Below are 121,896 nucleotides of genomic sequence, written 5' to 3'. Positions count from 1 at the left end.
CCTTCAAGTCCACACATTTTCAATCTGACTTGACATCAGATAGCCGTTTCCTGCAGCCGCAAAACACCCCCATAACAGAACTGACCCACCTCCATGCTTGACTGTGGGGATGGTGTCGTTCTTGTCATCAGGTTGTAGTCTTTTCCAAATGCACTGCTGACCCATGGGTCTAAATCTCATTTTCTGTTTAGTGTCATACGTCCATAAAACCTTCTTCCAGGACTCCACAGGTCTTTCCTAATTCCTTCTTGAATATTCAAATCAACATTTCTCTTGACGTTTTGCTTTCTTCCACACCCAAGAAGTTTGCTGTTGTACCACATTTTAAAAATGTATTAATGGTGCTGCCAACAATGTCTATTGGAAATTGAAGTGCCTTGGAAATGTACTTTTAGCACCTTTCTTGTGTGATGAAACAATCTCTTCTATTAGCTTTTGTGACATCTTATATTTAATTGCATTTTTTGCATAGAAATTCATTTGTGCTTACATTACTACATTTAAATATTAACTTAAATTAGTGCCATTGTAGGATGATGGCTTAATTTTGTTTTAAAACAATTAAGTAGCCTTATATTTAAGAAACAGCTACATGCAATAGGGGTTGAATAATTATGACATGGCTGTATTTAAAAATAAATCTTGCCATTTAGAAATATTAGGTTATATATTCACGCTATGACTTTGTCACTCAACTGATATAGATGTAAAGTTTAAAAAAAAAATCAGAGTTATCAGAAAGGGTGGGTTGAATAATTTTTCAATCTCTCTAAAATTTGTGTGTATATGTGTGTGTATATATATATATATATATATATATATATATATATATATATATATATATATATATATATATTCTTGTTGCACTCTAATCTGTCTTGGATAGTTTTTTTCTGATACAACTGAAATTTTGTAATGCAGCACTTTTCGTATTACTGTCTCCTGATGAATTGCATGTGTTTTATTAGTCCTCTTTTGTATGTCACTTTGGATAAACCTGTCTGCTAAATGAATAATGGTTCTTAGTTTGCCTATTAAAGCCTGTAGACTGAATTTCATGTTACGGGAGCGGGTCAGATTTGCCAGGAAAATCAAAAGGATGTGACGTTTATGCATGCTGCCGAGAGCCTTGCCTCAGACAGTAGCTTCTCTCCCGCTCCTCAACAGTGACAACAGACAGCAACACTAGGTAACATTATCTTAGAGATGGAATCCAGCAAACAGTCGGCTCCCAGCACAACACAGACTCCTACACAAACTCAGAGTAAGCCACAAAAAAAAAAAAATCATTTATCTACTGAATCCAGTCTGGCTAAGCGGGAATGTGATCGTGGTCCAGCGAAAACTAGAGTGAATATCGGCAGGGCATTTGATTCCTGGAGGGACATTTGTTTGGTTTTGGGGATCAAAACCGACCCTGAATTGGCGTTCTTCTTATTGGACAGGTAAGCTTACATAACTGCAAAGCATGTTTATAGTGCCATAAGGATTGATCTGTGTCATTTTAGCTAAACTACAATAACACATGAAATTAATAATAGACAATGTTCAAGATAATGCAAAAAGACACATTCATTAGTGTAACGTAACTTGGTTACACAGAAAATATATGCATTCTAGTATTATAAAACAATAGAGCATCGATATATCAAAATGACAGTTGTAATGGAATCACATCAATACTGAATTGTGTCAGCAAATGTATAATGCACAGTCTATTTTATAATCAGCTACTGTCATCCACCAACTATTGATAAAGCTGGCTAGCTAGCTAACGCCAACATCGGTTATCGTATAAATGCAGTCAATGTATCATGCAAAGAAAAGTGATTATTTCAAACTACAGTCTGGCATAGTCAGACCTTTATCCACACATTGTTTTAGCCCTGTTCCAGAACTGGATAATCAAATATAATATACAGTCTCAAATTTGTAGTAAAACAATCATTTGTGTGTAATTTCAATTATGCTACCTCATCTGTCATTATGATGCTAGTGAATCACGTTGTCTCTTTGTACGTTACGTCATTGTTTTGGTCGATGCTCGCTTCTCTATAAAGTGTGTATTCTATATATTCTATAATAACGAGTATTTAAATAAAAAAGGTTTCCCCCCAAAAATGATGTCTTATTTTGAATCCGTTTGTGTCGTGTTAATTTTCAACATTAATATTAATTTATAATATATATAGAAATAGGATGTCATTATGTCCGTAGGTCTGTTTTTGTTTATATTAATAAATTATGAATAATCAAGACATAGATTTTTGTGGGTTAGAGTACTTGAAAACAAAATTACTTGAAAATGCCCATCTCTTATTTCTAAATCTCTGCACCTCCACATTCACACTTGTGCCTTTTTATTTATTTAGTGAGCCACATGTTTCTCTTATCTAATTATTGAATTACTTTCAGACAACAACAACAACCAGCTCTAATGAACTGACATTGTATTACATTTAATGCATTTTGACCCTGACTCTTCCCACATGAAGTACAGTGATATGGCTTCTCTCCAGTGTGCACTCTTACATGTGATTTCAGGGCTCCTGATGTACCGAAACTCTTTCCACAAAAAGAACACACATGACACACATTAACACACAGTTAAATGGCTTTAATCCAGAGTGAGAGCGCAGATGAAGTGTGAGATAGACCGATAGCTTGAAACTCTTTCCACACTGATGGCATTTGAATGGCTTCTTTCCAGTGTGAATTCTCATGTGACGCTTAAGATTTCCATTTTGTGTGAAACTCTTTCCACATTGAGAACAGGTGAAATGCTTCTCTCCAGTGTGAATTTTATTGTGACGCGTAAGATCTCCTTTTTGTGCAAAACTCTTTCCACACTGATGGCAGGGGAAGGGCTTTTCTCCGGTGTGAAGTTTGAAGTGAAAATTAAGGTTTTCTTTTTGTGTGAAACTCTTTCCACAGTGAGAGCAAATAAAATAGTTTTTGGCTCTTGCTCTTCGAGTTCTTTTCTGTGAGGAATTAATTTCCATCTTAGAGCCACTAAAAAATTCTTCACCAGTCTTGACATTAAGCAGCTTTCGATTCTGATGTTTCTCCTCCACGTCATTCAGTTCTTGACTTTCCTCTTTCACTTCTATCAAGCCTAAAATCAACATAAATTGACATTTGTAAAAAAAGAAATACAATTTCATGCCAGTATGGATCAAATGCCACTCATATACTTTAAGATATTGTAAATGCTGATGGTTCTGTAATTCTCAAGTAGATTTTGGTATTATTTGTTTAAGTAATATTTTACCACTTCTTTTCTTTTGTAACCACAGCTGTCAGATCTAGTGAACTGTACGAACCTGGCAAAAATTAAGAGTTCTGGCAAACTTTCTGCAAACTCGCCATTTTATTTTCACATGCAAATGATCTTTGTGGCAAATTCTTGATTGTCGCCAAAGGTTTTCTGCAGGTTCACCACTTCCGGTGAAGACCTGCAAATGTCTGGCACACATTTTCAGCAAATTGGAAGCTCATGTGAAAATAATAAAAACGTTTTCTTTTATTTTCTTTTTTTGTAATGGAAGCTTTGTTGCATCAATGTTCCTCAACAGTCTTTATGAAGAATCAAGAATGAACACCAACCTCTTTGTTCTTCAGTATCTTCATGATTCATTCTGCATGATTCTGTAATACTGATGTCTTCACTCTCCTCTTTAAACTCTTCTTTAACACACTGCATTTTTATAATAGTATGCCAGTAAACTTCAGTTATAACCCACCTTTAACAAATGAGCAAACATAGTTATTTAGACATTTAGTGATGGTAATTTACAACAAAAACATGAATCCAGACTTTAAACAAACACATTGCACAGAATTGACATTCAGTTGAGACTGGACTATTTTTAATGGCAAATTCTGGGACTGAATGTCAATTTTGTGCAATGTGTTTGTTTAAAGTCTGGATTAAGAGGATACATGAATGCTGGCAGGCGTTAAATGTGTTGAATGAGAAGATGAAATGATGATGAATATAAAAAGCATGTCTTTTAGAATCCAATTACACCTCAAGAATCAAAGTCTGCAAAAGGCCATTCATACACAAAAAACTCCCAATACAATCTACACAAGTCAATTTAACAGACATAAAAGCTGTTTCAAACAATCCTGCATCAAACAAACATTTCCATTTTACAGCAGTTACTCACAAGATCTGGAGAAACAGAGATACAACTCTGTGAAATACTTCATGTTTATTACCCTCTGGAGGTGGGGATGAGTATTGCACCCATGAGAAACGCAGTCTTCTTTAATATTTTTATTATTTATTTATTTTACTTCCAATTATGAATCACATACATTTGTAATGGCAATTCAAGCAGAATGAATAAACAATAAAGCAATCATATGCATTAAAATATGCAATATCACAGTTGGTACAATTACAATACAAATGTACCTAAACTAAAATAACAAAAAAGGAATTCGAAGAGAGATCTTTTTTTTAAGGTGTTGTATAATTTTGGCAAATTTTCAGGCCTGTTTACTTTTCATCTGTGTTGGGAGTAACCTATTACAATGTAACACATTACTGTAATTAAATAACTTTTTTCTTGGAAGGGATTACTCTTCGTTTTTTAATAATTTAATTAGTTAGTTGATGTACAGTATAGAATTTCAAAAATTCGATGTAAAACAATACTGAATTTAAAATTCGAAATTTAACGTCTATTGATAACATTTGTTTTCAAATTCAACGCAGCCTTTTTAAAAGCACTGGCAATATGTCTGCGCATGTTAGCTCAAGTGAAATGAGGTCGGAAGATACCAGAGGCTGATTTTCTAAATGAAAATATCCCCAATACTATAAATTTATGACAAATACAGATCTGTATCAACTGTATCTGATAGGTGGGTATCAAAAGTACTGAATCAACGAAAGCACTTGACATAGCAACATAGATATACATGTTTGAGAGATTGCAGGGGCTGTTCACATCGAACGTGTTTTTGCCCCAGCGTATATTATTTTTATCAGTAGAATGTATTCGAAAATATTGGGGGCCTTACAGAAAAAAACTTTTAGATTTACATTGTTAAAGACACATGCTTTTTCTCTTCGATGATTGTATCTTTTTGCATGTTTCAACTGTTTTCTGATGCAATCATGCGCCAGACATCTTTCACTGCTGCAGCGCGTCTTGCTGTTTCTTTAGAGTCTTGTGCAGAATTTATGGATTTTAGACACTGTGTCAAGTTAACATAAGTCAATATTTAAAAAGAAATTTGGTTTCGTTTTGCACTGCATCTAGCTTGTTTTTAAAGCACAGGTGGCACCAGGGGCGTCGCTAGACTTTAGTGACATCTGGGGCTAAGACCACAAGAATCCTTCCTTCCATGGCAGGGCCTGAAATTCGGAGCGGTATTGCAGGTATTGCGCTCAGTTTAAACATTCCCGCAAGTTCCACGTTCATAGCGTGGGTCATTCCCACACATTTTTATTCACTTTACATTCCAGCTGCAAATTATTAAACCATTAAATACAAATGAACAAATCAAATTAATAAAACATGTTTTTGTATCAAACTGTAATTCCAGAGGATGCGCAAGCATCCACTCTATCTCTCCCTCTCTCAGTTTACACAGTTTAGTGTGAGCGCGTGCAGTGAGCTCAGTGTGTCGCTCAGTTGTCGCTCAGTTACTGAATTTAAGATGTTATAAACCTTTCAAAACCAATTCGACATGCAAATGCCATCTACGTTAGCAAGCAACGATATAAAGCTATATAATTGTTAAAGCTGCTAACATTGCAAGCGCGTGACATTGCAAAAATCTATAGTTCTGACGAAGTTCATTTCTTAGCACTCCATCATCAGTCATAATGCAGCACATTTGACATGAAAGGCAGAAATAGCAAAAAAATACTTTGTGTACCAGCTGCATGATGAAGAGAGACACTTAAACATCTATTACATCTCTCATCTTTATCTCTTTAGTGTTCCAGGCACGGAAATTAACGGGGGCTCTGGGCAAACATGGCCTCTAAATTTAAAATATGGTGCATAAAAAGCCCCCGCAAAGAGTTCCTGTTGTTTTATTGATAACATCTGATAAAGGACTAGTTCCCAATACATACATCACAATCTTCATTTGAAGAATATTATTTGTTTCGTGGCGCCAGTTGTGTAGATGTTGCCGAGTCAGTGGCGGATGCTCACACCATAAACATGCACAGACAGCACTCTGCTTCTCGCTCCGCATCAGTTCGCTGTTGTGCTCCAAAGCTAAATTGACTCTTTGCTCCTTTCATTCAAAATCTACTGTCCTAATGAGTAACACTATCGCTCCCTGTGCTATAACCTACTTTCCTGCCCATCGGCTCATATACACCTGTCTGATTGAAAAACCTCCTCAGCTAATAATGGATGTTATGTATTTATTTAAGCTAACCAGGTCCTGAGAGGACAAACAATATAATGTAACCAAAACCTATAATGTTGTTAATAACTTGGTGTATATATTGATAAAAACAATGAAGATTAGAAATGAGGCTTATAGATTATATATTTAGAAATAAGGCTCGGCTAATAAAACTTTAGTGCATCTGATACAGAAAAGCTGCACACCTCTGAGAGAAGCTACATGCCTTGTTGTCACTAAGATTCAATGTCCTGAAGAAGTTCAGGTGTCAAAGAAGTCTTTATGTGACTGTTGCACCATTGCACATGATTCCAGATTGTAAAGTTTCAGTCCAAGTTAAAAGCATTCAGCGTGTGATAAACAGTAAGCCATGATTTTTTCCCTTCTACTCAGTTTTGCTGCGGGGCTGCTGTAAAACTCTTCACTGTTACTATACTGTTATGAATGTTGCCAACGATGCTTACATTAAATACAGCCTTTTGCAACAAATGTACTTGTTTGGAGAACAAATTATAAAGAGAGTGATCGATTTTGAGTTGCAGATTGTACAGTTTAAGAACAGTTCAAAAATAAATAATTTGATGTAATGGGGTTTAATTTGAAAAGCAGATGAACACAATGAAGTGTGAGAATCCAAGTGCAGTTTATTTATGAGTGATATACAAAAACGTGAATCCAAAACAAACATAAATGACTAGACTTGACACAATTTTACAATAACACAATACTTGACAAATTACAATGGTAAACATGAGGGCTTAAATACATGAACATGGGTAACTACAAGACAGAGACAACCAATGACAAGACTAAACTAAGGAACATGAAAACAAGGCAATGAAACAAAAACCAATGAAAAAACAGAACTGATAACAAGACTGTTAAACACTGACCCATGAAGAGACAGGACTAATAAACAATGGAACAAAGGGTCACATGACAGTAACATGACAAGGATCCAATAAGACCAAAACACATGAAAGCATGGCAGGAACAAGGAAATTTGTTTTCAAAATAAAAGACATGAACAAACACAAAAAAATGTGACATATCCCCCCACAAGGGGTGGGTCCTTGCATTTGAGGGCAAAAATGTTTTAATTGATTGTGTAAAATAGGCACATAATATCGAAATATCGATTGCAGGGCCCTGAACCTAATCAAATAAAAATTGTTTTGTGGCAGACTTTGAAGTATTGGCAAATATCAGATTCGGGGCCAAGAGAATCGATATAAGATCGCATCATGAAGAAATGTCCGATATACACCCCTAATAATCAACATCTCTTCTTACAGGCATTATTCTGGGACCCATCATTCAAGCAAATGGGTTCTCTTATCACTGCTACGCTGATGACACTCAGCTCTACTTGTCTTTCCAGCACAACGACACCACAGTGACTGCTCGAATCTCGGCCTGTTTGGCAGAGATCATGGCCTGGATGAAGGAACAACACCTGCAAATTAACTCAGCAAAGACTGAGCTCCTCGTCTTTCCAGCCAACCCTGCAGTTGAACACATCACCTTTCAGCTGGGTTCAACTACAATAATGCCTTCTAAAACTGTCAGAAATCTTGGGGTAACCAACTAAATTTCACAGACCACATCTCAAAGACAGCATGATCACGTAGATTTACACTTTAAAATATCAGGAAAATAAGACCTTTCCTCTCTGAACATGCCACACAACTTCTTGTTCAGTCACTTGTCATAACAAGACTGGACTACTGTAACAATCTCATTGCAGACCCCTTCATGAGCGATTCAGCCCCTGCAAATGATCCAGAATGCAGCAGAACATTTGGTCTTTAATGAACCAAAGAGAGTATATATTACACCACTCCTTTCCTCCCTTTACTGGCTGCCAATTTCTGCACATAGCAAATTTAAGGCTCTTATACTGGCATACAGAACCTTCACTGGGTCTGCTCCAGCATACCTAAAATAAATTCTGCAGAGCTTTGTACCCACCAGAAACCTGCGGTCGGCTAATGAGCGGCACCTTGTACCAACACAGAGGCACCAAAACAGTTTCCCTGATTTTCGGTTTCACTGTACCTCATTGGTGGAACTAGCTTTCCAACTCCATCCATGAAGCTGACTCACTCTCTGTCTTCCAAAAATGAGCACTTAACCATGCATTCATAAAAAAGCCACTTTGCGTACCACGGTCTCAAGATGAATCACTTATGATGTATTATTCCTCTTTTTAAGTCCTTTGGATAAAAGTGTCTGCCAAATTCATAAATATAAATGTACATACACTCACCTAAAGGATTATTAGGAACACCTGTTCAATTTCTCATTAATGCATTTATCTAATCAACCAATCACATGGCAGTTGCTTCAATGCATTTAGGGGTGTGGTCCTGGTCAAGACAATCTCCTGAACTCCAAACTGAATGTCAGAATGGAAAAGAAAGGTGATTTAAGCAATTTTGAGCGTGGCATGGTTGTTGGTGCCAGACGGGCCGGTCTGAGTATTTCACAATCTGCTCAGTTACTGGGATTTTCACGCACAACCATTTCTAGGGTTTACAAAGAATGGTGTGAAAAGGGAAAAACATCCAGTATGCGGCAGTCCTGTGGGCTGAAAATGCCTTGTTGATGCTAGAGGTCAGAGGAGAATGGGCCGACTGATTCAAGCTGATAGAAGAGCAACTTTGCCTGAAATAACCACTCGTTACAACCGAGGTATGCAGCAAAGCATTTGTGAAGCCACAACACGCACAACATTGAGGCGGATGGGCTACAACAGCAGAAGACCCCACCAGGTACCACTCATCTCCACTACAAATAGGAAAAAGAGGCTACAATTTGCAAGAGCTCACCAAAATTGGACAGTTGAAGACTGGAAAAATGTTGCCTGGTCTGATGAGTCTCGATTTCTGTTGAGACATTCAGATGGTAGAGTCAGAATTTGGCGTAAACAGAATGAGAACATGGATCCATCATGCCTTGTTACCACTGTGCAGGCTGGTGGTGGTGGTGTAATGGTGTGGGGATGTTTTCTTGGCACACTTTAGGCCCCTTAGTGCCAATTGGGCATCGATTAAATGCCACGGCCTACCTGAGCATTGTTTCTGACCATGTCCATCCCTTTATGGCCACCATGTACCCATCCTCTGATGGCTACTTCCAGCAGGATAATGCACCATGTCACAAAGCTCGAATCATTTCAAATTGGTTTCTTGAACATGACAATGAGTTCACTGTACTAAAATGGCCCCCACAGTCACCAGATCTCAACCCAATAGAGCATCTTTGGGATGTGGTGGAACGGGAGCTTCGTGCCCTGGATGTGCATCCCACAAATCTCCATCAACTGCAAGATGCTATCCTATCAATATGGGCCAACATTTCTAAAGAAAGCTTTCAGCACCTTGTTGAATCAATGCCACGTAGAATTAAGGCAGTTCTGAAGGTGAAAGAGGGTCAAACACAGTATTAGTATGGTGTTCCTAATAATCCTTTAGGTGAGTGTATATAACAGAGAATGGGGTATGTATGGATATTTTACAGACAAGACAACAGGGACTACAAAAAAGTCGTTGTCTGACTAAGAGGCTCCGGAAGAGACTAATATGGGCATTCCAGAAACCTCAGAATTAGTGCTGTCAGTTGATTCAAATCACATATTTTTTTGTATTTTTGAAATTTGACGTTATATTTACTTATTTTATAAACAAAGCCTTCCACAGTATAAAGATAGAAATGCACTAAAATAGCACCAATTCATGTAAAATTAAACATTTCCCTAATTTCAATTAAATAGCACCCTACTTAGGCAATTGATTTATCATAAATCCCATCTAGGCTAGCTTTGGAAAAGAAAATAGCATTTATAGCTACACTATATAGACAAAAGTATTGGGACACCTACACATTACACCTACAGGAACTTTTATGACATCCCATTCTAAATCCATAGGCATTCATATCGAGTTGGTCCCCACTCTTCTGGGAAGGCTTCTACAAGATTTTGTCTGTTGGAATTTTTGCCCATTCTTCTAGAAGAGCATTTGTGAGGTCAGACACTGATGTTGGACGAGAGGGCCTGGCTCACAATCTCTGTTCTAGTTCATCCCAAACATGTTCGATAGGGTTGAGGTCAGGACTCTGTCTGGGCCAGCCAAGATCTTCCACACATACTCATCCAACCATGCCTTTATGGACCGTGTTTTGTGCACTGGGGCACAGTTATGCTGGAACAGAAAAGGGCCTTACCCAAACTGTTCCACAAAGTTGGAAGCATAGAATTTTCCAAAATGTCTTGGTAAGCGGAGGCTTTCCCTTCAGTGGAACTAAGGGGCCTAGGCCAACCCCAGAAAACAACCCCATAGCATTATCCCTCCTCCACCAAACTTTACAGTTGGCACAATGCAGTCAGGCAGGAAATGTTCTCCTGGCATTTGCCAAACCCAGACTCATCAATCAGACTGCCAGATAGAGAAGCGTGATTCATCACTCCACAGAACATGTTTCCACTGCTCCAGAGTTCAGTGGTACCATGCTTTACACCACTCCATCCGACGCTTGGCATTGTGCTTAGTGATAAGGCTTGCATAGAGCTGCTTGACCATGGAAACCCATGCCATGAAGCTCCCGGCACACAGTTTTTGTGCTGATGTTAATGCCAGAGGAGGTCTGGAACTCTGCAGTTATTGAGTCAGCAGAGCATTTTATGCACTATGCACCTCAGCACTTGGCGACCACGCTCTGTAACTTTACATGGACTGCCAATTCATGGCTAAGTTTCTGTGGTTCCTAAACGCTTCCACTTTGCAAAAATACCACTTACAGTTTATCGTGGAATATCTAGGAGGGAAGAAATTTCTTGATCTAGTGAACTGAATTAAGTTGAACTCACTATTGAAGACTGAAGTGTCACAAAGTGTTGACCTGGAAATTAAATTAGCTCAAAATGACAGTTTTGGACAACGCTTTTTTAAATGAATCTTCAGACTACTTGATTGAGTGAAACTCTTCCCACATGAAGTACAGTGGTATGGCTTCTCTCCAGTATGCATTCTCAAATGTGCTTTCAGGTGTCCTGAAGTAATAAAACTCTTTCCGCAAAAAGAACACACATGAGGCTTCTCATTTGCATGAGATATCAGGTGTAACTTCAGCTGTGATGCACCAATAAATGTCTTGCCACACTGATCACAGTTAAATGGTCTTAATCCAGAGTGATAGCGAAGATGAACTGAAAGATTGCCTGCTTGTGTGAAACTCTTTCCACAGTGAGAACAGATGAAAGGTTTCTCTCCAGTGTGAATTCTCATGTGACGCTGAAGATGTCCTTTTCGTGCAAAACTCTTTCTACATTGAGGACATGTAAAAGGTTTCTCTCCAGTGTGAATACTCATGTGACGCTGAAGATGTCCTTTCTGTATGAAACTCTTTCCACACCGAAGGCATGTGAAAGGCTTCTCTCCAGTGTGAAGTCGCAGATGACTCTTAAGGGTTGCTCTCATTGAGAAACTCTTGCCACAGTGAAGGCATGTGAAAGGCTTCTCTCCGGAGTGACGTCGCAGATGACTCTTAAGGTTTGCTCTCACTGAGAAACTCTTTCCACACTGAGAGCAGGTGAAAGGCTTTTCTCCAGTGTGAATTCTCATGTGACCCTTAAGATCTCCTTTTTGTGCAAAACTTGTTCCACACTGAAGGCAGGTGAAAGGCTTCTCACCAGTGTGAAGTCTTAAGTGAGTTTGAAGGTTTCCTTTGAGTGTGAAGCTCTTTCCACAGTGAGAGCAGGTGAAAGTATGTTTTACTCTTGTTCTTTTAGTTCTTTTTTTTGAGAAATTATTTTCTGTCTTTAAACCACTAAAAGGCTCTTCACTCTTTTTGAAATATTCAAATGTGTGATACTGAAGGCGTTTATCTTTCACTTCATCAAGTTCTTGACTTTCTTCTTTTGCTTCAGTCAGGTCTAAAATTAAAACTGAAAATTAAAAAATGTTACATAAAATTTAACCAATGTTTAAAGTTAGTAAGCAGCAAATGCCAAGAATCTACTTTGTGATCTTTTATATAATGAAAGTTAATTCTCTCATGAAGATTCTGGTATTATTTGTTTGTTTAAAGCAGCACTACACGTCATATTTTTTGATTAACAATGACCAAATTGCCATTATTGATTAAGTACTTAAACAGTTAACTTGTTTATCTGTTAGCATTTGGCTAAGTTGTTTACCTGCTGTAATGCTTGGATATGTTTTCTGGTAGATTTGTTGAAGCTTATATTGCTTGTCATGCTTTTATGAATCAAACATTGCTTGTGTGTGAATCGATCGCGATGTATCTATATTGTCAGGTGAAGTTACGGTTACATGTTTAATATGTATGACTTCTGAAATTGACTTCTTGTCATTGTTAATTGCATATTTAAGCATATTATTTTTACGTTTAACAAAGTATATTTTATTCCCATCATTATTGAATCCTTTTTTTATGTTTAGTGTTATTGTGTGCATTGCATAGACATACTATTGCTGTATATGAGGCTGGACAATATAGTATACATTTCAAGTGTGATGCCATGTTCATATGTGCCTAAACGAACCAAACTAAAGCAGAAAATGCACCAGGTTCTTAAACAAGCCAGGTGTGAAAACGGCCTTAATGTCTCTCAACAGTCTTTATGAAGAATCAAGAATGAACACCAACCTCTTTGTTCTTCAGTATCTTCATGTTTCATTCTGCATGATTCTGTAATACTGATGTCTTCACACTCCTCTTTAAACTCTTCTTTAACACACTGCATTTTTATAATAGTATGCCAGTAAACTTCAGTTGTTATACTTGCAGTTGTTCCTCTTTATATACCAACTTTTTTCTCTTAACATGTAGGATGATCTGACAAAAAATAAAAATAAATACCATGCAAGTCAATTTAACATTCATCAAAAGCTTTTTAAAAAAATCCTGCACCAAACAAACATTTCCATGCAAAAAATACAACATAAGTGTTGAACAAAAGAACTTTCCTCAATCAAGACTTTAGATGGATTGGCAAAATCAGCATGAACATACAACAATACTTGCTTGTGCATCTGCTTCACTCTTCCTCTAGTTCACATTTCTACACAACTGTGAAATAGTTCTTATTTATCGCCCCTGGAGGCAGGGAGGAGTATTACATCTTTGAGAGCAAAAAAAAAATAAATAAACATTAACAGGCTTGAGACAGTTACTCAAAACTTTTCTACACAGTACATGTATGTGCCATTTAAGGAGGAAAACATACCAAACTCAGAGTTGCAGAGTAAGTTTATGTTGACAAAACTAGATTGAGCCAATCTGGTTTAGTTCGGGTTCAAAAGTGATAAAAGTCTGTTAAATCAAAGTTTAAACCCGAGTTCATCTTAACCCTAAATCGCTCAAACATCACTGAGCATGTTCTTACACAGATTAAGCTTAATAAGCTTACAACATGTGTGGTGTCCTTTATTGGTGTAAGGTCATAAATGGTTTGTGAATAAACAGGTCTCAGCGACATTGGCTCAACCAATGGCGTGAGTTTGGTGCATGTGTCAGGTGTGAGCTCACAGGCAGATTCAACATGGCTACATACTGCTGCTAGACTGTGAAAATTGTGCTGCTCCTTAAACTTATTTCAATATCTGCAATATAATGTAGTACATATTCAGCGACACATCTGGATAAATTCCCAATTGTGTGACTTTGAATAACTGGGAGGAATTTACCAATTAATTACTAATATCACAAGAGGAATGCTGAACTAGAGTCAACAAAAGGAGCACTGAACCTGGTAAAAAGGGATAAAAACTAATCTTCCGACACAGACAATCTGCACACTTCTGAAATAAAGGTTAATGTGCAAGATTCAATTGGTAAGTAAAAAGATGGTGAACACAATTGAAAGTCATATTTCAAAACCACTCACTGGATTTTCTAAGTTGAATGAGGAGTGCAGCAATGAAGGATTGACATTGCCTCCACATAACTTCAGTGTTTGGTGATTAAGTGCTTTACTCACCTGTTGAAGCTTTATACTACACGAAAATCCAACCTCAAGCACTCTGTGAGTGTCCATAGACTCCTATATTCAAGAATTTTCCTCTCTTCATTTCTAAAATGTTGCTGCACTCACTTATTTATCTTTTGCATCAGTTTCCATTTCTGTAATACATACTAATGATTTAAATACTTGGTGCATATTGTTGAACTTACATTTATTGTACATTAACACTGCTCATATGACTTTACCAGTCAAAATAACATCCTGGAATATCCCCGACTTGCCTGTTTTCAATTTCTGGTCTTCAGTGTTGTCATCTGCATATGTTCTTAGCGGGTAATGTGATGTTTAAAGCATTACATTTGTAAAAAAAGTGCACTATAGTGCCGATACCTCACAGAGTCGATATGACAGTGTTTATCATACAGTGCCTCACCTGCATGTGTCATGAAGCAATGGTCTGGGGTTATTAATATTGATATCATCAACTATTTTCCAAAGCAGATTTAAAACATTGACAGAGAAAAGCCAAGGTATGTTTACTATTCACGTTATTATTGAATGAATGATACACTTATATGATGCTTTTCTGATGCAACACTCAAAGCACTTTATATTGTGAACAAAGGACTCTCCTCAACCACCACCAGTGTGCAGCATCCACCTGGATGATGTTGGTGGAGAGGAGAGAGTAGAGTGAAATAGCCAATTGAAGGATGGGATTATTAGGAGGCCATGATTGAGAAGGGCCAATGGGAGGAATTTGGCCACAGAAACAGGACCTTGATTTAATGTCTCATCTGAAGAACAGTGCCTCTTTAGAGCATAGTGTTCCCATCAATATACTGGGGCATTTGGACCCACTCAGACCGCAGTGTGAGCACCTCCTGCTGTCCTCACTGACACCTTTTCCAGCAAAATTGTGTGTTCCGGATCGCCTCACACCCGGTCGACCGCATTGCCTTTCTGAGTATTCTCTTCTGACCGCAAGCGAATATGAACGTGTTTGACAAATGCCCACTACAGCTTCTTTGTGATACTCTTTCAGTGGATTTAATGGCTTGCACATGCAGCAATGAATCGTAAAGATGATGGCCGCGTCCGCGAGTCGAGAAAATCTGAACATCGCCTGGTCATTCAGATACTAACCATTTACATTTACATTTATGCATTTGGCAGACGCTTTTATCCAAAGCGACTTACAGAGCTCTTATTACAGGGACAATCCCCCTGGAGCAACCTGGAGTTAAGTGTCTTACTCAAGGACACAATGGTGGTGGCTGTGGGGCTCGAACCAGCATCCTTCTGATTACCAGTTATGTGCTTAGACCACTACACCACCACCACTCCACCAGGCTCAACCTTACTTAGCTTCAGTGGGTAACCAGGCGAGAGTAAGTTATAGCATTTGGTAAATTATATTTTATGATTTATCATACCTATTAGGTGTAACTATATCAGATTTTATTAATAAAAAAATTTTGAAATACAGGGGCATTTTTGCCACAAGCCCCAATTAAATTCCGACCCTGGCTCACACTAATGGGCTTACCCCTAAAGTCTTAAAACAGAGTTTTCAAAGGGCATGATTCTCTCTGTTGGAGCACAAGTAGCCTTCTTGACTTTGGAATTATTTTGGAAAGATGTATTTAGATGGATGGTCATATGCTCTGTCATTGAACCGTTCATGGCACACTTTGTGGAACATCTCATTTAGGGACAATTGTCAATCACTCCCAGAACATTCTTCCACTATTGAAGTAAGTGATTATTTTATGTTTCATCTGGTTACAATTACTGTAAACTTTGACAGATTCTGTATAAATGAAATAGGTGTGCTGAGATATGACACCTCCCATTATGAATGTTTTTGTAAAATGACAAAAAATACATAAATCCATGCATCTGTTCTCACTGAATCAGAAATCTTGGAAGATACAGCTCTGCCAATATATAATATTAATAGTGGATCAGTGTTGGGACTATTGAATGGAAAGGGTGGGGTTGAGGGAGATGTATATGAACATTAAAAATTAACAGGAAAAAAGATTTCAAACTTGTACAAGGCTATACATGCATGTTTCTAATATTGTCATTTTAATTTATAGTGGCACCCTGTAATTCATGACGTAGTTAAATATATTATGATTAAAAATGTGTATGGGTCAGATATCGTGTTTAATTTTTCTTAATCGCGATTAACGCATTTACCGATTTGACATTAGATTCTGACATTTCCTTGACTCTGAACACTGGCTGAAATGGGGGCGAAACGTTTGCGATGAGTCCGCCTGAGGTAATACACACCACAAACACACACACACACAGCAGTGATTCTGTCAATGATCAAGTGATGGAGAAAGGACCTATCAGTGTCTGATAGCTGGAAAATGTAATGAAATACATGTACATTTACAAAATGTATAAAAATCCCAATCATTATGTGGAAAGCTGCAAACACAAATTAACTTAGTAATAAAAATAGTAAAACATCCCAGTGCAGTTAGGCAGAATAACAGTACTCTTCAAATGCCTCTTGGACAATCAAATTCAAGTATCTGTTGTATAACTATTATTATTAATACATGACACCATTCAGTGGTCAGATTTTCTGAATAATGACTGGACATCTGGTGATAAAGTAACAATATAAATACAAACAGGTTCATCTGTTTTCAGAGACTCTGTGATTTCTTTTTACATAATAACATTTCAATGCAAATAAATATTTAATGTCCATTATTTTATTTGGTAGGTAGCTGTGTAATAAGTGGTATAATGTACAGTCCAGTACAGTGAATGACTACCCTGTTGAGGTTCTTTATACAGTATACAGTAGGGGTGTAAAAAATATTGTATTGTATGTTATAACACTTACGATTCATAAACAAACACAATATAGTGTAATTAAAACTATTCAGCACAATATTGATAACTGCAGAACAGTCTCTTACCACGAGAGGTGGCACTGAGCACTCGCAGGACAACAGAGCAACAAACTTACAGTACATATGTGAGAAGGTCGATGGCAAATGGCAAGTAGATTGTACTGTAGCGGTACAGCTTGTCAAATCTGCCACACAATGATGTCATATCCTGGTGCTACATTACATCAAACATGTCTGTAAAGCGGACCCCAGGCGGACCGGAGTCAGACCGACCCCCTGGGTGGACGGCAGTGTCGAGGACTCCGCGACGTGCATCCCTCCTCCGTCCCGGTTTTCGGCACCAATGTAAAGTGGGTATAAGGGAAAGGAGGAGGCCAGAACCGGCTTGACAACATAAATAATAATTTAATGAAGAAATAAATTTAAAAAACTGTAATTCTCTCGAACCGTCGACACCGGCCGCCTTTATCCCTCGCACGCCCCCATCAGACTGATTGGGGACAGGGCATGCGTTGTTCCAGCCCTCCTCCGCTCTACAATGTCATTTTATTTATACCGGTATCACCATACAAATCTGTGGATTTGTGAGGCAGAAACAGCAGCGGTACATTTAACAGCTGACTCTCCCAGCAAACACCGAGCATGACATGCACAGCTACGCAAATAAGTTCACAATTATCAAAAAACAGCTTATTCAAAAAACCGACAACATAAGAAACCTGCGATTACATGAGACTTATAATTATCTGCTTTTGACTTTGAAATGTAAACCGCTTTGGGTACAACACGTGCGCACATGTTATAAGCAGGGAAAAACGCCGGAAAAGTTTACATGCAAAGGGAAACAGGGCAAAACTAAAAATACAAATGTGTTCCGATTGAGTTTTGCTTAAGCTGCTAAATAATAATGATAATGTACATATTAAAAATAATGTACATACTGTATATCGTAAAAACTGAGGTCACGTTCCTCTCAAGTTTTTTTTTTTTAACCATTGAATAACATTAAAATACGTTTTTTTCCCTTGCTGTCACTTCAGCTTGTTCACTGGGGCTTTCAGACAGGGCATGATTTTCTATAAAGCTGCTTTGAAACTATGTGTATTGTGAAAAGTGCTATACAAATATTAATGACTACAGTGAAGACAAACTTATTTTCTCAAAAAAAAGAAAATGCACGAAAATTTGCCCGTATTTCACGACAGGTCAACACGATCAGGTGAAAGACGGAACCTGACTCACCTGAGGCGATTATCCTGCACTTGAAAAAACACATTCAGTGTTATAATAACTTGCAAGTATGCACAGATGTAGAGAAGACTCAAATGTGAAAACATCATGGCAACTTGCAATCCAACGTTTCAAAAATCCTCTTCCTGCACCACCACCGAAGTGATTTCCAAAGCTACTCTGCTCTTCATGCGAGAGGACATTTTCCTGCACATGCCATGAGTGAGAGATTAAAGAAACATGCTAGGGCTGAGGTGAAATTACACTTTGTATCTGCTACAGATATCCTCTTTTTAATTATCGTATTATTAATTATATTTCAAATGTAACATTAACAGGACAGTAATTTAAGCGCAGCCTTTGTAAAAATATAAAGCCAAATATAAATGTGTAAAAATGTTCAACAGTTTAATTGGGAAAAATACAATTACGACTAGTAATTCTGGTGTCAATGAGTATCTAGCAGCATCAGTTCCGATTAGACAACAAGTCTTGCACATTCCTAGGGCATATATCTTGTTTTAAGAATGTTTAGATATTTTTACAGGAAAACAAGTCAAAAATACTAATCAAGAACATGTATTTTTGCAGTGAATGCATAGGCATACTTCTGTTCCTAACATTTGTGGTTCTTTATTTGTTATTATTATTATTAAACTTTCAAACTAAATCAGATCTAGTAAACTGAAATACCTAAGTGTTGAAAGTAAAACTAACTTTGGTCACAAGAACAATTTTGGACAGCCCTTTTTTAAATGAAACTTTAGATTATTTGATTGGGTGAAACTCTTCCCACATGAAGTGCATTTGTATGGCTTCTCTCCGGTATGCACTCTCACATGTGCTTTAAGAATTGATGAAGAAACGAAACTCTTTCCACAAAAAGAACACACGTAAGGCTTTTCATTTGTGTGAGTTGACACGTGTGCCTTTAGTTGTGATGGCCACATAAATGTCATGCCGCACTGATCACAGTTAAATGGCTTTAATCCAGAGTGAGAGCGCAGATGAAGTGTGAGAGAGCCTGATTGCTTGAAACTCTTTCCACACTGAAGGCATTTGAAAGGCTTTTCTCCTGTGTGAATTCTTACGTGACGCTGAAGATTTCCTTTCTCTATGAAACACTTGCCACACTGAGGGCATGTATGAGGCTTCTCGCCTGTGTGAATTCTCATGTGACCCTGAAGACCTCTTTTAACTGCAAAGCTTTTTCCACATTGAAAGCACAAGAAAGGCTTCTCTCCAGTGTGAAGTTTTAAGTGAGTGTTAAGGTTTCTTTCGTGTGTGAAACTCTTTCCACACTGAGAGCAGGTGAAAGATTTCTCTCCAGTGTGAATTGTCATGTGACGCTTTAGATCTCCTTTTTGTACAAAACTCTTTCCACACTGAATGCAGGTGAAAGGCTTTACTTCAGTGTGAAATTTTAAGTGAACATTAAGGATTTGTTTTGTAGCAAAACTCTTTCCACAGTGAGAGCAGGCAAAATACTTTTTCTCTCTTGTTCTTAGAGTTCTTTTCCATGATAAATTATTTTCAGTCTTTGAGCCAGTAGAAGATTCTTCAACAATGAAATTATCAAATGTCTGATACTGATGGTGTTTCTTCTCCACATCATTCAGTCCTTGACTTTCTTCTTTTACTTCTGTCAATTCTAAAATGAACAGAGTAAATTGAGACAAATTACTTCAAAATACAATTGAATCACAATTCAATGGCAGGAAGCAGCAAAGTGCAACTATCTACTTGTGATATTTGATATGCTGAAGGTTAGTTCTCTCATTCTCATGTAGATTCTGGTATGATGTGTTTGTTTAACTATAAATGTACTGCTACAGTGATTTTCTATCTACAGCTTCCAGATCTAGTGAACTGTATGAAGTTTTATTACCTCAATGTTCCTCAAAACAATCATTATGAAGAACCATGAATGAACACCAACCTCTTCGTTCCTCAATATCTTCATTTTTCATTCTGCATGATTCTGTAATACTGATGTCTTCACTCTCCTCTTTAAACTCTTCTTTAACACATTTCATTTTTGGAATAATATGTCAGTAGACATCAGTGGTCACACTTGGAGTTGTTCCTCTTTATAAACCATCTTTTTTCTTTCTTCACTTGTCGAATTATGGAAATAACCACAGCATTTATTGGTGAATTCCTGTGGGAGTGTCTTCACTACAGCAGTGAATCATGATCACTGTGTAATATGGAGGAGCAGATCTGCCAAAAAATGGACATGGTTAGTGACCTCTATCAGTGAGCGTGAACGGGCAGAACCAGAACCCAGCTCAAGCTAAAGTGCACATAATTAATTATTGTGTGGAAATGTTTTATTCATATTTTATTTAATGTTTATTTCCATATGTGCGGTTTCAATTGGTCCAATTTCTTTAGTAAACTTACAGTAAATTTTACAGCAAACTTATTGAATCATGATTGTTTTGTGAAAACCTTTGTACGCATATTTCATGCACAGATACGTGCATCTGCCAATAGAAAACGCCCAACCCCTAAAAAAGTGCAGAATTTCAGAGACAAGTTAGCTGACAGAAAAACATTTCTCTAAAAGAACAGAAACTTTCTGAGATGTTGTGGGTCAACATCCAGGATGGCATGAGGGTGAGTAAATTATGAGAGAAATTTCATTTTTGGGTGAATTATTCCTTTTAAAGCGTGATGTAGCCCCTGTACTAAACAACTTTTCCCATGCCTGCTCAACCTCCTCTATTGTGCAGGACATGACGTGCCAAGTGATCCTGCTTATTTAGTAGGGATGCACCGATATATCGGTATCGGCCGATAGTCGCTTGTTGACTGACATTGGCCTATCGGCAAATACGTTGTAATTTACCAATGGCAGTGACCGATGTTTATCTGTTTATATGTCTTGTTTATTTGCGGTCGACTTAAACAACAGTTGCCTACCCAGCAGCAGTTTCGGAGAAGATCCAACAGGTGGTACTATAATACCACCCACAGCCACTGGTTGGACACGACTCTGGCATGACGTAAGAGGGCAACGGATGCCGTCCGCACGTGTGGTTTGTTTTCAAATAAGTGCAAGAAAATGTCGGTGGTGTGGGTGTATTTTACTGTCTGGTCTGTGATTTTTGCAAGCTGAAGAACACCATCCCAACCGTGAAGCATGGGGTGGCAGCATCATGTTGTGGGGGTGCTTTGTTGCATGAGGGACTGATGCACTTCACAAAATAGATGGCATCATTAGGAAAGAAAATTATTTTGATGTATTGAAGCAACATCTCAAGACATCAGCCAGGAAGTTAAAGCTTGGTCGCAAATGGGTCTTCCATATAGACATTGACCAAAGCATACATCCAAAGTTGTGGCAAAATAGCTTAAGGACAACAAAGTCAAGGTATTGGAGTGGCCATCATAAAGCCCTGACCTCAATCCGATAGAAAATTTGTCGGCAGAACTGAAAAAGCATGTGCAAGCAACAGAGCATGTGAGCGGAGCATTGAGTGGAGCGGTGATAAATACACCTGAGCGGATAGCGCCTTTTTGAAGATTCCACTCCGCTCTCACAGGCTGCTCAGAGCCACTCGCTCAACCCAGAATGCGCTTCGTGATATGCTGGTATGGGAATCTGCGAAATAAGCAATAGGCCTGAGGTTATGGAGCTCTCACATTGTTTTAGTGAAGTTGCAAACTTTATAACCTAAATAAATGCAAAGTATTAATCAAAATTAAGAATGAGGAAATCGAAAGGGAGTGTGGACTATGGAGACACCATGAGAATTAGCAAATATTCCTTTTGGAAACGTACGCGTCACATTGCCAGACAGCATGAGGATCTGCTACCAGAGCATGGTAGTGCAGCAAAACATGAGCTAGTAGGCTACACAACTATTCGGTAATAAATTAATAGACAAGTAATATCTTGTTGTTTTACAATCGTGTCAGTGCAGCTGCCAGCAAGATGCAGGCCCGGTTCTGCAGGGTTGAGAAAGTTAGAGCACCCTCAATTGAATATGTAAGCTTAATAATACTGTATATTGGCAAAGCATTTTTTCTTGAATCCTGGCAAACACACACAAAAAATCCCTGTATCAAAACCGACTAGGTTACTAGTGTAACTCCCCTTCCCTGATGGAGGGAATAAGACATTGTGTCGATTGTAGTGACACAAGGGGCTTCTTTCGGGAGCCTCGGATACCTCTGAATATGAAAAAGGCCAATGCCAAATTGGCGAACAGAATTTGCATGCATCGCCCCTGGACATGGGGGTATAAAACGCGGGGATCGTGCATCTGTTCAGTCAGGTTCTGCACTGAGGAGCCGAGAATAAGTTTCGGCTATTACAGAGGCTTGGTACAGTGTTGTGGCAAGGGGGACACAACGTCTCATTCCCTCCATCAGGGAATGGGGGTTATACTAGTAACCTAGACGTTCCCCTTCTGTCACTCTCTCGACGTTGTGTCAATTGTAGTGACACAAGGGGTCCCTATTCAATAGCGCCACCTACACCAACACTTTTTTTAATGCATTATTTGAAGATGTTCAATGACATATGTGCTAACAGAGAAATATTTGACTGATTACAAATGATAAGGAAGGTCTGGTAGACCAGATTAACTAACAGCAGTTGTAAACCAGTCCAAAATAAACAGCGTGAATTTATAGAAGATGCCTTTATTTAATTAAATTTTTTGTCACACATTATACATTTTGCATATATACATAAATAATATATTTTTTTGCATATTCTTTGTATATAACTTTATATAATAAAACACAATACAATCACATCATTTAAGATGGGTAAGTTACTAAGCCGGCCTATAGTCTACATTTCACATAGAGGGGCACCTCAGCCCATGTGGGCAAATGGGCAGTTATTCGGGCCACTGTAGCGACCCTCTATGTAATACAGAGAAAAGTAATGTTGGAGCGAGATTTGAGCGAACGCTTTTTTACTGGTGAGCATGAGCAGTACTTGAGCGGAGCGTCTGCTTGGGCCGTGAGGGGTTGAGTGGAGAGCATTCGCCTGGAGCGGGTTATTGAGCGGAGTGTCACACCACTCTGCTTCGCTCACATGCTCTGGCAGGCAAGGGGGCCTACAAACCTGACCCAGTTATACCAGTTCTGTCCAAAGGAATGGGCCAAAATTCCAGCAACTTATTGTGAGAAGCTTGTGGAAGGCTACCCAAAACAAACAAAGTGTATGTAAACTTCTGACCAACTGGGAATGTGATTCAACTGTGTATGTGTGTATATATAAACACACACAGGCGGCCAAAAGTTTTTGCTCTTATGGGGTAAAAAAATTGTTTCTTTAATTCACCAAAGTGGTATTCAACTGATCACAATGTATAGTCAGGACATTAATAATGTGAAAAATGACTATTACAATTTAAATATTCAAAATAAATATTCAGAACTTCTTAACCTACTTCAAAGAGTTCTCATTAAAAAATCCTACACATGCAGTAATGACAGCTTTGCAGAACCTTGTTATTCTAGCTGTCAGTTTGTCCAAATACTCATGTTACTTCTCACGAACCTAACAGTCTAGCTGATCCCACAAAAGCTCAATGGGGCTAAGATCCATAACACTCTTTTCCAGTTATCATTTGTCCAATGTCTGTGTTTCTTTACCCACTCTAACCTTTTCTTTTTGTTTTTCTGTTTCAAAAAGTGTCTTTTTCTTAGCAATTCTTTCCATAAGACATTCACGCCTGAGTCTTATCTTTACTGAGGTACATGAAACTGGTGTTGAGCGGGTAGAATTCAATGAAGCTGTCAGCTGAGGACATGTGAGGCATCTATTTCTCAAACTAGAGACTCTGATGTACTTATCCTCTTGTTTAGTTGTACATCTGGACTTCCACATCTCTTTCTGTCCTTTGTCTTTGAAGACTGTTTTGTACACCTTTGTATGACATCTTCAGGCAATTTCAAGCATTGCATAGCCTTCATTCTTTAAAACAACGATTGACTGGGGGCCTGGGTAGCTCAGCAAAGCTGACTATCACCCCTGGAGTTGCGAGTTTGAATCCAGGGTATGCTGAGTGACTCCAGCCAGGTCTCCTAAGCAAACAAATTGGTCCGGTTGCTAGGGAGGGTAGAGTCACATGGGGTAACCTCCTTGTGGTCACCATAATGTGGTTTGCTCTCGGTGGAGCAAGTGCACAACACATGGATGCCACGGAAAATAGCATGAAGCCTCCACACGCGCTGTCTCTGCAGTAACGCGCTCAACAAGCCACGTAATAAGATGTGTGGATTGATGTTCTCAGACGCAGAGGAAACTGAGATTCATCCTCCACCACCCAGATTGGAAAAGCTGTTTTTTTGTTGCCATTTTTTACCAAATATTGACCTTAAGACATGCCAGTCCATTGCATACTGTGGCAACTCAAAAACAAACACAAAGACAATGTTAAGCTTCATTTAACAAACAAAATAGCTTTCATCTGTGTTTGATATAATGGCAAGTGATTGATGGTGCTGTTTTTTACATCAGTAAATGTCCTGACTGTACTTTATGATCAGTTGAATGCCACTTTGATGAATTAAAGTACCAATTTCCTTCCGAAACAGTAAAATCTGTACATTACTCCAAACTTTTTGCCACCAGCATATATATATATATATATATATATATATATATATATATATATATATATATATGTATATATATACACACACAAAACTGTGCAAAAGTCTTACCGTGCGTTCAGACCAGAGGCGGCGAGAGCGTCAAAATTCGCTCTGGCTGCCCTGCCAACAACACTATAAAAAATTCGTGGACGCTCTGACGTATTTGAAATAGGCAGCAACGTTCGTTGAGAATGCTTGAGCGGAGCACATTTATATTACAATAGGTTGCCGCCGAACCGCGTCACAGCTCATTACCATAATGTTGACTGCACTTGAACTTTCATCTGACGCCCACACCGCCCAAGACTCGCCGCGCCGCTTCTCGCCTTCAGGTGCGTACACACTGCCAGCGACTTTATCGCTGCAGGTCGCCTGTGGCTGGCGGTGAAGTCGCTAGTGGGTGTTCCCACTACTGGTTGCCTAGTAACGTTTATAAATGACATTCACGGATGCCATTCCATTGCTGTTGACAGCGAATCTCTTTTCTTGCCACTAAAAACAAACATTTTGGAGGGAAAAGTCTAAATATAAATGGAATCAGTACATAAAATGCTTTATATCAAAGATGAATGAGAAACAAGGCATGCTGTTTGCCATAGCGGCTGTTTATCTGCGGCGAAAATGCAATGCCGGTCTGTCTGTGTCCATAAAATCCCCGCAATCTCAGATACACCCTTCCACACAGTATTTTTCTTAAAAATGTCCTTGTACGTGGGAAGAGACATATCATAGAGCACTGGAACATTTCTAACAGCAAGAATTAGCCTTTCATCCATCTTTCCGTTACTGCAGGAGCTGAGAGAGAGAGAAGGATCACGTGAGCTCTCCCGTCTTCTCTCCTATTGGCTGTCGCTTCCGTTAGTCGCTCCAAAATTGAACTTTTCTCAACTTTGTCGCGTCGCTGGACACGCCCACATCTAGCGCCAACGGTCACGACAGCTCGTGTCGCCGGAAGTCGCTGTGCTCGCATTGAAAATGAATGGTATTGAGTTGCTGTCGCGCGCGATGTCGCTGGCAGTGTGTACGCACCTTTCGAGAGACGCTGGCTGTCATAGAAAATGAATGACTTCCGGTCGATTTGACGCTCTCGACGCCTCTGAATGCACGGTTAAAGGTGCGTACACACTGCCAGCGACTTTATCGCTGCAGGTCGCCAGTGGCTGGCGGTGAAGTCGCTAGTGGGTGTTCCCACTACTGGTTGCCTAGTAACGTTTATAAATGACATTCACGGATGCCACTCCATTGCTGTTGACAGCGAATCTCTTTTCTTGCCACTAAAAACAAACATTTTGAGGGAAAAGACTAAATATAAATGGAATCAGTACATAAAATGCTTTATATCAAAGATGAATGAGAAACAAGGCGTGCTGTTTGCCATAGCGACTGTTTATCTGCGGCGAAAATGCAAACGCCGGTCTGTTTGGGTCCATAAAATCCCGCGATCTCAGATACACCTTTCCACGCAGTATTTTTTCTTAAAAATGTCCTTGTACGTGGGAAGAGACATATAGAGCACTGGAACATTTCTAACAGCAAGAATTAGCCTTTCATCCATCTTTCCGTTACTGCAGGAGCTGAGAGAGAGAGAAAGGATCACGTGAGCTCTCCCGTCTTCTCTCCTATTGGCTGTCGCTTCTGTTAGTCGCTCCAAAGTTGAACTTTTCTCAACTTTCTCGCGTCGCTGGACACGCCCACATCTAGCGCCAACGGTCGCGACAGCTCGTGTCGCCGGAAGTCGCTGTGCTCGCATTGAAAATGAATGGTATTGAGTCGCTGTCGTGCGCGATGTCGCTGGCAGTGTGTACGCACCTTAAGCACATAAGATATTTCACAAAAGCATTTGTCTTAAGATGGGTATATCTTCAGCTTTAGTGTGTCAATTGGAAATATTAATGTTTGACTCCCAAACATTACTTTTGCAAATAGAAAAGATTAGAATAGAAAAACAGGGAGCCCTGTAACAGATGTCATGGCCCCCACAAATTTATATTATATTCTTTATATTTTCATGGATATTTTTTACTTTACAGACAGAGAAGGTAAATTAAATACAAGATTCCATCAGCCAAAAATTAATATTTAGACTTTCAAATAAATATTTTATCAAGAAGAGTTGATTTAGTGTCCAAAAAAGACAGAAATGACTTTAATTTGAATTCACATTTCTCATGATGAGCTTATTAACAGACAACGATATTAATATAGTAATTAACAAAATGTAAAAAAATAAACTGAAGATGAATGTTTGGGATTTGAACACATTATAAAGTAGCTTAAAACACTCGTAAAAATACATTTGCTTTGTCTATTTCTAATTTTTGCTTCAGCTCTTGTTACAGATACTTTATTGCATATTGATGACTGTTGTATGAAAAATCTTCTGACTTCTGCTAAATGACTTAATGCCATTTAATTTAATCCTCCATATTCGTGTTATTTTCGAGTTTAGCTCGTTTTAATGATTAATTCACTTAAACAGTGAGATTGAACAACATTATATTCGTATTATATCACAAATTTTAAATGATTTCAAGTAATATTACCTTGTTGTTTATGTGTAAAAGTGTTGTATTTAGCGCCGAAAAACACAAACCTTTAATCAACTGAATCACAACAGACGGCGGAGCTGCGGCGGTGTGTTCATGACGTCACAATAACAACAACTTCATCTTGTGATGTGAAATGGCGGATCGGAAAACCAGTTCATGTTACATTACCGACACATACTGGACTGGAGTGATGATCACTGGACGCATGCGGGAGGAAGAGAGTTTGGGAACCAGAAAAAGAAAATCTAAAATAAACTATATATTATTTAATTAATAAAACGCTTACATTTAATTCCTAAATCCTTTCCAATTAAAATAAAAGTGCCTATATAATCTATAACAACTTTACACGTTTTTACGTTTCATGTCTTTTCTAAATAATAAATAATAATAATAGTTTAAATGCTGCATCTATGAATTGCTATTGATAAAAAATATATATTTCAATATTACTGGAACTAAAACTAAAAGGGCCCACTCAGGTATGCTCAGAGAGCAGAATATGCATGCTTTTAATATGGTACACTTTAAAACATGATAAAAAACACTATTTTACTCCATATCGGCTTTCTGTATTTAAATCTCATTGTTTAAATATCATAGAATTGTTTAATCATGTGATTTTTATCTTAGTTTAGAAATCAGCAGGTTGTTTAAAAAAAACACAATTTCTGAATATGCCCAAATGTGGGAGATCAGGGCCTCTGCCAGGGGTGGAGGAGACCCTTGGCAGCCGCTGAAACGCAGCGGGTATGAGACCGCCGACCGCGAGTGTGGAGGGGCTCCTTCTCCTAAAGTGGGAGAACCCCTGCCAGGGGCGGGGGAGACCCCTTGTTTCCCATGAACGCAACGGGGCGTTGCGTCTGCCAGGGGCAGGAAGACTGCCTTCAATCCATCCGGGGAGGCACGGCTGTCGTCCGTTGGAGGTTAGAGGAGTGGAATTTTAATTTTACAGAAAATTACAGTATTCTGAATGAATATTAGCTGCCTATCTTGAATGATGTAAACAAAGTAAAAAAAATGAAACACTATCTATGCTATAGAGTGGAATACATTACATTTGCACATCTAATAATGTCGTTGGGGGCTGGGCCCCTAAGATTTAAATCCTAGAATTGGCCCTGCCCAATATCTTGGTAGCCTATACAACATAGCTCTATTGAAAAAGTGAACTCTATTACTCTTATTATTTTACATTGATACTAGGGCTGATGACGTCGACGCAAAATATGCGCGTCGATTCGTCGTCAGATCCAAAACAAAGATGGCGGCGCCCGAGAGTAGTAGCAACACGAGTGGCTCCTCAGACTATCAGAAGTGCAAAGCACTCGTTCCTCTAAAGTATGGGAATTCTTTTACATTAAAGGAAACAATTCCGTGATATGTCTTCTTTGCAAAATGGAGATGGCCTTCCATTCTAGCACCACGGCAATGCACCAGCACCTGAAGAGGCGCCGCGCGCACACACGCACAGTATTCTTAAGGTGAAAGGAAAGTGTCAGAGTGTAAGTTGTTATTTGCATGTGAATGAAGATGCTTTTTTTCAGTATGTTCAACATAAATGTTGAATTCTGAATGTTTATTTTCATTATTTATTTTTTGTTGGAAAAGCACTTTCTGTATTAGCTTAAAGCCCCAAGTTTACAATAGTTACTGTATTCTTTCAATAGCTCTAAAAAAGGGTGACTGGGTGACCTTTGTATTTTTTTATTGAATGCTAGACATCAGAATGCATTATTTTGCTCTTGTACACTTTTACTTGAATTTTATTTTTGAATTTTGAGTTTAAGAAAAAGGTGAGTGGCAGAGTGTATTACTATATGTTGTTGTTATTTTTATGTGAATGAAGAATTAAAAGATGCACTTTTTTAGTAAGCTAGGACTATGTGTTTTCAACATAAAGTTCAATTCTGTTGGTTCAGGAAGGACGCCATGACAGGCTGCTGGCTCCCAATGTCGCTGTAAATTTTTATTTATTTTTTGTTGGAAAAGCACTTCTGTATTAACTTAAAGCCCTCAAGTTTACATTGGTTATTGTATTCTTTCAATTGCTCTAAACAAGTATTTTGGGTGACCTTTTTATTTTTTTATTGAATGCTAGACATCAAGTTGTTGTTATTTTAATCTGAAAGGAGAATTACAAGATGCACTTTTTTTCAGTAAGCTAGGCCTATGTGTTTTCAAGGCTTCAAGGTTTTATTGAATGTTACCTCTGACTAAGCATGCATTACTTTGCACTTGTATAGTCTTTTATTTTGGAATTTTAAGAGCAATGAACATATATTGCAATGTTAAGGAATTCATTTTTTTTTTTTCATTGAGATATTTAAATCAACATGTATAAATTGCTATTAGTAAATTAATGGGGAGATAATCGAAATCGAATCGGACTGGAAAAATTAATCGTTAGATTAATCGATGCATCGAAAAAATAACCGCTAGATTAATTGTTTAAAAAATAATCGTTTATCCCAGCCCTAATTGATACCAAAACATCCATCAAGCAATAAGCTTCTTGTCTTTTGTTATTTTTCAATGTAAAAATGTTTTTGTTTTGGGGTTTTTTGGGCTAAAGATGTCTCTTTTGCACTTTATAGCTTAATCAGTGTTTTCTTATGTATATACTCGAAAAGTACTCATGCTCTTTGCTCACACGTATTTTGTTTTGTCATACCACTTGAATTTCTTGACTTCAATAATGCAGGATATGCTTAGCATATCTTTGTATTTCATTCATCGTTTCTTTAGATGACAAATCATCAGAATCATTTTATTTTTGCTTCGTCTTTCCAAACTTTTTACTCACAATATGCTGTTTAGACACATGCAGATCACATGCAGTGCATTCAGACAGTATTCAGACCCATTCATTTTTTTCACATTTTATTATGTTGCAGACTTATGCTAAAATGCTTTAAATATTTTTTTTTTTCACATCAATCTACATGACAAAGCAACAAACAGATTTTTGATAACTTAGTCAATTTATTAAAAAGAAAAAAACTAGAAATACCCTTCACTATGACACTTGAAATTTAGCTCAGATGCATCCCATTTCTCTGGATCATATCTGAGTTGTTTCTACACTTGGTATAGGAGTCCAACTATGTCAATCTCCAAATTAATTGGACATGATTTAGAAAGGCACACACCTGACTATATAAGGTTTTACAGCTGAAAATGCATATCAGAGCAAAAATCAAGCCATGATGTCAAAGGAACTGCCTGCAGAGCACAGAGAAAGGATTTTGTCGAGGCACAGATCTGGGGAAGGCTACAATGTTTTTATTTAGGACCAACCAGGACTCTTCCTAGAGCTGGCCGCCCAGCCAAACTGAGCAATAGGGTATATGTCGAACGTCACTTGACCAAACCGGAAAACTGGTCTCACCACATCCGCTTGCCGGAAAAGTAACAGTAACCTGCTAACCTACCTTATTCAGATTATTTTTTGCCTTTTATTTTAGCTTTAATATCTGAATGTTAGTGAGAAGAAAATGTCTTTGTCAAAACTGATAAAAGTACCAGAAGCAGGAAAATATGGATACGTAATGTGAGATGTGAGAATTTGGAGGACCACTACAGCCTGTAGTTGACATTTAGTCTCCACGGATGTCAGTCACGGTCGACGACGCTCAAAAGAGGGTGCTGTGCCTGTGTTGTTTGCCTGGAACGACTTCTCTCTACTGGCAGCAAGACCAAGCATCTGGGAGAGAACACAACGGCCAGAGGATGAAGTAACTGAAGAGGAAAACCTGTATGTTGAAGTTTTGCTTCAGTGCTACAATTACTATTCCTAACCAAATCCATCAGCTTTGGATATAGCATGTGAGATAATAGAAGTGCAACAGCAGATGATAGAAGAACTGCGAAAAAGCCTGGAAGAGGTAACACTGAATCAAGCATTTGGCTTGGAGAGGTTTTCAGCATCGGACGATGACATCAGATTCTATACCAGGTATGTATTGTGTCAAATGATATTCATTTTGCATACCCCTGTGGAAATGATTTTGTTGCAGACCTAAATTGTGTTCACATTCATTCATTCAATAGCCTTTATTTATACTGGGTGAACAATGAGGCAACTCTTTTATAAGGGGATCCCAATAACACAGGACCATATTAAAGTAAATGAATAAAAGCAAGATAGGATTTACATAATCACAGAATTACAAATATAATATAACAATGCAGCCTTAAAAAATTCAGATCATGCTGCAATTCATTCTAACAGGCCAGTGTACTGCCACAGCCTTTTGGCAAAATCTATCAGGGCTATCATCAATAATGAGGTATGCTTTGAAAATAATAAATAATTTTCTTTCACTCTTTTAGATTTGCCAGCTACCATCATTTACATACATTTTGGAGACAGATTGAACCTGCAACTAGGAGAAATGTGCGTGCTGGTCCTTGTTACAGTGTAGTTATACAATTAAGTACAGAGTAATAATAGTTAACAACATGTACTTACTATAGAGTTAGGATTAGAATTAGGGTTTGTTTTAGGGTTAGTTGTATGTAATTATGCATAATTTACTGTAATTACATGCAAGTACATGTAACATGTGTAACAAGGACACTATAAAATAAAGTGTTACCCATCATTTTATTTTTAAAAGAAGCTTGCTGATTAATCAGCACCCAAGACAAGACTAATATCCATTTCAATCGAATTAAAAAAACATACATACATTAATTATGACCAGGCAATGATTATCATTATTACCATTAAGTCTTGTATCCCCTGCCTCCTTGATTTATGAACTGTTACTGTTCTTGGTGTACCTGTCACTGGGTCTGAAGTAGAAAGATCTGGGTGATCGCATCAACATTCATCAGTCCACTGTCAGCAGGGTTATCAAAAATTGGGTACATTTTTGCTATACCTTACTGGGCGCTGTTGGAATATGGATGTCTCCTGAGGAAATTGGAGCCACAATGCCAAGTGTGTTTGGCAAGTACTCTGACACCCAAGTCATTATTGACTGTACAGAGCTGAGATGTCTGATGCCTTCATCTTTACTCTTACAGAGTGAGATTTTTTTCTTAGTATCAATCCTACACTATCCTGAAAGGAATGATTGGTGTGTCACCACATGGTGCTGTTACTTTTGTTTCCTCATGGTATTCTGGTTCTGTCAGTGACAGATTTGTTCAGGCAATCTGGCATTATCCCTCTTTTGAATAAAGATATGGCTGTAATGGTGGACAAGGGATTCATAATCGATGTTCTAGTGCCCTGCAAAATGTACAGATCATCAATTCTAACTAAATTGTCACAGCTGTCTCACGATGAAGTGCTGGTCACTCAGGACATAGCACGGTTAAGGATACATGTAAAGAGACAAAAAGGCGCATCAAAGAGAACAAACTGTTTGACACGGTTATCCCTCTGACCATTGCTGGCAGTATCAACCAGCTTTTTGCGGTAGAATGCCTTCTAATTAACTATCAAAACAAGCCACTGGTCAAGGCATTGACCAAAGAACCTGTTAACCTGTGTTAACCTCAATGAGCCAGAGATTTGATACATAATTATGTAGCCATAAGTGGTTTTCATTTACTGTTTTCATTAACTGTCCCCATCTCTTTTATATCTAGTAAAATGAATGAAATTTGGAAACTTATTTTATACAGTCACAATGAGATGAAAAGTCTATAAAAAATAGGAAAAATAAAAATGATCATGCAACCAACTTTACAACTCACATTATCCTGCATCAATCATTACAGCCTTTTAGAGAAAGACAGGTACTTTTGCATATACACATTAAAATAAAACTGGTCCAACCTCTCTCTGATAGCTGCTGTTATCATCGGGTCAACATATGTACGCTGCACCAGCATGTCATCCTGGGCACAGATCACAAAATCGCACCATTGCAGGCCAGTGATCATCAGTTGACCCTGCACCTGCCAGTAATACAAGTGGCTTTCACAGAGTGCTAAAGTACCATGCTGCATTTGAAGGTATTTACAGTCCACATAGTTCTTCATATTGGGGCACTTTATCTCAATCAGTCCAAATGGTGGCTGTGCGAATGGATCGTAAATCAAAGCCATCTGATGAGGCATCAAGCCAAGGGGCATCAGGGTGGAGATGAAGCCTCAAACGCCATGTCTGCACCTCTTCTCATTTCTGCTGTCTGCCGTGTTCCTTTGAGGATAATTTCTGCAAGAGACTCATTCTATTGATAGAACTCATTTTCCTGACAAAACACACCTCTCTAAAACGTACAGAGCTTATGCCACTCCTGTTCTGCTGCCTGCTCTCTTGTGGCAGCCTCAGTCTTACAGGCCGTGTCCAGTGTGACTATCAAGCTTTTAAGTTGGAAGTGCTCCTCTTCAGAGCTCACATTCTGTTGGGTCAAGCCTGTACTCTCCAAGAGGCAGCGGTGGTTAAGGTGGAGGATCTTGGTGCATGTTGTGCACCAAGACTTTGTGGGCAATATAGGCTGCTGGTAAGAGAGCACACTCCCTTTTTGTGCTAAGCCAAAGCTGTCTCAACAAGGATCTTCCCATCACATATCCCCATATATGCTACTAAATGTTTCTCCGTAATGTCAAAGTATTTTTATGTGTCTCCAATCTGTAGCAAAGAGATGTAAAGTCCACAACCAAGCCCTTGTAGAGTGTACATTTGTAAAAGACAGTAATAGTGAAAATGTGAAAGACGGCAATTTTCATGCACTGACAAGTAGATATGTTGGAGAAACAGTTTTTGCGATAAGTGTACAACAAGGGTATTCAACAATACCACTGAGTGCAGCATGTGATATAGTAATAACATTTACAATACTGCCTATGACCATGTAGATGGTGGTCTTGTGATGACCATTGTGTTTATTGTCCCAGGTTTCACTCCCTGACAAAAAAAGAAATAAATAATATCAGCACTGTAAAAAATGACCTTGAAATTTACAGAAAAACTATGTAAAATCCCTACAGAAAAGTATTGTAAACCCAAAAACATATATTTTTTGTTTAAATCACAGTGATTTTTTGTAACCTATTAAACAGAATGTTTTTGTTATATTTACAACAACAATATGTGATTATAATCAAATTTATTTGTTAAAACTACAAATATTGGTATCAAAAACAGAGAAATACTGTAATGCTCATAACAAAACAATTTTGTTAATTTGACATGCAAATATTGTAAAAACTAAAGTTTTAGTCAGTTGTTCTTAAAAAATACAAATAAAGTATGTAAATCACTTTACAAGTTTATGCTGTACTTTTATCATGATTGATGAAACGATGCAAATTGAGGTAATAAAAATGTTTTCACAAAAAAATTCATTGTGAACCTGAGAGGTTGCCTATCTTATATATAAAAATAGGCTACAATTATAATAACATTGTTTTTATAATTTAGGCTTTATTTTTGTGTGTGTATAAGACATTAAAATGATTGACATATACAAAGTAATACTTCTGTTCAGTCCTTATCCTTGTATAATGCCTTATGTTTCTTTTAGTCTTTAAATTTTAATGTAATAGCCTGGTTTTCTATATTGGCTTATTGATAAAATAATAGTAATAATTTGAGCATTGTGTCATTATCACAGGCTAAACAACCAAACAGTGCCTTCACATCACTTTATGATGTATTTGTATAGCCTACTTTATTTATAGAGTGTGTGTATATAAGGAATTAAAATTATAATTTTCTGTTCAGTCCTAACCATAATCCTTGTATGCTTTATGTTTCTTTTAGTCTTTAAATTTTAATGTAATACTTAGCCTAGTTTTCTATTTATATTTATAAAATTTGAGCATTGTATCATTTTCACAGGCTAAACAACCTAACAGTGCCTCCTCTAACCACAGACTTGTACCTGTCCTCTCTCATTGTGCACTAGTCTGCCTAATTTTGAATTTCATAGTGCGCAATTGAAGCTCGTCTCTGATTGGATACTGAAGTGAGAGCGGGAGAAGCACGAGCTCCTTGTTCATGGCTGCTATGCTAACGTCAATTAACGAGCGAGCCAGCGGTGCTTGCTAGAAAGAAAACAGAGGCACAGCAGAAATCTTCGGACCACTTTGTCATTTTAAAAGTTTTTTGGAGGATCTGCTGCTGTTCAATCCGAAAATTGAAAGTTTGCAAGGTAAGCTTCACATTTAGCCTACTTTTTTTTTTCCCTAAGACCAAACGAAAATGTGTAAGCACATGATGTAAGCTAGCACCAGTTGATATTTAATACCAGTAACGTTAATGTTAACGTTAGCTAGCTAGCTAGCTAGATCAAGCGTGATAACTTAGTTAAGCTGAATAGCACAGGCAAACACTTAAAATACTAAAAATGATCACCTGTGTCTTTTGTAAAAAGAAATTGGATACATTAAGAGGCTATGTACTACATTGCAGAGTGCATAGAAATGAGCCCCGTTGTCTTTTCAAATGTGTTGGCGCCAACTGTAGTCAAACATTTACCACTTACTCAGCTTTCAAGGGCCATTTTTATCGTGTGCACAATGCACCTGCACCGCAAGCTGCTCCTATAGCTGTTGTTGCGGATTTAAAATGCGCAGTTTCATTATGTGCCCGCCATTTTCACACGGTGAAAGAGCTAGTGTCTCACTTAAATGATCATATTGGACAGGGCAGGTCGGTGTCATGTCCAGTAAGTGGTTGTAAGCACGTATTTACAAAAAAGTCATCATTTACTTCTCACATGTGTAGGAAACATAAAGCATGCTCCCCAGATGGTATTGATAACATGTACAGGGAAACTCGCCCTCAGCCCCCAGATATCATTGCCAGTACAGGTGATTCAGAAAACACACATGAAGCCATGCCAACAGCTAGTGCAGCCAGTGATATGCCGGAGAATGATAGTCAGTCTTATCTCAGAAACATGTGTCTCTTTTACCTTAAACTGCAAGGACAGCTGCTTATTCCTGCCTCTACTATATAGACTATTGTTGAGAAATGCAAAATGTGCATGAGTTAGGTCAAGCCTATACAATAACTAAAGTAAATACTTTAAACATGATATGAGCCTATCAGATGAAGCAGTCACTAATATCTGTGACTGCATTAAAGAGTCAGATTTGTCATCAGGGACAATTAAGAACAACATACTCCAGAAATCAGACATTCACAAAAATGTTTAAATACACAGAACCCCAAAAAGTGGCATTGGGAATGGATGAAAACATGACAGAAAAATGTGCTTACTACATACCAGTGGCAGAAACTCTGAAGAGCTTTTTGCAGTCACATTTAGGGAGGAATACACAGTCACAACAGTTTGGAGATCCTGATGTAGAGGTTTTTACGGATTTATATGATGGACAAAATTTCAAATGTCACCAGTTATTTAATGAAAACCCTGAAAGCCTCAAACTGATTTTGTACCAGATTCATTTGAAGTTGTGAATCCCCTGGGTTCTGCTAAAAAGACACACAAAGTTCTTGCAGTCTATCTTTCATTAGCAAATTTACCCATTAATTTGCATTCAAATACTGATAATATGTTTTTAGTCTTGTTGTGTATTGAGAATGACCTTAAGCGTTTTGGAGTAGCCAAAGTTTTCTCAGAGTTGTTAGCAGATCTGAAATCCTTGGAGACAGATGGAATAAATGTAGATGGAGAAACCGTAAAAGGGGGTCTTTACTGCATTGCTAGGGATAACTTGGGTTCTCATTGCATAGGTGGGTTTACAGAGAACTTCAGCCACTCTCATTATTTTTGCAGGTACTGTGAAATCACAAGAAGTGAGTTTGAGGCTGATCCGAATGTCTGTGGTCCTCCACGCACCCCAGAGACATATGACGCGGCTGTTGCTGATCTCCAGGCTGAAAACATCCAAGGTGTCAGAGGAATAAAGGTAAACTCTATCTTTAATACCCTTGAGTCTTTTCACGTATCCCAGCCTGGTCTCCCGCCATGTTTAGGTCATGACCTCTTTGAAGGAGTCTTGTCATATGATCTAGCACTGTACCTGAAGAACATTATAAAAAAGCAAAAATGGTTCACATACTCACTCTTAAACAGGCGCATCAAACAGTTTAAGTACAAAGGATCTGAAGCACTCACAAAGCCATGTGCTGTCAACCCTGACAGAGCCAAGTTATCAGGGCAAGCCATTCAAAACTGGAACCTTTTGAGATTGCTACCAGTTTTGATTGGTGACAAAGTGCAAAACCATGAGGATGAAGTATGGCAGTTAGCTCTCCAGCTAAAAGACATTGTGGATCTTATTTGTGCTCAGAACATTTCCTTGTCCCAGATAGCATATCTTGACATTTTGATCCAAGAATATTTGGAGTCGAGAAAGATGTTGTTTCCTGAAATTCAACTAAAACCCAAGCACCACTATTTGCGCCATTATTCAGCACTGCTCTTGAAATTTGGTCCATTGATTAGGTTATGGACGATTAGATTTGAAAGTAAACACAGTTATTTTAAAAGATGTGCCAGACACTTGAAAAACTTCAAAAACATTTGTCAAACTTTGTCAGAGCGTCATCAGATGTATCAGGCATATCTTTTAGCCGCGCAAGAATGCAGTAAACTACTGCAAGTGAAGGACAGCTGTGCGTTTTATCCCAACCTCTACAGTAACGCTATTAAACATGCAGTCAGGGAGTTAGCCTTTTCAGAGAGAAATACCACAGTTACCACAAACATCCAGTACAAAGGCACTGCATATAAAAAAGGACAGTTTCTTGTGTACAGAAATTATGAGTATATGGAGATTGGTGAACTTCTACTCATCTTGATTCAAAATGACGTGTGTGTATGTTTTGATGGATATCCGCAAAGGCATCTTCCTCTCAGAATACCATCTGTATTCTGTGACAATGGACAGTCTTGGGTTACAGTGTATCAACATTAATGACCTGCCCGATTTCTATCCTTTGGTGTCATACATTCTTGATGGATACCAAGTCATTCCACTAAAACACAGTATTGTGGCAAAATAAAGTCCAATTAAAGCTCACTCACTTCTCACTGTAAATAGTTTGACATTAATAAAAGTGTTACCTGATGCATGTCCCTGCTCTGTTAAGTGTATGTACTGTATATTTTTTCTGTTCTGTTCGAAGGTGGCATTTTTTCTTCAATGCAAATATGAGTGACTCAAGAGCAAACATTCCTAGATGTCGCCATCATGGAAGTCCTACCACAACTTCAAGCAGTGAACAAAAACATCCTGGAAGAGCACTTGCAGTCCATTGGAGTCGAGACATATGATGATCTACGCTTCGTAACGGAGGCTGATTTGATGACTACATTAAGACCTGTACAAGCCAGAAAGCTTCTTTCTGTTTGGAAACAGAAATGTAAGTAAAAACACCACACAACCCACAACTATTCAAAATCAAAAGCAGACATGGACATTGTGTAATATTGTACAGTGTGAATCATAATCTTTTTTGTCATTTAAAGACTACACTCCTGAGAACAGCTCACTATCATCTGTGGAAGCCTCACCTACCCAATCGCTGTCATTGCTCTCTGTTACACCCCAAAGTACATCGTCAACCTCCTCCAGCAGCCCAGGACTTGACACACATTGGGATGACAACTTTGAAATTCCATGGAGTAAATTTCCTGATGAAGTGATGCATTCTTTGGAGAGGGGAAAAAGGCCAGGCGCAAAACTGAGGCAAATGGTCCGGATTGTTGTGACTGAGATGATGGAAAAATGCCCTCATGTAGGTAAAAAGCATTCAACTGATGTTGCAACAAAAATGGTGGCAAAATATCCCAAATCTCTCCAGGATGTAATAGATGGTGATACAGGCTACCATTCACTTGTCAAACAGTTGCTAAACAGAATTGAAAATGTGAGGCGCACTTCAACACCCAAAATAAGAAAAAGAAAACATCAGACTGATGTCTCAGACCACACAGACGAGATCCCATTAGAAGAGAGAGTAGCAATGCAGGAGACTTACGGATGCATTAAATGGAATGTAAAATTTCTGCCCCTTGAAGAAACTCAAGAGAACCAGCAGCAAAAGATAGAAAAACTCAAGGTGATGTTCCAACACTCTGATGCCAATCCAGAAGAGGTAAAATGTCTAATGAAGTCCACATTTTATACACCGCGTCAACCAGGGAAAAAGTATCAAATGCCTTAGAGAGGAGTGGCCGTTTTGGTTTGATGAACTTGGCATGTCGTTCCACTTCATGGAACTGACTGGGATTGACCTCAAAGAGACATTCACACGAAATTTGGATTTGAAGGGAAAAAGGCTTCTCGACTACATGACCACAGTTTGTGTCAACAAGAGCAAGAAGCTCCTTCAGAATTATGCAAGGCTTCAGAGGATGCGGGTACTGCAGAGTGGCTGCTCAGATGATGTGATAGAGATGCTCCTGCTTCTGCTCAGCTACTTTGATGAGGAGTCCATGTTCTTCCATGTAGAAGATACATGTCTGGCAGAAGAGGTCCAACTGGAGCAAGTGCCTCTGACACCCACTGTTATTGTCTGTGGTAAGTCTGTTTCATATCTCTTTTTTTTTAATTGCACTGTTTATAGAATTTGTCATGTGAGTGCAGCGCTTATTAATATAACCTGTTAAATTTGTTCATAGGACAGTCCTGCTATTCCACAACAAGCTACATGCTGAGTCTGGATCGGAACCTTATCAACACAAACATCTCCTTCATTTCTGCATTGTGCCTCATGTTCGGGAGTTACTACTGTTTTAATATCCATTATCCATCTGAGCTGGCTTCAACTCTGGAGTTTGTTCAAAGGTGAGTAAACATGGCTTACTCATTTTTCAGACCTGGGAGTCTGTCTCTGAGGTACCGGTCTTAATCCGGACCTTAACTAAGGCTGGGACTCAAGGCCAGGAGTCAGACCCAGACTAAGAGCCAGACTCAAGCCCGGTCTTAGTCTGGGTCTGACTCTTGGCCTTGCCTCTGGGTGTGGCCTGAGTCTCGGCCAAGCTCGGACTCAGACTGTTATATCTCTCTCTCTCTCTCTCTCTCTCTCTCTCTCTCTCGTGTTAAGTGTTCTCTTTATTTTTTTGAGCTGTGTGCGTGCGTGCGTGAGCGTGTATTTATCACTTTGTGGGTACCAAATGTCCCCATAAGGATAGTAAAACCCGAACTTTTTGACCTTGTGGGGACATTTTGTCGGTCCCCATGAGGAAAACAGCTTATAAATCATACTAAATTATGTTTTTTGAAAATGTAAAAATGCAGAATGTTTTCTGTGAGGGTTAGGTTTAGGGGTAGGGTTAGGTTTAGGGGATAGAATATAAAGTTTGTACAGTATAAAAACCATTATGTCTATGGAAAGTCCCCATAAAACATGGAAACACAACAAAGGGGGAGCGGTAGTGTAGCAGTTAGCGTGCTGCGCTATGAACCTGGCGACCAGAGTTCGATTCCCGCTCATGGCTAACACCAGTGACGATTATCTGAACCGGTCCCGGGCCTCCCCTAGGTCTACTCAGCCTAAAATGAGTACCTGGTGCGGTGTGTAAAACATCGCCACTGGGGAGACAAAGGTGGTTGGGCGTGGTGCTGGCCACCCACCCCCTTGTGTACTGTTCCGGCCTTCAGAGGTGCTCGCTAACAGCACTTGCCCCTACAGTCTGTTCAGGCTAAATGGGGGATCTTTGTCTTTGTATATATATATATTTCTTGTTTTTTTTTACTGATCAATTAAAATGCTTAATATGCTTTTATTCTACAGGTGTTTTTTCTCCATAAACCCAGAAAAAGGAACCAAAGTAGAGAACAAAAAATCCAAGCGTCGTCTCAACGTGAACCCTCGAGTCCTCACCCTGATACAGGAACTCTCCGATCACGAGTGGTGTTAAGCCTAAGTATGGACTCTTTCTGTGGACTCTGACTGTTTGTTTGAGAAGAGGTACTGTTAGTTTTCGCTTTAAATCCACAATGTGTATTATGGTTAAGGCACAATAAGTAATTTTTGTTTTAAATGCACTATGTAACTTTTTCTGGTAGAGGGTCCACCACCTGCTTGTTTCATGAAGATGTTCTTGCTTTGCGGGAATGTTCCACAGTATGGTATAAAACTTATCTATCTTGCATTTATTCAATTAGAACTTTTTTTATTGCAAATAAATACCTTAAAGGAACTCGCCAACATTTTGGGACTTTAGCTTATTCACTGTATCCCCCAGAGTTAGATAAGTCCATACATACCCTCCGCCCAAGTAGCAGTGCTTCGCCTTCTGAGAATATAGTTCCCAGTATGTATACGGTTAAAAGATGGCTGTGTCTCATATGACCTTGTTATTTGTACACACTGTGACTATACAAATCACAACATATAAATAGGAAAATGTTGGGCGTTATTTTGTCACTTATTGGGAGCAGTATGCTAGCTGGAGCCATTTACTTCAAGTCTTTGTGCTAAGCTAGGCTAGCGGTGGGTGCGTCAGACAGAGTTACAGCACGCACGGAGATGAAAAGGGTATGTATGGACTTATCTAACTCTGGGGGATACAGTGAATAAGCTAAAGTCCCAAAAAGTCAGCGTGTTCCTTTAACAAACATGCATTCTTACTTTGAGGGGGCTCGCCTCTCCACAGATCTGACCTGTAACTTGGCCTTGTTGGCATCACCTGATTGTCTCCATGGAGATAGATAAGTTTATGCCATACTGTGGAACATTCCAGACAGGGAGAGTGGGTGGTTGTTGTGAATTGGGTTGTTGTTGAGCACCTGGCACTTAAAAATTGTGACAAAAAAATGTCCAGATTTAAAGAGGAGTAACTTCTGGAGTATTTCAACTGGGATTCATATTAAAATAACCATTGTAGCTTCTTTGCATGTTGTATACATTGAAAAAAAATGCATCCAATTGTTTTATGCCATACTGTGGAACATTCCAGACAGGAAGAGTGTGTGTTGCTGTTGTGAATTGGGTTGTTGTTGTGCGCCTGGCACTTAAACTTTGTTCAAAAAACATTGAAAAGTTTTCAAACTTTGTTTGAAAAAAAAAAAAAAAATGCATCCAATTGTTTACAACTATTGACTATGGCTGTTCAATAAATTTCCCAAAAGTGATATTTTCCTCTTGTCTTTTCTCAAGATGTATTTTTTTAGATCTACCACAATATAACTTCATTATTAAAAAATAAAAATACAGCATATTATGAATAGATTTTATGTATAATATACAGAACATCTCCATTTAAAACGCAGTTTTACTGTTGTTTTAGCAGTTTAAATTAGTTTTATGTATGATATTTCCCTGTTACTTTTATAATTTATTGATGCACAATAAGCAATTATTACATGTAAAAAATACAGGAAATGGTCTATTTATATACAACAGAGTTATGCAAAATTAACAAAAGAAATTGTAGAATTAACCGTTTTTTAATGTGATTCACCCGTGATTTTATTCACTGTAAATCAATTTACATATTTCGCCAGTAAAGTTATCTACTTTGCTGCTGTATTTTTTACAGGAATTATCTGGTAACCACAGCTGCCAGCGTTTTCCTGTAAAAACAACGTTTTTTTTTTTTTACAGTGAGCATTACGAGACAAGAAAATTAAAAGGAAAAAAATAACACACAATACTTACTAGTCAGGCAAAGTATGTGACATATTACCTATGACTGCCTATGTCAAAACAATAAGAGCAAAAAAATAGCATTTAATAATGCATTGCTGTCCTAAGGTTCCTGATCATAACAAGTTACATTATACAGTTGTCTTATAGTTTATATTTTAATATCACTAATACCAGGAGTCATGTCTCAACACTTACAGCTGTTCTGGGCTTGTGCCATTGCTGCTCTGTCTCAGTGCAAGGGGAACAACCTGCACATCAAGCTCTAAATAATGTGCCGTTTGAAACAGCACAGCAACAATGTGGTTGCAACACTGCAGTACCAGCCACACACGAGCACCGATTTGATATGAGGTTGACAGGGTCCGAATCCTGAAGAACAATCTGTACAAAAGTATGGAGATACATTTTTACAAACACTGACATTGATTTTGAGGATCAGTTTAGTTAGGTTGATGGGGCAAGTTTGGCAATGCCAACAATACAATAAATACAATAACAGAATTTGTTAATACTGTGCATAATAGAGGGATTTTTATTTTGGGGGCCTGATTGTGAATAACATGGAATAATAGGTGGCACGCAAGAATCAAGGATTTACAGTCAGTCAACTATACCCCAGCGACCTCACTATCCTTGTCTTTTAACAAGTAGACAAACAACAACAATGAACTTGGAACAAATCTGCATGCATTTACCAAGCATCTCAGGATAACAAAGGGACTTGGTCATGATCACAGATTCATCTATTCTTAGTCCAACTCTGAAAGGCTTGATAAAAACTGTCCCTGAACGGGAACAAACTGAGAACTCAAACAGAAAACCCAAACCATCCCTAACATCACACTCAGGCTGTGTGGCTTCTCACTTTTCCTCATAGACCTTTGACAGGCTGCCCTGATGCTGACAGAACCAGTCAGCCTGTCTTTATTTGATACTGGTGAATAAATTAACGTGTTAATGTGAAATAGATCCATAGATAAGTCTAGGTAGTTTATGTAAGCATTAGCATAGCTTGTTACATATTGTACAGCATTTCCATTCGGGACTGCTACATACCCTCGTAGATGCATACGTATGAGGAAGCATATAGCTTAAATCCCTTATCCATTATGGTGGCAGGTGTTTTAAATGTCAACCTGCATATGCGATGGACATCAGTTGTGCTCATCTTTGGAAGTTCCTGAAGACATCTTGAGCAAAACCACGCCATGTCAGCATAGAAAATAGAACGACCTGCTTTACAGAATACGGAAGTTTGTTGTGCATAACCCCCATTGGGGGAGAAGGGTCTTGGTAAGTGAGGTGACCCAGAACCCGATGGTCACTCTGGTTGAGCTCCAGAGATCATGAGTGGAGATGGGAGAAACTTGCAGAAGGACAACCATCACTGCAACACTCCACCAATCTGTGCTTTATGGAGTGGCCAGACGGAAGCCTCTCCTCAGTGCAAGACACATGAAAGCATTCTTGGAATTAGAAAAAAAGCACCCCCAGACTGTGAGAAACAAGATTCTCTGGTCTGATGAAACAAAGATTGAACTTGGAATTGAAATTGGCTTCAATTACAAGTGTCATGTCTGGAGAAAACCAGGCACTGCTCAACACCTACGCATCATATTGCGATTTTGGATATATATTATGCATATAATAAATTGCACATGCTCATATTGCGATTTCATTTTGATTGGGATCAATTGTGCAGCCCTATGCATGTGACCACATAGTATTATAAGTGTAAATGCTCATGTGGTCGAATGCATTCGAAATGTGGCAAAGGACCCCTTACTCACTTAACAGGTAATCATTGTACGACAGTGTGCCAAAGCACAGGAATTAAACTTTGCCCACTGGAATCCCAAGATGATGAAACAGAGAAACAATGGGTCTCTGTGGTTGGACAGCAGTAAAACTAGGTGCCTAAATTTGAGTTGAAGACTCATTCCAAAGGAAACTTGTGGACTCGTATTGTAATCGGGCTGTATTCAAGATGATTTCTAAAAAAAAAAAACATTTTGAAATATGGATACAGCCGATTGTTGTTAAGTGTCAACATAAAATACCTTAAGCTTGCTCACAGGAGGGGGAAGAACAACAATAGTAAATCTAGAATGGAAAGGGTATCCATTTTATGATGAATTGGATGAGGTTTTGAAAGACAAACAGTTTTGCCCTGTTGAGGGCTATGTTTTGGACTCCAACCTCTCAAGCATCGAACAACACCTTTTCAGACATTGTGGGTGCTGTAACTCTACAAGATCCACAAGAAGATAGTGAAGGTTCCAGAATGTAGATTTAACAGTATCACCATCAACAGACACCATCGCTTTAGTTAAGCCATTATATGTCATAGGTACTTTAAGACCCCTGCACACTTCATACCATGTCGAAGAACAAAAGGGTGTGACATAATTTAAAACTAAATCTGGCCAAAACACCAAATGGTCTTTTCGCATTTCAGTGGTTTGTAACAGCTCACTATGGTGAACTTTCAAGGAAAACTTGGTAATGGCTGCAATACTCTCTTACTGCCATTGGTCCATGTCATCGGTAAGTGTGACCTGGAGCTCCACCTTTTTGGATGAAGACAATTCATTCCAGTATGTTGTTCAGTCAGTTAAGATCAGTTAACATGAACACACTGGTGTGCAGAGTTATTAGCGAGCTGATACAAACTTACCTTCATCTGTATGATCGTTCGCGTATAGACATTTTCCAAAATCATGTAAAGTGATTTATTTTGTTTAATTAGTCAGGGTAACAGGGTAATCGGCACATATTTTGGCTGCATATAGCTTGTCATAATCAAGTAGCTAAAACAGCTTTTACTGATCGTGTGAATTCTACTCATAGAATGAAGCATGAAGTCATTGACAACAGAGGTGTTTCCAGCATTGAAGGACATCCGGACCTTAACCCAGACAATTTTATTTTCACACTAGCAACCACTTCTCTGTAGTCCAAAGCTGGTGAGAGGGTATTCTTTGAGTTTTGCTCTGGCTGGGCCTGTTTCTACAGTTCCTAAATCTTCCACTCTAGTACTATCCTCAACATCCTCTCTCCTCCCTGAATCATCTGTGATGCAAAAGAACAGATACAGCACATAACTTATTGCAAATCAGCTTCAAACAACTAATTCATCAAGTGCTACATATTTCAAATTGTAGACCAATACCATTGAAGAAAATGTATCTGGAAGAGCAGATCGTGGGATTGCCCTTAGATCTATCATGATTCTTGAATTTTCATGTACATTACCATAAAGTCATCACAAAAGAGTTATATTATAGTGAGTAAAGTGAGGTAAATTTATTTTTAATATAAATAATTTATATTTTTTGACATAAATAGTCAAAATGATGTATAAGATCCTAAGTTATGGATCACATGAATGACTTTAGTCTATGTTCATTGACACAACATGCATCGAACTGTATATAATTCTCCATGTTCATCTGTCAAAATCCTTTCATTAGGATCATTGAGATAAACAATGTTTCATTTTTAACTTTCTCTAAAGTAAAGTGACTTATTAATTGTTCCCAGTTTCCATGCCTGATTCTGGCACAGCTGCTGCTCCTCAGTCTGTAGCTCATCTTTGCTACACTCTACAAAACCATTTAATCAAATCAAAGTGTATATTTCCTACAAACTAATATCACAAAACAAGTCACACATACATTTTATGTTAATGCTTATTGGTTATCCTTAGAGAAAACAACACCTGATAAATAAGGAAAGTACGCTCCGCACGGGACTCGAACCAACATCTCCGGCGTGGGAGGCAGGTGCGCTAACAAGGAGGTTAGAGGCTACAACATGTATTGACGGTCGGTAGTGCACCTCTTCACGTTTAGCCTACTGTGGGTGAAAGCCTGTCAGATGATGATCTTCAGACTTTAAGGACAAAAACAAATGTGAATTCTTACCCACTGACTTCTTTCGGAAAAATCCCCAAAGCCTCATTTGCTTCATTTTTTGCTGTCTTTCCTGCTAACTGCTGTTAACTCGCCACTAAGTAACGTTAGTTGATGTCAACGACTGTGCAAGCTCCTCCCCTACCTGCTGCATATTCAACAGAGAGGAAGAAACGGAGTCGCCCATAGGCTACCGACAGCAAAGGAACTTATTCTATAGGCTAGATTATGTCTATTTTTACAGGCTGTATGCAGTATGTGCAAAGCCAAAACACAATGAAATAAGGCAACTTATGATTTCGGGGGTTTGCTTTTGTCCAGTTTCATATTTGTCAGTCAACTTTTCAAAATACATTCGGGGCTGACGCCCCGGCAAAACACCAAATGGTCTTTTCGCATTTCAGTGGTTTGTAACAGCTCACTATGGTGAACTTTCAAGGAAAACTTGGAAAATTGTAAAAAAAAATTTAAAATTTTAACTGCCGCCGCCTCTGATTGACAACACATTTTAATGCCATATTATTTCATGTTTTACATGAATACTTGAGCGTCCTGATACTCAAATGCGATGAAGTAAATACAACCATGCAACTTCTCTCTCGTTAAATGTTCACCCACCCATAAACATCCGATTGTGGAACCTGCCACCTTAACCTAACGTTTTCTGAATGTCTTTACATTTTTAATTTACAAGCTTTCAAATCAGGGCTGCCAGTGTAAATTTAAATTTACAAGTAAAAATATTTATTGTACAAGTTCTAAAGTTAAAATCTACAAGCTGTCCAGTTTTGCATATACAACCTTGTGAACATTTTGTATTAAACATGCATGAAATGTAAAATAGTGACAACAGATAACAACAATAAAAAATGATATCATATACATTTTTAGATTAAAATGTAAAAAAATTAGATTAAAATTATTAAAGCAAAATATGAAATAAAATATACACTCATCAGGGTCAGAAAATAACTTTTCCCTTAAGGGGTGACACTTGCCCCCTGGATTTGATTTTCAGGGGGAATCTTTTTCCAACCAAAGACAAAACAAAAGGTGGCATTTTAAGTCAAATAATTACATTTAATCAAATGATTAACATCAGGGGCATAGCAATCATTTCAAAAGTGAGGGGGACAGAAAGATTAGCTCAAGACAAACATAAATATACAAGGTATGTTTTTAAGGCTCTCAATCGATAATTTTTTATTGAATTAATTACATGATTGACCAGTGAATTTTAACTTTTGTACTTACACATTTAGATATTTGCTGTATGAAAGACACATTTACCCTGTGAAAAAGTGTGGGGATGAACTTTGGTTTTATTGAAAGTGAGGGGGACATGTCCATGATTCACATACATTCTCAATATAAATAACTAGATTGAGAATTGATTACCCATGAAATTCAATCAATATCAGCTTATACTTTATGTAATAATGTGTACAATTAGACCTAAATAGAGAAATGAATTGTGGGGGAAATTTTTGCTTCTATATTTTGAATTTAGGGGGCATTTTTGTCACTTTCACCGTCTTCAGCAGACACCTCCATCTCCCCTTTAGCCATTCCTAAGCACATTCAACAGTAATGTGTGCATGGCTCAGTTGGTAGTTGAAGTGCCTCTCTTCTCTGGTTAGATGTCAATTGTCTGGAAATCGCTTCATCTACCAGCTCAGAAAGCATATGCATGGTCGCCTAGAAGCAAAATAGGGACCTGTACACCTTAAATTTACCATGTGACCTACACAGAGAAACAGAAAGACACAAATTAGGTATTGAACCGTGACCCTCACCAATATTAGAGCAAGTAAAAGTGAATAAGAACATAATCTGTTAAACTCTAGGTCCTACAGATGTCTTACCAATGGGAAAAAGAACATAATTTTCTGTCAGCTGCAATAAGGTGGAGTTTCGTAGCACTCTTGCATCATGCACATTGTAAGCCCAACCCACATTGATATCGGTAAACCTATTGGTGACAAACAAGTCAACAAACGGACTTGCTACCTTACTGGGATATACAAATAGCCTAGCTGTTCATTCATATTTATGTATATGTGTTATGGTGTAACATTACTCACCAGTAGTGTTTATTTACATCTGCTATAATATGATGAAGTAACTTTCTTTACAATTAAAATAGTCCTTTGCATCATCACAGGAAGTGACCGGGATATGGGAACCATTAATAGCTCCGGCACATTGAGGGAATCCCCATCTCTTCTAAAAGCCATCCAAGATTGCATGCAGTTTTTGTCCCTTTAGACAGCATCACAGCAGCAGATTTCTTTCCAGTGATTTTCAGGTGCGAGCTTAATCAACATAATCAATGGGCAGTAGGTGAGAGATGGATCATGCATTAGCATCTGCCCACGGGAGGTCGTTAATCACTTGACCGTCAGGACTCCCTGGTGAGTTAATGGTTCCAGCACCAGGAAAAGGACATCAAGAATGACAGAAACAAATCTTTCTATTGTCGGAGCGGGCTCTTGAGTTCTCTTCAAGTGACCAATGAGCTTCTTTTGATTTGAATGTCTCTAATCTATAACTGCATGGTTTCTTGCATGAACATCAAATGTGCGACACTGCACGTGGAAATGTGCCAGCCACAGGTCATCAGTTAATTTACCAAGCACGTTTTCCCAACAATCCTGATATATAACATTCATCAACAGCATTCTGCGTGTTCTTGCAGCTATCAAAGCATGCAAGCTGAGCGTAGGGATCAGAATTTCACAGGAGCGAGGAGCGCATTTCACAAGATTGTGCTAAGCCGCTTTGTCCACTATCCAGGCACTGATTTTCCATTCCTCCCAGAATGCATTACATTTCTTGTGCTTCCACATGAATATGTATGCGTTTCTATACTGAAAATCTCAATTAGTTGCCAGCTATATTAAATCCAAGCAATTAAACAGAATGGATTATCAGAGATCAGAACTTTCCCGTCTATCTATGCTGCACAGCTCCTGGTCCAAGTTCTAGTCATTTCAAGACTGGACTACTGCAGTGCTTCTGGCTGGCCTTCAGGACAGCCTTTGGAACAGCACCCACTTACTTAAATTCACTCCTCCAGGTCCATGTCCCAACTCACTCTCTGCGATCAATGAACGAGCAGCGCCTGATGGTCCCATCACATAGAGGCACAAAGTCTATTTCACGATCACAGTCGAACACAGCATGCGAGGTGTGCTACTTGGGTGTATAATAATACCCACTGGTGTTCTTTGGATAAGGGGTATTCTATTCAGATGCTCTAGTAGTCCAAGGCAATCAGGACTCACAATCATTTACTTTCTCTCTTCCTCTATGGTGGAATAAGCTTCCAACCTCCACACGATCTGCTGAAACCATCACAACATTCAAGAACCAGCTGAAAACACATCTGTTCCGAGAGCACTTAACCAGTCCACACTAAATGCACTTTCTTAATATTTAACAATATTTATATTAAAAAATCTTGCATGTCTATTCCTTCTACACTAGCTTCTATACTACTCCAGCAACTTTAAGAACCTGACAGATATTGTTGACTGTTGTACAACAAATTTCTTGCTATGTTCCTAATTTGTAAGTCGCTTTGGATAAAAGTGACAGCTAACTGACTAAATGGAAATGAAAGATTAGGTCATATGCCTAAATAACTTCACTTTATATGCGATATGCTAAAGGCTAATCCTGTCATTCTAATGACATCAAATATCGTAGATACCTCTTTTTATGCATATTAGGATTTTTTGTTCCTAACATTTAAGGTTCTTTTTTGTTCTAATAAATGATTTTATAACTTTCAAACAGATCTAGTGAACTGACTGATGTTGTTACATTAAATATGTGTTGACCCTGAAATGAACTTTGTTCACAATGATAATTTTGGGCAACGCTTTTTTAAATGAGTCTTTAGACTACTTAATTGGGTGAAACTTTTCCCACATGAAGTGCATGTGTATGGCTTTTCTCCACTGTGCACTCTCTCGTGTGATTTCAGGTGTCCTGAGTTAGCAAAACTCTTTCCACAAAAAGAACACACGTGCGGCTTCTTATTTGTGTGAGTTGTCAGGTGTACCTTTAGTTGTGATGCCACCATAAATTTCTTTCCACACTGATCACAGTTAAATGGCTTTAATCCAGAATGATATTGCAGATGAACTGTGAGATGGGCGGCTTGTTTGAAACTCTTTCCACATTGAGAGCAGGTGAAGGGCTTCTCTCCAGTGTGGATTCTCATGTGGCGCTTAAGATCTCCTTTCTCTCGGAAACTCCTTTCACACTGATGGCAGGCGAAGGGCTTTTCTCCAGTGTGGATTTTCTTGTGAACATCAAGCTGTCCTTTCTTCGTGAAACTTTTTCCACACTGAAGGCACGTAAAAGGCTTCTCTCCTGTGTGAATTCTCATGTGACACTTAAGGTCTCTTTTAACTGCAAAACCTTTTCCACATTGAAAGCATGAGAAAGGTTTCTCTCCAGTGTGAATTTTTAAGTGATTGCCAAGGTTTCCTTTTAGTAGGAAACTCTTTCCACACTGCTGACATGTGAAGGGTATTTCTCCAGTGTGAAGCTTTAAGTGAGCATTAAGGTTTCTTTTTTGTGTAAAACTTTTTCCACAGTGAGAGCAGGTGAAATAATTTGTGGCTTTTGCTTTTAGAGTTATTTTCTGTGAGAATTTATTTTCAGTCTTTGAGCCAGTAGAAGATTCTTCACCAGTCATGAAATTATCAAATGTCTGATACTGATGGTGTTTCTCCTCCATGTCATTCAGTTCTTGACTTTCTTCTTTTACTTCTATCAAGCCTAAAATGAACATAATAAATTGAGACAAATAAAGGTAAAACCTATTTATTGCCAGAAAGCAACAAAGGCCAAGTATCTATTTGAAGTCATCTTTGAATCGATGAAGGTAAGTTCTGTAACGGTCATGTAGATTTTGGTATCATTTACTTGTTTAACAATAATGTAACTGCTTCTAGTGTAGTCACAATACCAACATTTCAGCAGTCGATATCGAAACCAGTTAAATTTCATGCTTTTTGATATCAATTTCGATATTGCAGCAAACGTGCTAATATGGTTATTAGTTATTGAACACACTCCTAGCCTATTTAAAGTTACATTTAAATGTAAATAATAAATTAAAAGATATGAAAGTTGCTTAATTAGGCATGTATTTCTTAATTATTTTTAGGCAGGGCTCTACTGAAATATGTTTAATTTCCAAATAAATGTTTGCTTTTAAATAAATTTTCCTGAATTAAAATGTTTTAAGTTTAATTTAATCATCAAAATTAACTAATAATCAAATCGATTCTTAAAACATTACAAAATTTACTTTAAAAACAATAAAAAAATAGAACAATTACTTTTCAACATACCCTTGCATTTTAATATTTTTTATTCAGTACCAATGCACTCTTGCTTGTGATATACTGTATTGTTTAATTATTATTAATATTATTATTATTATTATTATCATAATCATCAATCATAATTATTAACATTACTACAGTGAATATTAAATTTTATACACCGTTGTAATATATTTCTGTTGCAATTTCTTTTCTTTCAGGTACCTAGCTTTTATTTTGAATCGTACTTCAGTTCTTCTGACGGATAAACAGTTTGCTCCATTCTGATGGTTGATGTGAACATTAACTTAAGCAACTGACACGTTTCTGCATGATTTTATGCACTGCACTGCTGCCACTCGATTGGCTGATTAGATAATCACATGGATGATTGTTGGTGCCAGATGGGCTGGTTTGAGTATTTCTGTATCTGCTGATCTCCTGGGATTTTCACACACAACAGTCTCTAGAATTGACTCAGAATGGTGCCAAAAACAAAAAAAAAACATCCAGATCTGTGGATGGAAACTCCTTGTTGATGAGGTCAACAGAGAATGGCCAGAATGGTTCAAACTGACAAAGTCTACGGTAACTCCGATAACCGCTGTTTACAATTGTGGCGAGAAAAATAGATTCTCAGAATGCTATTCTGAGAAGTGGGTTGGCACTGTTTTTCAGCATACACAATATTAGGCAGGTGGTTTTAATGCTGTGGCTGATCGGTGTATTATAATCTACATATAATAAGCGCTTCACAGTGGATTAGTGCTCTGCTCTGTCATCTCATACAATACAAATTATTCTCAATGTCTGTGGAATTTCTAATGTATGAGCAGTATGCTTCATACATTTATTTAAAGCACACTGCTTCAATGCAGATTAAGAGTGCAGCCTTTTGAGGTTTAATAATAACATTAGGATATATAACTATTTTAATTTGATTAATTGTCAGTTTCAGTATAAAAGGAGTAACAGAGCACACACTCAAATAAGCGTGTGAGTATTTGAAAGCAATCGTGTGTAAATCAGACAGTGTGCTGGTATCGAATTAAGTTGGTTCTTGGTACTACCGTTACTTTAAATACACTGGTATTATTACATCTTTTAGTACAGACTTGGTACTGAAGTACCGGTACTATTGACAACACTAGCTGCTACTATGATTTTCTAACAACAGCTGCCAAATCTAGTGAACAGTCCGAAGCTTTGTGTTCGTCAGTGTTCCTCAATGTTCCTCAAAACAGTCACCGTGAAGAATCAAGAATGGTCACCAACCTATTTGTTTTTCAGTATCTTCATGTTCCATTCTACGTGGCTCTGGATCACTAATGTCTTCACTCTCCTCTTTAAACTCCTCTTTAACAAACTTCATTTTTTGCAATAGTACGCCAGTAGACTTCAGTGGTTACACTTGGAGTTGTTCCTCTTTATAAACCACTTTTTTCTTTTTTCACTTGTTGGATGGTGGAAATAATCACAGCATTTATTGGTGAATTGCTGTGAGAGTGTCTTCACTGCAGGGGTGAATCATGATTGCTGTGTGGTTTGGAGGAGCAGATCTGTCAAACAAAAGGGGCAATTAAAAAAAAAATTACAATAACACAGAGAAAATACCATTACTAGGGCCATATGATTTTTGCAACGTGGAAAACACAGTCATAAAAACACAATTAAATATAAAACCCGTAATGTCACAGAATTTTATGGGGGCCCATATTTGACACGCAATAATCAATTTATAAATAAATAAATCCACTGAGAAATCAATAAATCAATTGAGCAATCAATTATATACATGTGGATAAATAGATGAAAATAATATATTTTATCATCAAAAAATTACCAATTAATACAAACGTAAACAAAAACAAAAAAATCATTTTACATTTATAATATAGAATTTGTGATGAAACTAATTATTATTATTAATATGTGATAATGTAGTGATTAATAATTACATTTTGTATTTGCCTATTGCTATTTCTTTTGTATATTGCCCTTTTATCGATTTACCGCTGAGACGGGAGGCGCCAGCGCCTAATCTGCGGTCATCACTCATTGCCCAGATTTTACAAAAGCGGTCTGTAATGGTATTCAATGGAAAGGAGGAGGCGAGAACCGGCTTGACGATATAAATCATATTTTAATAGTAAACTTAAAAGACAATATAAACGCAAATGACGGACATATCCGCTAACGATCTCTCTCTCCTGCACGATACTCTGCAGTCGACCTTTAAACCTCAGAGGCTTGATTAGCCTAATACGGGACCGGGTGTGTAGGATCACGACCCGGCCCCGCCCTCCGCCCTGCCACACGGTCATTGGTCAATGCTCGTTGATTGCACTGTTTCATGCCATTTTCACATTATTAAAGTTTAAGTCATCGAAGATATCTGGCTTGTCTCGGCTTCAAGGAGAAACAGAGCGCCTGCACTTCTACTATGTGCCGCCTTATGTCGCAGACTTCGGGAGACAGGTAGCGAGTGTGGAGGGTGAAAAGACAAAAATGAAGTGTATTTGATGGTGCTATGTGCTATCCACACTCCAGAGTGCTTGGGGTGTACACAGCTCTGTTGTTTTATCATACTGCCGGGTTCATGGGTCTTCTATCTGTGTCAGACATAGTCTTTTACTATTTAAGTTTGGTTGGCTTGGTTGGCAAAGATGTATTCTTCTACTTCTATTGCACTGATTTTTGAGTCTTATTCTAAAATATTCAATATAAACATTAGTCCAAACCCTCTAATAGCCATTTTTGCTGTAGTTGGCAAAAAGACCACTCTTTCAAGAATAGATAGTGATTGTATTGACTTTACCTCTCTTCTAGCGACACGACTGATTCTGTTAAATTGGCAACAAAAGCTTCTTTTAAACAGCGTGTTACAAATGTGTTACAGTACCTGAGTCTGGAAAGAATAAGACTGAATCTGAGGAGTTCCAGCTCTGAGTTTATGGTAATGTGGTGGCATTTCTTAAGATATATTTGAAATCAGCTGTATTTGATGTAGGTTGAGTTGGTGCTGATAACTGATTCTGTATATTATTTACCTGTAGGTTTCTCTTCCGTGGAACTCAAAAGGAGATGTTAGGGAGAATGTTAGTTTCAGTCTCAATCCACTTTTATTTTATGGAGGAAAAAAAGATGCAGTGACAGTGAATAGTGACCAGGGCTGGACTGGGAAGCAAAATCTGCCCGGGATTTTACATGGCAATTACTGGATACATATTGTTTTGTTTTCTGTCCTAAGAATGCAATTAACACATTTAGACAGGAAAGTATGTGTGTGTATATATATATATATATATATATATATATATATATATATATATATACATATATACACACACACATGATTTAATTTTCAGCACTTTCAAAATCTGTGATATTTGATTAATCGTGATTAAATATTTTAATCGAATGACAGCACTAAGAAATACTGAGGTAAATGGCATAAATGCTGATTCAGCACTCATGGACACCAACCTCTTTATTCCTCAGTATCTTCCTTTTTTTAATGTACCTAGATCTGGAATACTGATGTCTTCCTTCTCCTCTTTAATAAACTCTGAATGTGCGGTCACAAACTCTGAATGAGTTATTCCCACTTGATTGAAGCCAAAGGTCACTTCAAGGATGATGGGAATATTTCCAGCATGGAATGAGATCTGCCAAAATAAAAATAAAAGGATACATCAGAGGTCCCCAAGTATAAGATGACCTTATAATAAACTTGTTTTTAAAGCTATAATTATTTTAATCCACAAATTACATTACTATCATTGATGAAATGTACACTGATGAACCAAAACATTATGACATGCATAAAATGCTGTAGGTACTCCGTGTGCCACTAAAACAGCGTTGATCCACCGAGGCATGAACTCTTCCAGTGGTATCTGACACAAAGATATTAGCAGCCGATCCTTCAAGTTCTGTAAGTTGCGAGGTGGAGCTCCAGGGTTTTGGACTTGTTGGTCGAGCCATTTGGATTGAGGCCAAGTCAACACCTTGAACTCTTTATCATGTTCCTCAAACCATTCCTGAACACTGTGTGCAGTCTGGCAGGGCGCATTGTCCTGCCATCAGTATATACCATTGCCATGAATGGGTGTACCTGGACTGCAACCATGTTTAGGTAGGTGGCATGAGTCAAATTGATGTCCACATGAATGGCTGGACCCAGGGTTTCCCAGCAGAACATTGCCCAGAGCATCTCACTCCATCCACCGGCTTGTCGTCTTCCTAAAGTGCATCTTGGTGTCATCAGTTCCACAGGTAAACAGTGGAGATGTGCATGGCCGTCCACATGATGTAAAAGAAAACAGTACTCATCGGACCAGGTGACCTTCTTCCACTGCTGCAAGGTCCAGTTCTGATGCTTGCATGCCCATTGTAAGTGCTTTCGGTGGTGGACAGCTACACAGCCCCATACGCAACAGGGTACAATGTACTTTGTGTTGTAACACATTCCTCCCATTATTAACATTTTCTGTGACTTGTGCAACAGTAAACCTTCTGTCGGTTCGGTCCAGACGGGATTGTCTTTGTTGCCCTCATGCACTGATAAGCCTTATGTGCCTGTAGTATTATACATGCAGAAGAATTGCAGCAACATGATTTGAATCTGGGAAGAACCCAACATTTTAACCTTGGAATTCTTCGATGCCATAAATTAAAAGCCAGGCATCAACATTGGTCAGAAAGGCCCCTCAGCATGACCTTCTGAGCTTCCACACAGAGTTAAAGAAGACTTTTCTTTGAAAGGTTTCCAAAAGACCAGCAGATTTGCACGACTCTAATACTAAAACATTTAATCTTAATCAGGAACATTTTACACAGTCACAGTACTTTACCGATTTAACCTTCTAAAATGCACAGAATGCATTTAAATCCACGATTTATACAATACCTAATCTTGCTAGGTAATTCTGAAAGTTGCTTTGAAATGTTTTAACTTGTATAACTGACAAATTAATGATTATAGCCTGATATACCTCTTTAAAATATGTGTAATGTTTTATCCATGTTGTATAACCAACAAATTAACCAGTATGATTGTAACCAGGGATTTTCACGTTTTGTTACCTACACGTAAAATATCCATGAAAGAATGTTATATTTGGTATGCAAACGCTCGCTTGGTTACATAGAGGAAGGTGATGATAACGAATATCATGTCTCTTGTACCATTCTCAAGATATAAAAATTCACTATTTTTGAGCGGGAGATTTGTAAGAATTCAAAACAAAGGACCATAAAATCAACTGTCGGAAATGACACCCCAGTTGACCACGTGACTCTGAAAAGTCACTTCTGATTGGCGCAGGACACCTTTGGGGATGTGGCCAATTTCAGTTCAAATGTTTCCAAACAGGATGAACATGCTCTCTTCTCTTGTCTCTTCTTCTGACCACTGCACTCTCTGCTCTGATTCTTCCCTCGTGGTCTTCTCTGGATCTCTTTGGAACCAGATCCATGCCATGTGAGGTCCAAGGAAGCTCGGGACTCGAAGTCGCGAGGAAGCTTCTCACTCTCTATGGTTCACGCACCAAACGGGAGTCGCGGATCCTCTATGAAAAGACCTTGCTTCAAAGCCAACCACATCATTCATACAGACAATAACTATCCGATCTTACAGAGGTCCAAATCATCGACGAAAGTACATCTCCAGTATTGTGCTAAAAGTGCTGGTGTAAATACTTTGGGTAATTATATAGCAAATCGATGTAGACTCAAATAAGGATAAATGGTTTTTAAGGCATTGTCAACAGACTCCATAAAGTTCATTTTCACTGTACTGATCATTTACTTCACATTATGTCACTCTTCTCACCAACCTGTCTCATGTATATACGTGTTAGATTAGATTTATGTTTAGAATTGCAATAAAGTTTGTCTGTATTCAAAGATGATTTGACTGTGTTATATTTTGATAAATAATCTCACCCGTTTCTAAAAGAGTTTGCTTCAAAGCTGTACCTAAATACGCGTGACATTATTTTCAATAAGCCATGAGAAAAATATTACTCCAATAAGAGAATTAATCATAAGTCCCTTATTAAAGTGAATTCCTTTCAGTAGAAATTGTGAGCGGATACAACGAGACATTGTATTATGATTTTAATGGTGGAGAATTTTATTCAGACAAAAGATCTAGTTACTTAGAACGTGACAAGTTCATAGCTCACATATTGCAAGACCCTAAATTCCCTTACATATAATGGTGTGAGAATGAGGGCACTTCAATGGTTCCCTTCTAAATTTAATACCAAATACCCTACATGCCAAATACCCTACATGCCCAACACCCTGTTGCCCGGTTGTAATTTGTCCCTGATCGGACCATTATCGGTAGGCACTCACCACTGCTGACCGGATGCTCTAATCCAGTTGTCTGGCCATAGCAATATGGCCCTTGTCAAAGACGCTCAGGTCTTTACTCCTGCTCATTTCTCCTGCATTCAACATGTTGACTACATTTTCATTTATGCATTTGGCAGATGCTTTTATCCAAAGCGACTTACAGTGCACTTATTACAGGGACAATCTGGAGTTAAGTGTCTTGCTCAAGGACACAATGGTGGTGGCTGTGGGAATCGAACCAGCGACTTTCTGATTACCAGTTTACCAGTTATATGCACTACACCACCACCACCCACTACGGGAACTGATTGTTCATTTACCATCTAATCTACCCAGACCTTGACATGTGGCCTTGTTAGGAGACAATCAACATTATTCGCTTCCCCTGTGAGTGGTCATAATGTTTTGGCTTATCAGTATATAATAATTTCAGAAATGAAGGCATCTTCTACATATACACAAAGCCATACACTCGGTTCAATGTTTATTCATCCATAACGGGACCTTAATGCGGAATCAATGTATTGTATTGATATCTGTTTTCCCTGACTAGAATCCAAATAAAAATTATCCTGATATTTTTTGTCTAACAATTATTTGATCAAATAATACAAAATAAGCACAGGTTTTATTTTATCTCACATTTTTCATAAACATATAAATAAAGGTTTTTAACAGACAACAATGACATTAATACAGTACTTCATTAAATGTAGAAGTGAAGATCAGTGGTTTGAACACATCATCTGGAAAAGATCTTTGAACATATATAATAAAATTAATTTTCCCTTTCTGCTTCAGCTCCTGCTGGACTGTTATTGTTATTGCATATTGATGACTTTTGTATGACAAAATACTTTTAAAGCATGTTGCCCTTCTGGATAAACAGTTCTGCTGAATGCCTAAATATAAAAGAAGTATAATCTTTTTTTTTTTAAATAGTTAAATTTTAATTTAATCTTCCATGAGTTAAGCTTGTTTTAATGATTAATTCACCTAAACAATAGATCAATCTAAATGATTTCCAAGTAATATTACCATGTTGTTTATGTGTAAAATTGTTGTATTGTTTGATATATTTTAGTTAAAGCGCTGAAAAACACAAACCTTTAAATCAACTGAATCACAACAGACGGCAGAGCTGCGGCGGAGTCCTTATGACGTCACAATAACAGCAACTTCTTCTTCTTCTTCTTAACGGCGTTTCGCAAAATAATAACGGTATTTTCCGCCACCTTCTGTTTGCATGGACAAGAGACTGGCCCTGGTTGCATTCTATCCCGAAGGGCTCATCCCTGTGCCCTAATCCCTTCAAATGGTTTACCCTTCAGAGTGAGAGCTTCGAAGTGTGGTAGAGTGTAGGGCTCAAAAATATCAGTCATTCGGAACGCAACTTCAGCGTCATCTATACAAACCAAGGGAGACGCTGACCTCACACAAAGTATGACGCTAATAACCATCACCTGCACCTAATCTGAAATATTTACACATGATTTTGCCTCGCTAAATGCTTTTAGAGTGCAAACTGAAAATAAACAATTTAACTGAATGAATTTATGATAAAATGTAAGCTTATGTTTAAAAAGTTGAGTTTGATCGATTTAGTCTATAAACAAATGTGTAGTGCATGTATTAAATAAAGAGACAGCCAAAGCAGTGGTGTCTGAGGGATCTTCTACCAAAATATTACAATATTTTATAGAGTTTATCAATCAAGTGAAGTTGAATATGAATGTTTGAATATTTTTACATTCAAATTATATATTTTTTATTTTTCTTTACATTCAGATACCCAAGTATGGGGAATAGAAGCCCTTGTGACTGTGGAATGATACTGTTCGGGGGTTCAGGGGTATCGGCTGTGAGAAAATTAAAAAGTCTGAATGGACCATATTTCTGTTTTCATAAAAGTGAGAAAGACTAGGCTACCAATTATTAATTTTAATTGTCTTTCTCTGTCTTCCATGCCAGAGATTATGACATTATGACATATCATTTTCACAAAATTAAAACAAGACCATTTTACGCCATCCTTGGCTGCTGGACTACTGTGTGAACTGCTATTTCCATAAATTACTAAACATCTATGACTAAATAGAAATCAGAAGAAAAAAAACATATATTTTAAAGAATTTTTTTCACAAAGTTAAAGTTTTGTGTTAAATTGAGTAAATATAGTGTGTGACAAGTCTATTGCGTGAAGGAGGAAGTGGGAGCTGGGCAAACAATAAAAGTAAATCTTTATTTTTAATACTCTTAAGTATCCTCACACACTGTTTGCGTTTCAGCATAACGGAACTGAATGCACACATCAAAAACGGCTGCATGAGTCTCTCTCTCCCCTCCAGTTGTTTGGACTGTTTATCTCCCACCACCTCTCACTGTAACACAAAACAGCTGTTAGAGGTGATTTCCCACAGGTGTCAATCCTTACTGTTCTTCCTCTCCCAGCCTCTCTTTCAACAGACATCACCCGGCCACACACATATCACTACATAGTGCTGAGTTAAATTTTTTTGTATTTTTATACTTGCGTTAATATATAATTTGTGTGAAATATCGCCATTGAAACCCTGCTTTCTGGATATCCGCATCGGCCATTAAAAACCCATATTGGTTGACCGCTAGTCAATCGTAGAAGTTATGCGAGACTAGTGAGCAGGAGAGTGAGGTTTGACATTTTTATTAGGGAAGGAAGCACCGAAAATAACAGGCTTATGATCGGAGAAGAATAATCCAGTATAACTGACAGAAAAAACATAAGATAAAGCAAAGTCTAATGTATATCCATGTTCATGTGTAGGACCCCTCACAGTTGAACAAGATAAAAAGTATTTGGCCAGAAGATTTAATGGACAACAAACATGAATACTCAAATCTCATATCTCATAAGTCATATTTTGGCAAGATTGCCCACAAAAAGTCAGAAAACTCTTAAATATAATCATTATTGAATTTAAGTGAGCGATAATACACAACACAGGATCAGTCAGATAAAGATTTAACAGATATACTTCCTTGCGTTCCACGTCTTCTCTGATGTTTTCTCCAGTGAAGAGCACAAGCAGGTGTAAACATGATGGTATAGTTAACAGAACGGGAGGAATGTAGGTGCACAATCCTCTTAGTTCTTGTTTAAACAGCTTATCAACAGTATTAATGATGTTAATGAGTGTCAGACGATTGTAAACCAACAGAGCAGAGATATCTTGGAAAAAAGGAGACATAAACAGGATAAAAGCAAACAGACCAGGTAACAAACGGCCAGCCACACACTGGTGCCATCTTACCACAGGTTTTCTAGAGGACATCTGCCCAGCCGTGGACTGGGCTTCCCCTTGCACTTTTGCCGGATTTTCACTTCTTAGCATGTTTTGAGGCACAAAACAAGGAATCTGCAAGGACAACCAACCCTCCATCCAACGACCTGGTCCTCTGTCCATCCACAATTGAGGTAAACAACAAACCCCGAAGAGTTAACCCACATAGATCTGCTAGAGCAGATAATAGGCTATACTTGGTCAGGTGCCCAGGGGATGTGCTGATCTGCTGGCAGGCACTCTCATTGACATCTTTAGACATCTCACTGCACTCAGCAACGGGACCTAAAAGTCAGGATCATCCTTGTGCAAAAAAACTCATCTGTTTCCTGTTTAAATGATTACTGGCCCATATCGCTCATGCCCATAATCACAAAGTGCAGCAAGGAATAAAGGCAAATTGTGCTGGGAGGTTTACAACATTATGTTTTTTCTGGACTTGCCAGTGCTACACAAGGGAAACGGGAGAGATTCAAAGAGTGTAAGAAGTTACTTCATGCACAGGATGTGAGCTGGATGCAAGATGAGAATTGATGCCAAGTATGGACTTAAGACTTTCACATGCACACGACAAGCTATGACCTTAATTAAATCAATCAAAGAGATTTTAACTTGGTATTGGAGGATGGGGAGCAGGAAAGAATATAAAACATATTTTGGGTTGGGTGTGCCATATTCAGTTTAAGATTTTGCATAGTTTCTACTGGACTCCCTCTAGATAGTATAGGCTTGGTTTAAAAGACACACCTACCTGCTGGTGATGTCAGTTGGAGGTTTGCGACATAGCCCAAGCTCTGTGGTTCCGTGCCAAGATTCAAGAATTCTGGGTAAGAGTCCAGAATTTTATCTGAGGCTCCAGATACTCAAATTTCATTCTGCCATAGACTATGTATATTGGGGGATGGAGCGATTATTAAAGCAGAGAACAAATATACAAAAAGCTGGGTCCAAACGAGTGTAATGATTGGCAGACAGATAATTCAACAGGATGGAAGTCAAAAAGTGCTCCCTCATTTCAATAATGGTTCACCGAATTGGGCAGGGTGGTGGCATTTGAAAAGATGTCAAATATACAGCTTGGCAGATTGGTCGCATATGGTAAGAAATGGTACAATTACTTCATCTTTCTGAAGGGCTCTTGGTGTAGAGAGAAACATGATTGTGGTTGAAATTGTGAATTGTATCCTTTGGTGAATTTTTTTTTTCGTTTTTCCTATTCTCTCTTTATTTGATGATTTGTGTATTTTTTGTACGTGTGTGGCTCGGGCCTTGACCACTCTGTTGGGGGTCAGTGACTGGAAGGGGATGGGGAGTTAATGGGGGTTGAAGGGAGATAATGTTTTATTCTGCATTTATATATTGTGCTTTGATTTGTATAATGCTTAGAATCAATAAAAAATTGTAATCTGAATAAGACAACAACCTATTTTTAAATGTTGAGAAAACAAAAGAAATGCTTGTTGACTTCAGAAAGACCTCTGCTGTCTATATTCTAAACATCAACTGCTCTGCTGTGGAGAAGGTCTGCAGTGTTAAGCTCTTGTGTGTGCACATTACAGATGATCTCACCAGGACAACTGACACCACCATCACCAAAAAGGCCAAAACCAACTTCACTTCTTACGCAGGATGAAAAAAGCTACCCTCCCTTCTCCCATTCACACCACCTTCTACTGCAACTATAAAGAGATTTCTCTGCAGTTACACCACCATTTGATTTGGAAACTGAATGATCTCTGTCCCTAGATAAGATAGTGAAGACAGCCAAGATAATTGGAGTTTCTCTCCCATCCATTAACAAACTCTTCAAAAGAAAGGGTTCCTGCCGTGCAATTCGTTTTTATGTTGATTAAACCACCCATTGCTTACTCGTGGTTCACTCAATGCTGAGTTTGAAATATTTACACGCATTGACGGTAAACTCAGAAAGGCAATCTTACCAGAGCACCAAATCAATGAGTCAACATGGAAAAAGACATGAATCGAAAAGGGCACTTACCATTTTTGGTTAACACTTTAGAATACTGTATCTTAATGGAGAACTAATAGGTCATTCTTCATTAACACTTAAGACACTACTATTAACTACTAAGGAAGATGGGATAACTAATCAGTATGTAATAGCATTTTATAGTTGTGTTAAGTAACAATTAGCTAATCAATAACTATTGAATTCATTCATACCTCCTGATGAACTACTTTTAATGATCTACTAATTCAGCTTCAGGAGAAATAACTATTGAGTAACTACTAATGAACAGTCGATTAATTATAATTACAATAATAGCATAACAATTAGCCATTACAATATTCAGGTTGTGGCCCTTTTGTCTTCCTTCTAATGTTATTATTACTATGGAAATGCAATATGCATTTCGTGGAATTACTACACTCCCAAAATGAGTCATTACAGCGAATTTAGTAGTTTGGGCCTGTATGGTCAATTGCTTTGAGTGTGGTCTGTAACCAGAAATCAACAACGGAATGGAACTCCATCTCCACTATAAGTGACTAGCCAACTTACCTCAGGTAGGTTTATGATTTATATACAGAATAGTGTGTGTGTGTGTGTGTGTGTCTCTTGTTTTCCTCTGCACATATCACATTACATTTGGGTAAATTATTCCTGTATTTAAGGCAATGACTGAGGGGAAGGGAACATACTGGGAACCCCTGAGTATTTAATAAATAATTACCACATAATTATGAAGGAATTACTTACAACCTGGAACAATATTCTAAAGTGAAAATACAGGGAACCCCATTAATGAATGATTGTTTAAAAAAATAAAAAAAAATCTTTAACAAGCATGGTACATAGTAACTGATTTGTTATACTGATTTAGCATTTTAGTAAAGTTTGACACAAGTGTCTGTTTCACTTTTTTTATTAGTTTCATATCCTCAATCAACTTTACTGAACATTGTAATGTTTGAATTACAATATATGATGTAATGCCGTAAATGCAGTAATACTTTCTAATGTCCTTCATCAAACGCCTCAGAGGACCATATCTGTGCTCCATCCCCAACCCCATCCAATAAGACCACTCAATACAAGCCAAGTGTTCCTTCAAGAGCTTCTCGGTCTTGTTGCCTCTTAATCTCCAGATCTGACTTTTGTATGTAGAGCACGGTCTTTCAATATGTTGTGTGTGCCCTCCATGGTGTCTTAAAGTACCGGGGAAAAGTCTTAGAAAAAATGTTGTCTAGAGAGTACGTTATCAAAAACTGCCATAATATGTTTTCGCTTCTCAATTAACATCATAGAAAGCTAAATGAATATTCGCTGTAACCAACTTTGGTCATGTAATCCCAGACTCAATAATGATGAGATCAGGACCTAATTGGGGTCGTACCATATGTGGCAGTGAACTCTATGTGATTGATATTGTCACAACAGATGATAGTCTTATTGAGTTACTAATCATGCACCTTTTTCCTCTCCCAGTGTTTCTACCAGAGCATGCAATACAAAGATACAAAAAGGTCCTGCAGTGTACTTGGAATAGGGGATCACCAAAATGCTGGCGTACCACAAGTGTGGGGTGGACCGCAAAACAATTGTAACTATTGCAGCAATAGCTGAGCTAGAGGCTTGTGACGTTGAAGCCTACAAGACCTTGCGTGAAACATTCCTTATTAAACTTGATTTAATAAATGTATGACAGTGTTCACCTTCTGTTTGTTTTCTAGTGTGGAAATAAAATTAAAAAAATTATTGAAAGCATGTTATCTACACTTATTGCAAATAATTCCAATGTTCTTATAATTTGTCATCTTGTAATGTGGAATTACAGTTCTGTACCAGATAATCATTCCTTAATGGGGTTCTCTGTATTTTCACTTTAGAATACTGTTCCAGGTTGTAAGTAATTCCTTCATAATTATGTGGTAATTCTTTATTAATTACTCAGGGGTTCCCTGTATGTTCCCTTCCCCTCAGTCATTGCCTTGCATACAGGAATAATTTACCCAAATGTAATGTGATATGTGCAGAGGAAAACAAGAGACACACACTATACTGTATATAATCATAAACCTAGCTGAGGTAAGTTGGCAAGTCACTTATAGTGGGGATGGGGTTCCATTCCGTTGTTGATTTCTGGTTACAGACCACACTCACAAAGCAATTGACCATACAGGCCAAAACTACTAAATTCGCTGTAATGACTCATTTTGGGAGTGTAGTAATTCCACGAAATACGTATTGCATTTCGATAGTAATAATAACACTAGAAGTAAGGAAGAAGGGCCACAACCTGAATATTGTAATGGCTAATTGTTATGCTATTATTGTAATTATAATTAATCGACTGTTCATAAGTAGTTACTCAATAGTTATTTCTCCTGAAGCTGAATTAGTAGATCATTAAAAGTAGTTCATCAGGAGGCATGACTGAATTCAATAGTTATTGATTAGCTAATTGTTACTTAACACAACTATAAAATGCTATTACATACTGATTAGTTAACACATCTTCCTTAGTAGTTAATAGTAGTGACTTAAGTGTTATTGAAGAATTACCTATTAGTTCTGCTGTAATTCCTTATTACTTATGCATTAAGTAAGATACTGTATTCTTAAGTGTAACCCAATTTGTATTAACTTGAACTAGGATTACCCCCTTCACCCTCAATAGCGTATAAGGCTGCATCGGTTTATGAGTGTCCTTGAAAAAAAGCATGTTTAAAGTTCATAAAACTATAAAGATTTACAGGACAGTACTTGTAGAAGCTTAATTCAACATTTATAATAGACCTCTGTCACCCACAATAGTTGTAAAAAAAAAACAAGAAAGTCAATTAATTGATTTCCATCAATTCGTAACAAAATAAATATTATGTAAACCCTAGTTTAATTGTTCTTTTTTTTATGATTTTCAGTCACTAGATCTAGTGAACAGACTGAAGTTGAACTGACTGTGAAGACTGAAGTGCTTAATTAAATAATAATTGGCCCTGAAATTAAATTGGTTCATATGATCGTTTTGGACAATGATTTTTTAAATGAGTCTGTAGATTATTTGAGTGGCTGAAACTCTTCCCACATGAAGTACAGTGATATGGCTTCTCTCCAGTATGCACTCTCTCATGTGATTTCAGGTTTCCTGAAGTTTTGAAATTCTTTCCACAAAACGAACACACGTGAGGCTTCTCATTAGTATGAGTTCTCATGTGCACCTTTAGCTGTGATCCCAGCGGAAATTTCTTGCTGCACTGATCACATTTAAATGGCTTTAATCCAGAGTGATAGCGCAGATGAACTGTGAGATTGCCTGCTTGTTTGAAACTCTTTCCACACTGAGCACAGGTGAAAGGACTCTCTCCAGTGTGAATTCTCATGTGACGCTGAAGATTTCCATTAATTGTAAAGCTCTTTTCACACTGATGGCACTTGAAGGGCTTGTCTCCAGTGTGAATTTTCATGTGGACATCAAGATGTCCTCTCTGTGTAAAATTCTTTCCACACTGAAGGCAGGTGAAAGGCTTCTCTCCGGAGTGAAGTCGAAGATGACTCTTAAGGTTTGCGATCACAGAGAAACTCTTTCCACACTGATGGCAGGTGTGAGGCTTCTCTCCAGTGTGAATTCTCATGTGAATCTTAAGGTTTCTTTGACATAAGAGACTCTTACCACATTGAAGGCAGGTGAAAGGCTTCTCTCCCATGTGAAATCTTAAGTGAGTTTTAAGGCTTCCTTTTTGCGTGAAATTTTTCCCACATTGAGAGCATTTAAAAGGCTTCTCTCCAGTGTGTATTCTTAAGTGAGTTTGAAGGTTTCCTGTTTGTGTGAAACTCTTTCCACAGTGAGAGCAAGTGAAAGATTTTTTGGCTCTTGTTTTTCGACTTCTTTTCTGTGAGAAATTATTTTCAGTTTTTGAGCCACTGAAATATACTTCACCAGTCTTGAAAGTATCAAATGTCTGATACTGATGTTTCTCCTCCACACCATTCAATTCTTGACTTTCTTCTTTCACTCTTATCAAGTCTAAAACAAACAGAGTAAATTGAGACACATGTGAAAAAAGAAATAGAATTGAGCCACTATTTAATGGCAGTAAGCAGCAAATGTCAAGTATCTACTTTGTGACCTTTAAATGCTGAAAGTTAACATTTTCATATAATTCTGGTATTATTGTTTAGTTTAACTGTAATTTTACGGATTCTATTATTTTCTAACTACAGCTGCCAGATCTAGCGAACTGTATGAAGCAGACTCTTTAGATCAAACTCTAAAATGATGATTTAAACAACTTTACTGCTCAAATAATACACAAGTTTAAGCAGAAGTATTAATGTAAGTGCTTTTATAAAATTATAAGCTTCACATTTCTGCTTTTAAACTCTCGATCACATGGTAATTCACTCTGGAGAGAGTCCTTTCACCTGTGCTCAGTGTGGAAAGAGTTTCAAACAAGCCACCCATCTCACAGTTCATCTGCTCTAAACGCTTCTAACTTTATGAGCGATTGATAGATATAGGGAATTAATAGGATATTACAGTATGTACGGTAAGCACAGAGAAGCAAACACATGTAAAGGGTGGACACTATGCAAAATGCAAATGAGACGCGATGACGTTATGAATATGTTAATTAGCGTGTGACGTCATCTAGCGACATTTAGCGACTTTTCGAGCAGGCTTTAGCTACTTTCCATTGAAACTAGTTGGCAACACTGCTCCAGAGTGCATTTGCAATTGGTTGGACTAAATGTTTTGGTGCAGATCCGAATGCGATTGCAGCGTTCACATGTGCCTAAACGAACCAAACCAAGGGAGAAAATGCACCAGGTTCCAAAACAAACGTTCCAAACGAACCAAATGTGAAAACACCCTTAATGTTCCTCAACAATCATGATCAAGAATGAATACAAACCTCTTTGTTCCTCAATATCTTCATCTTTTATTCTGCATGGCCCTGGATCACTCATGTCTTCACTCTCCTCTTAAACAGATTTTTTTCCAAAAGTATGTCAGTAGACTTCAGCGGTTACACTTGGAGTTGTTTCTCTTTGTATACTTTTTTCTTCGCTTGTATGACTGCCAAAAAAGGAACCAAATTCATTAATTTTTTACAATATTCCATTGTTGTAACAAATGCAATCATGCTGCTTACCATGTATACCCATAGCTAGGCTTTAACCGCCTTATGACATCTAGAATACCGTCAACAATTAAATGGAAGTAAAAGTGGTACTATCCAACATTCATAGAAAATATAATTTAACAAATGAGCAGACATAGATCTTTAGACATTTAGTGATAATAATTTGCAACAAAAACATGAATCCAGACTTTAAACAAACTCAACACAAAAATGACATATTGAAGATGACAAAACAGTAACAGAATTTGGCATTAAAAATAGCCCAGTCCCAAATAGCTCATTTAAAATGGATACATTTGGCGAGATTTAAATGTGTTGAATGAGAAGCTGAAATGATGATGAATATAAATAGCATATCTTTTAGAATCCAGTTAAACTTCAAGAATTAAAGTCTCCAACAGGCCAGTCATACACAAAAAAAAGTCCCAATACAAACTATACAAGTGAATTTAACAAACATCAAAAACAGTTTAAAACAATCCTGCATCAAACAAACATTTCCATTATACAGCACAATTACTCACAAGAGAAACAGAGATTAAACAACACAACAGGTACTCATACGAGTTAACATCTTTAACTATCCACTTACATAAGTGTTGAACAAAAGAAATTGCCTCAATCAAGACTTAAGATGAATTGACAAAATCAGCATGAACATACAACAATACTTGCTTGTGCATCTTCTTCACTCTTCTTCTATTTCACATTTCTACACAACTCTGTGAAATACTCACTGGTTATCGCCCTCTGGAGGAAGGGATGAATATTGCACCCATGAATCAAATCAAATCAAATCACTTTATTGTCACACTACCATGTACACAAGTGCAACAGTAGGTGAAATTCTTGTGTGCAGTTCCGAGCAACATAGCAGTCATGACAGTGACGAGACATATACCAATTACAGTAAACAACATACTTACACAACACAATTTACATATCAAATGTACACATACTTACACAACACAATAATTATATACAATGTACAGTAAACAATACACACAATATACAATACAATGAGGGGGAAAAGAAACATTAACAGGCTAGGTACCATTACTTAGCTTTGAAACTTACAGTATGTACTAAGATGCAGACTTGAAATAAAAAAGTATTGAAATTGGGTTCATTACTCAAAGTTCACATGACTGAGCGTGTATACATGCATGTTCTTACACCAGTTATACTTATTGACAATGTGTGTAGCCATGTAAATGCAATAAGAGGCTTTTCTTTATTGGTGTAAGCACACGTACATCTCCAAGGTGTGTGTCTTAGATTTTTTTTTCATGTGAAAAGCATCACAATCTAAATAACATTTGCTAAATATCAGATTTAAAAACATTCTTAATCATCTCAAAGACATCTGCTAAATGTCTTATAGACATCCAAGACATAGGCCTATATATTGACATACATCTTGTAGACACATGGAAAATAAGCAAATAACATAAAAAAGTAATAATTCAATACTAATTAGTATTGTTATAATAGTATAGTAATAAAATATATGATAATTGTAAAACAATGGCTATTCATCAATAAAACAATGATACATCATAATAAATAATTATAAAATTTAAGATAATCGTCTAATTTATTTAATTATAATGAAATACCAAACCAACATGTCCATAATTGTTTAGATAACAATATAATATACCTTATTTGTTGATATCAATTTATATAAATAAATCTAATTTTTGTAAAACAACAAACCATATTCTATGGACTTGATATTCTCACTAAATCAGAAATCTTGGGAGATACAGATTTGCCTGTGTAAAGCAAGTTAAGGGAAGGGAGGAGGCGAGAACCAGCCTGACAATATAAATAATAGTTTTAATAATAAACAGAATGAAAAACACACAAACATAAACACACAGAGCTGTCATTCTCTCTCGAACTGTCGTCAGTGGCCGCCTTTATCCCTCGCGCGCACACATCAGGCTGATTGGAGATCAGCAATGTCAGAGAAGACAAGGAAACAGTTCTGTTGATTGTGCTGAAATGGCCCAATCAGTCCTAGTTTCCAGATGTGATGGAGGTATTGGACGGTCCTCTGTGAGAAACACCACTGAGGAGGGACCTGCTCTTTCAAGCTTAAGGCACAATTTGGCATATCTGGCCCCTGAATGGAGCACAACGAACAAGGTGGAATTGGCTCAGTAGATAAACACCATCTTACAAGCTAGAGCACAGTCCACAAGACGCCTCTATGCACTGAAATGGCAAGTGTTTGCTAATTGGTGCTCTTTCACGTGATGAAAACACAGTGAATTGCTCCATAGCTGAGATCCTTACATTCCTTCAAGAGCAATTAGATGCTGATCTTACCCCATCAACCCTTAAAGTTTATGTTGCAGCTATCTCTGCATTTCATGCCACAAAGGCTGGCTCATCTGTAGGCAGACATAATCTAGTCATAAAGTTCCTTAGAGGAGTGAGGCGATTGAACCCACCATTCCCTGCTATGGTGCCGACTTGTGACCTAAATCTAGTGCATTGAAATCTATGGAGTTGCATGTGCTTTAGTTAAAGAATGCACTCCTGTTGGTTCTGGCCTCATATAAACAGGTAGGTGACATACAGGTGATGTCGGCTGACAGCTCATGCCTGGAGTTTGGACCTGGTCTTTCAAACCAGTAAACCTAGAGAAGGCTCATCCAAGTGTACTCATCATGAAGTTTCGGAATTTTTGCAACAGGCAACAGGTGATGAATGCAGCGAGAGAAATGGGTGAAATTATGTACGAGTATCAAATAAGAATGGAGAAGTATCTTCCTTCTTTAATAGAAGTGAACCAATGCAGGTTTGTTAAAAATCGTCAAGCTTTCCACAATATTAGATATGTATTAAATTTACTATATTTAAGAGAAGGATCTAAGGACACGTGTATGTTGTCCCTAGATGCTGAAAAGGCCTTTGATAGGTTCGATTGGCCATGTCTGTCAGGACGCCTGTTTGATCAGCCTAGTTGTGATTGTGTCTGTGTTATTGTTTGTCCGGAGCACTTGGCTGTCTTGTTTGTCCGCCCGCGCACTTCGGCGTGATGTGTTTGTGTTCGTTCACCATGTGTGTCTGCACGTGTTGTTTTCCATGTGTTCAACTGTCAGTTGTCGCCCCTCCCTCTTGTTACCTTGTTAGTTCAACATTACATCCACGTGTTACTCCTCATTAGCCTCTCTTTATATTCCCTTTGTGTTTTTTGTCCCTTGCCAGATCGTGTTTTGCATGTTGTTATTCACGTCTTGCTAGTCTTGGTTTTTTTCCTTGCTGTTCTTGGTAGTCTAGTTATCTAGTCAAGTTTTATTTTTCTTCGATTTTGATTTACTTTGGATTCCAAGGTTTTTTCCTATTTTACTTTTCTTTTTTGCTGTGTCTTGATCCCAGCTTGATATCAGCCCTGATTTGATTTATTATTTCTTTATCTTTATTGATTATTTTTATTTATTTTTCCTATACATTAACTTGGCATAGTTAATAGGTTTTTGCTTTATTTTTTCCCTATCCCCTGTGGCTTGCATTCCGAGCAGTTTAGTCTTTTACCTTTTTTCTTTTTTTTCTCTCCAGTCTCCCTGTCTTCCAGGCTGCTGGACAGAGCTTATTCCCCCGCCACCTCCGGCCTACCAGCAGTCATCTCCCTTCCCCTTTGCCGCACCTCACCTCCCCAACACTGCCTGTTGCTTCCCCCGTCTCATTCGCCACCATCCTTGACCTCTTGTGCGGACTGCTCTTGGCTGGGAGTTACCGGTCCATGGACCTAGTCTACGTTTTCTGAGGCCATGATTTGTCGGTGGACCTTATCCTGTCTGGCTCGTGCTTCTTTATTTCCCAATAAACCATGGTTTACCCTGCAATTGAATCCTCTTCTTTCTGATCCCTGACAATGTCTTTTTCAAGTACTTTATATATTCAGGTTAGGGCGATCCTTTTGTAATTGGATTAAATTGCTATATGAAGAACCTATGGCAGAGGTTAAAACAAATAATATAATTTCAAAACCATTTCAATCATTCCACAGAACTCACCAGGTGTTATGATTGTAGGATTGTTAGGAATGCAGGGGAAGGCAGACGGGAGGTTTGGATCCAAATGCAGTTTATTTAACAAGCAAAAGAAAAGGACACAAAACACAGGAGCAAATAAAAAGTCCACGATGGGAAAAGGAAACTAAAATACTAGATAACACACAGACGGTGTGCAGGTAGCGAACATCCACGAAGGGTAGGGAGATCCTCGAACGGGTTAACAGTGGGGAACAAGAACAGCAGGGTAATCCTCAGACGAACAAGAACAGCAAGGAAACATTAACTGTGCAAAGCAGGGAGAGAGGTTAGCAAAGAACATGTAACTTCAACGATCGACAAAGGAAAGGAAAAACAGCAGGGTTTAAATAAACAGACACAATAATGACAAAATAACAAACAGGTGCGGACAATAACACAGAGACGGCAGTGATGAGTGAAACAGAAAACACGGGACAGACAACAAGGGATCGTGACATGGAACGTGATAAGTGAAACAGAAAACACGGGACAGATACCAAGGGATCGTGACACCAGGGTTGTCCTTTGTCCCCATTATTATTTGTTCTAGCTTTAGAAATTTAGCAATTGCGTTCAGAAGTCACCCCAAAATTGATTCCTCCAAAAGGAATCAAGATAGCGAACGTGGAACACTGTATTGCATATGATACAATTTTGTTTCTAACAGACAGATGGGGATTAAAATTGACGAATTTTCTGTTGTACTTTTGGGCAGGTCAGTTAAGGGGTGCCTTTTTCTGATTCGAAACTCAGATATTCTGTACCTTGTGTACAGATACAGTTAGAAACTCAAATTACCAATAGTCTTGATGTATATGTATATTCAGATTCCCTCAAAACAATCTTGAAAGATACGAAAAACCCATTTGTTAGTGTGGCAGGGCGGAGGGCGGGACCGGGTGTGTAGGATCACGACCCGGCCCCACCCTCCGCCCTGCCACAGTTAGGAATACTGTAGAGATGTGGTATGAAGCACATAAGGCTTTGGGTGAACAATTTACAATATAGTTATGTTCACCTATATGGTGAAAAGGGAACTTTATTCCAGGCAAATGGGATATGGGCTTCAAACCTTTGTACTACAAGGGTATAAGTAAGATTGGAGATCTATATAAGTATAACATTCTTATTTCTTTTGATTACCAGAAAAAAAAAAGACATTCCCTAATATTGTTTTTTTAATATCTCCAACTATGAAAACAGCTGCTTTACAATATCCATAATTAACAATATTAGAACAATTAGACAAACATTAAACACTTATAAAGCACTGCTATCTGTTATTTATGATAAATATCTGGGTAAAGCAAAGATATCTACAGAATCTAAGAGAAGTGCATGTGATGATTTTAATATAGAAATTACAGATGAAGAATGGTGATTTGTCTGCTTAAAAGCACACAAATTGTCAATCAATACCAGACATAAATTAACACAATACAATTGGATGAGAACTTGCATCACCCCAGTGTAAGGCTGACATCAAGAGGTCGTAAAAGTAAAAGAACTCTGCGAGAACCAAGTCATAAAAACTCTCACACAGAAGAACATTTTCACCTGAGTCAACACATCCTACTGAGCAAGGACAATAAAACACAAATCTCACATCTGACCTCTATCTAACCTCAGGCCAATTTAGGCACAAACATCTGCCCCCCCTCCTTATCTACATCCAACAAAATATAATATGTGATGTATACAAATAATCTAACTAGTGGAACATGTTTGGTATCATTTAAAATGTCTCAGTGCGTCTGGTATAGTGCTCTCATTTCCAGGTTTGCAAAACGTAATGACAACAAAGTTATAAGGTCTTTGCCAAATGCTTTATAATTCTGGAGGTCTGTCTCCATCCCTGCTTGTATGTTAATGATGTATGTCCCCAGGACTTCCAAACCTAACCACTCCCAAAATTCCCTTGTTCATGGTTTGGGTATTTAAGGAAATGCGACACATTGCTCAGGGTTCTCTGTAATCAGACGATCCTACACAGTTTACTGTTTGTAATTTATATCAGGTGATTGCAATTCGAATTTCTTATTCGAATGTTTCTTCTGTTTTGATAAGCAACTTTGACTTATCACTGTCTAATTGGAATTGATGAATTGATTATGTTACCTGGTCAATAAATTGTCAACATTTGATTTTATTCTGACTGACTCTGACATTGTGTTTCCCAAACAAATTAAACGATTCGTATGTTACCGCAAGTCTGCGTCAGATTAATGACGACTAATATTTGGCATCAATTCAAGTGTACTTAGTTTGCAAAGACAAAAAGGGAATTTCCGTTTAGAACAGCAAACGCTGCTTGACCAATCTAAATTCGGGTGTGTCTTACCTCTGTTTTAATTTAATGTTTCTCCAGATAAGTGTAAGTGGGAAACGCAAGGCCAATCCAAAGCTATTACAAGAGAAGTTATGTTGGTCAACTTACATCTGTAATAGTGGCCGTGACCTCTACTGAAGAAAACGTTACGTTATATTCAAGTGTATGCAATTCCATGGGGGCTATACTGAAGTATCTTTGATTGTGTGAACTTGAACGTGACCGATCTCAGGTATATAGCAATTACCTCTGTTTGATGATCCAATACTGGCCGCTTGTGATCGTGAGACCCGCGGTGGAGAGAAAAACACGCGAGGACCTCAAAGCGACATAGTTTCTTAATCTAAACGGGTAAAATATAATTAAAGGAGTTAAAAGAATAATCAAACATTCGCTCACTTTTAATGATGCACAGATATCATAAAAACCTTTTTCATTTATGCAGTCAGATGAAATAACGAGGTAATACATAAGAGAAAATTTATTTCATTTAATATTGTTGTGTTGCGTAACAAGAAAGACAGAAAAATTAAACAAGTTTAACTCTACATATCTGATATTTGCATCAAATAAAATTGATATAAATGTAACTTAATTCACTGTGTCTAGAATTGTACAGTAATACAACAGTTCTGCAAAGAAGTAATTGATATAATTTCTAAAATAATAACAAAAGAAAAAGGACCCCTGTGTTCCAAGCTTTGTATTTTAGATATATTTCCCTTAAATATGAAATTGAAGAAAAATTAAGCTAAGTTGTTAAATTTATGTTTGCTAAACGATTCATTTCCATGTACTGGAAAAATATTTCTCGCCCTTCAGCCTGCTTATCAACTATACAAAAATGTATTATACCTTAAAGGGTTTTATTTTTTGAATTTATAAAAAATCATGAATTGTAGTTAGAATAGTAAGGCAAACATTAATAATAATATATATATTTGTTTCACTTTTCTTGGATGTTTTTCAGTGGAAAAACAGAGTGTCTTTATTTTTTGTTTACATTCATTATTGTTGATATGTTTATTCAGTTAAAATAGCATTCTGAGATTCTATTCTTCTCAAAACAGTTGTACAGAGCGGTTAACTGAGTTACTGTAGACTTTGTCAGTTCAAACCAGTCTGGCCATTCTCTGTTGACCTCTCTCATCAACAAGGCATTTCCATCTGCAGAACTGCTGTTCACTGGATCTTTTTTGTTTTTGGCACCATTCGGAGTAAATTCTAGAGGCTGTTGTGTGTGAAAATCCCAGGAGATCAGCAGTTACACAAATACTCAAACCAGCCCATCTGGCACCAACAATCATGCCACAGTCCATTTTATTGGAATTTGTTTTCCACATTCTGATGGTTGATGTGAATATTAACTGAAACTCCTGACCCATATCTGCATGATTTTATGCACTGCTGCCACACGATTGGCTGATTAGATAATCTCATGGAAGATTGTTGGCAATTTGATATAACAATAATATTTCCTAGCCGATTTTATATGTATTGCAATATTGCAATTCTGTAAGTATTGCGATTTGATGATTTGATATAAAAACTTCTGAACAAAAAAGCAAACCAGACACGCGCATCGTTGGCATTTCTTTCATTTGTTCTTCAAAGTATAATCTGGCGTGTTTCCTCAAGCATGCTTCTTTGTGTCTATCAGCATTTCTTGTCGACAGTGATGGGTAAATGTGCAAGATTACCCGACACTGCGCATGAATACCCTGGCTGTTAGATTATAAATATTGTGGGGGTACATGTAGTTTACAGCATCCAACAGTTTGATGAGCCTTTTTACAGCTAAACTATTTATTAAAGCAGTGTCAGACAGAATCTGCAGAATGACTTTAACAAATACGCTCCACAACACCTCTCAAATAAACGTTTGAATTATGCATAATAACAGAACCATTAATCACAGCAGCGGATTTTTGATGTCTGACAGTGAACAAACAGTACGTTGATGGCCGTAGCAGCCGCACATTAAAGGACTAAACGTAAAGAATTAAAGAGACAAAACTTCTCAGACAGAAAATCTGTTAGTGCAGAACTCTGCACAAATATAACTTCCTATATTTATCTATTAATCTCTGTAGCATTAAGATAAACATGTATTTTGTTTACTAACAATAATCTGTTGGGGAGGGTAGTTAATCCTGTCCTGAGTTATAACACTGGATCACACTAGCAGCAATAGTGAACAAGCAGAGAAAGGACTTGTTGTGAAATCTCTTTAAATGTTTTTTATTTTTATTTGAGTCTGATTTTCATGTCAGTGTACTTGTAGGAATATTTGTATCCTTTTCCTGACAGCCAGTTGATCCCATCTGCATATGTTTCATGGGGTCCGTTTTTATAAGGACCGTTCAGATTGGATTTATGGCAGTCATTATACCACCAGGCTCCTTTATAAGTATCAGGACAGCGATGTACAGTTAGGTCGTGATCCTTAGTAGAGAAGGAGCTGTTGTTGTGATATGTTAGAGAGTCACCTTGGGACAAAATGAAAGACGTGTTCGAGTGAAATTCAGCACCTTAAAAACACATTAATTCAGCAAATCTTCGTGAATCAGGTATAATATCAATGGCCCTTTAACTGAAGCAAATAATTTATTCCAACATACAACTCCTATTGTTTTTGTGTGCTCGATATGTCATTGTGTCCAATAATAGGAATAAAGATTTGAGTTTTCACTGAGAACATGATCTAACAGTGAATGTAAAATACATACGTAGTGTTTACCAAAGTGTTTTATCTATTAAAAGAGCCCAAATATCGGGGAACAATCCAACACTAAGTACAGAAGTCACAATGCTATATACAAGTATTAATATGAATCTAGAGCATTGCATTTTGATTAAATGATTTTCATTGGAAGTAAATATATATTGTCAAGGAGTTTCATGGATAAACAGAAAATAAAAACTTACCAGCAGTACCACTTGTAAATTCACCCAGGAGGAGTTTATAGTTCTCAGATTCCCCCAAGATTTGAAACGACTCGTATTTTGCAAACGTTTTTACACGGTCAGAGTCTTCAAAATCGATGCGTAATTCATGAGAACCTTTAAGAAAAACAATACTCAATGTTAGGAGCAATGTGCACCCAACTGCACTTAACAAAGAAGCTTTATGGATGGGTTCTGGAAATAAGATTACCGAAACAGAGATTAGTTTGATACTATACAAGTTCTGTTTAATTCAGTTTTTGCCACAGGCCTGTTTCTAACAAGATTGGATTTCTGAATCTGCAAAAGCTTACAAACTTTCCCTTCACTGAACTTCTTTTCCATAGTCTACTGCTGGTTTCTTTACTGAATGTTCATTTTGACAGAGAACAGCTGTATGGAGTTTTGATTAGATGCACATAGTCAAAATGAAAAGACAGCGAGTGCAGTGAATGTACCTGTTTCTGTTAATAAATGAATGTTCTCATTTCCCAGCCAAAACTCTGTCTGCTTGATGCCAAACCCTCTCTTGTATGAATTCCAGTCCTGAAAGAAATCCACTGATCCATCCATACGTCTCTGAAATACCTGCAGTGGCATCATAACAAGTTTGAGAAAGAAGTGCAGTGAAATACCTTCATCAGTAAATTAATAGAAATTGATTAAATATTTTAAATGAATAAAAGTCACTCATCAGCTAGTGGTTTCTGAACCTATTTAAAAGGACACATGGGATTGTTTTAAACGGGACCCCAAACCACAGTTTGGGATCCTACAAGCTGTGGAATGAGGAAGGGGTTTGTGAGATCACTTACAAGCCAGCCTCCTCCATCTGTGTGCATGTCACAGTACACACTGATGGGTTTCTTGCTGGCTGTGTACACCGTGTACCAGTCACTCAGTGTGTTTCCTTGCTCCAGCAGCTCCTTACAGCTCACAGCACCTGCATTGATAGCAAACTGTCTGTCAGAAATAAACAAGCCGTTTATAAATCCTTGTGCATCTTTAAGTTTAATAACTGGACGCACACATGATGGCAGCAAACTGTGAAGGGTATTTGAAAGCAGAACGTCTTGTTATTGTATAATGTAGGGCCAGGATCACAAGAGCAATTCATGAAATCACTCACAGCAACTGGAGGATATCTTCAACATTGAGTTGGAAAATCATTGGGTTGTTGAATGATGGTGGTTATGTTGGAACCTAGAAATCTGTTGTATTGTGTTAAAATTGTATGAATTGAGCTTTCTTATGTTGTTCACAGTGTGCTTCTTTCATGTATATCCAAAGTTATTCAACTTTAAAGCTGCACATGGACTTTCTAATCACCCTGTATATACAGTACTCTTGGATTGTTGAGCAAGGCTGCATCCTGTGACCCAAGAGGCTGACTCACTAAGACACACACTGTCAGCACTGTTAAGGACAGCTTCAGTATTGCTGTGTGTTTTGGGCTTTAGGTACAGAGGACCACAGTCATTGAGAGCTTTATATGTCAGGAGCAGCATCTTAAAATCAAGAAGTCAGTGCAAGTCTGCAATACAGGGGGGATTTGTTTCATATCTCTTGGTTGTTGTTACAACTGTCCGGGTGCCTTAGATAAAAGAATACACTGGTGAAAGTGTTTAGTGAATGAGTTTCATTGTGTTTTTAATCTCCACTCACCTGTTTGAATTGAGGATAGACAATCACCCTTTTCCCCTGCGGAAAACATGAATCAATTCACTGACAGTTTGATGATTAACGGTGTTAATATTTTTTTACAAACACTTACAGTATCCTTTCTGTAAAGATATATTTGATTGGTATTGAATTGATAGATCACATTTTGAATGATACAATGATAAAGGCATTAGCCATTTCAATATTCCATAGAATAGCTCTACCTTTGATTCCTGCTGGGCCTGGATTTCCAATGGGTCCAGAGTCACCTTTCACTCCTAAAAACACACAGAATAAAAGAGTTCAGCAGACAGAGAGACCTGATGCTCTCTCTGGACCACCTAGCATGCCTCTGTTCAGAGTGATAATGAAACAGAAGAAATGTTGACATGAAGGGAGGCCTGAGAGGACTTGAACAGCACACTTGGCACCTCTTTAGGAGGAATTTAAATGTGACGATGTGCAATTTTATACAATTCAATGATTCTGTTCACCTTTGTCACCAACTGGACCCATCTTCCCAGGTACTCCAGGGTCTCCTTTCATGCCTATAAAAGGATACAAGACATTTTAGAAGTACAGCGCTGCACTCTTTACTTTATACTGGGATTACTCAAGCTACTGCCTAGGAACAGAGTACTTACTGCTTCTCAGTCACATACATTTTGATACAAGACATTTTAGAAGTTCAGCCACTGCACTCCTCCGGTACACAACATTAATCAGGAATAGAATTACAATAGAATTAAATTACAAGAATACTAGATGAAACAGTGTTACTCTACCTTTACCCCCTGCAAGACCTTGATCCCCTTTACTGCCTGGGGTTCCAGGAATGCCATTGGTCCCCGGCACCCCAGGAAGTCCTGGACACCCTTGGAGGAATGTCAGCCTCTCATTGTCATTCAGACCCACCAGCTTCACCTCTGGAACACAGGAGAGGAGTGCAGATTCAGACAGTAGAGCAGGAGGAGCCATTGCTTCTTGTGCTGTGATTCTTGAAATATGTATTTTTTGTAATAACTTTAAATTGCCCTTGGTGAAGGGGGAGCATCTGCTAATACATTTGCAATAATCATAATAGTAACATTAATTAATCTTAACATGTGAACAATTACAAATGATAAATACGTAAGTCTTCAATCAGGTTATAAAAACAAGCAACTTTTGGTGCCATATTTGAAAATATTAAAAAATAAATATATCAAATAAATTATTTTACACATTTGTAATTTCCTTATATAACATTTACATCCGGTACACGATATTGAAATATTTTCAAATAATTTTTACTTTGTGAAAATATTTAAGGTAATTGAACAAATTAATTTCACCAGATTTGGTTCAAATACATGTATAACTTCTCTTTTTTTATATTCACCACATTTAAATGATATTGCAGTGAATTGCGTACTTGAAGTGACATTTTAAATGAAGTAACAGTACTTACCAGGGCAGGTTTGTTCAGCATTGTAGTATGAAGTACAGCACAGTATGAGTAACAGACTTATCGTTGCGTTCGGGAGCAGCATTCTCCAAGCCTCTTGCTCTTGATTTGTAGCACTGTGAAGTTTACTCAAGATTTCCTGACCTATTCCGATTCCTGAAATATTTCTACTTTTGGTATAGTTTAAATTGAACCTAATGTCCTTCTAACCTCTAAAGATGGTTGATCTGTAGAGTCAATTCTTTATCAAAAGTTCGGTGTACACTTGCAAGTAAAGAAATAAGTTGAGCAAAACTCTGGACTAAGTCAAAACAGTGCAAGTCTTTATTTCTTTAAAAACAGCAGCTCATGTTCCCAGGCACAGGCAAGAATTGACAGAAGCGAAATATCACAGTACTTATATAGTTCAGAGTCGCATCCTGTGTCCAATTGAAACTTCACCATGAACCTGTACGTCACTGATCATGCTCTCTCTCCTCCAATCTGCTCCTCATCCGCAACTCGGACACTTGCTGTGCATGCGGTGTTCAGGAGGTAGATGGAGCGGTGACACATGATCAATTGAGTATTGGGCTGGTGTTTCTGGGAGAAATACAGAACCACACATCTTAATGACTTAACTGAAGTTCTTAATGACTTAACTGAAGTAATAATTTGCTTAATTTGACTTTTTAAATTGTTTAGCTTATAAAAATTTGGATAATTCTCTTATACAATTTTATAACTTGAAATCTCCAACAGTTTAAAATAATTGAAAAGCTTGGATTAGACAAATAGTTAAATAACATTTTTAAGTAATTGAGAGTTCAGTTGGAGTGTATCTGTACTGCATATTTCCACTTCTTGTACAATTTTGCTCTTTTTCAGCCAAGAGTGGTCCATAATGCTGCTACGAGTCATCCTATCGGAGCACACCTGAGATGGAATGTTAGCTGTTTTTTCTTCTTACATAACATTTTAATGCAAATAAATATTGAATGTCCATTTATATGTTCAGTAGTTATGTGACATCACACTTCTGAACGCGTCATGTGTAGTTGAAAATGGCAAGCGGGGGCCTGGGTAGCTCATCGAGTAAAGCTAATGACTACCACCCCTGGAGTCGTGAGTTCGATTCCAGGGCGTGCTGAGTGAATCCAGCCTGGTCTCCTGAGAAACCAAATTGGCCCAGTTGCTAGGGAGGGTAGAGTCACATGGGGTAACCTCCTTGTGGTCGCTATAATGTGGTTCGCTCTCAGTGGGGCGAGTGGTGAGTTGTGCGTGGAAGCCGTGGAGAATAGCGTAAAGCCTCAATACGTGCTATGCCTCTGTGATAATGTGCTCAACAAGCACCAGACGTGGGGGCAACTGAGATCCGTCTTCCGCAACCCGGATTGAGGTGAGTCACTACGCCACCATGAGGACTGAGAGCGCATTGGGAAATGGGCATTCCAAATTGGGGAGAAAAGGGAAGAAAAAGAAAAAAGAAAATGGCAAGTGGAGAAAAGAAGTAAATGATAGAGAAGCCCACTGCGTCATTCAAGTCACCACTGTCTCCTTTTTGGAAACATTTTCTTTTTGCAGTCAATTACAACAGCGAGTGTCAAAAAGCGTTTACAAAACATTCCCTGTTTGCAGACATTGCTTGTCAATGATATGTGATTAATAATTTACGCGACATCACTCAGGGAAGGTGGGTTGAAGGTGAGTCGTAAAACTCCCTTCTGTTTTTAAGCATTTTAAGCATTTAAGTGCTTATTCGGACAGACCTGGAACAATAACTAAAGCGCTTGGGCTGTTCATTGCCAAAGTTATGTTGCCCTACATGAAGATATGTTGATGAACATTTTGGATTTCAGAGTATGATTAAAACACTCGAGCAGCTTTACAACATCCCTTAAGTGATTCATTCATGTCTGACTGTCGTATTTTCACCCCTAGTGGCGGTCGTGATGAACTGTCAGTTTGCTCTGTTAGCTCAGTTAGCTCAGCTTTTAGTCAAAGGGAGAACCAACGGTTTACCTCAGATTAGAATGACATGAGTCATTTTGTTGAGCAGATGGATGAATTCAGTGAAATACATGATTAATATTCACTTCAGTAGTTATTATTAATAGAATTATACATTTTGATACTGTTTTTTTGTCAGGGTTGAGGAGTCGCAAAATGCAAAAAAACAGGAATATGTATTTAAAATACTAAATATAAGTAATGGTATTCTACTACTGTTTTAATAATTTAGTCATTTTTTGGCACAATGTAGTTCTTTAGAGGGGAAATCATCTCTGTCCAAATGTACAAACTTAACATGTGCGCACACCAAGGTCAGCAAACCTCTCCATCCTAGGTGCCATTGTATCCACTCAAATGGAAAATAATCCCTGCGGTAGGTCCTACCTGGAAGGGACGAGTTTCACATGTGCAGCGACTGGTGGCAGAGCAGAACTCTGCCCAAGGGAAGACACAGGTTTACCATCAAGGAAACTGTACCATGAAAATTACATCATATGGGATTACCGACAGGGAACCACAGCATATGAAGCACCTATCACAAGTACAGGGGTTGACCTGACAGGGCATACTTCATGAGTATTGGGCCTGGCATCGAATCCCTCCGCAGCCTGCCGCAGGGTGCTGGGGGAGGAAAGACATCCAGGTTTCTCTGGTTCCGGGAACTCACATGGATGAAAAAAGTGCATGTTATTCCCTCAAGGCGCTAAGTGCAAGCAGAACTCCCAGCCAGCTGCCTGCATATTTACCCGTTCATATCTACTGGCACAAGGAACGAAACTGGCTCAACCTGGAGATTGTAAAATCTGGCAAATGTATTGGGTTTTACCCAGCCTGCAGCTCTACAGATGTCTGTCGTTTGTCAGGGCCAGGAGGATGCCACACTCCTAGTGGAGTGTGCTCATACTTCCAGGGGTCACGGCGTTCCCTGGGCCTGGTATGCCAAAGTGATGGCATCCGAATCCAGTGGGCAATCCTCGGTTTGGAGACAGCATTCCCCTTCTGCTGTCCCCAAAACAGAAAAAAGTTGCTCTCTGTGCTGTCCAAGTAAACATGCAAAGCACCTATTTGACACAGAAACGAGAAGGCTGGGTTTGCCTCCTCCTGGGGCAGTGCTTGCAAGTTCACCACTTGATCCCTAAAAGGAGTAGTGGGAACCTTGGGCTCTTCACTTGAGAGTACCATAGTAGGATGTGCTGGATGGCCTCTGTGTGCTTCTTGACTGTCAAGAACTGCTGGCCAAAGTCCTCGACAGAGTCGCGAACAAGCCACCTTGAGAGATGGCGGCGTCAAGAATGCAAACCTTGTTGGTGTCCCTTATCTCTATATGGTTAATAGTGGACATCGCCTGCCCGAGAGCCCGTGCTGTAACCTTCATCACCCGTAGGGCGAGGCTGAGCGCAGCTCCTGCATCAATCCTGGGTCAGGACTACCCTTGTGCATCTCTTTCAGTGCATTGGCCTGTTGGACTTGCAGGAGGGCCATGGCATACAAGGCAGAGGCACTTGTGAGGCGGGACTGGGCAGGAAGGCATGTCCACATGTATTGGATCCCACCTTGTGTGAATGTGAACAGTGGATGTGTCACAGGATCCACTGAAAAAACAGAACATAAATCAATCACTGTAAAGTATTCGTGATTAAATGGAATATAATTAATGGTAGTCTGCATGTCCGGAACAATAGGAGATAACGGCTTAATCAAACTATTGATCTTCCTAAGGTCCTGGGCTCATCTCCAAGTACCATTTGCTTACTTTACAGGGTTAATGGACATGTTGTATGGTGAGTGAGTTTGAACCAGGATGCCCTGCTGGAGTAGGTCAGCAATAACTGGTCGAATACCTTCCTCTTTCTCTGCAGAGAGAGCATATTGTTTACAATATTCTGGTGTATCTGTTTGTAGCACTACTCTGTTTGGAATGACGTCAATAAGTCCTGCCTCGTCTTTGTGGGCGGCCCACAACTATGGGTTAATGTTAGCTACATCCTGTGTCTCTTCAGTCTGTGTTTCAGCAGCTATCTCAGCATTTCCTGTGTCTGTAGTGAGAGATTCCCCTCACGCGGTAGTGACGTCACTCTGCTTACATTTAATATATAATTTACTGTCTAAAATTGTAATTAAGGTTAACAAATTATACATCTTTTCAAAGGTCTTAGGGTTCAACATTGATATCCGAACTCTTTTTCATGATAGCAATGCTCCAGAAACAACAATTTAGTTATTTGTGCCAGGAGTACAAATGAAAACATGCAATATCAAAATGGGACTTCATACGTTTGTTATGAAAATGTGATCGCCAGTTGAATCCAGTTCACCACACTTGGGTCAATTGTCCTGACAAGCGTTCATTGAAAAACATCCAATAGCACTTTTTGTCCATGAAAGTGATAAATCTGAGAAACATTGATATTGTTACGACCCCTCTCAGATTTATCTAGGGCTAGAGGAGCAACATTAAAGAAACCTGGCAAAACTGTGGAAATAACAGTATGTGGCAAGAAACTATGAGCAAACACCAACTGTCAAAAGAAAAAGATATTTATTATACAAAAGGAAAAAGATAACTTATCAGTAGTAAAAGAACATACAACAATATGGAGGCTAAAAGCCACACACAAAAAGAGCAATGTTACAATAAGGAAAACAAAAACAAATAATGAATAAATAACGAACAAAAAAAAACACCAAACAAAATTTACCCAAAAAGAAATAGGGGACTCAAGTGACGCCAAACAAAAGAAAGAAACAAAAGAAAACAATTCTAACTCATTTCAAACCTCTTACCTGGCTAAGGAAAAGGAAAAGAAAGAACTGTCTCTTCAGCGCCAAGCGCCGTATTCTTCCCTACCCTAACTAACACAAACAAACAAACATACAATGGGTGGCGTTCACCTCTTACCTGGGGTGTCTATACACAGATTTCATCTAGATGTTGCACAATGGAAGTCGTACGACATCTTCCCTATCCCCATTCCTTGAAGCAAAGGTAAACAAAGAGCGCGAGCTCTACACAGGTCGGTAAACAAACGCCATCCAAGAGTTAATCGAACAACGTAACAAACCAAGAATTAACAAACACAAACTAGTATAAGCAAATAACAAATCAAACGAGTCCCAAACGAAAACAAATCACAGTGACAGCAAAACCGGAAACAAAACGGGACTCCCCTCCACTCTTCTTCAGCGGCATTTTAACTGGCAGCGAGAACGTTACGGACAGCGGATAGGTTGACGTCACATCCCTCAACGATGATTGACAGTCTCCCGAGTCAATCCATGAACGAGGAAGGGCGACCCAAGAGATCGGTGGAAAGAGAGAGAGAGAGAAAAAAAAAAAACAAGAAAACAAACAAACTCCCACAAAAATACCTACGTACGTAACACTCCCACACTTAAGAACAAACTCGTTTGTGAACAAAACACAACAGACGCTAAGCTCTCGAAAGAGCGTCAGCCAACACATTTTCTGACCCCTTCTTATGTCGGATATCCAGGTTGTAGTTCTGGGCGATAAGAGCCCAACGCATCAACCGTTGGTTGTGATTACACATTCGAGTCAAGAACACGAGCGGATTATGATCTGTATACACCACAATCGGAAGACTACTAGAACCGAGATACACCTCAAAGTGTTGTAGTGAAAGTAACAAAGCAAGAGCTTCTTTTTCGATCGTTGAATAATTAAGCTGATGTCTGTTAAACTTCCGAGAATAATAACTAATAGGATGGTCGATGCCATTGGCATCCTCTTGAATAAGAACCCCCCCAGCACCCACGGCGCTTGCATCAACCTCCAATTTAAAATGCTGGGCACAATCAGGTGCCATTAAGACAGGGGCATTGCACATCAGGGTTTTAACTGAATCGAAAGCATATTGACTCTCAACTGACCACTCATAAGCATTAGATGGACTAAGCAGTGAAGTAAGGGGACTCACAACGGTCGAGAAATTCTTGCAGAAACCACGATAGTAGCCTGCCATTCCCAGGAACCTCCGCAACTCTCTACGGGTAGTAGGGATTGGAAATTCAGCTATGGCAGTCACTTTGGCTTCCACTGGTCGCACTTGGCCTTGACCAACCTCCTTACCTAGGTAGGTAACAGTTGCTTTGCCAAATTCACATTTCGCTAAGTTAAGTGTCAAATTTGCTTTAGCGAGTCGCGCGAATACTGTTCTCAACAGGTTAATGTGTTCTGACCAACTTAGTGAATACAACACCAGATCGTCAAGATACGCATTGCAATCTGGCACACCATGGAGGACGATGTTAACGAGACGTTGAAAAGTTGCTGGGGCATTTCGAAGCCCGAAAGCCATTGACGTATACTGTAGGAAATTGTCTGGAGTTACGAATGCCGAGATTTCTGAAGCTTTTGAGGTAAGTGGCACCTGCCAATAACCTTTTAGCATATCGAGTTTGGTAACGAAACGTGCAGAACCGATATTGTCGATACAATCTTCCATTCTAGGTAACGGATAACTATCTGGCACAGTCACCGCATTCACCTTACGATAATCTGTGCAAAATCTAACTGTGCCGTCAGATTTAGGGACAAGTAGACATGGAGAACTCCACGGACTGTAACTGGACTTGGCCAGACCATTATCCAACAGATACTCCACCTCTTTACTCATTACAGACCTTTTCATTGCGTTTACACGGTAAGCATGTTGCTTGATAGGACGAGCTCCATTCACATCAATATCATGTTTCAGAACATTTGTTTGTGTAGGAACATCACCAAACAGGCATCTAAAATCAGAAAGTACTTTCACAATATCTATTCTCTGATTCACAGTCAAATGACTAACATGCGAATGGAGATCTCTTAAAATCTCAGAATTTTCCAACCTTACACCCTGCTGAAAAGCATGGCGAAGCACCACACCATCCGAGTCTACCTCAGAGATATCAGGAGATGACTTCCGATCCACGGCCATCGCGACAGAAGAAACAGCGGGCCCTGCCGTCAGTCCTGTGACGCTCGCCGTTGACGACTCTCTAGTATGGTAAGCTTTCAACATGTTTAGATGGCACACACGGGTCTTTCGTTTCCGATCAGGTGTACGCAACATATAATCAGTCTCACTCATTCTCTTTTCCACAACATAGGGACCAAAGAAACGAGCAGATAGCGATGATCCTGGAACAGGTAACAACACAAGCACTTTATCTCCAGGTTGAAAAGATCGCGCCACTGAGTGTTTATCGTATGTACTCTTCATACCTTTCTGAGCACCTGCAAGACATTCTCGGGCCAGCGACCAAGCAGCATGAAGTCGATCTCGAAACTGACTTACATAATCTAATATGCTGAGGTTTGTATTCGAGTTAGGTGCTAAAACCCGTTCCTTAAGAACCCTCAATGGACCTCTAACTTGGTGTCCGAACACAAGTTCGGCTGGGCTAAAACCAAGGGATTCTTGAATGGTCTCCCGAACAGCAAACAACACCAAGGGAACTCCCTCATCCCAATCGTTGGCAGTATCCTGACAATATTTCTTAAGCATTGACTTAAGAGTTTGGTGGAAACGTTCAAGTGCGCCCTGGCTCTGCGGATGATATGCACTTGAGACGCTATGAGAAATTGCTAATGACTCAAGCACTTGCTTAAAAAGTTTAGATAGAAAATTCGTACCTTGATCAGTTTGCACTACCTTCGGTAGACCGAATGTGGAAAAGAATTTCACCAACGCCTTGCTGACTACAGGTGCAGTGATTTTCCTCAAAGGAATCGCCTCTGGAAACCTGGTATTCACACACATAAGAGTTAACAGAAACTGATTCCCAGTCTTAGTCTTAGGTAAGGGACCGACACAGTCAACCATCACATGTTCAAACGGTTCTCCGATCGCTGGTATAGGAATCAAAGGAGCAAGTGGTATGCTCTGATTTGGCTTCCCAACAATCTGACAAGTGTGACAGGTACGACAGTATTGAACAACATCTTTCTTTAATCCTGGCCAAAAGAAATGACTCAAAATTCTGTTATATGTCTTGGTAACTCCTAAATGACCAGCAAGCTGGTGATCATGAGCTAGAAACAAGACGTGTTGACGGTAAGGAAACGGAACCACAATTTGATAAACAACATTCCAATCTAAGTTCTCGTCAACATGAGAACACCACTTCCTCATCAATAGATCCTTATCAATGAAGTAAGCAAATTTTCTGTCCTTACCGACATCCACAGATACAGCAGCCTTAAAAGTGTTAACGAGTGTTTTATCCTCCTTTTGTGCAGTAATAATTTTCTCACGAGACACAGGTAACTTCAGTAACTCTGCATCAGACTCAACTACACCTTTGTCTCCTGTCTCTGAACTATTTTCCCTTTTCTGGTTCACATCCGATAATGTGTCCCCAGTCAAAAGTGGAAACATGAACGAGCTAGACAGATCCACTACATCACCCACTCTGCATGACTGAGCGCGTGTGACAGCGCAAGCTGGAAAAACTTCAGGGTAAGTTTCAGCTAATCCTTCTAACTCACAGGACACATTTGGTTCTTCAATGACTTCGATCACAGACATTACCTTCCCACCTGCCAAGTCATTTCCTAGGATAAAATCAACCCCCTTCACAGGAAGTGAAGGACAAACAGCGACTCTAACAAAACCAGTGCACAATTCACTCTGTAAGTGCACTTGGTGCAGTGGAAATTTCATACAACCCATCTCAATTCCCTGCACAATTACACTGGAACCACAGAAAGTATCACCAGACAGCTGTATTTTATCTGCCAAAATAAACGATTGCATCGCACCAGTGTCTCGGAGTATCCCTATTTCTTTCTGATCTTCTGTTTTTCCAGACAAAGATACTAACCCTTTCGACACGAAAGGCCGATAACTCTCATCAACTCTATCCTCAGTATTCACTTTAACTGCAGTTTTAACAGTTTGCACAAACCCCATGCCCTTCAACTGAGACGGTGGCTTGCGTTTCAATATCAAACAATCAGCAATCACATGTCCTTTCTTGTGACAATAGAAACATTCACGCTCCTCTTTATCACGAGATGAACTAAATCTTGTATGTGACGTTTTAGACTGTGAGCTATCGAACTCCAACTTTTCAAAACGTGTAGAAGAAAATACATTCCTGTGCGTTAACACAAACTCATCTGCGAGTACAGCGGCGTGTGACAGAGTAGTTACCTTCTGTTCATTAAGATATACTACAATGCGATCAGATAAGCATCCTTTAAACTCCTCTAGTAACAGCAATTCTCTTAAAGCATCAAAATCACTCGCTTTACTGGCGGTACACCATTTGTCAAACAACACTCCTTTCTCCCTAGCAAATTCCGTGAAGGTTTGCGTAGGACTCTTTTTGTGTTTTCTAAAACGTTGCCTATAAGCTTCCCGGAACCAACTCATAAGCTCGCAAAATAGCGGTCTTCACAGACTCATATTTCAGACTCTCCTCCAATGACAACGTAGCACAAATTTCTTGCGCTTTACCAAATAATCTACATTGCAAGAGCACAGACCAAACCTCCTTAGGCCAATGAAAAGAAGTTGCAATGCGTTCGAAAGCACTGAAATAAGAATCAACTTCTGTCTCTCTAAATTGAGGAACGAGTGCAATGTGTTTACTCACGTCAAAGGTATCTGGGCTTGAGCCAACACGCGGCGCAGGAGAAAAAACTGAAGCGGTGTTCAGCTGTACAGCTGAGTTAGCAGTAATTCTGGATGCCTCCAGCTCAAGCTGCCTCAGTTTCACCTGCTTCTCTGCTTCGATCTCCAATCTGCGTACCTCCAGCTGCAAGTTCAGGTTAGCTTGGCGCCTGGGCTTTCTCTTGCGCTTCATAGCGCAAACGGGCAAGACGGACCTTCAGTCGCGGACTTTCCGTGAATCATCAGAGCTGGGTGAGAACAGCTCAAACGGTGGTAAGCCGGCCTTGGCTTCGGCCTCCGCCTCTGCGTCAGCAACAGCTCCGCCACGCTGCTTGTCCTTCTCCCCATGCCGGATTTGCGCCAGAACCACATCATCCCCATTAACCTCTCTGCCTGCGTCAACATCTCCCACGTTTGACATAGGCAACACCTGCAACTCATTCAACTGGCAGACCAAAATTCGTTTTATTTCTTTCTTAAGAGACTGTTTACTCACCACAATCTGGAAATGGTCTGCGATCTGCAACAAATCCTGCTTCCTGCACAGATTAAGCTGCTCTACAGATGGACTAACAACAAAATCTTGCAAGTTAAACATTTCCATAATGAATAACAATCCGATGCGCACAACACTACCACACTGCACGAATGATTCCCATACTGTCACAACACCACAAACTGCGCAATGTCACTCTCTTGCCACCACTACCATATCCACAAAAATGACCATCTTCATTTATTTTTCCAGGCTCTTTTTATATATATAATAACAACAATCTTTCATTATTATTAGAGTATCCCGGACGAGCCCCCATTTAATGTTACGACCTGGGGGCTCATCCGGGATTTCAACCCGGGACGTACGTAACAGATATACTCTCCATTGTTTACATGAGATCTCGCCTGAAAGAATTACCCTTCGTCATCGTTCTTCAACAAACTATGTTTATAGTTGTAATAATGTATATTATCTTATATATTAGAGTCTCGTAAACAAACCAAGCCTGTCTACAAAGTCTATTTTTTAAAATGTGGCATAGTTTTTATTCATAATAGCCGAGCAGTGCAGTCAGATTTTGTGTCTTCTTGAAAGGCAGAGTCTTAATTTTACTCTGTACACCCGCCTGTGATTTTACAGAGAAAAAAGCTTGTAGGAACCAAATTATTTGTTAGATCATCTTCAAATTTGAAACATAACTTCTTTAGACTTTTGGCTTTGAGAACATTGTATTTCTGGGTTGTCTTTGTACTTTTATTATTATAATTGTTTAGATTATATAAACATGTTCAGCACAAAATATTTCCATTACAATAAACTTCAGCTTCTCTAACTTTAAAAAATAACAACATATATTAATTCTGAAACTTGGGAAGTAAAGCCCAAAGTGTCTTCTTTCAAAAGATACTACAACTGTGCCCATACTCCAAAGGGTCCAGTAAATACAACCATTTAAGTTCAGGTATATCATTTTCATGGTTTGTGCTCAAAAAGGGGGTGCGTATCGTCATGGTTACTGTTGTAACCTCCGTTCCCTGATGGAGGGAACGAGATGTTGTGTCAATTGTAGTGACACAAGGGGTCTTCCTTGGGAGCCTTGTGTACCTCTGAACTTGAGAAAAGGCCAATGTGACATTGGCAGACAGAATTTGCATGTCCCGCCCCAGATATACAGGTATAAAGGGAGTGGACGTGCATTTGTCAGTCAGGTTTTTGCACTGAGGAGCCGAGAATAAGGTACAGCACATTACAGTGGTAGGAATAGTGCCATGGCAAGGGGGACACAATGTTTAATTCCCTCCATCAGGGAATGGAGGTTACAACAGTAACCATGACGTTCCCCTTCTATCACTCACTTGACATTGTGTCGATTGTAGTGACACAAGGGGTCCCATTTAAAAACGCCATGCACTAAACCGTGTTACGTGAACTGCTGAGACAGGTGCAAGCAGGTTGTGGCGTGCTAGAAGCAGAAGTGTCAGACGTGCTGCACGTAACCCTCCCAACACCCCCAATAAAAGGTGTCATATACCGCTCTTAGGTTCCCAGTACCCACACGGGAACTGGCGACATGACTATCAAGGGAGCAAGCCCGGCAGCCGCAGCCTTTTCTCTCTCTATGTCTCTCGCATAGGGTGTGAAGTGGCTAGGGCTATTTTAGCGCTATGAAATACATCAGGGAAGGTGGTCTTTCCCGGTCCTATTCTTTCAGGGGAAAAGACCCTGAGGAGGCCACATCCTGTCCAGACTAGGGGGAGGTAACATGTAGCAAATACACCACAAGGGTTGTGAAGCCGTATGTGGGAGCGGTGCGGTGGTAGGTCCTGCCTGATGAGTGAGGAGCTCTACAAGCACGGCATCTGGGGGCAGTGGGACTGACCAATGTAGACCGTACCACAGAAAATACATCACGGGGAGTTTGCCTGAGGAGGGAACTAAGCCCGTGGAGCCCTACCCCAGTACAGAGCACCTGTGTCTCGTAGTCTGGATGCAAATTGCTCCGCTGAATTCGCAAGCCAGTAGGGAGTCATAGTAACCTTGGGCACATAGCCCGGTCATGGTCTAAGGATAACTTGAGTATGTGCCAGACCGAATTCCAGGCAAGTGTTGCTGACATAGAATGCTTGCAGGTCCCCAACCCTCTTGATGGAAGCTAGTACTATCAGGAGGGCCATCTTCAAGGAGACGGCCTTGAGCTCAACTGAGCTCAACTCGAAGGGGGGTCTCTGAAGGCCAGAGAGGACTACTGAGAGATCCCAGGAGGGGAACAGGCTTGGCCAGGGAGGATTCAGCCTCCAGCACCTCTAAGGGACCTGATAATCTAGCCGTGCTTACCCAAGGACTTGCTGTCCACTGCGTCGTGTTGGGCTGCGATAGTGGCTACATACACCTTCATAGTGGAGGGGGACAGCCTCCCCTCTAGCCTCTCTCACAGGAATGAGAGCACTGGCCGAACTGCGCATCTCTGCAGGTCTTCAGATCAGAAAAAACACCAATTCGCAAACAAGAGCCACTTCAGGGCGTAAAGGTGCCTGGTGGAGGGTGGTCTCATATGCATCAACCTGAGTGGCGCGACCGTGGCTGAGGATGTCATATGCCCAAGGAGCCTCTGGAATCCACCTGGCCGTCGAACGCGAACCGTAGGAAGGGTCAGTGTCGAGGCAAGATGGAGATGTGGAAGTACGTGTCCTTCAGGTCTACCGCCACGTACCAATCTAGCTGTCGAACGCAGGTAAGAATCTGTTTCTGCATGAGCATTTTGAACGGGAGTTTTTGCAAGGCCTGGTTGAGAACTCGCTGGTCCAAGATTGGTCACAACCCTTTTTTGGGTATGATGAAGTAAGGGCTGTACAAACCCTTCTTCATCTCGGCTGGAGGGACGGGGTCTATCGCATCCTTGAGTCATGATCTCTGGCCGTAAAGCATTGGCTTTTTTAGCACGTACGAAGGTGGAGCGAATACCGCCGAAACGAGGCAGGAACTGGGCAAACTGAATGCTGAAAACTGAAGCATGCAGAGAGAGAGAACAGTAGCTGGAAATGCGCCGTAAGATCCAACAGCAGTGCTTCTTGCCAATAGAGGTGAGTGGAACAGTAGTGAACTCAGCTTATTGTTGCACAACTGCTCGGCTCCAAACAAAAAGTCTGACTGACAGACCCACGTCCACTCCCTTTATACCTGTATGTCCGGGGGCGGGACATGCATATTCTGTCTGCCAATTTCTCATTAGCCTTTTCTCAAGTTCAAAGGTATGCGAGGTGCCAATGGAAGATCCCTTGTGTCACAACATCGAGTGAGTGACAGAAGGTTAACAACAGGTTAAGCACCGCCACATACTGATGTGGGTTCTTAACGGGCTTTGGAAGTTCTTTACAGATAGAATGGAAAGAATGGAAAGGCATTGACAGAGCAAACAGGTGGGGTATCCATTGTCTGCATAGGAAGTGTTTTTTCAACACTCGATATCTCATGAGAGATGTTTTGACTTTTCAACAGCCTGCTTAGATTAGGGTACAACTGTTGTTTAATAACATACTGTGGCAGCCGATCCTGTGTGTCTCCCACACCCATGCACTGAGGGGGAGAGACACAAGGAGGGGCACTCGGCGGAGAGGTTAGACTTAGAGCAACTTGCGCAGTGGAAGCGTGCTGGGCCCATGACCCAGAGGTCGATTGTTGATTCAGACTTCTGTTCTTTTTTTTCAAGTCCCTTATCTAGAGGTCGACCGATTAATCGGCCGGCTGATTAATCGGCCGATTTTTAGCATTTTTTTTACATAATCGGCATCGGCCAATATCCAAGTATATCAAGCCGATTATTAGGCAGGCGCATCTGTGGGCAGCCTAGTGTTGTTGTGGAACATGTGTTCGACGCACGCTGCCCCTAGAGTCATTTTCCAGCAGAGTGAGCAGACCTCATCCAGTGCCTAAGGAAGGAGCTAAGTTCCTTGGAGAAAACAGTAAGGATTAAATTTGTATAACTTCTTGATATTTAATTAAAAACGTTTGATATTTTACTGCCAACTTCGAGAAAAAACGCGACATGACGTTCGGCTACTTTGGATATTGATAGCGTAGTTGAAGTTGCATTATCACAGCAGAAGGGTTGCTATCATGTCACAATAAGTAGCCTAAGCAAGAATTTTGCAATTACAGACTGTGAATCTGAGACTTTTATTTGTTCTGTTTGTGTGTCTTATATTTGAGAGGGTTGTCACTCAATGCAGAGAAATAAGTAATAAAAAAGATACCAACGCGCTATATGCTATTGAAGGACTGGCTTTGGTAAGCTCGGACGTTATCGCTTCTGCTGTCGGTACTGGAGAAATTAAGAAAATACATGTATTATTGCTGTAAAGAGAAAGTTATTTTATCTCGCCAGCCATTTCTATGTATAATAATTCTATGAAACCATTTGTCTGTGATGCAATTTAGCTATTCGCAGTCAGAGAGAGAGAGAGAGAGATCTCGCGCACAGCGAGCACAACACAGCCCTGCTAAATGAGTGACAGAACTAAACATTCAAACGTAGCCTGGTTTAGATCTGTGATATTAGGCTGATTTTATTTTATATTTCGCCTTCCAAAGATTATAAAAAAATATTTATACATAAGCCGCATTCTGCCTAGCACAACTTCCTTCCCTTTACAGCGGTGCACTGACATTTCTCCCTAAAACTCAACGTCAGAATCAGCACGATCGGTGATTGTTGTAAAATGCAGTCTAGCTACTGTTGCTAAATTGCGGGACGCGTTTAATAATAAAAAGAGCGCAAGAGATACCATTCCCAAGGCGGCGCGTGCTCCGAAACACACCGCAACGAGACAAGCAAAGCATAGTCTATTTTGGGTTTCATGTGCGCGTCTAAACGATAAACTATACACAAAAATATGTCTAAACGACCAGCTTGGAGATTCACTTAAACACAGTTTATGTCTTAAATGGATGTAGTTATGGAAATAGTTGGGAGAAAATATGCTGCATCAGGAGTCTATTAGATCTGAACTCAGTCTTAAAGGGGAAGCGTCCTAATAAACATGCTGACGATTGAGCCATTACTGCGAATCAAACAACAAAAGGCAAAGAGAAAATCACTTACAGCTCTTGAATGAATAACTTCTGCATTAATAAGCATTAATCTATCTATGATAAACTATGCAGTGTTATTTTACAATTGATTACTAGATTATTAGATTTATTTTTAGACCACACCTGAACAGTAATGTTAGTAGACCTTCCTGAAATTAAATCACTGTGCCTATATAACGTTTATCTTTGTTTAATATATATATATATATATATATATATATATATATATATATATATATATATATATATATATTATAACAAAGAACTGTTAAGAATACAGTTGAAGTACCGGATCGATAAGCAGTATTGGTAAGATAGTAATACCATTAAAACCTTAACGATACACATCACTAGTTATGCCTGTGCTTCTCTTGGATGCTCTGAATATTGGATTATGTGTCTGGATTGCCCCTTAATTAAAGCTGCATTTGGATCTCAACCTTCGTGTCTCGGAGCAGTTCGTAACACCTGCTTTGTTTATTTATTATATTTGTTATACATCATTTATACAATATGTTTTTACATTATACATTTTTAATTTAAGTGTACAAGTGCAGATTGGTCAAGTGTTCAATAAATGTATTTGTTAAGAAATTTTTTCTATCTTAAGTAATTATTTGTGTTACATTTTATCTTTCACATAAAAGGTTCAAATAAGAGGTTAAAAACAAGCACATATCAGCCAAATATCGGCCAAAATAAATCGGCTACATTAATCGGCCATCAGCTGACCCGGATTGCAAAAGATCGGCATCGGCATCGGCCTGAAAAAAACAATATCGGTCGACCTCTACCCTTATCCCAAAACGGCTTCATGTCTTTCTGTGTGCTGGTGAGTCCTGCTAGATATTTTCGTAATTACAGCAGAAACAACTTAAAATACATTTTGGGGCATACAGATAAGTTTAAGACATCATTAGAGACTATAAAGGGTCCACTTTTATTTGTGTACACTCTCAATAACAACAAAACCTTGTGCAATTGTAAAATAAAGAAAATAAAAAAGGTGAGCTTTCAGCAGTCTCCGTGTTCGCGAGCATATTTCTGAAACATGTCACAAAAATTAACTGAAACTCTGCGAATACTTATCACACAAACATGGAAAATATGTCTAAAGAAAGCTTAAAATGTCTACTTTTAAATAAAACAATTCAAAATTAAAACAAATATTCTCCTGCAATGCAATCTGTATGAAACAAAGCGATATACAGTTTCTCCTGGCTCAACTAATTATCCCTAATGTAATCACACCCACGGGCAGAGGGTGCTATATTCATACTGTAATGTGCTGAGGCAATCAATGCAAATGGTATATGTCCCAGACTGTGCCTTAAAAATAAAGTCATTTCAATTGTATGCTGTATGATATAAATATGGTATGTAATATGATATAAAAATAATATGAATGTTTAGATTATATTTTATCTAGTGTTTATGCTGCCTCATTATCATCAATACTTGTGCTTGCAAATATCTGTTCAGGACATATTAGAAAATCACCATCTTATAATGATTTCTGAAGGATCATGTGACACTGAAGACTGCAGAAATGATGTTGAAAATTCAGCTTTGATCAAAAATGGCATTTTACAATATATTCAAATAGAAAACTGTTCTTTTAAATCTTAAAAATAGTTCACACAATGTTTTTACAGTAATTTGGATCAAATTAATGCAGTCTTGGTGAGCAGAAGAGACTTCTTCTAAAACTTTTATACGGTAGTATAGGTCTAAAATTAAGTAAAGTCTTTATGTAAAGAAAATGTATAGTCAGATTACTTCTTTTAACTTAAAACTTGATTTTGATCATTAACTCTCCTCACATTCATTCTCTTTCTGTCACATTCCTCATTGATAGGCCCAGGGGAGGAGTCTTTGTCTCATCAGGTGTGAATTACCTCAATATTCATGATAGTTCACACCTCCTCGCATACGGACTTTCAACACTAAAGTTGTCTTACAAAAGTTAAATTAGTATATTGTTTTGTATGAATGAGTGATCAGGATGGTTTTCACATCATTTTGTAGCAAAAACTCTAGGCTACAAGATCCAGTTCTCAAAAGTCATGTGGACAAATGTTTAGTATGTGTTATATGGCCTTATTTCAATTACTTAAAATTTTTGTTTTTTGAAAAACCATGCATAAACGTTATTTTCTCAAAAATACAAACCTGTACATACATGTTGCTCACATATTATTGTCGCCCAGTTTGTGCTGAATACAGTGTTATCAGACTTTAGCCATTAATATGTTTTTAAGCAACTGAAAAAAGCACAAATGTCAAGGCATGTCAAAACTTCTCCAGGGCCCAAAACACCCTCAGACCCCAGAGGGTTAAAGCCTTTATTAATTCTGAACATCCAGTCTCTGGGTGTTTCCCCTGGCATAGGCTGACATATCTGGTTCCCCATTCTCACAACACAACAAAGATGTTTCCTCCTCAGTGATACAGTAAACACAATCAATTGAATGACTCTCCATTGTCCTCTCACTCATGTATATGCTTGCAATGGAAGAGACTCTGACACAAAATTTATATCAAAGCATCTTCAAAGGTTTATTGACAGTCAAACATATTTATACCATGCGTCAACGATAACCAGTTTATACCAGTAATTACTAAAGGAGGAAGGCGTGGGAGGAGGAAACATTTTAAGGAAAATATTTTTTACAACATTTTTACTTTTCTTGGATGTTTTTCATTTATACATTTATGAACGAAGACAGTGGAATAATTTTTTTAATTTGTTTTGTCTGAGTGTCTTTATTCTTTGTTTACATTCATTATTGTTGATATGTGTATTTACTTAGAATAGCATTCTGAGATTATATTCTTTTCACCACAGTTTTACTGAGTGGTTATCAGAGTTACCGAAGACTTTGTCAGTTCAAACCAGTATGGCCATTCTCTGTTGACCTCTATAGTCCACAGAACTGCTGCTCACTGGATCTTTTTTGTTTTTGGCACCATTCTGAGTATATTCTAGAGGCTGTTGTGAGTGAAAATCCCAGGAGATCAGCAGTTACAGAAATACTCAAACCAGCCCATCTGGCACCAACAATAATGCCACAGTCCAAATCACTGAGATAAAATTTTTTCCACATTCTGATGGTTGATGTGAACATGAACTGAAGTTTCTGACCCATATCTGCATGATTTTATGCACTGCACTGCTGCCACTTGATTGACTGATTAGAAAATCACATGGATGATTGTTGGCAAGTCGATATAACAACGATATTTCCTAGCCAATTTGATATGTATTGCAATATTGCAATTCTCCTTTTGCTCAGAAAGAGATGTCTATAATTGAAGAACAGCTGTGTCTAAAACAACAATTGTTTCACTATGTAATATATAATTTACAGGTAAAAGGTAGGGATATGCAAAACTATCTATTTAAAACTATCAATTGACTAGTAGTGCAAAGGAACCCATGTATAAGGCTGAATTGTGTCCATTTGTATTCAAAAAATAAATATATACAATATTTAATTTGAACTTAAACTAATTTTGTTATTTTGAAAAATACAGTAAAATATATTACCGTAGGCTATTACTATTATCATATTGATAATTTTGCTACATATAAATAGAGGCTAAAGAGTAAACTTGTTCATGAACCATTTCTGGGGCTGGACAGAATTACACACACACACAAGATAATTCACTTTTTTTCATCTGTTCTTCAAAGTATTATCTGGTGTGTTTCCTCAAGCATGCTTCTTTGTGTCTATCAGCATTTCTTGTCGACAGTGATGGGGGTAAATGTGCAAGATTACCCGACACTGCGCATGAATACCCTGGCTGTTAGATTATAAATATTGTGGGGGCGCGACATGTAGTTTACAGCATCCAACAGTTTGATGAGCCTTTTTACAGCTAAACTATTTATTAAAGCAGTGTCAGACAGAATCTGCAGAATTACTTTAACAAATACGCTCCACAACACCTCTCAAATAAACATTTGAATTATGCATAATAACAGAACCATTTATCACAGCAGCGGATTTTTGATGTATGACAGTGAGCAAACAGTACTTTGATGGCCGTAGCAGCCGCACATTAAAGGACTAAATGTAAAGAATTAAAGAGACAAAACTTCTCAGACAGAAAATCTGTTAGTGCAGAACTCTGCACAAATATAACTTCCTATATTTATCTATTAATCTCTGTAGCATTAAGATAAACATGTATTTTGTTTACTAACAATAATCTGTTGGGGAGGGTAGTTAATCCTGTCCTGAGTTATGACACTGGATCACACTAGTAGCAATAGTGAGCAAGCATAGAAAGGACTTGTTGCGAAATCTCTTATTTTATATTCCTATGTTTTTAATTTTTATTTGAGTCTGATTTTCATGTCAGTATACTTGTAGGAATAATTGTATCCTTTCCCTGACTGCCAGTTGATCCCATCTGCAAATGTCTCATGGGGTCCATTTTTATAAACACCATTCAGATTGGATTTATGGCAGTCATTATACCACCAGGCTCCTTTATAAGTATCAGGACAGCGATGTACAGTTAGGTCGTGATCCTTAGTAGAGAAGGAGCTGTTGTTGTGATATGTTAGAGAGTCACCTGGGGACAAAATGAAAGACGTGTTCGAGTGAAATTCAGCACCTTAAAAACACATTAATTCAGCAAATCTTTGTGAATCAGGTATAATATCAATGGCCCTTTAACTGAAGCAAATAATTTATTCCAACATACAACTCCTATTGTTTTTGTGTGCTCGATATGTCATTGTGTCCAATAATAGGAATAAAGATTTGAGTTTTCACTGAGAACATGATCTAACAGTGAATGTAAAATACATACGTAGAGTTTACCAAAGTGTTTTATCTATTAAAAGAGACCAAATATCGGGGAACAATCCAACACTAAGTACAGAAGTCACAATGCTATATACAAGTATTAATATGAATCTAGAGCATTGCATTTTGATTAAATGATTTTCATTGGAAGTCAGTAATTATTGTCAAGAAGTTTCATGGATAAACAGAAAATAAAAACTTACCAGCAGTACCACTTGTAAATTCACCCAGAAGGAGTTTATAGTTCTCAGATTCCCCCAAGATTTGAAACGACTCGTATTTTGCAAAAGTTTTTACACGGTCAAAGTCTTCAAAATCGATGCGTAATTCATGAGAACCTTTAAGAAAAACAATACTCAATGTTAGGAGCAATGTGCACCCAACTGCACTTAACAAAGAAGCTTTATTGATGGGTTCTGGATATAAGATTACCGAAACAGAGATTAGTTTGATATTATACAAGTTCTGTTTAATTCAGTTTTTACCACAGGGCTGCTTCTATCAAGATTGGTTCCCCGTCTGTCACTCACTTCGACGTTGTGTCGGAGAAGCAACACTAGGGGTCTCTCTTGAGTGCCGAATATGCCTCTGATCTATGAAAAAAGGCCAATGGAATTAGGCAGACAGTATTTGCATACCCCACCCCGGACATACGGGTATAAAAGCAGAGAAATACATCGAAATTTTCTTCTGAGCCGATGGTCGTGTTGCAGTCTGCTACGAGTTACACACCTGTTCCTGTTACCTCTGACACTTGCCTGTTGGATTCGACGGCGCACTTTAGCAGCTTTCCTTCTCTGAACGGCAGTGCAGTTTGCCCCTTGGCGCTTCAACAGCGCTAAAAGAGTAAAAAAATCTAAAAGTGTTTTGTAAAAGAGTGATTTTCTCTAAAAGAGTTATTTCCTCTAAAAGAGAAATATGCAGCTGGCATTGAACGTCCTTATCAGGATGCGTCATTGTAAAGATGCCCTTCCGCCCCTGCGTAGTTCCTGGATGCGGTAGAGTGCTCTCCGCTTCAGACGGCCACAGTCGTTGTCTCGTGTGTCTGGGTTGCGATCACACCGAGGCAGCGTTTGTGGATGGTTTTTGGATGGTTCATGTTCTCACTGCGAGAACATGACCATGGCAACGTTGTGGTCGCGGCTTGCTTTCAACAGAAAGCACGCCACTCCAGCCGCCCCCCGCATTGCTTCTTCCCACGGGATTGAGGACGGTGAAGCTGGCGATGGAGGCGATCTGGGGACGGCAGTGGGTGCAGCTCCGCCAGGTACACCCCCTTGGACCACCCGCCCCCTGGCACGCTCGTTGAATCCCGTCCGTACTCGAGGCAACAACGGCTCGCCTTAAAGCCTGCCAGAGATCCTCTAGATCTCGAGGTGGATGAGCTCACCGCTCCATCGGAGAGCACGGCGTCTGACGCTGATGACTCCCCTGGGCTGCCGCCTTTGGGCCAGCACGCCCAGGCTGATGTCCGATATGCTTGCCCGGGCCGCCAGCATGGGGCTGGACTGGAACCCTCCGTCCCCCCCATAGCCATCTTGGTTTGATGACTGGTTCCTGTGGCTCACAGCCACCCCCCGGTCCCGTTTTTCCCAGAAGTGCATGATTAGCTAACGTCTGCATGGAGGACACCCCTCTCCACACGTCACAAAGCCATTCACTCATCTGCTCTCGCTACCCTCGACGGCGGAGCGGCCCACGGGTACACGCCGATTCCTCAGGTGGACAGGGCTGTTGCGGCCATTTCACATATCCTGCCCCGCCGCAAGCCTGCTGCCATGGGCCATGCCACGTCTGCTCGCCGAGGGCGTCCTCCTGAAGAAACGCCCTGCTCTGCCTCATCCCGGGCCCAGCTCTCAGCCCACGCGTCGAGCACCCCGCAGGAAGTCGACGCCCGCTGTCTCACGGACCCCCTCCAGGACCCGCAAGGCTCCCAGGCGCTCCTAAGACGATCGACCCAGGGACCAAGACGTTAGCTCCGGAGCGGGTAAGCAGACCACTCCGTCACCCGGTGGAGGGCCGGGAGGAAAATCTTTTGTTGAATTTATTTCATTTGCCGCACTCCCTACACAGGGCTGCGGTACCCACATTCTCAGTAAAAGAGCTATTTCCTTTGTCTCTGGGTCACCTGGAATGCAAATGCCATTCTCACGGCACTCTGCTGCCACACCTCAACAGTCCTGGCACACTGGACGCAGACCCTCCGCCCTCAGCCCCACGACTGTCCCCCGGCCATCCGGTTCTGATGAGTCCAGAGGACGCCGCTACAGGACCTCCTCCTCAGTCACTAACCCGCCCCCTGCCAGGTGTGCGGAGCAAAGTAAGTGCTTCAAGTCTTTTCTCAGCACCATAGCCTCAGGACGCATCCGTGCCACCCAACGCCATACTACCTGCTCCACCCCGCTGTGAAGCCCTACCGGGTACGTCAAAAATAATTGTCCCTTTGGTGCCCCTAGCATGGAACTTGGATGCGTGGCTTTCACTTCCCAACCCGTCACGCTGGCTGGCCCGGACCATTTGACTCGGTTATGCAATTCAGTTTGCCAGGCCCCAGCCCCACTTCACGGGCATCCGCTTTTCCGCAGTACATGGCGAACATGCCAAATCCCTGCACATGGAAATCGCTACACTTTTACTCAAAGATGCGATAGAGCCTGTCCCTCCAACCGAGATGAAGAAGGGTTTCTACAGCCCTTACTTCATCGTACCCAAGAAAGGCTGCGGCTTACGACCGATCTTGGACTTGCGAGTTTTCAACCGGGCCTTGCACAAACTCCCGTTCAAAATGCTTACGCAAAAACACATTTTAACATGCGTCCGGCATCTAGATTGGTTCGCAGCGGTAGACCTGAAGGACGCGTACTTTCACATTTCAATTCTGCCTCGACACCAACCCCTCCTACGACTCTTCCATAGTCCTCCCCTTCGGCATGTCTCTGTCCCTTCGTGTCTTCACAAAAGTCGCAGAGGCAGCCCTTGCATCACTCTGAGAAGCCGGCATCCGCATACTCAATTACCTCGACGACTGGCTCATTCTGGCCCACTCCTGAGAGAGACTATGTCAACTGGTCAACCAAGAAAAGAGCAAACTCACCCCGGTTTAGAGTATCTCTTTTCTCTGCATGGATTTAGACTCAGTCAATGTTAGCACGTCTCACCAACGAGCGTGCGCAGTCAGTGCTAGACTGCCTCGCCACCTTCAGGCCAGGCACAATGGTCCCTTTAAAACTTTTCCAGAGGCTCCTGGGGCATATGATATCTTCCACGCGAATTGATGTTCTTCCCGGGCTGAGGTGCGCAGTTAGGTCAGTGCTCTTATTCCTGCAGAAGAGGTTGGAGGGGAGGCTGTCCCCTTCCACTTTGAAGGGCTATGTTGCTGCTATCGCGGCCCACCATGACGCAGTAGATGGCAAGTCTTTGGGTAAGCACGACTTAATCATCAGGTTCCTAAGAGGCGCCGGAGGTTAAATCCTTCCTGGCCAAGCCTGTTCCCCTCCTGGGATCTCTCAGTGGTCCTCACGGGCCTTCAGAGATCCCCCTTCGAGCCGCTAGAATCTGTTGGACTCAGGGCCCTCTCTCTAAAGACTGCCCTGCTGATTGTGCTCGCCTCCATCAAGAGGGTCGGGGACTTGCAAGTGTTCTCTATTAGCGACACTTGCCTGGAGTTCGGTCCGGCAGACACACATGTGATCCTAAGACCGCAACCAGGCTACGTGCCCAAGGTTCCTACCACGACCATCAGAGATCAGGTAGTGAACCTGCAAGCACTGCCCCGGGAGGAGGCAGACCCTGCCCCTTCATTGCTGTGTCCAGTACGTGGCTTGCGTACCTACTTGGACTGCACGCAGAGCTTTAGACGTTCTGAGCAGCTCTTTGTCTGCTTTGGTGGACAGCGGAAAGGGAACGCTGTCTCCAAACAGAGGCTTTCCCATTGTGTGGTGGACGCCATTTCATTGGCCTATCACACCCAGGCCGTGCCTCCCCCATTGCGGGTCCGAGCACACTCAACAAGGAGTGTTGCGTCCTTATGGGCACTGGCCAGGGGCACCTCCCTGGCAGACATATGTAGAGCAGCAGGTTGGGCAACACCCAATACCTTTGCGAGATTTTACAATCTCAAGGTTGAGTCAGTATTGTCCCGTGTTTTCTCAGGTCCGAGCTAGTAAAACTCGGTAACACGCTGACGGACTGGCCGGGTGGATCACTTGCACCTAGCGCCCTTTCCCAAACTGTGCGCTATCTCTCCCAGGAGATTCCGTATATTCTGATCCCTGGATGACTCAAATCTACCCTGTACTGGAATATGTGCTCCACATGTCAGGACTCCTGCATGAACTCCTCCTGTGTGTATTTTCCACGGTACGGTCCCCTTGCGAGCTGCAACTCCCCCTTAGGCAGTTCCAGCTGCCCTCCGGTCGCCGTGCTGTAGCAACTCCCCCCTCCTTGAGGCTGGATCTACCACCGCGCCATTTTTCCACCTTGTTCCCCTGCTTAGGGTAACCAAAAGGACTCCGACGACTTTTTATGGGGCATTGGGGAAGGGTACGTGCAGTCTGACACAACTGGTCGCCTTTGCATGTGAAATACCTGCCCGCTCTTGTGTCAGCAGTACATGTACACGGCTCAGCGCATGGCGTGATTTGAATTAGACCCCTAGTGTTGCTTCTTCGACACAACGTTGAAGTGAGCGATAGACGGGGAATGTCTAGGTTACGTATGTAACCTCCGTTCCTTGATGGAGGGAACGAGACGTTGTGTCCTCCCGGCCACATCGCTGAGCCGAGCCACTGAAGAACTCGACATATTTCTCCGCTTTTATACCCGTATGTCCGGGGCGGGGTATGCAAATACTGTCTGCCTAATTACCATTGGCCTTTTTTCATAACTCAGAGGCATATTTGGTGCTCAAGAGAGACCCCTAGTGTTGCTTCTTTGACACAACGTCTCATTCCCTCCATCAGGGAACAGAGGTTACATATGTAACCTAGATGATTTCTGAACCTGCAAAAGCTGGCAAACTTTCCCTTCACTGAACTTCTTTGCCACAGTCTACTCCCTGTTTCTTTACTGAATGTTCATTTTGACAGAGAACAGCTGTATGGAGTTTTGATTAGATGCACATAGTCAAAATGAAAAGACAGCGAGTGCAGTGAATGTACCTGTTTCTGTTAATAAATGAATGTTCTCATTTCCCAGCCAAAACTCTGTCTGCTTGATGCCAAACCCTCTCTTGTATGAATTCCAGTCCTGAAAGAAATCCACTGATCCATCAATACGTCTCTGAAATACCTGCAGTGGCATCATAACAAGTTTGAGAAAGAAGTGCAGTGAAATACCTGCATGAGTAAATTAATAGAAATTGATTAAATATTTTAAATGAATAAAAGTCACTCATCAGCCAGTGGTTTCTGAACCTATTTAAATGGACACTCAATAAAATAGGGGATTGTTTTAAACTGGACCCCAGACCACAGTTTGGGATCCTACAAGCTGTGGAATGAGGAAGGGGTTTGTGAGATCACTTACAAGCCAGCCTCCTCCATCTGTGTGCATGTCACAGTACACACTGATGGGTTTCTTGCTGGCTGTGTACACCGTGTACCAGTCACTTAGTGTGTTTCCTTGCTCCAGCAGCTCCTTACAGCTCACAGCACCTGCATTGATAGCAAACAGTCTGTCAAAAATAAACAAGCCATTTATAAATCTTTGTGCATCTTTAAGTTTAATAACTGGATGCACACATGATGGCAGCAAACTGTGAAGGGTATTTGAAAGCAGAACGTCTTGTTATTGTATAATGTAGGGCCAGGATCACAAGAGCAATTCATGAAATCACTCACAGCAACTGGAGGATATCTTCAACATTGAGTTGGAAAATCATTGGGTTGTTGAATGATGGTGGTTATGTTGGAACTTAGAAATCTGTTGTATTGTGTTAAAATTGTATGAATTGAGCTTTCTTATGTTGTTCACAGTGTGCTTCTTTCATGTACATCCAAAGTTATTCAACTTTAAAGCTGCACATGGACTTTCTAATCACCCTGTATATACAGTACTCTTGGATTGTTGAGCAAGGCTGCATCCTGTGACCCAAGAGGCTGACTAACTAAGACACACACTGTCAGCAGTGCTGTTGTAAGGCTGACATCAAGAGGTTGTAAAAGTCAAAGAACTCTGTGAGAACCAACGTCATAAAACTCTCACACAGATGAACATCTCCACCCAAGATAACACTCTTTACTTGCTAAGGACCATACAACGCAAATCCCATTTTGACCTCTATCTCACCTAAGGGCAATTTAGAATGACATCCTTTTCTGTAATAAGAGGTTTTCTGTTCATACATGTTTGATATCATTCAAGAGGTCGCAGTGCGACTGGTAAGGTGGTCTCATTCCCTTTTCAGAAAAACCAAATCTCCATTAAGATTTGAGAACTTAACAAAATCCTGCACTCTATTTGAGACATGTCCCTCCCAAATCTCCCACAGGGACCACATGCTGTATGCAGATTAGGTATATTCTTTGTAAACATCAAAGGACCTAATCAGTCACAAGTTTCAAAGGTCTTTGCCAAATGCTGTATAATTCTGTAGGTCTGTCCCATCCCTGCCTGTATGTTAATGAGGTATGTCCCCAGGACTTCCAAACCTAACCACTCCTCAAATTCCCTTGTTCATGGTTTGGGTATTTAAGGAAAGGCAACACATTACTCAGGGCTCTCTGTAATCAGACGATCCCAAACAGTTTACTGTTTGTAATTTATTTCAGGTCATAGCAATTCGAATTTCTTATGTTTTGATAAAATGTCTAACTTTGACTTATCAGTGTCTAATTGGAATTGATGAATTGATTGTTACCTGGTCAATAAATTGTCAACATTTGATTTTATTCTGACTGACTCTGACATTGTGTTTCCCAAACAGATTAAACGATTCGTATGTTACCGCAAGCCTGCGTCAGATTAGTGACGACTAATATTTGGCATCGATTCAAGTGTGCAAAGTGGTTTGCAAAGACAAAAAGGGAATTTCCGTTTAGGACAGCAAACGCTGCTTGACCAATCTAAATCTGGGTGTCTTACCTCTGTTTTAATTTGATGTTTCTCCAGATAAGTGTACGTGGGAAACCACGCATGGCCAATCCAAAGCTATTATAAGAGAAGTTATGTTGGTCAACTTACATCTGTAATAGTGGCCATGACCTCTACTGAAGAAAACGTTACGTTATATTCAAGTGTATGCAATTCCATGGGGCTATACTGAAGTATCTTTGATTGTGTAAACGTGAACGTGACCGATCTCAGGTATATATCAATTACCTCTGTTTGATGATCCAATACTGACCGCTTGTGATCGTGAGACCTGCGGTGTAGAGAAAACACGCGAGGACCTCAAAGCGACATAGTTTATTAATCTAAACGGGTAAAGTACAATTAAAGGAGTTAAAAGAATAATCAAACATTCGCTCACTTTTAATGATGCTCAGATATCATTAAAACCTTTTTCATTTATGGAGTCAGATGAAATAACGAGGTAATACATAAGAGAAAATGTATTTCATTTAATCTTGTTGTGTTGCGTAACAAGAAAGACAGTAACGCGCAGAGACCTTCACCCGTATTATTGGAGACCGTCATTGGACCGATAAACGGGCTTACACTGTTAAGGACAGCCTCAGTATTGCTGTGTGTTTTGTGCTTTAGGTACAGAGGACCACATTCATTGAGAGCTTTATATGTCAGAAGCAGCATCTTAAAATCAAGAAGTCAGTGCAAGTCTGCAATACAGGGGGGATTTGTTTCATATCTCTTGGTTGTTGTTACAACTGTCCGGGTGCCTTAGATAAAAGAATACACTGGTGAAAGTGTTTAGTGAATGAGTTTCATTGTGTTTTTAATCTCCACTCACCTGTTTGAATTGAGGATAGACAATCACCCTTTTCCCCTGCGGAAAACATGAATCAAGTCACTGACAGTTTGATGAAGTGTTAATATTTTTTACAAACACTTACAGTATCCTTTCTGTAAAGATATATTTGATTGGTATTGTTTTGTTAGGAGTAAGAAAATGTAAGCATTAAGTTTAAGTTACAGAAGATAAACATTCTCTTCATTTATTCAGTATGCTAATGTGTTCCAGGAATATTCATTTCCTATGTGTTTCTATTTAGGTCATGTTCACTTTAAGAACGCTTGGTTCTAAATGTCCTATCTCGTGACCCGTAGTCAGGAAAACTCTCGCACTTTACGCGCGCTTCCAAGTCTGTTATTTCCAGAGCATTTCAATTCATATCTGTCGACTTCTTGTGTCTGGAGTAGCATCGTCGGTATTTATATTTTGTTTTGTGAGATTGTCTGTATTTATCCTTCATTATTTTTGTCAAAAATAGTTTGTAGAGTGTAATCTGAAGAGATAGTCTGAATGTCCGGCTATGTGTATTCTAGCTCTCGCGTGTGTCATTAATAAGTTGCACGTTGATGGTGCTCTAATGTCCTTAATGTTGTTCACGTGTATTTCTGCTCTTATATTAATGTAAACTGAGTATAAACGATATGCAACGGTAATAGTGCAAGTTAGTCTTTATTCATGTGAAGTTGAGATTGAATGAAAGTGGCGTTATGCTAATTTTTTCCTTGCTGTTTGTTTTGCAGTTTCACTTTTTCTCTAACTCCAATAAACCTGTGGAACCAAAAATTAATCTTCAGAGTCTTGGTGTGGGGGAAAAGTTTAGCTGGCCGTCAGGATATTAAGCAGTCATAGCGAGGACGGCACAGGTATTGAATTGATAGATCACATTTTGAATGATACAATGATAAAGGCATTAGCCATTTCAATATTCCATAGAATAGCTCTACCTTTGATTCCTGCTGGGCCTGGATTTCCAATGGGTCCAGAGTCGCCTTTCACTCCTAAAAACACACAGAATAAAAGAGTTCAGCAGACGGAGAGACCTGATGCTCTCTCTGGACCACCTAGCATGCCTCTGTTCAGAGTGATAATGAAACAGAAGAAATGTTGACATGAAGGGAGGCCTGAGAGGACTTGAACAGCACACTTGGCACCTCTTCAGGAGGAATTGAAATGTGACGACGTGCAATTTTATACAATTCAATGATTCTGTTCACCTTTGTCACCAACTGGACCCATCTTCCCAGGTACTCCAGGGTCTCCTTTCATGCCTATAAAAGGATACAAGACATTTTAGAAGTTCAGCCACTGCACTCCTCTGGTACACAACATTAATCAGGAATATAATTAAAATAGAATTAAATTACAAGAATATTAGATGAAACAGTGTTACTGTACCTTCACCCCCTGCAAGACCCTGATCCCCTTTACTGCCCGGGGTTCCAGGAATGCCATTGGTCCCCGGCACTCCAGGAAGTCCTGGACACCCTTGGAGGAATGTCAGCCTCTCATTGTCATTCAGACCCACCAGCTTCACCTCTTTAACACAGGAGAGGAGTGCAGATTCAGAGAGGAGAGCAGGAGGAGCCATTGCTTCTTGTACTGTGATTCTTGAAATATGTATTTTTTGTAATAACTCTAAATTGCCCTGGGTGAAGGGGGAGCATCTGCTAATAAATGGGCAATAATCATAATAGTAACATTAATTAATCTTAACATGTGAATGATTATAAATGATAAAAACATAAGTCTTCAATCAGGTTATAAAAACAAGCAACATTTGGTGCCATATTTGAAAATGTTATATATATATATATATATATATATATATATATACATATATATATATAATCAATTATTCTACACATTTATAATTTCCTTAAATAACATTTACATTCTGTAAAATATATTATTATTATTATTATTATTATTATTATTAAAGAAATATTTTCAAATAATATTTACTTTGTGAAAAATATTTTAGTTAATTGAAATAATGACTTTCCCCAGATTTGGTTCAAATACATGTATAACTTCTCTTTTTTTATAATCACCATATTTAAATGATATTGTAGTGAATTGTGTACTTGAAGTGACATTTTAAATGAAGTAACAGTACTTACCAGGGCAGGTTTGTTCAGCATTGTAGTATGAAGTACAGCACAGTATGAGTAACAGACTTATCGTTGCGTTCGGGAGCAGCATTCTCCAAGCCTCTTGCTCTTGATTTGTAGCACTGTGAAGTTTACTCAAGATTTCCTGACCTATTCCGATTCCTCAAATATTTCTATTTTGGTATAGTTTAAACTGAACCTAATGTCCTTCTCACCTCTAAAGATGGTTGATCTGTAGAGTCACTTCTTTATCAAAAGTTCGGTGTACACTTGCAAGTAAAGAAATAAGTTGAGCAAAACTCTCGACTAAGTCAAAACAGTGCAAGTCTTTATTTCTTTAAAAACTGCAGCTCTTCTTCCCAGGCACAGGCAAGAATTGACATAAGAGAAGTATCACAGTACATTTATAGTTCAGAGTTGCATCCTATGTCCAATTGGAACTTCACCATGCACCTGTATGTCACTGATCATGCTCTCTCTCCTCCAATCTGCTCCTCATCCTGGACTCGGACACTTGCTGTGCATGCGGTGTTCAGGAGGTAGATGCGTGTTATTGTACTCTGAAGCGAGGTTTTTAAATAAAATTTGTTAGAACAAACACGTTGCCCAACAATCAACGGAACTCGGCCGTTTTTACTATCACCTACTCACATCCTTTCTCAGTCATGCTACACATGGTTTCATAACTTCCCTTATCTAATCAACCATCTGGAATGGTCTTTTCCTGTAAAGATAATCATTTGCGGGGTTTACACAGACAAGCACAGGATTTTCTTTTCTCTTCTTGCTCGTCTGTTTCAGGAAATTCAAGAAATCATCAACCCATCGAACAAGAGATTCTCTGCATGAAAATAAGAGTGGATATTCAAACACTGCGGACGCCTTCAAAGAACATCATCTGAGAATACTCCCTAACCTGGAACCCCCAGGGAATTAGGGAAAGGGGGTGACCCAAAAACACCTGGAGACACTGAGGCAGAACTGAAAAAGACTGGAAAGAAGGAAAGAGAAAAGATAGCCCAAAGTCAGGTCAGCTGGAAAACATTTGTTGATGGCCTATGCTCCTCTTAGGAAAATAGGCATAAGTAATGCCTTATTTCCACTGGCACACATTTGCAGCGGTGACACATGATCAATTGAGTATTGGAGCTGGTGTTTCTGGGAGAAGTACAGAACCACACTGACTACAGTGTGATTGACACTTGTAATTTAAAAATATTTGCAAGAGTATGTGCTGATTATTAATCAGCAAAGTGGCATGAAATGAGGGAGAGTGATTTATGTACACACACCGTATCCCTCAGTATAGTAATGGTGATCTAACCCTACCACACACTAAACACACATACATTATCCATAGCCGCTTTATTATTGACCACGATGAGCCGGAGCCTAACCAGGCTGTCACAGGGTGCAAGGCGGGACTGCATTCTGGATGGGATACCAGTCCATCGCAGGGCAACTACCACACACTGTACCCCTCAGAATAATAATATTAATCCAACCCCATCAATCCTTGTATTCATCAGTTTGACTTTGCTGCCTGGATGCCCAATGCCTCTCCCACCCTGTGCCAGCCTCTTCCCACCAAGTAAAGACCTGCTCTGAGCTCACTGAGCACACCCCATCCCACACTTATGAAGACTTCCCAGATAAAACAACATGTTTAATTTAAAGCATTGCTGTAAAAACAGCATTGATTTAAGAATTGGTTTACGACACCAGTCCTGCTGGTTTCTGCTCTGAATGAGCTCTTAATGACTTAACTGAACTAATAATTTTACTTTCAAAATTTTTTAGATTATAAAATGTTGGAGAATTAACTTATATTGAAATGTCTAACTCTTTAAAATAATTAAAAAGCTCAGATTAGAAAAATAGTTAAATTAAAATGTTTTGTAATTGAGAGATCAGTTGGAACAAAAACCAGCAAACACAGGGGGTCCCCAGAACTAGATTTGGGAAACACTGACTAAAGAGTATATAGAGCAGTGGTGCCCGATCCTGGGCTGGAGGGCCTGGTTTTTGTTCCAACTGTGCCCTAAATTACTTAATTTAACCTTGGTCCTCTTAAGTAATTTAGTGTACAGAAGGGACACTGCCCTCTAAGACAAGGATTGGAGATCCCTGACATAGAGAGAACAGATTTTTTTTTAATTGCATTTCTCAGGATACCTCCATTGGTATTCTGTGATTAATTTGAAGCTATTATTGAACATTTAGGAGTACTGAGTCATTGGACATAATTATGTCTCAATGTATTTGCTGTTTATAAACCAAATGAAGAAATCTTGTTAGTTAATTTATTAAAATGCTAGGAAACACTTGGAAACAATGCTTGGGTATTTTGATGGATGGCTAATCAGTTATAAAATGAAAATGCATTTTAATGTAACAAGGGTTTCCTTCCTTGTATATTTCTGTCTACATGTGTATCTGTTTGTCTGTCTACACATTGTGATGTTATGAGTACAGTAGGTTACGAACTCCATTACCCAGCAGGCCACAGTGGTGACGGACAGGAAGGGAATGGAGGTAGCCAGGTGGGTAGCACTGGAGTGTTATGTGAAAGCTGTCAAGTAAAGAATGTTAAACCAGCAAATACGCCTCATTTGCTTATTATAAAGTTTAAGCAAAGCAACACATGGTTGTCAGAAGTGGCCGTGAGCAGCTACGGAAGGAAGATTTGCCGCGGGAGAATGACGGAAAATAAAGAAAAATCTCCGGTCACGTGAGTGTAACGTGCTAACAAGGCAACATGCTAAAAGAGTTTGCTACGCCGTGTGATGGCTACAAGTGGCAGTGGAAGTGAAGCGGGGGACGAGGGACAGATCGAACAAGTAGAAGAGGATCTTGTGCCCGAATCGGAGGACATCCAGCAACGGGAGAGGGCTGGGGAAGTCCTGATACCCCGACGTTCAGTAATGGAGAGGCTAAGTCCACCCACTTCCATGCAACTGACTGGTAATCTTGCTGATAATTGGAAGCGTTTTAAGCAAAGATTTAATATATATTTAGCAGCAAGCGGAGCAGGGGGTGAGGATGAAAAATTGAAAGCTCACATCCTTTTGCATGTTATGGGAGAAGATGCTTTGGATATATATAATAGCTTTCAGATGGATGAAGCTAATCTGACTTTAGCAGAGCTAATGACAAAGTTTGAAGAGTACTTTGTGCCTAGTCAGAATGTGACATTTGAGAGGTATAAGTTTTTCACCCATGATCAAAAGCAAGGAATACCGTTTGACCAGTACTTAGCAGAGCTTCACATACTAAGCAAAACATGTGAATTTGGCACCCTGAGAGATTCACTAGTGAGAGACAGGATTGTTTGTGGCACAGTGGATAATGCACTTGGAGAAAGACTGCTCAGAGTGACTGGACTTACATTAGACAAGTGTGTCACTATGTGCTGAGCAGCAGAAACCACTCGAGCACAAGCAAAAGAGCTTCGGAGAGGTGAAACTACAGTGCATGCAGTACATAAAGAACAAATGAAAAGGAAAACATTTACCAAGCAAAAAGGACAGAATGAGAAATCTGTAGAATTCAAATGTGGTAAATGTGGAGGCAGCCACAAGCCAAAATCATGTCCTGTATATGGAAAATCCTGTAACAAATGTGGAAAGAGCAATCACTATGCAAGATGTTGCAAGTCAGCTTTTAAATAGAAAGTTCACGCAGTTGGTGAGGATGAAGAGGAGGACAAAGAGTTCATTGTAGATGTGGTGCGTGCCCATAAAACAGAAAAAGAGGAGTGGATTGTGCCAATAAAGGTGAATGAGACAATAATACCATTCAAGCTAGATACAGGTGCCCATGTAAACCTGTTATCTTTTGAAGACTATAAAAAATTGACAGTAAAAAGCACAATTCATCCTATAAAAACAAAAGTGACAGGATACACTGGAGAACGTGTTCCTGTTAAAGGCGGATGCTTCGCAACCTTCAAACACAGAGGCCAGCAGATAAGAGCATTGCTGCTGATCATGGATACAAGTGCACAACCAATTCTGGGACTCAAGGCATGTACAAAGCTCAATCTGGTTAAAAGAGTGTTTGTCGTGACATCAGATACTGCAAATGATCATGACTCACTCATGGAGGAGTATAAGGACTGTTTCGAAGGACTTGGATGTCTACCTGGAGAACACAAAATACGTGTGGATAAAAATGTGCCTCCTGTTGTGCATCCTTGTAGGAAAATCCCTTTTGCGTTGCGTGGAAAACTGAAAGAGGAACTAGCGTGCATAGAAAAATTGGAGGTCATCAAGAAAATAGATGAGCCAACTGAATGGGTGAGCTCGCTGGTTGTTTTGCAAAAGAAAACAGGAGCTCTGAGAACGTGCTTGGACCCAAGGGACTTAAACAAAGCGATAAAAAGAGAACACTTTAAGTTACCAACCAGAGAAGAAATCATGGCACAGTTTGCTGGAGCTAAATGGTTCAGTAAACTAGACGCTTCGTCAGGCTTCTGGCAGCTGTGGCTGGACGAGGAGAGTTCGAAACTGTGCACGTTCAACACACCTGAGGGCAGGTACAGGTTTCTTCACCTGCCGTATGGTATTCTGTCAGCACCTGAAGTCTACCATAAGACTATAAAAATGATCTTCAAGCACATACCAGGAGTAGAGACCATGATGGATGACATCATAGTCTGGGGCTCGCATCGAGAAGAACATGATGAAAGACTGAGACAAGTGTTAGACAAGACAAGGGAAGTGAATCTGAAACTTAACAAAGACAAATGTGAGTTTGGAGTGAAAACACTTTGTGGGAGATGTTGTCAGTGAAGAGGGAGTGAAGCCTGACCCGAGAAAAACGTCAGCAATCAACAAAATGGAAAGACCAAACAACAAAGATGAGGTCAGACGTTTTCTGGGAATGGTCACCTATCTGGCCAAGTTTGTCCCACAGTTGTCAGCGCAGTCAGCACCTCTCAGGAGTCTTCTCGAACAGAAGAATGAATGGATCTGGTCTCATGAGCAGGAGAAATGTTTTGTGAAACTGAAAGAGACTCTGACACAGGAGCCCGTGTTAAAGTTTTATGACCCAGAAAAAAGAACAAGGATCTCAGCAGATGCGTCACATTATGGCCTGGGTGCGGTGCTGCTGCAGCAATACGACGAGCAGTGGCTACCTGTCGCCTATGCATCCAGAGCCTTGACAAGCGCGGAGTCCAGGTACGCTCAAATTGAGAAGGAGCTATTAGCGAGCATGTATGCATGTGAACGCTTTCACCAATATGTCTATGGTCAAGCTTTTGAAGTAGAAACTGACCATAAACCTCTGGTGTCCATCATGTCCAAACCTCTGAATGACTGTCCTGTACGGATACAACGCATGCTAATCAGGCTGCAAAAATATGACGTGCACATGATATATACACAAGGGAAATACATGTACACCGCCAACACCTTATCTAGAGCAGTGGATAAAGGGGAACATCCGGACAGCGAGAGCAATGCAGAAATACAGGCATACGTGGACATGATTGTGACAAATCTGCCAGTAACAGCGGACAGAACAGAACAAATTATGGGAGAGACAAATGCAGACGAAACGTTGAAAGAACTCAAGCATGCAATACAGATAGGATGGCCTGAAAACAAAAAGGATTGCCCCACGAACATAAAAGACTATTGGAACTGCAGAGCCGAGCTCACTGTGGTGGATGACTTAGTGTTGAAGGGGAGCAAGTTTGTTATTCCATCATCATTACGTAAACAAATGCTCCAAAAGATACACGAAGGCCACCTCGGAGAATTCAAGTGTAAACGACGGGCAAGAGAAGTAATGTACTGGCCGAGAATCAACCAAGATATCAGCCAGACAATAGCGTCATGTGAACTTTGTCACACCCACAGGCCAAAACAACAAGCTGAGCCGCTGATGACTCATCCGGTGCCAAACAGACCTTACTACAAGGTTGGAACTGACCTATTTGACTGTAATGGAAAGAGTTACATAGTGGTCACTGACTACTTTTCAAACTATCCAGAAGTTGGAGCGCTGCAGTCAATATCAAGCAAGGCAGTCATCAGCTACCTCAAGGCTGTCTTCGCCAGACATGGTGTCCCATGTTAATTGTTTTCGGACAATGGGCCCCAGTTTTCCAGCAGCGAGTTTGCTGCCTTTGCCAAAGAATGGGGGTTTCAACACTCTACGTTGAGTCCAACCTATCCAAAGTCCAACGGCTTGGCAGAAAGCTCTGTGAAAACAGTGAAAAACATGATGAAAAAAGCGCAGGACAGAGATGACTTTCAGAAAAGCTTACCGATCTATAGGAGTGCACTTCTACAGAACAGGCTATCACCAGCCCAAATGCTGATGGGTAGACACTTTCGCTCTAACCAACCAATAAATGAAGACCTGCTTACACCAAAAAGTGCTCATAAAGTCAGAAAAGTAAAAGAGGAACAGAAAGTGAAACAAAAACATTGGTTTGATTGAACGGCAAAGCACCTGCCAATGCTGAAGCCTGGAGACATGGTGCATCTCAGGGACATCGCTACAGGCACATGGAGACAAAAGGGACAGGTGGAGGAGGAAGTTGCTCCACGCTCCTACAGGATCCAGACGGAGAATGGAGTGTTTCTGAGCAGGAACCGCACAGATCTTCAACTGCAGCTGAATGAAAAGGACACTACAGCTCAGGAGATGGTTCAGCAGGACACGGTTGAATCTACAGAGCTAACTGACAAGGGACTAACAGCAGTGTCTGTGTCACCAACAGCTGCGACACCTACTAAACTGTTGAAATCGCCAGCTGCTGACATACAGGCTAGACCTAAGAGACATGTTCAGCCACCTAAAAGGTTGATCGAAAGTTGCTAAAGTTTCTTTAGTTTAGTTGGTTTAACAAAGGAGCAACATGGACCTTTAAGTTTGTCTATATCTAAAAAAAAATAAATAAAAAAAAAAAGTTTAAACTGAAAAAGTTGTTTACATGTATAGTTAAGTGTTAAAAAATATATATACATATATATAAATATAACAGCACTTGAAGATGGTTATGTTTCTACAGGGATAAATGTTATTTTGTTATTGAGGTAAATATTATTTTATTAAAGGGGGAAAGATGTGATGTTATGAGTACAGTAGGTTAAGAACTCCATTACCCAGCAGGCCACAGTGGTGACGGGCAGGAAGGGAATGGAGGTAGCCAGGCGGGTAGCACTGGAGTGTTATGTGAAAGCTGTCAAGTAAAGAATGTTAAACCAGCAAATACGCCTCATTTGCTTATTATAAAGTTTAAGCAAAGCAACACACACATTGCTCTGTGTGACTGGACATGCATCTATCTGTCTGTGTATCAATCTTTGTAGAATTCAATATAATGATGAATAATACAATCTTAAACACGATATTACATGATTATTATTATTTATTTATTTAAAAAAAATATATATACATATGACATAAAATTACCCTTTTTTATTTATTTTATAATTACTGCATGTTAAATATATACACTCACCGAAAGGATTATTAGGAACACCTGTTCAATTTCTCATTAATGCAATTATCTAATCAACCAATCACATGGCAGTTGCTTCAATGCATTTAGGGGTGTGGTCCTGGTCAAGACAATCTCCTGAACTCCAAACTGAATGTCAGAATGGGAAAGAAAGGTGATTTAAGCAATTTTGAGCGTGGCATGGTTGTTGGTACCAGACGGGCCGGTCTGAGTATTTCACAATCTGCTCAGTTACTGGGATTTTCATGCACAACCATTTCTAGGGTTTACAAAGAATGGTGTGAAAAGGGAAAAACATCCAGTATGCGGCAGTCCTGTGGGCGAAAATGCCTTGTTGATGCTAGAGTTCAGAGGAGAATGGGCCGACTGATTCAAGCTGATAGAAGAGCAACTTTGACTGAAATAACCACTCGTTACAACCGAGGTATGCAGCAAAGCATTTGTGAAGCCACAACATGCACAACCTTGAGGTGGATGGGCTACAACAGCAGATGACCCCACCGGGTACCACTCATCTCCACTACAAATAGGAAAAAGAGGCTACAATTTGCAAGAGCTCACCAAAATTGGACAGTTGAAGACTGGAAAATGTTGCCTGGTCTGATGAGTCTCGATTTCTGTTGAGACATTCAGATGGTAGAGTCAGAATTTGGTGTAAACAGAATGAGAACATGGATCCATCATGCCTTGTTACCACTGTGCAGGCTGGTGGTGGTGGTGTAATGGTGTGGGGGATGTTTTCTTGGCACACTTTAGGCCCCTTAGTGCCAATTGGGCATCGTTTAAATGCCACAGCCTACCTGAGCATTGTTTCTGACCATGTCCATCCCTTTATGGCCACCATGTACCCATCCTCTGATAGCTACTTCCAGCAGGATAATGCACCATGTCACAAAGCTCGAATCATTTCAAATTGGTTTCTTGAACATGACAATGAGTTCACTGTACTAAAATGGCCCCCACAGTCACCAGATCTCAACCCAATAGAGCATCTTTGGGTTGTGGTGGAACGGGAGCTTCATGCCCTGGATGTGCATCCCACAAATCTCCATCAACTGCAAGATGGTATCCTATCAATATGGGCCAACATTTCTAAAGAATGCTTTCAGCACCTTGTTGAATCAATGCCACATAGAATTAAGGCAGTTCTGAAGGCGAAAGGGGGTCAAACACAGTATTAGTATGGTGTTCCTAATAATCCTTTAGATGAGTGTATATATATATATATATATATATATATATATATATATATATATATATATATATATAGAATATATATATATATTTGTCACTCTGCAGGCTGCAGAGTCATCCCCAACAGTGGTTTTTGTAAGTACTGTGTCTTGTATAGACACCAATTCTGGTGCACACTAACATTTGTCAAATACCGGTAATTGCTCAACTCAATTTATCACAGAACTGTACAACAGGTATTAGAAATTGATCGTTTGCAAAATATACGTTGTATAATACACATGATGGTAAATGTTTTACTAAATAAATAACAACAAAACACGAACAGTAACAGATTTTCTGAAAGGTAAAGGTAAGAGAGTTTATTTATGAAGGTCTGAAACAGAGACTAACAGAATTTTTATTTTTTATTTTTTAAATGTAGTACTAGAAGGCGCAAAACAATTACAGCCCAAAAGTAGACAAATCTAAATCTAAAATAAAATTGCCAAAATGTTTTAATTGATCAATTTAAAAAATATTCAGCGAAATAAGACACTTTACAGAGCATTTAAAAGGGACAAAAAAACAAAGTAGACAGAAAGAGTACTTGGAACTGCAAACACACTGCAAAAACTGCAAAAAGGAAGTTAGAGAGATGGATGGATAATTGCAAAGCATGTGACCTTGTTTATTTTGATTTCCAGAAAGCTTTTGACAAAATCCTGCATAAAAGATTAATTCTCAAACTGAACACAGCAGGGATTCAAGGAAATGCATGTACATGGATTAGGGAGTGGTTAACATGTACAAAACACAAAGTACTGCTTAGAGGAGAAACCTCAAAATGGAGCAAGGTAACCAGTGGAGTACCACAGGGATCAGTATTAGATCCTCTGCTATTACTAATCTACATTGACTTGGATTATGGTATAGTAAGATGACATCAGATGACACAAAAATAGGAGGAGTGGCCAACAACTGCTGCAGCAGAAAAGGTCATTCAAAATGACCTAGACAAGATTCAGAACTGGGTAAACACATGGAAAATGGCATTTAATAGAGAAAGGTGTAAGGTACTGCATGCAGCAATAAAAATGTGCAAACTAAAATATCATATGGGAGATACTAAAATTGAAGAAGAAATCTATGAAAAAGACCTAGGAGTTTATGTTGACTGAGAAATTTCTTCATCTAGACAATGCGGGGAAGCTATAAAAAAAGGACAACAAAATGTTGGATATATTGTGAAAAGTCCATCCAGCCATCCATCCATCTTCAACCACTTATCCGAAGTCGGGTCACGGGGGCAGCAGCTCCATCAGAGTGCCCCAAACTTCCCTATCCCAAGCCACATTGACCAGCTATGATTATGATGTTCCCAGGCCAGTGTGGAGATGTAGATGTCCCGAGGCCTCCTCCCAGCTGGATGTGCCTGAAACACCTCCCTAGCGAGGTGCCCTGGGGGCATCCTTACCAGATACACAAACCACCTCAACTGG

General features: G+C 39.3%; 5 protein-coding genes across 8 annotated transcripts; all 5 read right to left on the bottom strand.

The window, feature by feature from the left end:
- Positions 1-9,390: 9,390 nt before the first annotated feature.
- On the bottom strand, positions 9,391-69,943 carry LOC127644906 (gastrula zinc finger protein XlCGF8.2DB-like). Of its 3 annotated transcripts, none has more exons than XM_052128352.1 (3): positions 69,922-69,943; positions 13,057-13,245; positions 9,391-12,331 (listed from the first exon to the last, which is right to left on the bottom strand). In XM_052128352.1, exons 2-3 carry the CDS (start codon positions 13,151-13,153, stop codon positions 11,304-11,306), a joined length of 1,125 nt encoding a protein of 374 aa, XP_051984312.1. In that variant the 5' UTR covers positions 13,154-13,245; positions 69,922-69,943; the 3' UTR covers positions 9,391-11,303. The 3 variants fall into 3 exon arrangements, with proteins under 3 accessions (XP_051984312.1, XP_051984311.1, XP_051984313.1); XM_052128351.1 differs by lacking the exon at positions 69,922-69,943 and adding an exon at positions 13,423-13,470; XM_052128353.1 differs by lacking the exon at positions 69,922-69,943 and adding an exon at positions 13,423-13,470 and having other exon boundaries at positions 9,391-12,319.
- LOC127644914 (gastrula zinc finger protein XlCGF8.2DB-like) lies at positions 17,115-27,781 on the bottom strand. The gene is made up of 3 exons (XM_052128367.1): positions 27,710-27,781; positions 20,429-20,712; positions 17,115-20,140 (listed from the first exon to the last, which is right to left on the bottom strand). Exons 2-3 carry the CDS (start codon positions 20,523-20,525, stop codon positions 19,212-19,214), a joined length of 1,026 nt encoding a protein of 341 aa, XP_051984327.1. The 5' UTR covers positions 20,526-20,712; positions 27,710-27,781; the 3' UTR covers positions 17,115-19,211.
- Positions 47,904-69,950, bottom strand: LOC127645733 (zinc finger protein 271-like). Its single transcript, XM_052129395.1, has 10 exons — positions 69,851-69,950; positions 69,028-69,191; positions 67,137-68,138; positions 61,843-62,036; positions 55,986-56,130; positions 55,365-55,435; positions 53,738-53,858; positions 49,202-51,911; positions 48,983-49,089; positions 47,904-48,861 (listed from the first exon to the last, which is right to left on the bottom strand). Exons 2-8 carry the CDS (start codon positions 69,080-69,082, stop codon positions 50,980-50,982), a joined length of 2,520 nt encoding a protein of 839 aa, XP_051985355.1. The 5' UTR covers positions 69,083-69,191; positions 69,851-69,950; the 3' UTR covers positions 47,904-48,861; positions 48,983-49,089; positions 49,202-50,979.
- Positions 69,951-77,883: 7,933 nt separating this feature from the next.
- LOC127645732 (ficolin-1-B-like) lies at positions 77,884-81,998 on the bottom strand. The gene is made up of 9 exons (XM_052129394.1): positions 81,695-81,998; positions 81,030-81,170; positions 80,739-80,792; positions 80,469-80,522; positions 80,248-80,283; positions 79,398-79,525; positions 79,041-79,170; positions 78,565-78,699; positions 77,884-78,125 (listed from the first exon to the last, which is right to left on the bottom strand). The coding sequence occupies exons 1-9, from the start codon at positions 81,774-81,776 to the stop codon at positions 77,884-77,886; spliced, it is 1,002 nt and encodes a 333-aa protein (XP_051985354.1). The 5' UTR covers positions 81,777-81,998.
- A 17,222-nt stretch (positions 81,999-99,220) lies between these two features.
- On the bottom strand, positions 99,221-112,308 carry LOC127644919 (ficolin-1-B-like). 2 transcript variants are annotated; one of them, XM_052128374.1, is made up of 9 exons: positions 111,751-112,308; positions 111,026-111,166; positions 110,845-110,898; positions 110,575-110,628; positions 109,628-109,663; positions 107,245-107,372; positions 106,878-106,965; positions 101,922-102,056; positions 99,221-101,482 (listed from the first exon to the last, which is right to left on the bottom strand). In XM_052128374.1, exons 1-9 carry the CDS (start codon positions 111,830-111,832, stop codon positions 101,241-101,243), a joined length of 960 nt encoding a protein of 319 aa, XP_051984334.1. In that variant the 5' UTR covers positions 111,833-112,308; the 3' UTR covers positions 99,221-101,240. The 2 variants fall into 2 exon arrangements, with proteins under 2 accessions (XP_051984334.1, XP_051984333.1); XM_052128373.1 differs by having other exon boundaries at positions 99,224-101,482; positions 106,878-107,007; positions 111,751-112,305.
- Positions 112,309-121,896: the final 9,588 nt, after the last annotated feature.

Source organism: Xyrauchen texanus, chromosome 6 (assembly GCF_025860055.1).
Source record: "Xyrauchen texanus isolate HMW12.3.18 chromosome 6, RBS_HiC_50CHRs, whole genome shotgun sequence".
In the NCBI taxonomy this organism is placed as follows: domain Eukaryota; kingdom Metazoa; phylum Chordata; class Actinopteri; order Cypriniformes; family Catostomidae; genus Xyrauchen; species Xyrauchen texanus.
This window is presented reverse-complemented; position numbering and strand designations above follow the sequence as displayed.

Coding starts and splice junctions, on each gene's coding strand:
- LOC127644919 (XM_052128373.1), bottom strand. CDS start 111,832: ATGCTGCTCCCGAACGCAACGATAAGTCTGTTACTCATACTGTGCTGT. Junction 111,167..111,750: donor TGCTGAACAAACCTGCCCTG/GTAAGTACTGTT, acceptor CCTGTGTTAAAG/AGGTGAAGCTGGTGGGTCTG. Junction 109,664..110,574: donor AGGCCCAGCAGGAATCAAAG/GTAGAGCTATTC, acceptor TGTTTTCCGCAG/GGGAAAAGGGTGATTGTCTA.
- LOC127645733 (XM_052129395.1), bottom strand. CDS start 69,082: ATGAGTGATCCAGGGCCATGCAGAATAAAAGATGAAGATATTGAGGAA. Junction 68,139..69,027: donor AGATATTGAGGAACAAAGAG/GTTTGTATTCAT, acceptor TGTTTGTTTTAG/ACTTGATAAGAGTGAAAGAA. Junction 56,131..61,842: donor AAGACGTGGAACGCAAGGAA/GTATATCTGTTA, acceptor TTATTTTGGCAG/ATCTCATTCCATGCTGGAAA.
- LOC127645732 (XM_052129394.1), bottom strand. CDS start 81,776: ATGCTGCTCCCGAACGCAACGATAAGTCTGTTACTCATACTGTGCTGT. Junction 79,526..80,247: donor TCTATCCTCAATTCAAACAG/GTGAGTGGAGAT, acceptor CTATCAATGCAG/GTGCTGTGAGCTGTAAGGAG. Junction 79,171..79,397: donor CAGATGGAGGAGGCTGGCTT/GTAAGTGATCTC, acceptor ATGCCACTGCAG/GTATTTCAGAGACGTATGGA.
- LOC127644906 (XM_052128352.1), bottom strand. CDS start 13,153: ATGCAGTGTGTTAAAGAAGAGTTTAAAGAGGAGTGTGAAGACATCAGT. Junction 12,332..13,056: donor AGATACTGAAGAACAAAGAG/GTTGGTGTTCAT, acceptor TTTAATTTTCAG/TTTTAATTTTAGACCTGACT.
- LOC127644914 (XM_052128367.1), bottom strand. CDS start 20,525: ATGAAATGTGTTAAAGAAGAGTTTAAAGAGGAGAGTGAAGACATCAGT. Junction 20,141..20,428: donor AGATATTGAGGAACGAAGAG/GTTGGTGTTCAT, acceptor TGTTCATTTTAG/AATTGACAGAAGTAAAAGAA.